The sequence below is a fragment of the Sminthopsis crassicaudata genome, chromosome 5 (genome assembly GCF_048593235.1).
Source record: "Sminthopsis crassicaudata isolate SCR6 chromosome 5, ASM4859323v1, whole genome shotgun sequence".
NCBI classification, from domain to species: domain Eukaryota; kingdom Metazoa; phylum Chordata; class Mammalia; order Dasyuromorphia; family Dasyuridae; genus Sminthopsis; species Sminthopsis crassicaudata.
The window spans coordinates 184,780,340-184,899,935 of record NC_133621.1 but is presented as its reverse complement, the minus strand read 5'-3'; the positions used below and the strand labels follow the sequence as shown (position 1 = coordinate 184,899,935).

Here is a 119,596-nt window from a genome sequence, read left to right as displayed (position 1 = left end):
AATTTACAGACCTGAAAACCTAGATTGATAAAAGAGGTTTATTATGGGGTTTGGAAGTAAAGTTAAAGTCTAGTTAGTAAAAGGTGAAGGTAGAGATAAGTGGACACTGGAAATAGGATTCCAGTGGACAGAGACCCTTGGCACCTCTGCAAAGAGAGAGCTCCAGTTTAGCTCTTTTGTAGCTAAAGGGCCTGTGGATGGTGTCTCAAGTTGGCTCAGATCGGATGGAGGCTGGGACAGGCCCAGATCTCCTATTGGAATTCAAAAGGGTGCTTTGTATAGGATTTGTGAATCAAAGGTCCTAGCTTCTTGAATTGATAATGCATCAGCTAGGAGGAGCTGGGAATCAGAAAGGAATAAATCAATCTGAAAGGATTAGTTTCTTAAAGGGAGCACTACCCAAATCATTCCCTGAAAGGATGAGTTTCTTAAAAGGAGCACAACCCACATCATTCCCTGAAAGGATTAGTTTCTTAAAGGGAGCACAACTCACATCATTAACACCTGTTTATTTCTCTTTCAGGAATTCTCTGCTAGTAAAAATTAGAAAAGAAGCAAAAGAGATAGTTTTCACTGTGGTTGAGGAGTGAATTCTTAACCAATTAAGAAAAGGAGAAAATTAAAAAATATAAATAAGTTATTTTGTTTACATGACTTTGAAAAGCTTCTACATAAACAAAATCAATATAGCCAGGATAAAAAAAAAAATGTGATTTCCTAGGAAAAATGTCTTTATGTTAAAATTTTTATATGGGTCTGATTTCCAAGATTTATAGTAAACTAACAAAAATATGTTTAAAGATATTAAAGATATTTAAAAATATCTTTAACTGATCAGATTGATAGGTTTGAAAACTATTACTAAACATGTGTTTCAGATTACTAATGTTGAGGAATAAGACATCCTAACAACATTTGGGGATCCCCAGGTGGGTGCCATAGGTATGGAGAGAGAATTCACAGACCCAGTCTCCAAGTTAAGTGGCAACGGATTTATTGACTCTGAGAACAGCAGGCTAGATTTCGGAAGGGAAATAGCAGAGTACTAAGGAGCAGAGGACAGCTTTTCTAGCCTTCTACCATTGGCATGTTAATTCTATGGTCCAAGGGTAGGGCTAGGGAGTAGTCTCTGGAATTTGATTCTACAATTGGCATGGTAATTCTTTGGCCCAAGGGTAGGGCTAGGGAGTAGTCTCTGGAATTTTGTTCCCATTATTATCAGTCATCAATAAATTGAGAGTCTATTCAGAATCAAATTGGGTATGGGAGTTTCCTGAGGCAGAAAATCTAGAATCACTGACTTACCAGAATTACCAGAACAGAAGCCCCCCTAAAATCAGGGGACCAAAACATCATATTACATCATTTTTCCCCCTCCAAGCAGTCATCCCCAAATTAATTTGGGACAAAGATATGGAAATCTCATCTTCTGGAATTGCTTCATGCTGATAAGGGGCATAGAGCTGTTCCTACTCAATGGGGATTCAGACCAGGAAGGAAAATACATGATTTGAAGATGGCAGCAGCAACATCTAGGGGATGTTGAGTCCCCGAGTGAGTCAGCCCATGATATTCAGATTGAACAAGTTCATAGCTTGGAACCTGGAGGAAACAAACCTCACAAGTAAGTTAAAAATGCAGGGGCCAAATAAATATGAGCAAAAATAAATAATTAAAAGTGGAGTTAATATACAGGTTGATAGCCAGGAACCCCATCTAGAGGAAGACTGAGGGGAAGGGAGGAATGAGATGAGACTATTATGAGTGTCTTGCAACCAGCCATCAGATTACAGAAAGCTGAGAGAACTGTTTTAAGCATGAAGCTGCATTAATCTTCTCTAGCACTCTAAAATTTCTGGTTGTAGTTTTTTGCATAGCAGTCTTTGAGTTGTTGTATTTTTCCCTTAGAAATCTTCTAAGGCAGCATGTTTTTAAAATCCATAATATTGTTTATGTTATTATTAGGCTTTTAATTTTTAGTGTATTGTGATTTTTGAGAAAATCATCATGCCAAATGAAATTTCAAGAGATGGAGTTCTGAGCTTGATTAACAAATTTATTAGTTAGGCTAGTAATAACCAATAAATTGAGGTCATTGGTTTTTTGATTACCAAAGACCCCAATTGAGGGTCACAGGGCCCTTTAAATCCAAGTATCTCTTCCTTCTCATTGACCTGACATTACCTCACTGGGATCTCCCCTGACAAATGAAAGGCAACACTGATTGGTGGATGAGTTTGCCTTCAGGTATGGCTAATTATGCCATTCTCTGACATTCAAGGAATGCCAGTTGTTCCATGTGAAACAGCTGCTTTCAGTAACCTTAGCTAGAAAAAAACATAAGCCATCTCAATCAGATTTTTACTGGCTTAGTTACCTTTTTTTAAGATCACATCACCCTGAAGTTTGATTAGGAAAGGCAAAGACACAAGAATTCTCTCACTGTGGAGGCTTTGATTCAAGCTGGTGTTTGTTTTATGTTTTTTGTTTTTTGTTTGTTTTTTATGCCCCTCCAAAACTGCCTGACCTTCAATAGTAGTGGGATCTGAAAAAAATTAATGGATTCAGAAAAATATTGGTTGTAAATAAGAGAATCCAGTGAATTGCTATTAATTTGAAAAATGAAATCCAGAGAGTAATATGATTGTACTTGGAAAATTAATTCTTCTTTGGATAGAGATTGTTGTCCTTATAATTTTTTTTAAAAAGCTGTCAAAATTTAATTGGCTATATCATGCTCCAAAGTAAGTAATAATAATTACTTAGAATTTGGGAAAGTACCTCAGACTTTTTGAATATCTAAAAAGTTCTTTAAGAATTTGCCAGATTTTCAGCCCCCTGCATCTTCAGCCTTATTGCGGTCATAAATCCTATTAAACTCTGTAAGAAAAGTTGCTGAAAGGAGGTTCTGAAGTTCCAAAATAATGAAGTTGTTTAATGAGAGACTAGGATCTCTTACAGCTGAAGTAAAGGGGCTTAGAAATTTATTTTATAAAAAAAATTGTTTTTACCAATAGAGTCTTTAGCCATTGTTTATGAAAATTATAAAAATATACATGGAATAACATGGATTGAAGTTACCCAATTTATTATTAACAAATTCCAGATTTAAAGATTTTTATCTTGCTTTTGGAATTAGTATATAATACTTTCAGATATGGCTATCTGTCAACCTGAAGGTTTACGATGGTCAGTATCTTTCTGCGTTTTACATGAACTATTATGCATATAATTGTGTGTATAATCATAGAATTATATTAGTATTTTTAATTTTTAATGACAGCCTCATTTGAACAATAAAGGATTAGATAAGACATGTGTGTGTTTTGTATTAATGGTTATTACAACAACATGAGAAAAATGATAATAACTATATGCTGTGGTTAGTGATTTTGGAAAAATCTCTTGGGTCTAATTTGATCTTGTTCTGAATTTTTATTTCATGTAAGATTCTTGAAATTGTCATTAAACCAAATCTGCCATGTAAAGAAAATGCCAAATACTGTTCAAAGGGCATACAGTCTAAGAACTGATACAAGTGGATATTTGTGTCTGAAAAAGGTGAGAGATGACCTTGCAAATGTGATGGTAGATTCCTCTTGACTTAGTTTCCCTATGGTACTATTTCTTTCTGAACAGGAAATTTTCTCACCTGATTAATTATAACCCTGACTGTGGTATCCTGTGAATAATATGGAATTTTGCTATTTGATTAATTGTTCCAAAATAAAGGCTATGACTCTTACCTATAATCAAATAAATGTTTGCTTTCAGGTCAGTCTGGGTCCTTGAAGGGATAGCCTTTACTTTGTTATAATTTAGTCCTTCCTTTTCCATTTCATAGCAAATTTCTAAAACAAGAGCAAGTGAATTGTAAAGATATAAATACATATGTATATATCGATATGAATATGTATACATCTATATGAATATGTATATATCTGTATGAATCCTCATTTTGCAAGTCAACATTTCTGAGTTACTATAATAGAATGCAATTTTTATTTTTACTTACCATTTTTAACTTTATTATTCTGAATTTGTAGTCACTAATAGTTACGTAATCATGGATAAGATTAGGCTTTTAAAGTATCTCTTTTTCTGGGTAATTTGAAGATAATGTATTTTCAAAGGGGGACAGGACAATTAGAACAAAAATGTGATGGGACAAAAACATTAAAGTTTTAAACTTAATGGAATAGAACTAAGATATACATACATACATACATGTATATATATGCTTTCAAATCTTTCTAGAATAAGATTAGCCTCACAAGGTTTGAACTAGTTTTCACTCCATGGACTAATTATTAGAAAAACAAATTTCACAATTGCCTTGGAAATGACGCCTTTTCTAGATTTCCCAAGTATCAAATGGCTTCAAAAGAAAAATAAAATACAAGATTAAATAAACTGATTAGATGTAGTTTAATCTGTAACCTGATTTTGTTTACCTACAGAATCTATTTAACTGTTTGGTTTCCTTAACGGATATATGAAATTATGATAATACTTAACTAAGTTTGCTCAACTTTTGACACTGAAGGAAGCATTGGGCTGTAATTTTTTTTAACTTCTTGTGATATTTATGGCAATATGTGTTCTTTCAATGACTGGGAAATCTCCCTATATTGTGCAATGTACTTGTTTCTTGATACCAGCCTAAGTCCCCTAACTTATACCCCTTGTTACTTACTTACCCAATATGATCTCCCTGACTAAAAGTTTACCACCAATCTGGCTCCTATCATTCTGGATATTGCATACTCTTAGGGATTCTATAAACTCTTAATAAGATGAGCAATAAAGGAGAAGTCTTCATTTTTCCAAGTTACTTTAAGCCTTCATCTATCTGCTTCTATAATTGTGTTTCTATTAATACAGGATTGTTGAGCTTAAGCCCAAAAAAGGGAGAAACTGGGAAAACTTTATGGCATTGTTTGAACCCAGCCCTACATGGCTAAGAAACCAGACCTGTTGCTTAGAAACCAGATTGTTTAATGCTTAACTCAGGACTTACATTATACTGAGTAGAAACTCAATCAGATCCAAAGATTTATGTGAGGAGTTTTTCCTCCATTATACAACTCAAGCAAATCTCAATTGTCCCTAAAAACTGCCCCTGGGATGATCAATCATTTACTGTTTCCTTGTTCTTTTTGAAAACTATATAATAGAGGAGGGAGTGAGCTACCTTTTTTTAGTGCTCTCCTCTGTTGGATGACTTGATAAACTTCTTAAATTATTTCATTTTAGGGTTTTGTTCTTATCTAACAGTTACACAATATAGAATCTCATTGTGGGAAGGCAAACTTTTTTTATTTCTCTAATTGACTCATTTTCCTACATCAGTGCAACTTTCCCAAATATTTTCAGCTTTCTTCAGACCTTTCATATCTCCCTCTTTGCTCATTCACTCAGCTAAGAATTTTGCCTCATTTTCACTAAAATTTGTAGATATTTAAGACCAGTCACATTTCCCTTTTTCCTCATCTCACAATTGATTGTCTTCTGTCACTATTTTCTACTTTAAAAATTAAAAAAAACCTAAGGTGAGGCAGCTAGGTGAGATAGAACACCAGTCCCGAAATCAAGAGGACCCGAGCTCAAATCTGGCCTCAGACACTTAATACTTTCTGGCTGTGTGACCCTGGGCAAGTCATTTAACCCCAATTGCCTCAGCAAAAAACAAAAACAAAAACAAAGTTAAAGCATTAGCAGATATCCACTGTATAGGATAGTTCAAATTTGACTTCCTAATCACATGAACCTGGATGAGTCATTTAATCTATATCTACTTGTTTTCTCAATTGTAAAATGAGGATCATAATAGCATCTACCTCCCAGGATTATTGTGGAGAAATGTCTGTGAAATGTTTAACATAGTACTTGGCATGTAGTAAGCACTTAATAAATGTGTATTTTCATCAGCTTTTCTTTTTTTTTTTTTTCTTTTTCTGAGGCTGGGGTTAAGTGACTTGCCCAGGGTCATACAGCTAGGAAGTGTTAAGTGTCTGAGACCAGATTTGAACTCAGGTCCTCCTGAATTCCTGGCTGGTACTCTATCCACTGTGCCATCTAGCTGCTCTATCTTTTCTTAACAATTGTTCTTTTTCTCTGACTTTCTTCAAATCTCAAGAAAAATTCCAATTTCTACAAAAAGCTTCCCCATTCACTCTTAATAACCTGCCTCTATTGATTATCTGCAATATATCCTACATATTGCTTGTATATGATTATCTTCATGTTGTTTCTTCCTTAGACTTCAAGGTCATTGAGAATAAAAATTGCTGTCTTTTCCCTTTCTTTGTGTCACCTGGGTTTAGCACACATTGGTTGATTAATAAATACTTTGTGACCAACTAACAGTGCAGAGATGAAATGTAAAGTAGTTCATCAACAGCCTTGTGGGCCACTATCCCACTAAGCTGGAGTTTTCATTATGTTTCCTCCATTAGAATATGAGTTCTGTGAAAGCAGGAAACATGTTTCCCCCCTTTTAGTACACTTGGCTCTTAGCACAGCATAGGCACATAATAAAGGTTTGTTGATTGACTGAACACTGGCTTCCTAGTTGACTACACTAGTAGTAATATATGAGCACTGAGTCTTATTCCAATCATTTTATAATGCATGCTATCATTGACTCATGCTCATCAAGGTTTCTTTTCAGAAAAAGGTCCATCAACTTCAACCTTCTTATCTTTGACTCATCTTCTGTACCTTCAGTAGCCTATCAAAGAAACTCCTCCTCTTCACATGGTGATAATTGAATGAGTTATGAAGCAACAGCAACACTATGAGATGATCAGCTCTGAATGATTCAGCTCTTCTCAGCAACACAATGATCCAAGACAAATTCAAAGGACTAATAAAAGAAAATGCTTTCCATATCCAGATAAAGAACCAGTCTTATTGGGATGAGAGGGGTGCTCAGCCCAGCTCAGACAATGTCTGGAAAAGCCAGTGAGAGGGGTCTTAATCACAGCAGATCAACAACTGAGACCCTCAGTCCTATCTCAGTATCAGAGCAGACCAGTGGGACAGCTTCTAGTTCTAACACAGAAGGCAAATTTTCAGCCTGGGAAACCAGGTTATTGCCTGGAGAAAACAGGTAGGATTACCCTCTCTTGTGAACAACACACCAAATTCAAGGGGCCCTTGTGCTCAAAGCCAAAGCTCAGAGCTGCATAACAAACTACTGGGACAAGCCTCTCTGTACCCCAGGAGCAGAGCTCAACCATAAAAGTTACAAAATAGGAAATTAAAAAGAAAAGAAAGAAAGAAAGAAAGAAAATGAGCAAGAAACAAAAAAAATCTTAACAATAAGAAGCTACTATTATGACAAGGAAAATCAAAATACCAACTCATAAGGACAAAATGCTCACAAGAGAAATCTCAAAGAGTGATATGAATTGGTCTCAAGCCCAAAGAGGCTTCTTGGAAGCACTTATGAAAGATTTTAAAAGGCAAATAAGAGAAGTAGAAGAAAAATTGGGAAAAGAAACAAGATATGCAAGAGAGGTATCGAAAAGAGTGTCAACAGCTTAGAAAAGAAAGGACAAAAAGTGACCGAAGAAAACAATTTCTTAAAAAATTCAGTCTTTAAAATGGAAAAAAAAAAATTGAAAAAATGGAAATCAATTCCTTTAAAAAAAAAAAAAAAACACAAATGACCAAATGCAAAAAAAAAAAAAAAAAAAAAAAAAATCTACCTTAAAAAGTGGAATTAATAAAAATGGGGAAAAAAAGATGCAAAAGCTAACTGTAGAAATCATACAGTAAAAATCAGAACTAGGCAAATGGAAGCTAATGACTCTATGAGACATCAAGAATCAATCAAACAAAAAAGAATGAAAAAAAATCAAAGAAAATGTAAAATATCTCATTGGGAAAATAGCTATTCTAGAAATTAAATCCAAGACAGACAATTTAAGGCCATGCTCAAAAAAAGAGCTGGATAATCCTGATATACTAGAACCAGAGAATGAAATAGTCATTGAAAGAATCTATCAATCACCTCCAGAAAGAGATCCCACCGGGAAAACCCTAAAGAACATTGCTGCAAAACTCCAGAAGTATAATCTCAAAAATATTGCAAGCTTCCAGATAAAAACAATTCAAGTATCAAGGAGTAATAATCAGTAATATCCAGAATCTGGCAACTTCAATACAATAAAAGATCAAAGATCCTGGAATACTATATCTAGGAAAGCAAAGGACTTTTTCTCAGCAATACATGGCACCTATACACTTTTCAGACCATGATCAATAAAAATACATTCAATAAAGAGCCAGGGGAAAATGGACCTATTGGAAATTAAATATTCTAATTCTAAAGAATGATTATGTCAAACAACAAATTATAGAAACAATTGATAATTTCATCCAAGTAAATGACAATAATGAGACAACATATCTTATGGGATGTAGCCAAAACAGTTTTTTAGGGGAAATTTTATATCTCTAAATAATTACATTAGTAAATAGAGAAAGAGGAGATTGTTGAATTGGACATGCAACTAAAAAAAAAGCTAGAAAAAGAAAAAATATTAAAACTCCAATTAAATACCAAATTAGAAATTCTGAAACTCAAAGGAGAGATTAATAAAATTAAAACTAAGAAAACTCTTGAAATAATTAATAAAACTAAGAGTTGGTTTTATGAAAAAATTGACAACATAAATTTTTTTGTTAATTTGGTTAGAAGGGAAGAAAAAATTAAACTACCAGCATCAAAAAATGATAAGTATGAACTTATCATCAATGAAGAAGAAATTAAAGCAATAATTAGGAGCTATTTTGCCCAATTGTATATCAACAAATCTGACAATCTAATTGAAATGGATGAATATTTCCAAAATAATTTGCCTAGATTAACAGGAGAGGAAATTAAATAGTCCCATTTTAGAAAAAAAAAAATTAAACAAGCCATCAATGAATTCCTTAAGAAAAAATCTTCAAAGCTGGATGGATTTATAAGTGAATTCTATCAAACATTTAAAGAACAATTAATTCCAATACTATGTAAACTATTTGGAAAAATAGATAAAAAAGACCCGTGAAATTTCTTCTATGATACAAATATATTACTGATACCTAAACTAGAAAGGGCCAAAACAGAGAAAAAAAATTACAGACCAATCTCCCTAATGAATATTGATACAAACATTTGAAATAAAATGTTAGGAAAGATATTATAACAAAAAAGAACCAATAGAATCTGAATGCAGATTGAAGCACATTTTTTTTCTATTTACTTTATTCATTTTCATGTTTCTTTTTCCCCTTTTGATCTGTTTCTTCTTTCACAACAGTGATTATTATGGAAATATGTGTTACAAGATATTACATATATAGCCTATATCAAATTGCCCAACATTTAGAAAGGGGAAAAGGAAGGAAAAAAATTGGAATTCAAAATCTCATAAAATTGAATGCTAAAAATTGTCTTGACATGTAATTGGGTTAAAAAATACTATTACAGAAAGAAAAAAAAGAGAAGGAATGACAAATAAAAACAAAGGAGTTGACATCTGACCTGACCATAGGAGAAAGAAAAAAATGTTCAGTATAGAGAATTTCTGTGTGTCTGGCTAGCACTGATGTCCAACATTACTTAAGTTGGGCCCTAGGCATAAGAAGGCAGTTGAGTGAGTCCTTTACATATCAGGGTTTTCTGTTGTTAAATCACAAGGCTTTTACCTTGTTGGGGTTCTCTCTTCATTGTTCCACAGATTTAGCTGTAATTATTGTTCTGGCACATAATTATTATTATTTTTTTTTTTTTCAAAAAGTTTTCAGAGTTAGTGAGTTCTGGAAAAAGTATACTTGTTTGTCTTATGACTCAGAAGTCCCTCAAATAGGTTTTCTATTTGTAAAGTCTAACAGTTAGTTGTTCCAGTATTCTAAGTGTTAAGTTATTAAATTAAGAGTTAAGTATTCTAAGACTGAATTGCCTGTGGGTAGAGACTAAGTTTTGAGAATTAGAAGTTTTTAAAATCTGGAAGAAACTAAATGATTAAGGGGGGAGGGAGATGTGGAGGAGACAAACTTCTGCAGTAGTGAAAGCTTTGAACTGTTCTTTCATTTTGCATCTCGGTCTGTGACCATGGAGAGAGAAAACTGGTCTGGTGGCTAAGTTATGCCAGGGAAAAACAACAACAATACTATGGCCCTTGAGTCTCTGAGGACAACTTGAAATATGTGCTCTGGGATTAAGAGCTAAGAATAGAAAGCCAACTTCAGCAGCTAGCCTCTGCTTTATAGAACAAAGTACTCTTAACATCGCTTTAAGAACTAAACAAAGTTTTACTCTCTTCAACTTCCCTTTATCCCAGGCCTGTCTAGCAAGAACTCAATTTCTTTGTGACTTTTCCCTCTCTGACTTTTGTTGCAGGTAAAATCAGTGATTTTTTCTTAAAACCTTCTTTCTATCTTCTTCCTTCTTCTGGCACACACTGAGACCTAGTTTCTTTCTGATGACACCATATCACTGACCATTATTCCCAATACAAGTGTGCTCTTACTCATCTGTCTCTGTTCACTGGTCATGGTTGGGAAGTTGGAATGCTCCTTGCTCCCCACTGCCACTGTATCAGTATCATTCAACAACCTTTATTCCAAATTTAATATTTAATCCAGTTATAGTGATTATTATCCATAGAATCATTTCTCAATGAGTTTAGTGTATGATTTAGCCTTTCTCTCCATTTCAGCATTTGCCCTTTTATTAGGGGACTCTAAAACATATTAATAAGCCTTCAAATATTCTAATTTCAGAGTTCTTCAACCTATTCAGCTCTTACAATTAACTCTTCTATTCCTCATCAGTTACACATATTTGATCTTACCATGATTCACACTCACTTGTTCATAAACTCTGAAATTGCTTCATTTAATCATAATCTTTTATTATTCTATTTTTGCCTTTGTCTTATGACTTCTGACCCTGTTCTTCATTTTCACCATGATCCCCAACCCTTCCATCCTTTATTCTTTCCTAGACTATTATCCCTGCATCGGATACATTTTCTTCCCTTTACTACATCAAACCCTAGTGAATCAGTTCAACTGTAACTTGATTCATTTGTCCTCTTGATCTTTTGTTAATCACATCTTGCCAAATCCCAGTTTTGGAATACTCCCACCATTTATTTCTTCCACTCCCAAACAGAACTCATTTTTCCCCTGAAGCTCTCCTCTCTTCCAAATTTCCTTTTTCTTGTCAAGGAAAACTCCAATACTTCAAGATTCCAGACTAACAACCCTAGTTTCATTTTCTACTCACTTCAGATTTTGTTGTTGTTGAGTTATTGTCCAACTCTTCCATGACCTCATTTGAGGTTTTCTTGGCAAAGATACTGACATGGTTTGCCACTTCCTTCTTGTAGTGCAGGAGAAACTGAGGAAAGATAGAGATTAGAGGTTTTTAATATTTTATTAGTGGAGAGTCTGGACTGGTGATGCACATCAGCCAGTTGGCTGGATGGTACTCTTGTCTCAAAACATCCAACAACAAGCAAGGGATGCCAGAGATTCTTATAGAGCTCCAGCAATTAGGGAAACAAAGGCAAAGTGGGGAGTAGAGCACTGGTAAGCGGGAACTCCAGGAAAGGACCATAAATTCAGTTCTGACAGATTGGAGGTAAAGAAGGAAGTATCATAAATTCTGAGAAGTTGGGAAAGAAGTGGCTAGGAGACACTAAGTCTGAACCAGAAGATAATGGATCCCATCTAAGTATTTGAGAGAAACCATCTGGAGCTTTTTGACTCTGGAATGCCAGAGTATCCAGGGTTCCCAGCCCTAATTATCTCATCCTAATGGCCAGAAAGGGGGTTACCACTAGGGAAACTGAGGCAGAACAATTCAGGGAAACTGAGGCAGTACATTTTTTTTCTGAGTTCATTTTACAGATGAGGAAACTGAGGCAGTTAAGTGACTTTGCCCAGTATCTAAAGTCAGATTGGAATTCAAGAAGATAAATCTGGCAGATATCTATCCACTGTGCAGTGCCACCTACCTACCCTGTCACTTCACATCTTGATTGTCAAATCTTACCATTTTGACTTTATAAGATTTTTTTATCCATGTTCCTTTCTCTTCACTCATGTAATCACCACACTGCTATAACCTCATACTTGGACTATTGCTATAATCTTCAGCTTTAAGTATCTCATCCCTCCAACCCATCCTCTATTCAACTGCCAAAGTTATTTTCTTTAAATGCAGGTCACTCCCTGAGTGGATCACAGTGGCATCCTATTAACTCCAAGATCAAATTAAAAAATCCTTTGTTTGGCACTTAAAACCTTCACAACCTGACCCCTTCCTAACTTTACAGTCTTCTGACCCTTTAAATCCCCTTGACCTACTCTATAAGCCAATAATACTAAACTTCTCTGTTCCTTTAACAAGGCATACTACTTTCCAATTCCCCTATTCCTGGAATGCTCTTTGTTCATCCAGTTTACCTCCTGGCTTCCCTGGTTTCTGTTGAAGACTTAGCTCAATTTCCTCTTTCTGCAGACAGGTTTTTCCTGTTCATGCTCCCTTCTCCTGAAATTATTTTCCATTTGTATCTATTTTTCTTTTCCAGAATGACAGTAAAAATATATTGGATCTGCACATACTTCTGGGATCTTGAGGGGTTTGTTCAACTTTTGAGACAAGGAAATATATGATTTGAAATCTGGCTGGATCTAAATGCAGAAAGGGAAACACCAAGATGAGCCACACGAAAGAGCCACAAGACCACTTGCTCAAATGTTTAGAGCACTGGGAGGAAGAAAGGGAGAAGAACAAAAATCCTATTTCCCTGCTTTTTAGATGGATATACCTGGAACTGGTTTTAAAGCACGTTCTTTTATTCTGTTAGTCTACCCAAATGTTCTAATCTGGTTTCTCATAAACACCTATGACTAACTCTGTTCTTTACAGTTTTTGTAATTCTGGGGATTACACAAGGAAGCATAACTTTTCCTGATCCAGGGCTATGATCACAATTCCTCAGCTCAATTTTTTAGAGACTTTTTTCTAACTGGGGATTTAACCACAAGCTATTCATATACTTTGTAACCAAATTGCTAAAGGCAGAATTACTAATAATTTGGGCTTTTAAATCTGCCCCCATCACATCAAAAAATTAACAATGACTCCTAGGATTACATATTGTACATATTTAGTACAATTATTAACTCCTCGAGGATTGGGACCATTTTTTGACCTTACTTATATCCCCATTGTGTTCACATTACTTAACAAAGAGTAATGTTTAATAAATGCTTGCATGCTGATCACTATATTCTGTTTTTCTATAGGCAGCACAGAAGAGGAACCAGTGGAAGATGAAAGTAGTTACTTGGGAATACTCAAAACTAAAATTAGGCCAGGGAACTAAACTTTCTTGTGAGCTGGAAAGTATTCTGATTAGGCTCAGCTATGAATGTGAGATTTTATGGTGATTTTTTTTTAAAACAATTTGTATCTATATATTCCCTGAAAGAACAGAGGTTCAAGTGGATGTGGGCCAGTTTGTTCCTGAGCAAAAGCTTCTGGAATAATTTGTAGTAGCAGAAGCCAGATTGCTAAAATCTCAGGCAATGAGCCAGCCTCAGAACCATAGAGGAGGGAAAAGTTAGAATTGTTGGTCACAATTGTCAGTTAGAAGAGTTTGAAGGAAGGTTCACTTCAATAGAAGGGGGGAAAAAAAGTAGTTTAGGAAGTGTTGAGTTCCTCCATTTTTCTGAGGGAGAAAGTAGTAAAATGACCAAATACCAGTCCAAAACTTTGCCTCTACAGCAACATCTGCTGGCTATAAAAATACACACAACATATCAAATGTAAACTTTCTGTTGTTCTGTATGGTTTCTGTAGCGTTAGCTGTATTTACTTTTCTATGCATCTCTTGGTAGAATAGCCAAACAAATATCAAATACTTCCTCTCTTTACAGGACAATAATATTTCCTGAGACAATTAGCAACTTCCTACTAGGTCTGTCCAGACAACAATTTAATGTAGTTCCCAATGCAGTTCCCCAAACAGTGCTTTCTCTTGATTTGTGCATTCACTGCAGTGGAACAATTTTCTAACTGAGAAGTTATTTATGCCACTCAGCCTTATACCACAATACACGAGAGAACAATGCCCACTGGATTTCAGCATTTGAACAGGTATTATAGAGGTTCAGTTACTGTCAGTGTAGAACACATATACGACTCACTGGATAATCCTGATTGAATCCCCAAAAGGCAAGCCCCATTATTCTCTAATGACCTGAAGCATCTGGGTACATTCAGAGGATTCTCTCATTCTCATACCACAGTCCCCACCCAGGGAATGTGGGTCAAAATACATGTGTGATTTTTTCCAGTGCAATGAAACTAATGACTCTGGGAAATATGGGAGAATTCCTCAACTCAGAGGTCCTAACAATCTCCTGGAAAAATTCCTCCTCCCTTAATCCATTTAACTGGAGATCAATAAATCAAGAGGCAAAATTAGAAGATGAAAAGTTTAATTAGTATCATCAGCTTAAGGGCAGTTGCCAAGTAGATAACAATTCCAAGGAACAAAGGGAGATATACACACATACATATAGGATATTTATCCTAAATATACATACAGGATTTTACACAGATTTAGGATTACCAGTGGCAAAAGAAACCAGAAATCAGATGAGGCTGCTCAGCCACTTGCCTTGTTTTGGAGGTTGAGTAATAGCTATAGGATATAAAGAGATTTGGAAGAGAATGTGTTAACCTTTGGGTCTCTAGAGTTGCTAAAGATCAGGTTTGTTCTATTGTGGGTGTTTTCGCTATAGTTAATCCTATCAGCATCTCCAAGTGGAGCCTGTAGTTTCCATTTAATTCCATCAGAATATCCTGGTAGGCCTCTGGTAGAACTTCTCTTAAGATATTTCCTTCAAGATAGAATCAGTAATCTTATCCTGTTATTGAATAAATATAGACTGAGACTTCTCTATTTAAACAACCCTGTAGCAGTTTCTTCTTCTAAGGTTTTTTTTTTTTTTTTTCTGGGTAGAAAATGTTTCCACTTAATCATAGTATTTCTTCTACAGAATAATCCAGGTTTTTATATTGCTGAATATATTTGCTTTTTCAAAAAAAGTAAACAAAACAAACCCTTAAATGAGCAACCATTTGTCAAATTCACATTTACATATACATGTGTTTATTTATGTATAAATGCATAATCATTTATAATCCCATTTTTTCCTACTTCCAAGGGTGTGACATCCCTTCATCTCTGTCATTCAAAGGATAAGAACACTGTTTCTTATTCTCTTCATCTCTCTTCCTTATCCCTTTCTATTACCTTCCTCTACCCATCACCATTCCTGTTTATTTAACAATTATTTTTCTAATCTTTTATGGAAAATTTAATTATTTGAAGGAAAATCAACTTTGGTAAATGTTACACTTTTTCAAGTCTGGAGAAATCATTTAAATGCTCTCAACAGAATGGAGAGAATACTTTACTAGTTGTTTAAATTTGTTATTGTTTCCTTTTGTTTTTACTTCCATTTAGCCACTCCACTCAATCTGAAAGCCGGGCTACCATAGAACCCTTCCTTATAACAAAGGAAAACTTTCAAGCAAAACCAACCAAATATACTAAATATACTAACATAGACAAGCAAGGCATTTTCCATTCCATTCATAATTCCCATCTCTCTACTAAGAGAGAAAAAAACCTTTCCTTATAATTTCTATAGGACTAAGACTGTTCATTAGATGTCATCATATTCTACTTCTTTTTAATTTTTAAAAATATTATTGTGTCATTATGATGAGGTGTGGGGATAGGGGGAGAGACCCCCTCTACTCAGAGACCAGGTCCAATGCTAAAGAATTCACAAACCCGAAATCTGCATGGCAAAAGAGGAATTTTATTGTTCACTAAGAAGGAAGCTTTCTTAGCAGGCAAAACTCATTAGGAGTTTGGCAATGAGAAGTCAGCTTTGCTAGGAAGATAGATTTAGTGGCAAGGTCCTATCAGGAAGGCAACAGAGGTTAACACTGAGAAGAGAATATCCCTAAGATGGGGGTGATAGTCCCTTAAAGATTCTTTGTCTGATCTACAACTTCCTTTGGGACTGACCTTTGATTTACAAGATTTGGTCAAAATCACCCTTTTGTGTGCCATGGGGAAAGATCCGGATCTGAGCCAGTTTGGGCTGTACCCAGCCTCCATTCTAATGATCTGCTCAGGTAGCCCAATCCCCACCTGGTGGGTTCTGGCTATCCTGGAATCGACCTGGGCTCCACCCATATGCCCCTTCAAACAGATAAAAGAGCTAAGCAGGAATCATCCCTTGGTGGAGAGTTGAAAGATGCCAACAACTATGCTTTGCATCACAGACTCTCTGTTCCGCCACTTATGGTGTATTTCTTCTTCTATCTAATGCCTTTTACTAACCAGATTTTAACCTTGCTTCCAAACCCTGCAATAAACCTCTTTTTATCAATCTAGGTTTTCGAGCCTGTAAATTCATTTACACGGGACTCTTGCCGCCACTAGAACTCATTTAACTTTGTATCCTTGCACCAAATCCTAAGGGCTTGCAGGGGAGCTCCATTTGACTCCCTGTACCCCAAACCTGCCACTAGACCTCAATTAATACTAATTTTATTGAGGTATAGATTTCATCATTAGGTATTTATCTCATCACCCTGAGTGGGCAAAAGTCTTGGCAGGCAGCTTTGCCATGACAGCTTCCTTGGCAAGCATAATCCTGTTTGGACTTCTGCAGAGATTTGGGGTTCAGAGTTGTCTTTTATTAGTTGTCTGAGGCTTGGGCTTCCATTCAAAATTGAATGAGATTTCACTCAATGTTGTCAGTGACCAAGGCCTAGATTTCCAGTTGAAAAGAGACAATACTAGATGACAATTCTAAACTAATTCTATTTATTTAGTGCTATACCAATCAGACTCCCAATAAACTATTTTAATGACCTAGAAAAAATAACAACAAAATTCATCCGGAAGAAAAGAGATTACTTATCTTGGAGTTTCCAGCCACTCAATAGGACTCCAACTAGATGAGACCACTTAACTTGGGGAGGGCATTATCTGGAAAAGGCATGCTTTTCCTAGGGTTTGAGAATCTCCCCAAAGGGAATACAGTTTATATCTGCCACCCCCCCAAAGGTTACATCATTTTTTCCCAAAAAGGTCACAGTTTACATCAATTATGTCTGTTTTCCTCCCGGTTCTGTAGTCTTCATTCTGTTATACTTCATGCAAATCCTCTTATTTGTCATTCCTTATCTTAATGTTATGCTCCCAAGAAATGAGTATCCTTTTTGTTTCCAATTTTTTTTCTTACCACAAGGGATAGTGCATTTTGTTACATATAGGACTTTTTTTTTTTCTATCATTGATCTCCTTTAGTATATGCCCAGTAGAGGGATGTGAGACAAATGAAAAGTCCCCAAAACAAAGTTTCTAGGTAATTAACTATCAATTTATTAGGCAAGCAAATAATCAATAATGTGGTGGTCACTGGTCTCTTTCAGTAACAAAGAGAAACCATGGCGATCCCTGAATGCTTAAAAATTTTAGATAAGGAAATGTCACCATAGATGAAAATCAGCCCTGATTGGTAGTGGACACATTAATGAGGTCGTTTAAAAGTCTTCAGGTCTTCCTGCTAAGAATGTGACTTGATCCAGCTGCTTGCAGTAATCTAGACAAAGGAATCCATCTCTACCCAGACATTCAAGTTGGTTTTCTTCTTCAGAAGTTGGGTCACCCTAAATCTAATGGAGAGTTCTAAAGACAGGGACTCATTTCATTGAGACAAAATTTTACCAAGAATGGATGCTGTTCACATTTTAAACAGAAGTAAGGTCTTCTAGTTGATAGGGGTACTGCCCATTGGTCTAGGACCATGCAATTATTCATGTAGATATGATTATTTGCATTTCTTTGAAAAAATTCACATACTTTAACCTATTGGGAATGGCTTTTGTTCTAATATGCTGGGGTCAATTCTTTATACATGTTGAATATCAAATTCTTGGTCAAGATACTCAATATAAAGACTTTTTCTTCACTTGGTGCTTTTGAAGTGGGTTGTGGTCCCTTTAAGAAATTGTATTTCCTATTGATCTGTGATTCCTTTCAGATTCCCAGCCCCTGCTGGCTGAGGCTTATCCTTGTCTAGGGATAATTTTTTCACATTGATCCTTACAAAAAATCATGTGTTCCAAATTTTCCCCTCTTTCCTCCACCCTCTTTCCTAGATGGCAAGTAATTCAATATATGTTAAACATATTAACATATATATTAAGTCCAATATATGCGTACATATTTATACAATAATCTTGCTGCACAAGAGAGATAAGATCAAAAAAGAAAAAAAATGAGAAAGAAAACATGCAAGCAAACAACAACAAAAAAAGTGAAAATGCTATGTTTCGAGCCACACTTAGTTCCCACAGTCCTCTCTCTGGGTGCAGTTGGCTCTCTTCATCACAAGATCCTTGGAACTGGCCTCAATCATCTCATTGTTGGAAAGAGTCATATCTATCAGAAATGATCATTGTATAATCTTGTTACCGTGTATATTGATCTCCTGGTTCTGCTTATTTCACTTAGCATCAGTTCATGTAAGTCTCTTCAGGCCTCTTTAAAATCATCCTGCTGATTGTTTCTTACAGAACACTAATATTCTATAACATTTATATGCCATAACTTATTCAGGCATTCTTCAAATAATGGGCATCCACTCAGTTTCTAGTTTCTTGCCAATACAAAGAGGGCTGCTACAAACATTCTTGCACATACAAATCCCTCTCCCTCCTTTAATATCTCTTTGGGATATAAGCCTAGTAGGAACACTGCTGGATCAAAGGGTATAGACAGTTTGATAACATTTTGAGCATAATTCCAAATTGTTCTCCAGAATGGTTGGATCCGTTCACAATTCCACCAACAATGCATTAGTGTCCTAGTTTTCCCATATCCCCTCCACATTCATCATTATCTTTTCCTGTCATTTTAGCCAATCGGAGAGATATGTCAATTTGCAATTCTCTGATCAATAGTGATTTGGAGCACCTTTTCATATGATTAGAAATGATTTTAATTTCTTCATCTGAAAATTGTTCATAAGGGATGATCATTTCTTAAAAGAAAGAAGTGGTGTAGAATAAAATCAGTTTAAAAAAAGTTTGGTCAGGTATCCAATTAAACAGAGTAACATCCAGGCCACTTAAATATGAAAATGGAAGAACAACAAATAGAATAAAAATGGAAGAGATCTACAAGGATTTTTATTACAAACTTTTTTCACCATCAAGGATATTGAAGCCTTCACATTTGAACTCAACATCACAGACTCATATATGCTCAAATAATGAAAGAGAAATGGCATCAAAGAGGACAAATACAGGAAAAACAATTGGGAGAAGATCAAATATGCATGGGAAGAAGCCAGTGCTTTGGGCAACACAATTGTGAATATGTGGAAGGATAAATTTACAAGGATTCTAAAAGATGAAGATATCAAAGTTGTGGGAAAAAATCTTGGATCTTATTAATAAAATAAATAAATAAAGCTAGTTAGGGGAATTTGTGTCAACCATTACAAACATATTCCTACTCTTCCATCTATGTGAAGATTTTTATGAAAATCATCTATACATGCATCCAGGACTTTGTCAAAGAGGATATTATGCATAGTTTTCCAAAAGTGATATTACAATGCTCACTTTAGCAGTATATATAGTAAAATAGGAACTATTAGGAAAAAATTAGCATGGCCCCTACAACTACATGCAAATTCATTAAGCATTCCATATTTTATGGAACCTTCCTTATGATGATAAGAAGTTTCTATCTGAAACCAAGAATAAACATTTGTAATAGAGATAAGATAGAAGCCTTTCCAATTAGATAAAATGAATCAAAAATTTCCATTATTCCCAATACTTTCAATATTGTACAAGAAACATTAGCTGATACTTTGTAAGATATCTGGACCAGGTTTAGTGTTGGGGGAGCTTGTCCCCTAATGAGAGAAGAACTCATTAAGTCCCACCCCCAGAGCCTAAGGAAAAAATTTATAGCTTAAGTTATGACTCATGTCTTAAGTTTGGGAAAGAAGAGGTATCCAACGTACACTATGAATCAGGTGTGGAATAGGTAATTTATCTCTATCTAATCTATCACAAAAGTAATACTAAACACAAGATTCCCAAATATTTATCTGATAAAAACAAACTTAAAACAGAATTTAGTAACTTATAATTACAATCTATAGAGAGGCTAAGCTTCTAGCCAAGGGCGAATTGATTTCTTTATCCCACTCACTTATGAGTAACTTATTCGAAAAACAACAACAAAAAAAAACTTGATTCAATTAGATCTTGAATCAAAACCATTGTTTGTCAGCTATAAAAGTAACCAGAGATCCTAAGTGCTAAAAGCATCAAGAAAGGACCAAACTGAGGTTTCCGTACATTCGGGAGAGGACAGAGAACCGACTCTTACATCAGAAGACAAAGAGATAAGGAGGTGGGTCAGCACATTTTCCAACTTTTCCTCCTGATTTCTATCCACAGCCTTCTAACACGATCGACTTTCCAGTAAATTGAATTTTGCCTCAACCACGAAGAGGCCAGCCCACTAAAATAGAAATAAATGTAGAGGTAGGCAGAAAGCCCAACTTCTGCCTAAATGTTTTTTTTAAAAAACCATGATTTTCACTGAACTCGGAACTTTATTTTAATCTAAAATAAGCCTAAAGAGAAGGGAAACCTTTAGGGGCCCTTTATATTTTAAATGAGCTAATTATTGTAGGAGTATGTTATAATACGTTATACTTTTTAATTAACTTTTTCTTGCCTCGGTTGTTTAAAAAAATTTTTTTTTTAATAAATTTAAAACAAAGAACTACAATTGAGATACTGCAGCATTAAAAATAGGTATATTGGTTGTTTTGTTTTTGTCCAGCTCTATAATTTTATCACTTTTTGATTGTATATGTGTAATCTAGATGAATTTTCTTGCTGTCTTGGGGAGTGGGGAGCTAAGAGAGGAAAAAAATGGAACAAAAAAATTTTCCCAAAATGAATGTTGAAAACTTTTTACACGTAATTAGGAGGAAAATGTTATTTAGAACGTTTTCCAAGGTGTACTATCCAGAATTTAACCTAGACTTGTCTAAGGCATGGAGGCGGCGATTTTCGTGCTTTGACAAAAAGGGATTGGGCGTGAGGCAGGGTTTGAACTCGGGTCTCCTCTTACAGGCAGCTGAGTTCCTAAGCGTTTCAGTTTAGATGAGGAAGCTGGGGTCCAGAGAGCTCTAGAGGACTTGTCCGAAAGAAGTACAAAGATAGGAAACGGAGATCAGGATTCGAACACAGATCTTTCCAAACTCCGGTCCCAGCGCTCTTTCCACGACACCTTGCAGCCCGCCCAAACCCCGCTTTTGGTGAGCAGGAAAATGATGTCATGCTTTCTGCTTGGGGATAAAGATGGAGGGGAATGGGGGAAAAGCAATTCTGAAGGAGATGCATCGGGGTATTGTAAGTGGAGGAGATTTAGAGAGTGGGGAAAGGGGGCGGCCGAGCTTTGTCAACGAAGGAGAAAGGGAGGGACTGATGGATGGATGGGAGTGGGGTTGGGGAGGGTAAAGAAAAGGGAGAAGCCCTGGGTCTCGTGTCCCCCTCCCTCCCGGGGAGACGACGAGCGCTTTCCCACTCTCCTAGTCTCCTTTCTAGGGAGGAACGGTTTAGGGGCGGAGAGAGAGGCTCGCTCTCGGAGAACTCAAGCTCCTATTCTCTCCCTCCCGAGGAGCGCGCTCTTTCCCTTCTCTGCGGGGGGTGGGGCGGAGGGTGGCGCGCGCGGAGGGCTCGACGCCGGCTGAGCAGAGACCGGAAGGCGGGGTCTGGAGGGCGTAGGGACCACAACCGCACTGCCCCTTTCCCAGTCTCTGTTCAGTTCGCTAGTTATTCCATCGCCTTCGGCCTCTCCGCAAGCCGTCCTCTCCGTCCCGTACTTCCCTCCCGTTTTTCTCTTCCCCCTTTACCCCGAAACACTTAGCGCGCGCGCAAAACCAGCTCGCGAGCTCGCTGGCTCGCAAGCCTCTCTCTGGGGAGGCTACCGGGAAGCCCCTGCTAGTGTCGCGGGCTCCGTGTGCGAAGAAGGCTGCGTGTGTATGTGTGTGTGCGTGTGTGCGCGCGTGCGTGAGGGTGACTGAGGGAGGAGGGCGTGAGACAAGAACGCGCCGGTGTGAAAGGGGGAGGGACCTTTTGTGAGTGAAAAAACGTGCTAGAGACGGTGTGTGTGAAAGGGAAGGGGGTAGTTTCTGTGTGTGAGAGAGATCTCGTGAGTGAGCTACACCGACTGGGAGTGAGTGTGTGAGCGGGAGCGCGCGCGCGCGCAGCACCAGAGTGTGTGTGAGAGGGCTGGGGACTCTGGCTGCCGGAGCCGCCGTTGCGGGAGGAGGAGGAGGAGGAGGAGGAGAAGGAGGCGGCTCCCCCTGCGTCCAGCATCCCAAGATCCCCCTCCTTCTTCCCTTCAGTTCCCTTCCCTTCTACTTCCCTTCCCTTTCCCCTTCCCTTTCCCAGTCCTTTCCCGACATACTGCCTGCCCGATCGTCCGCGCCCCTCGAAGTGTGGTGACCCCCCCAGCCCCGGCCCCGGCCCGGCCCCCGCTGGCTGGGAAGGGAGGGAGGAGCTGCCCGAGCCAGGTGGGTGATCCCCGCCACCCCATCCCAGCCCCCACCCCCACCCCGAAAGGTGTGTAGGAGAGCGAGTGAGCGCGAGCAAACAACTGATCGCCCCGGTGAATGAAAGGGTGGGGGAGAAGATGTTGACTCGCTGTGTTCGTGGGCACATGGGAAGAGGTTTGGTACTCCTGTGTCTGATAATGACGGGACCGAATGGTAACCTTGGTGGGGAAGGCGAGGGGTCACCATCATCATCCCTTCCTCTGTTTGTAAGGGGGTGTGGTAAGGCGGGGTGTGAGTGAGGAGTGATAGGGATTTATTCCTCCCACCCCTACCCAAAGGTGGACCATTCTCAACTGCTCTCGTACCCCTCGGACAAATCCCTTTTATAAAGTGTGCCTGAGGGATTCGGGTAACGTGCTGGGCTTCTTGCAGTTATTTCTCCAGACCCCATGTTTTCCTCCATATACATGTCTTTTAGAGTGTATGAACTAAGCCTTGTTTGATTTTGACACGCTCGTGCCAAAAACACTTAAGACCTCGTTCTCCTTCTTACCCTTCTATCAAAAAGAAACAAATGGTGTGGGTAAATACTCCCTTCTCCAGGTTTTTTCTGTGAATGTGTAAAAACATACACTTTGTGTATAATAAAATGGATTGGTACGGTGTACTCGATATATTCTTCCATGTGTTATGTGAATACAAATGAGGTTCTTTTTCTTTTGTAAGAGTATCTTTGGGCATATGATACTCTTCCTGCTGTGTTTATAACTTTGATGTGAATTCCTCTGCTTTCTCTTTTAATTTTACAAAGTATTCCCACTTTTCGTGGAGTTGGTTTTTTCGCAAGATTTTTCTCATTTGGGAGCTTGAATTGCTTTCTTGTGTTTCTGTTAAATTTTTATTGCAAAACTAACTTAAAGAATAATTTGTGATTAAAATTTAACAAACAATGTAGTGGTACATAAATTGCTTTAGTTTTCTTTTGTCATGATTTTAAAGGGCTTTAAGGCCTTTTGGATTTAAACATGACTTAGTTATTCAGTGGCATTTCACTTAATCACTCTGGATCCTAGTTTTCTTATACAAAATTATGAAGTAGCTGGACTGGATTTTAAGATACTTTCCATCTTGAAATCTAAATCTGTTATTTCACATATGTCATTTTGTAAAATTCCAATTAAATAGGCATAATTTATACCCTTTTCTTGATCTCTAATTCTGAGCTATTTCTAAAATATATTAAATCAAAGATGACTGTTGACTTGTGGGTGGGAAGGTCATCTATGTGTTTATTCCTTTTATCTTGATTAGTTCAATCAGTGTTCTTTCATTGATGGAGTGTTGGTCCAAGCAACATGGCTGTTGATGTTTTTACCTTTCTCTGTTTCTCTTTTTCTGGCATTCTCCTCCCCCTCCCCCATAAGTTATTGAACCCTGCCTGTTTGAGCAGTGGACAGTTTGATTCTGAGGAAGGGACCAAGAAAGAGAACTAACTGTATAATCAATCACTCACAAATTTGCAGTCTTTCTAGAGTCTCTTTTCCCTTTCAGCCTTTCCCCCTGCAGGAAGGGAGGAGCTGAGTCTAACTACTAGGTTGTTGGGCGCCTGGCTGGCATCCACCCATTTTAATTTCTAAGTGGACAATGTCATATTCCTCTTCTGCTTCCTCTCTAGTATTCCTATTTGTGAGAAGTTCAGGATGTGAGCATGAAGAAGCCATCCTTTTTTTTTTTTTTTTTTCCTTTTTTTACAATCTTTTTTTTCCTTTACAGAGGGGATTTATCAGCTGACTATCAAATATTTTTACAGTTTCTTTGTAGAAAGAGACACTTTGAATTCCCAAAGAAAGACCTTAAAGTTATGGGTCCCCTTTGAAACAATGGCCTTTTAAAATTCTCTCCCTTTCCCTTTTCTCTAGCTTACATCCTTCTGGAACTTGCTGCTGGGCTAAGTCACTAGATTCATTCATCTAAATATTCCCCTCCCCCCTGAGCTGAAAGACCAAAAGACTTGCATACAAGAAAGGAATGGGGGAGGGGAACAGAATGGAACCGAACTGAGAGTTGTCTCACAGTTTGGGAAGCTAGATGTAGATTGTATCATTTGCCCCTTAGGCATCAAGCTTAAAGATCTAATCTGTGTGAAAATTGGTGGCGGTAGAACTTCTGAATATACTGTGAAGTGTGAGAGAAGCATAAAGTAAGAAAGGTCTGTTATATTCTATATTACTGATAACTCTAAATGGGAAACTTTAATGATGAGAATTTAGAAAGGTACTATGTATATGACAAGTTATTTTACAAAGAATTTTGAGTCAATACTAGAAGATAGTTGTTGAAATTTATTGTATTTGAAATCTGATCTGAGGATATTAATAGGAACAATTGCAGTGTTTTATTTTTTCCTCTTAGATGGTGAACATGAATGCCAAGAACAAGTTTTAATCTATTTACAGCTTTTATCCAATACATTGAAACAACAGTTTCCTTCTGAAGCAGATGAAGATTGGTGGGATCTTAGGTTTAAAGTTGGCAGGAAGCTTAGAGCCCCACTGAGGTTATGTCTTAACTAACATCCATCTGTAATATTGCAGAGTTGGAATTTGAACCCAGGTTCTCTGACTCCAAATCTAGGTTCGTTCCCCACCCCAGTTGTTTAAGAAAAATAAGAGGATACAGATTGATTATGGGTTTTTTTAAGGTGAGAGGCTCATTTTGTAATTTTTGTGAATTTTTTGTTTCTTTGTTGTTGTTGTTGAGGCAAATCAAAGTGACTTGCTCAGAGTCACACAGTGAATTTGTTCTTAAGATTAAGAAAGAATATTTGTTGTTCAGTTCATTTTCAATTGTGTCCAACTCTATGTGGTGTATTCTTGGCAAAAATACTGGAGTGGTTTCCTGTTTTCTTTTCCAGCTCATTTTACAGATGAGGAACTGAGGCAAACTGAGTTACCTGACTTGTTTGCCCAGGGTTACATAGCTGGTAAGTGTTTTAGGTCAGATTTGAACTCTAGCTGCCCAATAAAAAAATATAGGATATCACAAATATAAATATAACCCAAGCATTAGCCAGGTCTACTCAGAATCTTTATCTTTATATTTTTACCTCACTAATATTATGGCTGTTTTCATCTTTCATTTTCTAGAATTGAATTTTGATGTAGTTTCTTCTGACCTTAAAAGAGAAAATAAAAGATTAAAAATAAAAATTAAAAAAACCTTAGATGTCACCGATTATTGACAAAACTATATATACACCTTAAGGGAATATATATTTATTTTCTTGTTCTAAAATTTGAAATAGTCTTTTTTAAAAAAAAAATAACTGATCCCATTTCCCTGTAGCTTTTATTTAACCAGAATTGGAGAATTCTACCCCATTCTCATGTAAATTTATACCATGTCCTTATTGACTATTGTTCATAATATAAAGATTTATTGAAGTATGTTTATTTGTTAGCTCGAAGTACTTTTCTCCCAAAAATATGCCATTTCATCTAGGCATTTTTTTAAAAATAAAATTGTCAGCTTTGCAAAATTGTTAGTATTTTATCTTTTCCTTTGTATTTTGTCTCAGTTTCATTCCTGAAGTCTTATTTTATGACTTAATCTTAACTATTTTGAAGACAATGTTATCTAGGTAGTACAGCTCAGGTACTTCTGATTCTTTAAAGTTATTGAAATTACTGTATATATACTTTGTATTTCCTTATATAGCTTTTTCTGTCCCCACTCCCAACATAAACTTTTTGGAGAGCATGGCCTTTAAATGTTTATCTTTGTATCTCTAGGATTTAAAATATTCCCTTGATGTTGTTTTTCAGTGGGGGTAGAGTTTAGATCTGTGACTTCATTGGTATTTGAAACTATGCAACACTGCTTTTCTTGTAATTTTTCAGTTAAAGATGCATTAGGATTGTTTAGAAATAATGTAGTATTTTATATTTGTATAATTTATGCTTATGAATTTTATGTTCTTATGTATATTACATATATTAATAGTCTCCATTGGCTAGTATTATAACTAGTATTAGCTTTGATATGTTGTTTAACATTTTAAAAAACAGAAGTATTTTGTAAACATAGTAGATTCCTAATAGATGTTTGTGGAATTTAATTGAACATAGGAATGTGGGAGTTGCTAAACCAGATCAAACTACATGTGGTTTTTTTATGCTGCTGTTTCACCTTTGGCAGCATTTCAGTTTTTGATGCCTTATTAGAAAGCCAGACTCAATTTTGCTAAATTGTTCATTTATCCATAACAGCACTGGATTTCTTTCCTTGTGCTTTCTGGTCCTTAGGTATCAGCTTGTTCCTTTGATACAGGATTAATTTAGTAGTATTCTATAAAGCCCTGGGCGCCAGTAACAAAATAACTATATAGCTTAAAGGATAGAGCTACATATAGTGTAATGTTTATTGAGCAGTTCAAGTTTGTTAGTCATTCACAGTTCTAGGAACATGTTCAAGTTTCACCAAAAACCAGAGAAATAGTTTCTTTGTTCCAAACTTTCCTTACTAGTGGTTGAAAACATCTTTTCAGTCAGCATTTCAGAAACTTTGCTTTAGTTGATTTGTTTTATGCAATCCTGCCTATTTGGGTGGTTTTCAATTACTGTGTTTACTATGAAATAACACCTTTTTAGTCAGATATTGAAATGGGAATGCATCAAAGTTATTTGTCCATGAGTGATGTTCTTGTGTCCTTAGATCAGTTCTTAATTTTCAATAATAATCATTTATCAAAAGTCTGCTCTGTGAAAGACGACTAGGCTCTATGAGAGCAGAAACAAAAATGCCTGCACTCAAAAAACATTTAATTTTTATCTTTTGTACTCAAACTATTTTAAAGGATTAGTTGTCTTACATTCATAGTTCTCTTTTTGTGAATAGCTTTTGACTGAAAATGATGCTTTTTCTATTATGTAAAGAGCAGGTGTTTGTTATTGTTCTTCTAAGGGGCTAATAGGTTGTGATATATGAAGGGAGTATATATTCTGAAAACCAAAAGAGGAAAATTAATGTTAACCAGTATTTCCTCTGCCTATTATTAAAGGGAACGTATATGTCTTTTTAAAAATATTTCTAAGATCCTTGTAAAAAATCTCACTTCTCTTCTTGTTCAACTTTATAAGTTCTAGTGTCAATAATTTTCTTTAATCTGGCTTCCACTTGTCATCTTCTTGTTTTTTTACCTAGGTCTCTTGTTGTGAACCTAGGCCTAGTTCTGTGTCTTAAATTGAAGAAACTTTAAAAAAAATGTGGTATTGATGCTTTTTATACTTGGGTTGCACTTCATACTTCCTTGAAGACCGTGGAAATAAACACACATACCACCCCAGTTTGAACTCCTCTTGAGACAAAAACAATTAAGAAGTAACATTCAATATATTGACTGCCTTCTGATAAACATATACCATAGTGTATCCTACTAGTTTCCCATCTCTGTAACAAGATGAAAATGTGATGTTATTTTTTTGGTTCTCCTTATTTCCTTCTACATCAGTTTTACTCAATTTGTCCTTTCTTATTCCCCAGTGATGTTCCATTATGTTCATGTATTATAGTTTAAAAAAAATTCCTATTTGTTTTTAGTTCTTTGCTTCCTATGAAAATGATTCTAGGAAGATTTTGGTTTGTATGAAACCTTTGTTTTCATTTTTTATTTCCTTGGATTATATTTTTAGTAATGGTATTATGTGGTCAAAGGGAATGAATAAATTAGTTATAAATAAGTTAGTTACTTTTCTTGCATAATTTATATTGATATCCAGAATCATCATTGTAACCACTTCAAAGCTTTATCAACAGCATATCAGTAGGTAATCCTACTATCCTTCCAACATTTTTCATGAAATGAAGTATAACACCATTTGTAATGTGAATTCCTCAAAACTTTTAATGCCAATCATGTTTTCATGTAGTCATTTGCAGTCTGCAATTATTTTTAAAACTGCTCATATGCTTTGGCTACTTAATAAAACCAGAAAGTAATTCTTGGTAGCATATATTTTTGTCACTTCCCTATATATTTTGGACAATAAATATCCATGATATTTGATGTAAATAATTTATTACCACTCTTCTGTTTTTCCAATTCTGTTATAATAGAAAAATTTTAAAAGGTTTTCAAGTTTTATGTAGTCTCAATTGTCTCTTTTATGATCTCAGTGTTTTTTTGGAAGTCAAAATAGAAGATGTCAGAGCAAGGTTGTGCTTGTAATTAAGGTTCTTTTATGAGGGTATAATTAGGTCTACTAGAAAATTGGTCTGGGGCAGCTAGTTGATGAGGTGGATAGAGCACTAGCTCTGCTGTCAGGAGGACCTGAGTTCAAATTTGGCTTCAGACACCTAAGGCGACCTAGCTGTGTGACTCTGGGCAAGTCACTTAATCCCAATTGCCTCAGCAAAAAAAAAAAAAAATTGGTCTGCTGCCCAGAAATTATACCACAAAGAATTTTTTTTAATTTGGCAATTGCCTTCTGTCAATATTCACATTTCTGAAAGGAGTTGAATTTTATGCTCTCTTTGCACAGTAGTTCTCACTCCCTACTCCCCTGCCATCTTGTCATTAACCACTTTTTGATCTTAACCACAGACCCTGCTTGGAGGTTTAACTTTTTATTCTCTTGAACTTCTGCTTTAGAAGACTTCCACATTCTCTTCCTTGGTCTCCACTGACCAAATCAGTCTTAACTGTTCCTACTACAAAATCTTGCAGTTTTTACTGACCTATGCATCCATTGACAATCCATGTAACTTTTCAGATTGAAGTGTCCCTCACTGACCACTGCTCTTCTGTGTTTGTAATCGATCTTTCCCTATTAGAATGTAATCACTTTAGGATCATAACTGCCTCTAGGTTTGTATTTTTATTCCCAGAATTTAGGTTTGGCAGATTCTTTTCACTTGGCAAGTATTTATTAAGTGCCTACTGTGTCAGGTACCTTGGTAAGTAAGTATAGGAAGTACAAAGGAAAGCAAAAATGGTCCCTGCCCTCAAGGAGCTTACAATTAACTTAACATGTAAATATATTCAAAGTTATATAAAGTTATATAAAGTAAATGTGAATTTACTTCTTAAAGGACAAAGAACTAGCTGTAGGGAAGATCTCATGCAGAAGGTTGATTTTGAAGGGAGCTAAGGATTTTGAGAGGCAGAGTTAAGAAGAGAGTACATTACAGGTATAGAGAAAGTTCAGAGGCAAAGAGAGGGATACTAGAATTTGAGAAACAGCAAGAATGCCATTTCTTCTAAATACAGATTGTATGAAGGGATTAATATGAGTTAATGCTAGAAAGCTAGGCTAAAGCCAGTTATCAAACATTTCAAATAGAGGAGTTTATATTTATGCAAAAACAATAGGGAGATGCTTAAGAATTTTTTGAAAGGTAGAATGATAAGATCAGATCTCTGTTTTAAGGATATGGCTTTGGCAGCTGTGTAGACATGAACTGTGAAAACATGTGAGAGGTGAATTATGGAGGTCACTGCCGGAAAGAGACAGAATAGATGAAAAAGACTGCCAAGGCAGAACTGACAAAATTGTATATTTTTGGCTGAATGGCTGTATATTTTTGAGGATTTAAGAAAGACTAAGTTGTGAAGATAGTATTGCCTTGATGCACAATAGGGAATTTTGTTAGTAATGAATTTTGGGGAGATGATTTCTGTTTTGAATATGTTGAATTTCGGTGGCCTAGAAGACGTTTAGCTTGAAATAATATTTTTAGTAATTTAGGACTGGAACTCAGGAGAAAGACTAGAGTTGGATATATAAATCTATGAGTCATCTGAATAGAGATAGTAATTGAATCCATGGCAACTGATGAGGTCACTAAGAGAGTGTATAGAGAGAAGAGCATTCAGAACAGAGGCTTCCCAATACATCCACAATTAGGGGGTGGTGTATGGATGATGATCCAGCAAAGGAACGGTGAGACAGGTAGGAGGAGAGCCAAGAGAGAACAGTATCACAAAAATTTAGAAAGGAGAGGGTATCCAAGAGAAAAAGGTAGTCAACAGTGCCAAATGCTCCAGAGAGGTCATGAAGGATGAGGATTGGAAAAAAAGCCATTGGTTTTGGCAATTAATTCTCCCCTTGGCCACAGTTGTAAAAGGTATCTGATCTTATTCTTTCCTAAAAATATTAAAATGTGAATTTTTTTATTCAGGTCACATATCTATTAAATTTACTTTGGCATATTGAGGTGATGGTCTAATCCTAATTTCTGCCTAAATTCTGCCAAATTTCAGTTTTCCCAGCAGTTTTTACCAAAAAGAAGCATATCATATCATAAATCTAAAGCTGGAAAGGATCTCTACTTTATAATTGAAGAAAGTCCCAAGAAAAGTAAATAAATGACTTGACCAGGGATACCCATCATTAATTGATATATTTGACTTTCTCTAACCCTAAACTACAGTTTTCATTTATTTTTGTTTATTTCTTGCTTATCCAGCCTGGTCTGTTCATTTACTTTTCAATTTTAATTAGTACCAAATAGTTATGATGTTTGATGATTACTGCTTTATAATAAAGTTTGCAATCTTCTAAAAGTGTCAAACTCTTATCCTCCTCCCTCCCCACCCTGAAAAAAAATTATTTAGACTAGAGAGTATGTCTTTCTTTATTCTAACTTCTTTGATATCTCTCTGATTAGATTTGCTGGTTCCTCCTTGAGAAATCTACCTTCTTTTTTCCCCTAATTTCTTTGATTATTGTTCTGGACATTTCAGATGGCTTCACAGAATAATTTATGCTATTTCACCTTAATCATTCTGATTCATTATCCTTTGTGGAAGGTACTTGGCCATTGAAATGTATTATTATTATTTTTTTTAATGCTTGCTCATTTCTACTCAGTAAGCTTTAATTTGTTTTAGTCAATCATTCTAGTTTTTTTTCCTGTGATATACTTGTTCTCTCAGAATTACCATTATTCCATTGATTTCATGCCCTTCTCCCCCACCTCTAGAATCTATTTTGTGTTCTTGGGTTTGAATGAGGTCTGTTTCCTTCAGAAGTAACATTCCAAGGGCTAAGAGGGTGACTGTGAAGATTTCTTCAGAGCATCATGAATGATAGGATCATGTATTTAGTCCTAAAAGGGACCTCAGAGACTGCTAGTTCAACCTCCTCATTTTATAGGTGAGGAAACTGACCTTTCCTTGACCTCTTTCAAGTCAGTTTTTTAATATCAAATATTTTACTTTTTCCCCATAATTTTGATTTTGTTCTATTATTTCTTACTGTCTCACAAGATATTAATTTTCCCTTAATCTATTTTGATTTTCAGAGATTTTCTATTTTGATTATTAAAGTTATATTATTCTCTTATTTATTCTTTTACTGATTTCCAGAGTTTTTATTTTATTTTTACTTCTTGATTCATTTCTTAACTATTTCATGTAGTTTGTAGCAAACTATTTTCTTTTTCATCTCTGCTTGCAGTTATTATGGAATTTCATCTTCTAGGCTGAATTTTTAAGTACTAGAGCAACAATTTTTTTATACTAGTTAAGATCATTTCTCTAACTTTAGTTCCTGAATTAGGACTTTGTGCCGAAGATAGAAACCACCTCTTGCTGCTCTTTTGAATGGGATGGTCAGCCTCCTTTTATTCACTAGAATCTTAGTTCCTATGCTCCCCTTCAATTCCTAGAGTTTTCCTTGGACCTCTGAGATCCAGAGTGGGAATTTAATACCTTCTATGACATCTCAGGCCAGAGCTCTAGGGACCTTGGAACCCTGAGTACATGGATTGTCCTGGTCAAGGATGGAGATATATATATATATATATATATATATACACACACACATAACCTATAGATACTCTGTATTGATATCATTCCAGATAGCTGCTTTTGAAACTCCTCAATGTGGGTTTCTTACTACTCTGAAATTTATTTAGGTTAATGCTCCATTCTTGCTGCCTCCAAATATAGACTACATATCTCTAGCCTGACTGTTTTTACTGGGAGGTTTCTGGTTTATTTTGTGCCTTTATGTTGGCTGTATTAATGACCTCTCCCTTTTCTATTCCCCTTGGGCTTATGGCTTTTTTTATATATATATATATATATATATATATATATATATATATATATTATATAGTTCTGGGTGGAAGAAGTCACTTGGTTATAGTTTTTGTTACTGAAATGTAGGATCTGGGCAGTTTACCTCTCTTCAGCAGCCATATTCGCCAGGATTTCGCATTCAATTTAGCAAACATTCTCCTTTTGATTTTCTAATTTTCTAACTTAGTTTTTACTAGTATTTCTACTATTTATCTGATCCCTATTGAATTCCCTTTGCTATCTATCATGCACTTTTGTCTTTTTTTTTTTTTTGTAAACATCTGTGTCACCTCCAACTTTAACCTCTTCTGTTCCTCTTTCTAAGTTGTATAATCCTGAGAAAACTGAGTCCAATATGGACTCATATAATCATGTTATCTCTTCTCCATAGACCCTCATTGTTCCTTTTACTCTTTCTTGATTATCACATTCATTTAGTAATTTTTTCCCAAATGTCTCTGTCATTGCTCTATCATCCTCATCAGATCTTTCATTTTTCTTGACAGAAAAAAATTCTTTCATCAAATACAGATAGATAAATATCATAAAACTCTTTCACATTTTCACTTAATCTGCTTTTCATTCTCTAATCCCTGAGGATCCCTGAGGTGAGTTGTGTTTTCTCTTTGTCAAAGTTAACTCTCTGTATTTATACTCTTGATGGGATTCCTATCCATGAGTGAAGTCTTCTTAAGAAGACATTGCTAGCTGCTGTTACTGTTTCTCATCTTTTGGAAAATGCCATCCATATCCAGCGAAAGAAATAGACTGAATGTAGATCACTTTTTGGGGTTTTTTTTCTTTGTGATTTTTCCCTTTTATTCTAATTTTTCTTTCACAACATTACTAATATGAAAATATGTTTAAAATGATTGTACATTTATGACCTATATCAGATTGCTTGCTGTCTTGGGGAGAGGGCAGAGGAGGGAGAAAATTTGAAACTCAGTTTTCAATATTCATTTTTATAAGATTCTGAGTTTCAAATTTTCTTTACATGTAATTGAGAAAATAAAATAATAAGTGAAAAATTTAAACTTTCTCATCTTCCTGGCAATAATTTTTTTCCCCTCCTGAGGGGAAAGTGACTTGCCCAGGGTCACACAGCTAGGAAGTGTTAACTGTATGAGACCAGATTTGGACTCGGGTCCTCCTGAATTCAGGGCTGGTACTCTACTGCACCACCTAGTTGCCCCCAATAAAAATTTTTTTAAACTATTTGCATATCTCTGATCAGCAAAATACAATCTTTCTAGGTATAAAGAGAAACTCTTGTTAAAGTTCTTGACATGTTTATATGTTTTTCTTTTCTTCCAGATAGAGCATAAATTAAAGAGAATATAATTCAAAAGAAGGAAGACCAAATCAAGATGTGTAGCTCTGTTGCTGCCAGATTGTGGTTCTTGACAGATCGTCGAATCAGAGAAGACTACCCACAGCAGGAGATATTACGAGCTCTAAAGGCCAAATGTTGTGAGGAAGAATTAGACTTCAGAGCTGTGGTGATGGATGAAATTGTATTAACAGTCGAGCAAGGGAATTTGGGTAAGAATATGCCTAAGGGAAGGAAGTGTTATGATTTTGGTTCCTTTGTGGAATAGTAAGTATTAATCATTCAACATTTTCAAAAACTAAAGAAACCCAACTTAATGATAAGAGTCTCAACCTTTGAAATAGACCTCTTTAAAGAAATTAGTGAAAATCTATTTAATGGAAATGTCATAATTAAAAAGATCCTTTATAATAGAGTAAGAAACAATCCAATAATCTAAATCTAAAATAATACATTAGTTTCTTTAATTTCTGCTATATTTTCTTAGTGAATATTCTGCAAGCTAATTTTGAGGATCTCATTTTGATATTCCAGGGTTGAATAGAATTTACTTGGGTATGCATGTCTGAAGATGTCTTAATATCTGTTTTTTAATATTGTCACATTTGTTTCCCATTAGTAGAAATGATGAATGCCTTGACTTGACTCAAAAGCTTTTTTTGCTACATCACCCTCATCTTTGCTCTACATAAGGAGGTTTCATATCCTATGTTTTACCCCATAAGTCAGTCCTTACCAATTGCATTTGAATTTCTGCTTTACCAAGATGTGACTTCCTTTTTGGTCTTTTTATTAACTTGGAGGCTTTTACTTGGGTTTAGAAGTGCTATGTGGTGACCAAATGGATTTGGAATTTCTGGTTGGTTTTCACAAAATTTAAATAGTTAAGACAAAAATTTGATAAAGACATGGGAGAGTTAAGAGTTTCCAGGCCACTTATTTGTCTCATGATTTTAGACTCACAATGGGAAGTTACAATTCCATTCTCTTTTCTGTAAAATGAGAAAACACTCTTAAGAATGATATTAATTTTCTTTTTCTATTTTTGAGGATACTTTTTAAACTTAGGTATTAATTTACTTTCCTTTGGAAACTGATATATTAAATGACTTATTGTCATATATATATTGTTACATAAAACAACACTGGTATTGGTATTAAAAAAGGTAAGACTTTTGCTTTGATATCAACAAAAGAACTTTCCAATTACCTTTCACCAGAGATAGTCAACAATGGAACAAATTGTCACCATTTCTAACTTAAAAAATCTTTATTCCTTCTCACTGTTTCATAAAGTACTTCTCATAATTTTCATTGTCTTCCTCATAAGATTTTATAAGCTACTTTTAAAATTTTTTTATTGATATATTTTAACATTGATTATATCCCAATAAACAGTCCTCATTTGCCTTGCCATTAGAAAAAGTTAAGCAAAATCATTTACTTTAACTGTTGTAACTGACAGTATTTATATTGTTTCTACCTTTACATAATTTAACATTTTTTAAAAGAAAAAAAGTGTCCAGTCCAAATATCCAGTCATTTGGAAGCAAGATTGACAATTTTGTTTTTCCTGAATTCTGTTCCTTAGTATTTTTTTTATTTATACTATTATAGCCATCATGTGTTTTGGTTTTTTGGTCAGCTTTTTCCCTTTCTCTATTAAATTGTGTTGCCATAATTTTTTTTTAATGATTCTTTGTATTTGTCATCTCTTTTAGTACAATGACCTATTGTTTATCTGGGACAATTTGTTCAGCCATTTTCAAATTGTAGTTTTTTGTTTTAAATAGTACTGATATCAAGTCACTGACTTTGAGGGATAAAAATCAGACTTGGTATTGATACGGATGTAGCCCCCTTTAAGATTCCTTGTCTGATCTACAACTTCCTTTGGGACTGATCTTTGATTTCAAGATCTGGTTAAAACCACTCTTTTGTATTCCAAAGGGAAAGATCCGGATCTGAGCCAGTTTGGACTGTACCCAGCCTCCATTCTAATAATCTGCTCAGGTAGCCCAATCCCCACCTGGTGGGTTCTGGCTATCCAGGAATAGACCTGGGCTCCACCCATATGCCCCTTTAAGCAGATAAAAGAGCTAAACAGGAATCATCCCTTGGTGGAGAGTTGAAAGATGCCAGCAACATGCTTTGCATCACAGACTCTCTGTCCTGCAGCTTTGGTGTATTTCTTCCTCTATCTAATACCTTTTACTAACCAGACTTTAACCTTACTTCCAAACCCGACAATAAACCTCTTTTTATCAATCTAGATTTCCGGGCTTGTAAATTCATTTACAGGGTCTCACCGCCTCTAGACCTCATTTAACTTTGTATCCTTGCGCTGAATCCAAAAGGGGTTGCAGGGGAGCTCTATGGGACTTCCTGTACCCCAATCCTGCCACTAGACCTCAGTTAATCCTAATTTTATTGAGGTATAGATTTCATCATTCATGCAAAAAAAATGAAACTCCATCTTGAAATTGGCTATTGTGTCCTGTTCTATACCATCACCACTATCACGTCACCCATCATTAGTTTTTTCAAATTAAATAATCCCATTTCTTCTACTGATTCTTATGACATAATTTCAGCATCTTTGACTATCCTGAATTTCCCATCTCTAGATGCATCCATTTAATCATTCATGCAAAAAAAAAAAAAAAAATGAAACTCCATCTTTTCCTTTATTCTCCAGCAAACCACCCCTGTAATCATCCATTCTTTCTGTCTTTCCCCATCAAATAGTTCTTTCCTGTTTGCCCACAAACATGTTCATCTCTCCACTGTCTTTAAGAAACCCTTATGGATAATTTACCTTTCAGATCTTTGGAGAAGGGAGTAACTTAAGACCAAAGAAGAACTAGAGAACATTATGAAAGGGAAAATGGATGACTGATTACATTAAATGAAAAAGTTTTTGCACAAACAAGATTAAAAAAGGAAGTACAAAGCTGGGAAAAAAATCTTTACAGCCAGTGTTTCTGATAAAAGATCTCATTTCTAAAATATATTAAAGAACTATGTCAAATTTATAAGAATATAAATTGTTCCACAATTCATTAATTGTCAAAGGACATGAACAGACAATTTTCAGATGATTAAATTAAAGCTATCTATAGGTATGTGAAAAAATGATCTAAATCACTATGGATTAGAGAAATGCAAATTGAAACTACTCTGGTGTACCACCTCATGCCTCTCACATTGGCTAAGATGACAGGAAAAAATAATGATAAATATTAGGGGAAATGTAGGAAAACTTGGGACACTAATGCATTGCTGGTGGGGTTATAAAATGGTCCAACCATTCTGGAGAACAATATGGAACTATGCCCAAAGGGATATAAAACTGCATACTTTGATCTAGCAGTGCCACTACTGGATCTGTATCCCAAGGAAATCATAAAGAAGGGAAAAAGACCTACATGTGCAATAACATTTATAGCAGCTCTTTTTGTTGTGGCATGGAACTGGAAACATAGTGGGTGTCCATCAATTGGGGAATAGCTGAATAAATTGTGGTGTATGAAGATAAAGGAATATTATTGTTCTATAAAAAACAATGAACAATCTTATATATATTCTGTTTAAAAAATGATGAACTTACAGAACAGGAACCCAATCTAGCATCTGCTTCCGAAGCTTTCCTAGAGAAAACAGAAGAAAAAAGTGTCTTGGAGGACCTTTTGCCATCTGACCCTCCCTTGATTAGGGTTTAGTGCAGGGATAGTTCATGGCTTCTCCTAAAATATCTGCATAGTTTTAGACCCACACCTGTTGGAGTCAAAAAAAATTTTTGATTGGATACATATCTAAAAGACCTTGTACTATTTCTAAACTTTGTCTGAAACTATTCTACAATGTGCACCTTTTTAACCTCGAGTCTGGGTGGGCGTATATTAACATGCAGGGATTTTGTTACATGCTATGGCCTAACCACAGTGACTTCTATTGGTTGAATTTGTCTCTTGGAGGCCTGTTCCATTTTCTGAGGAGGTGATAAAGGAGTACACCTGGAAAATGTAAGAAAGAAAGGCCTGTGAAGATTTACATGAACAGATGCTGAGCAAAACAAGCAGAACCAGGAATACATTGCATACAATAACTGCAAGAATGCGTAATGATCAACTATGAAAGACTTGGTTCTTCTCAGTGGTTTAATAATCCAAAGCAATTCTAGTAGACTTTGGAAAGAAAATGCCATGTGCATCTAGAAAAAGAATTATGGAGATTGAATGTAAATCAACACATGTTTACTTCTTTTTTTCTGGGGTTTTTTTTCTCTCCCATGGTTTTTCCCTTTTGCTCTGATTTTTCTCTCCCAAGATGATTCATAAAGCAATGTGTATTAAAAATAAATAACTTTTTTTTTTTAAAGAGTATAAAGACACAAATGAAACCAACAAAGAAAAAAAAAAAAAAAAGAAATCCTTACTAACTACTACCATCCCCCTCAGATTTTTTCTCTTTTTCTGTCCTCTTTTTCATAGTGAACATCCAGAAAAGACTTTTATGGTAAAATAAAAACTTAGCTTTTTATATTCATTATAATATAGCCTCAATCTCTCTCCAAACTTATTATATCTTACTTTTATTTCTGTAGTTCACTCAAGCTAATCTTTTTTACACATCTTCACTCTGTTTTTCATCTCCGTACTTTGCATTAGCTGTTCCTTGTATCTTTGATGCATTTCTTCAATTGTACATTTAGAATGAATACTTTGGGTTTCCTCCAAAACAAAGTTTGAGTTACCTTTACACAAAAACTGATCCTTATAGCTGCCTCATGTTCTGTCCTCCAGTTACTGTTTATATTTTTAAAAGACTTATGTAATGCATATTTTTATCCCTAGTAAAATATAAGTTTCTTAGAGGCATGACCATTTTATTTTTTGTCTTCATTTTTTCCCTTGCTCCTATCTGACACATAGTGGGTATTTGTTGATTGATTGATTGATTTGATTCAGTGCCTCTTCTCATCTTTCACCTTTTTGTGACATTCTTCTATCCTTTATTATTTTGACACAAGTTGCTCTCTGTTTTCAAATCCTCTTGTTTTGTTTTATTCTAAGCAGTTTATGTTCTAAGCAGTGCTTTCTTAGAACTTGCTGGATTCAATATTTTTAGCCTTATTTCCCTGGGGATAATTGCAATGACAAATTGCCTATGTCTTTTTCCCATCGGGGGTTGTTGTTCTCCTCAACACAGTCTTTGACAGCCACACCTACTAATGTCTTACTAACATTTTGTCATTACTTTGTAAACCTGCCTAATTTTGCCTTACTCCTGGAATCTTCTTAATTTGATTTTTTGTTAAAGGATACTTTTCTTCTCTGGTCTTCATTTTGAATTCCTCTCTTCCTCCTTCTCTTGCAATTGGACCCTTTTTCTTCAGGTTCTTTTCCAGTCATACTCTTTAACTGTGGGGTTCTTTTCTTCATTCAGCTTTAACCCCATTTTCTTCCTTCATCATTAGTTTTTCTCCTTTTTCAATTCTAATGCTTCAGTTTTTCCTTCAATCCTTTCAAATTTCCCCTCCTTGAATTTAATCCTTGGACTCCTTCTCTGTTCCGAATCTTCTGAATTTCCTTTACAATCTGTTGTTCTTTTTTTCATTCATATAACCTCCTGTAAAAATTTGTAAATAATTTAGTCTCTAACAAAATTGACTCATGCTAATATTGATCAAGAAAAGACTATATTTATCTTAGGTAGCTGAAGGAAAACAACTTAAATTAATGAACAAGATGAAGAAAGCACAGTTAGAGAAAGAGAAAACTGAAGAAAGCCTATTTTACAGAAGACAAGAGTAGAGAAAGTGTCAAGTAAGAGTAGTGATTGACAACAATGCATTAATGTGTCTGTCTTCCCATAGCCCCTCCAATATTTGGCATTTTCCTTTTTTTAGTCACCTTTGCTAATATGTTGGGTATGAGGTAGAGCTTTAGAAATTTGAAATTTTCTGAATAATTTGGAGCATTTTTTTTTTTTTTTTTTTTTTTTTTTTTTTTTTTTTTTTTTTTTTTTGCTGAGGCAGTTGGGGTTAAGTTACTTGTCCAGAGTCACACAGCTGGGAAGTATTAAGTATCTGAGGCCAGATTTTAACTCAGGTCCTCCTAGTGCTCTGCCCACTGTGCCATCTAGCTGTCCCTGGAGCATTTTTTCATAGAAATTGTTAATAGCTTTAGTGTCTTTAAATATTGCCTTTTCATATCCTTTGGCCATTTATCATGGCTCTTATTCTTATGAATTATAAATAATTAAGCAAGAAAGATGATTAGGTAGACAAGAAAGAGTATGTGGGAAAAGAGTAGTCATGACATAAATGATAATTCATTGAAGACTAAGAATTGGTGAAGTAGGTAGGAAAGAACCAAAAGAGAGTAATGTTCCCAAAGCTCAGAGAAGAAAAGGTTTCTAGAAAGACGTAGTCACTTCTCCATAGTAGCAAATAGATTTCAAAGGATGATACCTAAAAAACCTCATCAAATATATGTCATTTAAGAGTTGATTGGTAATTTTGAGGAGAACCATTTCAATTAAGCCATGGAGTCAGAATCTAGATTCCGAAGAATTAGAAAATGAATGAGAGGGGAGGAAATAGAGATAAATTTTTATAGGAATTTGAGTAACAGATGAAAAATATATTCTACATTGTAACTTTCCCTATCATGATTTTAATACATCATGGGTTGGAATAAGAAATTAAATGGGAATTTGGGGGGACCTGCAGAAAGTGCAGATTACACATAGAAAAAGTTTAAAAATTCAGAAATGCATAAAATATGTGTATAATAATGTATAATATCAACACAAACTTTACAGTAAAGTGCTGTAAACACCCTGTAAAAGGAAAAGAAAAAATCCTGACTTCTCTGATACAAGGAGAGGGACAAAAAATTTTACATGAATTTTCCAGATTGTGGGAGCACTGTACTGCTAATAATCCCTGTGATGTGGAAGGAATAGGATGATAGCTTAAGAGCATGATTGTGAAAACTTCTTAAGCTTGAGAGAGAATTAGTTATTTATGAAAGCAATGGGAATAAACCAGATTTAAGATTCAGTAGAAAGCAAAGATTAGTGAGGATGCGATCTGTTGAAAAAGATGGAATCAAGGACATAGGTTGATCAAGGACATAAGTAGAGAAGTTGGCCTTGCAAAGCTAAGGATCCCTTTATCTACTCAGAGCCTGGTAGAAAGGTAAGAAGTGAATGGAGATATAAAGTAGTTTTGAGAGGAAGAGAAGGGGAGAAGAAGGAACTTTGTACATGTGCTGCATATATAGCTGGTTCAGTTCATTACTGCTCTATTGGAACTGATTTGGTTCATCTCATTGTTGAAGATGGCCATATCCATCAGAATTAATCATCATATAGTATTGTTGTTGAAGTATACAATGATCTCCCAGTCCTGCTCATTTCACTCAGCATCAGTTCATGTAAGAATCTCCAGGCCTTTCTGAAATCATCCTGCTGGTCATTTCTTACAGAACAATAATATTCCATTATATTCATATGCCACAATTTATTCAGCTATTCTCCAATTGATAGTTATCCACTTAGTTTCCAGTTTCTGGCCACTACAAAGAGGGCTGCCATAAACATTCTTGCACAATCAGGTCTCTTTCTCTTCTTTAAAATCTCTTTGGGATATAAGCCCAGTAGTAACATTGCTGGATCAAAGGGTATGCACTGTTTGATAACTTTTTGAGCATAGTTCTAAATTGCTCTCCAGAATGGCTGGATGTATTCACAGTTCCACCAACAATGTATCAGTGTCCCTGTTTTCCCATATCCCCTCCAATATTGTGCCTTATCTTTCCTTATCATTCTGGCCAATGTAACAGGTGTGTAGTGGTATCTCAGAGTTTTCTTAATTTGCATTTCTCAGATTCAGTTTTTTAAAAAAAAAAAAAACCTCTTTCACGTGCATCTCGATAAACATTTTATTAAGCAGTTCTGTGTGCCAAAATTCCTGTATTTGGGGACACAAAAAGAGCCAAAGACAGCTCCCAAAAAACTTACAATTTAATGGGGAAGACAACTTGCAAACTGCATACAGTTTTTTTTTACATTTTATAAGTATAAATTTTTTTTGACAGTACATATGCATGAGTAATTTTTTTTTATAACATTATCCCTTATATTCATTTTTCCAAATTTACTCCTCCCTCCCTCTACTCCCTCTCCTAGATGATAGGCAATCCCATACATATTATATATGTTACCGTATGACCTAGACACAGTATATGTGTGTAAATCCAATTTTCTTGTTGCATGTTAAGAATTGGATTCCGAAGGTATAAGTAACCTGGGTAGAAAGTAGTGCTAACAGTTTACATTCAATTCCCAGTGTTCCTTCTTTGGGTTTAGTTGTTTCTGTCCATCATTGATCAACTGGAAGTGAGTTGGATCTTCTTTATGTTGAAGTGTATACAGTATTAATAACAAATAAGAGGCAAGGTATTGGAACTAAAAAGGATTAGGGAAGGCTTCCTGTAGAAGGTAAAATTTTAGTTACTTTAGCCAGGGAAATAAATATTCCAAAAGAGGATGGAGAGTTCTAGGCATGGAGTATAGTCAGAGAAAATACCTGAAGCCAGGAAAGTATCTTGTTTATGGAACTATCAGAAGATCAGTTGTCACTAGATTATTATACTTGTTGGGAAATAAGGGGAAAGAATATTGGACAGGAGAAGGCTAGGTTCTGAAGGGACATGTCAAGGAGGACATTTTGGATTTGTTTCTGGACAAATAGGAAGTCAGTGTTTATTGGGTCTTCAGGAAAAAGAGTGGAGGATGGATTGAAGAGGAGAGAGTCTTGAGGCAGGTTACTCAGCAGTAGGGTATTGCAATGAAGTGATAAGAGTGTACTAGAGTGGTAGAAGAAAAGGGGGTATATTCAAGAGATGTTTGCAAAGGTGAAATCAATAGGCCTTGGCAAGTAGCTTGGATGGAAGTGGATGGGTTAGGGTTAGGGTAGTGAGGAATTTAGGATGACTCCTAAATTGAGACTAAAAGGATAGTGTTGCCCTCCACAGTAATAGGGAAAGGGAGGAGGTTTAGAAGGAAAGATGAGTTCTGTTTTGAACATAATGAGATTACATTGTCTACCAGACATTTATTCAACAAAAGTTTTCTGAAAACCTACTGGTTTTTATTTTGCTTTATCTTTAACTTCTATCCCCTACTGGCACTGTGCACTAGGGATAGAAGAAGCACAACTTCTATAATCTGAGAAAAATTATATTCTTTTGGAGAAAACAATTTATACATAAATACAAACGATCAAGAAGCATCTCTTTAGACTTCTCATCCTCTTCCTGGAGAAAAGCTCTGTTGGCTCCACACTTAAGAAAAGTACTTTCCTGCCAAGAGTGTTATTTCAAGAAGGATCTTAACCATGATTCACTTCATTCACAAATAGTATTTCTGGCTTTTTTCTTCTCTTCTCTTTGCTAACCACCTTGCCTTTCTTACATAGGTATCCTCTTCTTCCAAACCTCCTTCTAATTTCCTTTAATTTCTTATCTTTTCCTATTAGAATATACTTCTTGAGTGTAAGGATTCATGGTTACTTGTATTTAAATTATCTTCAGTGCTTAGCACTGTGCCTTGCTCATAGTAAGGTCTTAATAAATGCTTTATCAAAAATAAATACAGGATAGTTAAATATGAGGTAGTTAGCAATGGAAGGTACTAGGAGTTTAAAGGACCACTAATGATACTTGGAAGTTAGTACTTGAAATGCACCTTGAAGGAAATAAGCGTTTCTATGAAATAGAGGTAAGAGGAAAAGTACATTCTAGAAATAAGGAACAGTCATGTAAAGACATGGGGACAGGAAATGGAAAGCTGTGTGGAAGAACAACTGAAGATCAGTTTATCTCTGTATTACAGAGTTCAGGAACTGGACTGTTTAGTGAGGCTGGAAATATGAGATTGGACCAAGTTGTAAATGGGTTTAAACATCAGAGGAGTCCATATTTTGACTGAGAAGTCATAGGGATCCACCAGAGTATATTGCATGATGTGGTCAATTTTGTACTTCAGGAAAATCTCTGAAGTAGATAAACTTGAGGCAAGACAACCGATTAGAAGTAATTGAGAGAAGTCCAATGAGAACTGGAACTTGAACAGCTAGCTGTGTGAAACCTCTATCTGCATGACTAGCTGTCCAATGTGAGAGAAGTTGTGGACATAAAAATGGCAAGATCCAGTAGCTGATTGGCTATGTGAAATGTAGTAGAGATAGAGAGGAGTTGAGGATAATGCCAAGATTATGAATCTGGAAGACTAAAAAATGATTAGTGTCCATATCTGAAATAGAAGAATTCAATAACATAAAATGATAGAATTTAAAATTTTTTGACTACTTAATTTTAATTTTTTTTTTACTTTAGTATAATCTCTATTTTTTTCCTTCCTTTAAAAAAATTATTATAGCTTTTTATTTACAAGATATGTTCATGGGTAATTTTTTAGCATTGACTCATGCAAAATCTTCTGTTCCAACTTTTCCCCTCCTCCTCCTCATCCCCTCTCCTGGATGGCAGGTAGACCCATACATGCTAAATATTTAAAGTATATGTTAAATACAATATATGTTTACATATCCATAGTTATTTTGCTGCACAAAAATCGGACTAAGATATAAGATAAAAAATAACCAGTGAAGGAAATCAAAAATGCAAACGGACAAAAACAGAGGGAGTGGAAATGCTATGTTGTAGTTCACACTGATTTCCCATAGTTCTTTCGCTGGGTATAGCTGATTCTATTCATTACTGAACAAATGGAACTCATTTGGTTCATCTTGTTGTTGAAGTATATAATGACGTCCTGGTCCTGCTCATTTCACTCAGCATCAGTTCATGTAAATCTCTCCAGACCTTTCTGAAATCTTCCTGCTGGTCATTTCTTACAGAACAATAATTTTCCATAACATCCACAACTTAAAGAATTTAAATTTTAGAAGAGATCATCTAGCCCAACCAATATACAAAGTAAACCCACTATAGGATACAGGACAAGTGGCTTTCATCTTCTGCTTGAAGATCTCTCCCAGGAGATTGTTCTATATTTTGATCTTGTCAAAATGATCAGTTAGACAGTTGTTGAAATAGAACTGGACCTTCGCAGAGAGACTGGTTAACTTTTAAGAACTTAAGTAGTAATGATTTAAAAATAAAATTTGATTTAAAAATTAAAAGCATAACAAATAATGCTCAGGTGTTGAATTTTTTTCTTTGGTCAGAGAACTGCAACATTTGAGAATAATATATTCTATTGATCTCCATAAAAATAGGTGCTATTTATGCTTATATATTAATTAGGTTAAAATAAGAAAAATTACAAGGAGATTATATAACTAGATTTTGATGGATTATAGCAAAAAATTCAAAATTATTGCCAATATTTATCCTAAATATTTATTGTAAAAATTATTTAACCCATCATAACATTGCACAACCATTTATTGATCATTCCTTTACCCCTCACATTTTAATTTGTTTTAAAAGAAAAATAATTCAAGAAATGATTACTAGTATATAATAATTCTACTGATAATACTGCTAAATTAGTATAATTTAGTTATACTGCTAATATTCTATACTGCTAATGATACTGATAATATAAAAAGACGGATTTCCATGTAACTGAATTTTTTTTTTTCTTTCCATGAATGGCATTGGATTTTTTTTTTTTTTTCTTCTTTGGGAGACAGAAACGTCTTCAACTTTTGACTTAAGCTTAGCTTCTAGTCTTTCCTATAAGATTACTAATGCCACTCAGGAGAAAGAAAGCAGGACTTGCTGATAATAACCCTGATAACATTTGTTTTTCTAGGGGTATTGGTAGGAAGCCAGGGAGAGGCTAGATTTCTGGGCTGATTTTTAGAAACTGGCTAGCTATTGTAGAACTGAAGGCGGATGAGAATTAAGTCAGTCTTGAGATTCTTACCATTTGAGTGGTTTCTTATGTATGTCTTTTTTAGTGATTTCCTTTGTGTATGTGTGTTAATTTTATGATAGATTGCCTAAGTCTTAGGTTTAAAAGTATACCAGAAGGTTTATATGATAACATGTTGCATCCTTGAACTCTTCTTCCAGAGTTTGGGGGATATTGGTAATCATTTATTTTAGGCAGAGAGAGAAAAAAATGAGTGTGTATGTGTGTATACATATGAAAACTGCTGGGATACTAGAAGATAGGGATATGAGTTAAATATTTTTTCTGTTTCAATAGCAAGAAGTGTCTTCTGGTATCATCTTTTAAAATAAGATGTTTATAGCCCTATTTCCCTCCTAACTAGTATGGTCTGCAGGCTTCTAGTAGCCCCAAGGCATTTAAGTGGGTCATTGAGGTTAGAACTATTTCATAAAAATACCAAGAAGTTATTTGCTTATTGAAATATTTTTCCCCTGTTCCAACTAAATATTTGTGTGAGGCTGTATTTTCTTCATATTTTTAACCAAAAATATTGCAACAGATTGATGCAGAAGCAGATATGACAATCCAGCTGTCTTATATTAAGCCATACATTAAAAAGATTACAAAAATATGTAAACCAATACCATTATTCTTACTATTTTTGAAAAAGTTATTTTTCACAAAAAATATTCATTTATATTAACATAATAAATTATTTCAAAATAAATATTTTAAAAATCATTTTTTTATTTACAATGTAGTAAAAATTGATAGGTATAATCTACTTAAATATAAGCTCTTCAGGATCTTCAGCAATTTTTAAGAATAGAAGAAGATCCTGAGACAAAAGTTTTAGAACTACTGTAGTGACCTAATTTGTTAATAATGCTGGTAGACCCCATTGAGGTTGGGATGGGTTAAACATTTTTTTAGGCACATATACTGTGTAGAGATTGTGCTAAATGCTGTGCTATTTTTAACTTAGTCCTTACAACAGTCCTGGGAGATAGGTGCTATTATGATCCCCATTTTTCAGAAAAGGAAATTGAGGCAGGTTAAAGCTAAGTGGCTTGTCCAGGGTCACCCAGCTAGTGTCTAAGGATAGATTTTATTTCTGGTCTTCCTTGCTCTAGACTCAACACTCAATCCTCTGTGCTAACTGCCTTATAAAACCCATACATATGATATCCATAGCCAAACAATGTGTAATTTAAATTCTTAATATTGCTGCATTTGTACTTTTTCTTGTGGAAGTATTTAATTTTTAGAGCTCTGGGCTTTTTGTGTTTTGTTTTAAATTTTAACATTTTTTTTTTCAGTAAAAGACTTTGCCATTGTCATAATGATGATATGGTAGGAAGCTCTAGAAAGATGTCAACAGAGTGCAAACTTTGGCAGATTTTGAGTTTGGGCTTAATGACTTAATTTGTTCAAAAACTGGTCTACTTAAGCAAGCACAGTGAAGCTTTAAAAATGAAATGTATCATGTACAAAGGAATAGCACTGTTGTGATGATCAGCTATAAATGACCCCAATTCTCAGCAGTACAATGATCAAAGATTACTCTAAAGGATTTATGGTGAAAACTGCTATCTCTACCTAGAGAAAGAGCTGATTATGTCTGAATACGGATTGAAGCATATTCCCCATGGCTTTTACAAAAAATGTTTTACATAACTTCACATGTGCCACCTTGATAGGAGGTGAGGGTAGGGAAAAAAAGAGAAAATCTGGAACTCAAAGTTTTAAAAACAAATGTAAAAAATTGTTTTACATGTAACTGGGGAAAATGTTTTTTAAGGGGGAAAAAAAGCACAGTGAGGTTTATCAACAGATTGACCACCAAGTGATTTATTTTTAAAAATGTTTTGGCTGAGAATGGTCTATCATATAAAATGCATAGTAGCTCTTAGTCCCATGCAGCCTCTTTTGGCTTCCACCATACCAGTGGTGGAAAAAAAAGAACAGTCATAGGATCATAGATTTATAGCTAGAAGAAGTCTTAGAGGTCATTGATTTTTAACTCTTCATTTGAGGAAACTGAGTGAATTGGTTAAGTCATATATGTTGTACCTATTTTAAATCCAGACCTTTCTTCTATTCTGTACTACATCTCATTGAACACAGGAATTCTAATTGCACACACTGAAACCCTAAATTCTGGATAATTTGAGCCCATTGTAGATCCGTTTGGGAACTTTTTATTCTTCAGTAGTTTCAGTCTTGTCTGAGTCTTCATTACCCATTGATATTTTCTTGGCAAAGACATTGTAGTAGTTTGCCATTTCCTTCTTCTCAGCTTACTGATAAGAAAATTAAGGCATACTTGGGAAGGATTTTGGGAAAATGACAGAGTAGGTTGGTAAATTTTAGGCTTTCTAGATTTCTCCCACAAACAAAATAAATTTGTGCCATAGGGTGAATATAGACTAGTGAAAAATAAAGAGGACTTGGGGCACAATAGGGGTACTCCAGGTACCACCAGAGAAGATTCTCCCATGTGAAGTGCAAATATCTAGTTAGCCTGGAGATAACTTTGCAGAAATATCAAGTGGAGAACTGTAGGCTAACTGGGTGTGACGAGAGCTTCATTAGGAACCATAGAAATTTTCACCACCTGAACAGTGTGTGGAGAAGAGGTGTGAGTCAAAGATTGAGGGAACCTCTGCTGATTAACAATGCCAAGCTCAACTGTGCTGCAACGACTCTGCCCTAGATGAGAAGGAACCAGCACACCCTTGAGTACAGAGGCAGTGGGGTAGGAAGGCTGCTTAGTTAGGGGCTCCAAGCCAGAGGAGAGGGCTGAAGTGAAGCTAGAGGCACCATCCCTCTCCTCTTCCACAATAAAAGGTGCTTACACTAATACCTGTTATTTTTTTTTAAATGAACCACAAAGAAGAAAGAACTTCACCATAAAAACTTAACTGTGGGAACAGGAAAGAGCAGTTTTCCTCTTCAGAGGAAGACACTGAACTAAAAAGAGCTGCTTCTACCCCAAAGAGTAATGTTAAATAGTTCCTCTTCCCAGAGAGAATTTATAGAAGAAAATGAGAAACACTGAGGGAAAAACGAAAATAAATAAGAACCATCTAAGAAAAAAAAATTATGAAAACATTAATCAACTAGAAAAGGAGAAACAGTCTTTCCAAGATAAAAATAACCATTTGAAAATTAGAGTTGGGCAAGGAGAAGCCAGTGAAGCTATGAGAGACAAAAAGATAACAAAACAGATAATAAAGAATGTAAAAACAGAACAGAATGTGAAACATCTTAAAAGAAAAATGACAGAACTGGAGAACCAATCAAGAAGAGAAAATATGAGAATAATTGGGCTACCTGAAAGTTGTGATCCAAAAAAAAAAAGAACCTCGACACAGTAATAATTCAATAATTCAAGAAAATTACCTGGATTGATAGATGAGGGGATAGTAGAAATAAAATAACATCCTCCAGTCACTTCCTCAATAAGATCCTTTATGGAAAACAATAGGAATATTACTGTTAAATTTCAAAACCCCCACATCAAAGAGAAAATTTTGCAAAAAAGAAGGAAAAAAAAATTCCAATATGCTAGAGCTAAAATTAGAATTGTACAATGGCAACAGCAAGATTATACAATGATCAGTTCTGATGGACATGGCTCTTTTCAACAATGAGATGCTTCCAGCCAGTTCCAGTGGTCTTGTGATGGAGAGCCATTTGCACCCAGAGAGAAGACTGTGGGGACTGAGTGTGGATCACAACATCGTATTTTCATTCTTTTTGTTGTTTGCTTCCATTTTGTTTTCTTTCTCATCTTTTTCTTTTTTGATCTGATTTTTCTTGTGCAGCATGATAATTGTAGAAATATGTATAGAAGAATTGTACATGTTTAATATATATTGGATTGCTTGCAGTTTAGGGGAAGGGTGTGGGAGGAAGACAGGGAAAAAAATTTGGAACACAAGGTTTTGCAAGGGTAAATGTTGAAAATTATGTGTTTTGATGCATGTGTTTTGAAAATAAAAAGTTTTAATAATAATTAAAGAATTGAATTGAAATACCAAAATAAATAAAAGACCATAGGTCCTGGAATTATATCTACCAACAATCAAAAGAATTAGGCCTGCAGCCAAAATATCACATGCAGAAAAATAATATTGAACAAGAAAACATGGACATTCAATGAACTTGCAGACTTTCAGGACTTTTCTATCAACCAAACCCAGACTTAATAAAAAATTTTATAATAGCCAGTATCAAATATCAGTTTCAAAGAGCTCAACATGGACAAATTTTTTTTTTAATTTATGGGAAATATATACTATAGATTTAAGATTGACATCAATAACCTAGCTCACAAAAAAAGATTAGGGCAGAGTTCTGGTAAAAATAATAATGTTATACAAATGAGGTATAGAGGAAAAATAGACACAGGCATTAAGAGGGAGAAGGAGTTCATAGTTCTGAAAACCTACTCACATTGGCAATGCTACATGTATACCGTGAAGGGGTAGCACCCTCTAAAAATCTGTATAAAGAAATAAGAGTAGAGGGATGGGCAGATGGAGAAGAAAACAAGGGAGGGATCCATGGGTGAGGGAAGGTTATGTAATAGCAAGGCAAGTTCAGGAGCAAAATTAAAGCAGAGTCAGCCGTCATAGAAAAGATGGGGGAGAGGGGGATGGAGAAGGGAAAGCAGTGTACATGTATGTGTATATGTATACATAAATATATTCTTAACTATAGCCTGCTTGAGCATGGTGGGGATGAAAGGGAGAAAAAAAAAAAGAATATAAAGTAAAAAAGATGTTCAGCAAAGAACAAAAAAGACACTTATGTAAATAATTTCTTCTACTAATATATATTTTCTTGAACTGGTATTTTGTTGTTAAATATTTTGAATCCTCTGCTGGGCACATGACAATGTTCTCTTATGTTTTGTATTCCTTTGCATTTTCCTGGGTTTTTTAAAAAATAAAATTTTTAATAGCTTTTTTATTGACAGAATATATGCATGGGTAATTTTTCAATATTGTCCCTTGCAATCACTTCTGTTCCAACTTTTCTCTTCCTTCCCTCCACCCCCTCCCCTAGATGGCAGGCAGCCTTATACATGTTAAACATGTTAAAGTATATCTTAAATACAATATATGTGAATATATTTTTACAGTTCTCTTGTTGCACAAGAAAAATTGAATTCAGAAAGGTAAAAATAACCTGGGAAGAAAAACAAAAAGTAAGCACTCCACATTCATTTCTCAGTGTTCTTTCTCCGGGTGTAGCTAGTTCTGTTCATTATTGATCAACTGGAACTGAATTGGATCTTCTCTTTGTCAAAGATATCCACTTCCAAAAAAATACATAGTTATACATTATTGTTGTTGTTGTTGAAGTGTATATTCTCCTGGTTTTGCTCATTTCACTTAGCATCAGTTCATGTAAGTCTCTCCAAGCCTCTCTGTATTCATCCTGCTGGTTGTTTCTTACAGAATAATAACATTCCATAACATTCATATACCATAATTTACCCAACCATTCTCCAATTGATGGGCATCCATTCATTTTCCAGTTTCTGGCCACTACAAAGAGGGCTGCCCCAAACATTTTTGCACATACAGGTCCCTTTTTTTAATATCTCTTTGGGATATAAGCCCAGTAGTAACACTGCTGAATCAAAGGGTATGCACAATTTGATAACTTTTTGTGTATAGTTCCAAATTGCTATCCAGATGGTCGGATTCATTCACAATTCCACCAATAATGCATCAGTGTCCCAGTTTTCCCACATTCCCTCCTCTTTTCCTGTCATCTTAGTCAATCTGACAGAGTTGTCTTAATTTGCATTTCTGATCAATAGTGATTTGGAACACCCTTTAATCTGAGTAGAAATAGTTTCAATTTCATCATCTGAAAATTGTCATTTCCTTTGACTATTTATCAATTGGAGAATGGCTTGATTTCTTTAATATATTAGAGTCAATTCTCTCTTGACTATTTTGTCCTGTGAACTTAACTTATTCCATTGATCAACTAGTCTATTAGCCAATACCATATGGTTTTGGTGACCACTGCTTTGTAATGCAGTTTTAGATCAGGTAAAGCTAGGCCGTCTTCATTTGATTTTTTTTTTTTTTTTTTTCATTAGTTACCTTGAAATTCCATATGAATTTTATTGTTATTTTTCTAAGTCATTAAATTAGTTTCTTGGGAGTCTGATTGGTATAGCACTAAAGAAATAGATTAGTTTAGGTAGTATTTGTCATCTTTATTATATTCGCTCAGCCTATCCAAGAACATGTAATATTTTTCCTTGTTTAGATCTAACTTTATTTGTGTGAAAAATGTTTTGTAGTTTTGCTCATATAATTCCTGACTTCCTTTGGCAAAAAGATTCCCAAATATTTTATGCTATTGACAATTATTTTAAATGAAATTTCTCTTTGTATCTCTTGCTGTTGCATTTTATTAGTGATGTATAAAAATGCTGATGATTTATGTGGATTTATTTTGTATCCTGCAACTTTGCTAAAGTTGTGGATTATTTCTAATAGCTTTTTAGTAGAATCTCTGGGGTTTTCTAAGTGTACCATCATATCATCTGCAAAGAGTGACAGTTTGATTTCCTCATTACCTATTCTTATTCCTTTAATCTCTTTCTTGACTCTTATTGCCAAGGCTAGCATCTCTAATACAATATTGAATGGTAATGATGCTTCCTAGCTGTGTGATCCTGGGCAAGTCACTTAGACCCAGCCTTAGGGGGGAAAAAAATAGTAATGATGATAGTGGGCAACCTTGTTTCATTCCTGATCTTATTGGTAATGGTTCCAATTTATCCACATTACATATGATGCTTACTGACGGTTTTAAGTAGATGTTCCTGATATTTTAAGGGAAAGTCCATTTATTTATTTATTCCTATACTCCCTAGTGTTTTTAATAGGAATGGATATTGGATTTTATCAAATGCTTTTTCTGCATCTATTGAGATAATCATATGGTTTTTGTTAATGATACAATTAATTATGCTAATAGTTTTCCTAATATTGAACCAGCCCTGCATTCCTGGTATAAATCCTACTTGGTCATGGTGTATTATCCTGGGGATGATTTTCTGTAATCTTTTTGCTAATATTTTATTTAAGATTTTATTTAAGATTTTTGCATCAATATTCATTAGGAAGATTGATCTATAATTTTCTTTCTCTATTTTCAGCCTACCTGGTTTAGGTATCAGTACCATGTCTGTGTCATAAAAGGAATTTGGGTAGGACTCCTTCATTCCCTAATTTTTCAAATAGTTTATGTAGCATTGGAGTTAATTGTTCTTTAAATGTTTGGTAGAATTTACATGTAAATCCATCTGGTCCTGGGAATTTTTTCTTAGGGACCTGATTAATAGCTTGTTCTATTTCTTTTTCTAAAATGGGACTGTTTAAACTCTGTTAATCTGGATGAGCGATATTTTTTATGGCATTCTTCCATTTCATTTAAGTTATCGAATTTCTTGGCATAAAGTTGGGCAAAGTAACTCCTAATTATTGCTCTAATTACCTCTTCATTAGTGCCAAGTTCTCCCCTTTCATTTTTAAGACTAACAGTTTGATTTTCTTCTTTCCTTTTTCTAATCAAATTTACCAAAGGTTTTTCTATTGTGTTGGTTTTTTCATAGAACTAATTTGTAAATTATTAACTACCTCTTAATTAATAATTATTAACTAAATTAGTTCAATAGTTGTTTTTTTTTACTTTCAATTTTATTAATCTCTCCTTTTTAAATAAAATACATTTTTAAGAAACTAGTGAGTTGATGTCAGACAACATCTTTTTTTTTTCTGTGATAAAATAACATAGAACAGAAGTTACAGGTAAAGGGAGAGATTATATGTTCCTCTTGAGGAGCTACAAGAAATTTCATTTAAAAGTGTTCATAACAAGCAGAATACTATTATTATAATTGTAGTTTAAATGCTATCATCTTTTGCAGAAAATAGGAATTTGTAGGAAGAATTTCTAAGATCCCCATGGCTAATGAAATCTTGATATCCAATGACTTTAATGAAAGGCACATGTGGGAAGACAGTGAAACCAGTGCTGGAAAATTTGGTTTGGGATTAAAAAATGAAAAAGGGCAAAAGGTTTATAAATTTTTCTGAAGCTTCCTTAATGATAACTTTTTTTAGAAAAAAGATTAGAAGATGGTATATGTGGCAAGCAAAAAAGGCACCAAAAAATGAAATTGACATTTCCTTATAAAAAAGGAAATGGCAGACTATGGTTGTTTCAGAATCAGCTGTTTTTGTGCAATCTGATCATTAATTGGTTATAGCAAAGGTCAAAACAAGTACCAATGAGAACAAAGACAGTGTGTGAGAAAACCCCTGTGTCAGCATAACCTCTTTAAAGCAAGCTGTTGACTCAGAAAAATGGTAATTAGACAAAAATAAAGACTAGGATTCTGTTATTTCTTAAAGGAATTTAAATATTGAAAAGCATAGAGAATGTAAAAATCTGTGTTGTGTAAAAATCTGCTTGTTGATTTTTAAAAATATTAATTTTTTAACTTTTATTTTTATCTTGTTTTTACACCATAAACTTTTTTCTTATACCTCACTGAACTTTCTCTGTATGGAAAAAAAATTATTTAAAGAGAAACATTTGATAAAAGTAATCAAATCTGTTGTTTCTGATGGCATATACAACATTCTATAACCATATATTTCCATGTCTATATATGAAAGAGAGAGAGAAGTATGTTTCATCAGAAATTTTATAGGGCTAAGATTGGGCATTAGAACAAATCAATTTCATTGCCTTATTTTTGTTTGTAATATTGAAGTTCTATGTTGTTCATTTAGTTCTGCTTATTTAACCTTGTATCATTTTGTACAAGTCTTCCCAGGCTTCTCCATATTGCTCATATTAAAAATACTAAAACTAGATGTTTCGCTAAGCACTTTACAAATATTGTATTATTTGATATTCAACACAACTCTGCAAGGGAGGCTATTATCCCCATTTTACAATGAAGGAATCTAAAGCAGAGAGAAAGAATCTAAAGAGAGTGACTTGTCCTTGCTTTAGATTCAAACAGCTGTGTGTCTGGAGTTAAGAGTTGAATCCAGATAATTTTGACCCCAGGCCCAGCACTTGATTCACTATACCACCTAGATGTCCATTTGTTTAATAAAAGAAGGATGGCAGAAAGAATAATGTATGAAAAATTAATGCATAAGGAGGGAGTATCTGTTGAACTAGGAGACTGAAGTAACCTAAGCTAACAAAAGCAGGACAGTCAAATGTTTTTCAGCAATAGAAATATGAAACCAAGAACAGATCCTTGTTTCCCTTCCTTGAATAAAAAATAGTAATAATAATCCCTCTGTTTATATAATGCTTACTATGTGCCAGAAATTGTACTAAGCAACTTACAAGTATTATCTCAATTGATTTTCACAACAAAATCTGGGAATTGATGGTATGTTAATCCTCATTTTACTAAGGAGGAAACTGAGACAAACAGGATTTAATGACTTGCCCGAGGTCATACAGCACCTTAGTTTCTGAGGGTGTTTTTGAACTCAAGCTCTTCTAGACTCCCATGTTCAGCACCTAGTTACTGCATTGCACCTCCTAGCTACCCTATTGTCTAGTAAAAAGACAATATCGGTGACTAGACCATATGATTTATTTTTTTAATAGTTTTCAACATCCACTTTTATAAGATTTTGAATTGCAATTTTTTCTTTCTTCCTTCTCTTCTTCCTGAAAACAGTAAGCAATCTATTAGGTTATACATATACAATATATTAATCATATTTTCACATTAGTCATGTGAAAGAAGAATTAGAATAAAAAAGGAAAATCATGAGAAAGAAAAAACAAGTGAAAATATGTTTTGATCTTCATTCAGGTTTCATAGTTCTTTCTCTAGATGTATGTGTAGATTTTCCATCTTGAGCCTTAGAATTGCCTTACTGAGAAGAACTAAGTTCTCATAGTTGATCATAGCACAATTTTTTTTTAATATGTCATTAATTTTTTATAATGTTTTATTGACAGTACATATGCATGGGTAATTTTTTACAACATTATCCCTTGCACTCACTTCTGTTCTGATTTTTTCCTTCCCTCCCTCCACCCCTTCCCCTAGATGGCAGGCAGTCTTATACATGTTAAATATGTTATAGTATATCCTAGATACAATATATGTGTGCAGAACCGAACAGTTTTCTTGTTGCACAGGAAGAATTGGATTCAGAAGGCAAAAATAACCTGGGAACAAAAATTGACACCATTTCCCAGTGTTCCTTCTCTGGGTGTAGCTGATTCTGTCCATCATTGATCAGTTGGAACTGAATTAAATCTTCTCTTTGTCAAAGATTATCCACTTCCATCAAAATACATACTCATATATATATATATATATATATATATATATATTAATCATAAAATGAATGGATGCCCCTCAATTGGAGATATATATATATATATATATATATAATCTCCAATTGAGGGGCATCCATTCATTTTCTAGTTTCTAGCCACTATAAAAAGGGCTGCCACAAACATTTTGGCACATGCAGTTCCCTTTCCCTTCTTTAGTATATAAGCCCAGTAGTAGCACTGCTGGATCAAAGGGTATGCACAGTTTGATAACTTTTTGGACATAATTCCAAATTGTTCTCCAAAATGGTTAGATTCATTCACAACTCCACCAACAAGATCATAGCACAATGTCACTGTTACTATGTACAATGTTCTTCTATAGACTGTATGATTCTGAATCCAAAATTAATGTAAAACAGAATATTCTAACAAGTAAGTCAAATAAAAAGCATCCATTGGTGAATGGACTTTTTGGACACCTGAAAAAACATTAAAAAAATCTGATTGTGGCAATAATAAAAACTCTCGGGCATCTAGGTGGCACAGTAGAGCTAGCTATGTGTTCCTGGGCAAGTCACTTAAATTTTGCCTCCATTTTCTTATCTGTAAATAGATGCTATTATCTCCCAGACTTGTTGTGAGGATCAAATGAAAACATTTGTAAAGCATCTAACACAGTATCTGGCACAAAGCAGGCATTATATAATTGCTATCTCATATTATTGCTTTTATTTACTAATTTTTCTATCTTCCCACAGTTCTGTCTATATTGAGTATTCAATTTTCAAAAATTTATCTTTGCCACTTTGAGAGTTGTGAAGTAATAAAGTGATTTACTTAATTTCTGTTATTTTTCATGATATGAAGCAATCTTTCTATATAATTATTGATTACTTATAATTCTTTAAAAAATATTTATCTCCTTTAATTGTCAGTGACTTTGTCATATATTTATCTCTACATCTTAGACATTAAACTCTTATATGATATTTAGTGCAGAACTTTTTTTCCTCACCATACTGTTTTATCTTTTAATTCTAGCTATATTGATATTTTGTAGAAAAAGCTTTTCAATTTTATATTAAAATGGTTTTTTTGTCTTTCACAATGTTATTTTTTGCTTAGATATGAATTTTTACTTTAACCATGGCTATACTTTCTTCTCTTTATATTTTTATCCCTAATGATGTCATGTTTTATATTTTGCTCATGTAGAGCGTATATAAGGTGGTAGTGTTTGTTTTAATGTACTGTTCTAAACTTAATTTCTTCCAAACAACAAGTTTTTCACTTATTCGCCATAGTTTTCTAAATAAATCATATCAGCTATTTAAAAAAAATATGAATTGAGGCAGCCAGGTGGCACAGTGAATACCAACCCTGAAGTCAGAAGATCTTGATTTCAAATTTCGCTCAGACATTTAACCCTCAAACATTTATGTCCAAAGAAGAACTAGAGATCATTATTGATCACAAAGTAGAAAACTTTGATTATATCAAATTGAAAAGTTTCTGTACAAACAAAACCAATGCAGATAAGATTAGAAGGGAAACAATAAACTGGGAAAACATTTTTACAGTTAAAGGTTCCAATAAAGGCCTCATTTCCAAAATATATAGAGAATTGACTCTAATTTATAAGAAATCAAGCCATTCTCCAATTGATAAATGGTCAAAGGATATGAACAGACAATTCTCAGATGAAGAAATTGAAACTATTTCTAGACATATGAAAAGATGCTCCAAGTCATTATTAATCAGAAAAATGCAAATTAAGACAACTCTCAGATACCATTACACACCTGTCAGATTGGCTAGAATGACGGAAAGATCATTCGCAATGTTGGAGGGGATGTGGGAAAATAGGGACACTGATACATTGTTGGTGGAATTGTGAATACATCCAGCCATTCTGGAAAGCAGTTTGGAACTATGCTCAAAAAGTTGTCAAATTGTGCATACCCTTTGACCCAGCAGTATTACTACTGGGCTTATATCGCAAAGAGATCTTAAAGAAGGGAAAGTGCAAGAATGTTTGTGGCAACCCTCTTAGTAGTGGCCAGAAACTGGAAACTGAGTGGATACCCATCAATTGGAGAATAGCTGAATAAATTGTGGTATAGGAATGTTATGAAATATTATTGTTTTGTTAGAAATGACCAACAGGATGATTTCAGAAAGACCTGGAGAGACTTACATGAATTGATGCTGAGTGAAATGAGCAGGACTAGGAGAGCGTTGTATACTTCAACAATAATACTAGATGATGATCAATTTTGATGGATGTGATCATTTTTAACAATGAGATGAACCAAATCAGTTCCAGTAGAGCAGTAATGAACTGAACCAGCTACACCTAGCGAAAAAACTCTGGGAGATGATTATGAACCATTACATAGAATTCCCAATCCCTCTATTTTTTGTTTGCCTGCATTTTGGATTTCCTTCACAGGCTAATTGTACACTATTTCAAAGTCCGGCAAAACAACTATTTGGACATGTATACATATATTGCATTTAATTTATACTTTAACATATTTAACATATATTGGTCAACCTGCCTTCTGGGGGAGGGGGGAGGGGCAAAGGAGGGGGAAAAATTGGAACAAAAGGTTTGTCAATGCTGTAAAATTACCCATGCATATTTCTGGTAAATAAAAACTATTAAAAAAAAAAAGACTTAGTATGTTAAGTTCCTTTAGCTAATTCTTAGGTGTGTTAGAATGAAGGGCTGGTTGCTTTTCTGGATATTCAGGCTTGTTGAGATATACTAGGGTTGAGAGGGAAGTGAAGGGAGACAGTGACAAATACAAAGTAATGAAGTGATATCGTCTGGAGGTTTTTGTTTATAATTTATTATTTTAGGCAATTTGATTAGACTATGACTTGTCATTGGACAAGCAGCCTTGCTTGATAATTGATGTGTTTAGATGTGTGCATATGTGTGGAATGTTTTTAGTGAATGTTGAACTGCTTGCTGCTATGGATGTCTTTCTTTTTAACACCAGTCTTTTTCTGGCTTTGGCATACAGTTTTGTCTTTTTTCTTTTTGAGGCAATCATGGTTAAGTGACTTGCCCATGGTCACACAGGTTGTGTCTGAGTTAGGATTTGAATTTAGGTCCTTCTGATTCCAGGGGCAGTGCTCCTTATTGTGCTACCTCACTGCCCCATATATAGTTTTGAGTTACAGAACACCATGATGTTAGGCAAATCAAAATTGTAAGTGACACAAAGGTTAATGGGAAAAACTCGGCAAGATGTAAGTTGCTTGAGGGCAAGAGATATCTTGTCTTTGTAGCTCTAACATCTAATACTTTACACATCACAGATAATTTTAAGTTTTGTTGAATTGAATGGTGGATTATGTAGACTTGAAGCTTGTTTATTATGTTAAGACATCAAGGACATTTATTACTAGAAAAATAAATGAATCAATGAGGTAATAATGACAGTTTTTTAAAAGCTTGTGTCCAATTCTGTGAATGCAAATTCTGTGAACACAACTTTTACTTAGGCTCTATAAAACTGAAGAATGAATTTTAAAAAAATTTTCAGTAATTGTTTTTAGATTAATTTGAATGGTTATTTGGAGACAGTGAATCAAAATGAGAGGAAGCAAGTAAATTTTTTTTCCCAAGTATTGCATTTCAACATATGGGAATCACCATTACAGATTTCAGCTTTTGCAGTCTTTAGTATTTAAGAGTACATATTGATTCTAAAAATTGTTGCTTTGACCTCATCCCTTCTATCTTCTTGAAATGGACAAATTGATTTCAACCTCTGCCCCTGGCTCTCAGAGTTCTCTGTTTTTGTGAATGATCACATTAGAAAGCGGATTGGATGAACCACCATAAAAACTTGATTCAAATCCTGACTCTGCTATTCTTTAATTCTCAGTTATCTTGCTTTTAATAGGAACTATAGTATTACTTTAATTTCTAAGATTTCATGTAGGACAAAAATCTCATAATCCTGAAATAGTGAATAATGTATGGATTAAGATCTGTACCTTCAATTGAGTACAAAATGTTTGCATCTTAATGTATTTCTACACAGGTTACTTATACCTTCGGAATCCAATTCTTACCGGGCAACAAGAAATTTGGTTTTACACACATATATTTTATTAAAGATATACTGTAACACATTTAATATGTATGGGATTGCCTGTCATCTAGGGGAGGGAGTATAGAGGGAGGGAGGAGAAAATTTGGAAAAGTGAATACAAGGGATAATCTTGTAAAAAAAAAATTTTACCCATGCATATGTACTGTCAGAAAAAATTATAATTATAAAATTAAAAAAAATAAAAAGATCTGTACCTTCTCATGATCCTGAAATAGTGAATAATGAGTGGATTAAGATCTGCACCTTAAAGCTTAGCAGAAATTGATTTCTCCATTCTGTGAAATTAGTTATTATTAAAACATCTGAATCTTGAATTTTCCCTTGGTTTTTAGGAAATGGGACTTGTGATCTAATGTTTGTTTTTTTCCCCCTAGAATTGATATAATTGAATTAATCAACTGAACTCTGAGTGCCACTACTCTGAAGCAGGGTAGTGTTTAGGCTTTTCTGACTCTAGTCCATTCTCTATTAAGCTTTCCAAGTGATCTTCATAAAGCACCAGTCTGATTATGCCATCATCCCTTTCCTTACCCTCCCTTCTTCATTTCACACTGACTTGTTCCTAGAATAAAATACTCCATTTCCCAGTTGCAATCGTTTTTCTACTGGCTGCCTCCCATCCATGGAATGTTCTTACTCCTTATCTGGCTACTGACACTTTTGCCTTCCTGCAAACCTCAGATAAAATCCTACCTTTTGCAGGAAGCATTTCCTGGGCTCTTTTATTAATGCTAGTGTCTTCCTGGGAGATTACGTTCAACTTTCACATTTTCTCCCAAAGTGAGTTCTTTGAAATCACTTTTTTGAAATTTTGCTTTTTTTGTATCTCAGAGTTAGTACAGTGTCTTGCACAGAGTGGGTGCTACATGCTGTTATCCAAGCTACCTTGCTAAATCCTAGGGAGCAAAAAGAGTTGTAAGACTTAAACTTTTACCTTAAGGAGCTTATTAAACTTTAGCAGGACAGATAAAAGGTAAATAATGCATAAAAATTTATTCGGCATTTTATGTTTTACAAAATATTTTTATAATAGATTTATAAAGTTTTCAGTTAAATAGACTTAGAGCAATTGTGATTTCCCACATTAAGTGATTTCAACTAGTCAGTAAGAAAATCTTTATAGAAATCTAGATTAAGATGTCTTTACCCCAAATTTGGTATGCTTTTCAATTTGTATAAAAGAATAAATAACAGTATCAAGCAAGTTGTTCAAAGTAGTAAAAGAATAACAGATCATTGGTTTCAATAGGTTGCATGAAGAGACAGGTAGTATGCAAAAGAATCCATTAGGTATATCGTAAAAAAAACTATTATAACTTATTTTCACTAGAAATCAAGAAATATATTAAACTTAATTAATATATGGATCTATGTGTTGACTCTTTCCATATTTGAGGTATTCTGAGTAGGTAGAGGGAATTCTGCATTTTAGAAAGATTGAGGGTGCAGCTAGGTGGCGCAGTGGATGGAGCACCAGCCCTGAATTTACCCAAGTTCAAATGTGATCTCAGACGCTTAACACTTCCTAGCTATGTGACCCTAGGCAAGTCACTTAACCCCAGCCTCAGTAAGAAAAAAAAACAACAACAACAACAAAAAAGATTGATCATAGTGTCTTCTCTTCTCTATTTTCTTTCAGCCTATCAGAATCTATGTGAACAATTTAAGTGGATTTATGGATGATTTTATTTACTTAGTTTTAACTCTCACAAAATAGGCAAAATCCTATAAAGAAACCATAGATTGAGGATCATAATCATAATGTGAGAACAAGTAAATAGCTAGAAAATGACATGCTTAATACTTTTAGCTCTCTTTCAGCCACATTAGGAGGTAAAAACAATAATAATCTAAATCAGATCTGGCAAGAATTCAGCCCTACCCCCCCCACCCCCATGATCAAGATTTTCATCAAGAAGATTATTTGAAATATGGTACACATTCATTGTCATTAAACTCTTTAACAAGTGTATATTGATTGGTCTCTGAAGTATTATTAGTCAGTGATAATATAAAGTAATCATGAGTTATAAAACATTTAAAAATAGATTTTGTTGCTGAAAATTATGCATCAGTCATTTAAAAATCCTCCTTTAGACTTTAAAATTTTGGAAACAGGTTTTTTTTTTAACCTATTTTAAATCTTCCAAACATTTATTTAAAATGTCAAAATGTAGCATCTTCTGATTAATTTGTGAGGAGGGAGAATGGGAATTTGCTGGCAGAATTTCCAAGTTTTTTTTTAACTTTTAAATTTATTTTAAACAAATTAAAAATAGGGAAAATTTTGCCATGTGCATATGAGAACATCAGAGAATATTCAGAATATTAAGCAATAAATTTTCATTTCAAGAAAGTCTGTATAATTACTATACATTGTGTTTAGAGCTGCCCATCTTGTTTCCTTGGAGGTTTTCTTTTGTTCTTTGATGTGTACATTTTACTTCATTCTTTTACCCCTCTTTCTCCCAGTCCCCCCAAGAAGGCTACAATTAAACGCAGAGATATGTGTGTATGTATATACATATATACATTTACACCAACTATATATATATTCATACATATCTCTGATAAAACACATACAGACACATATATGACTATACTATACTTGTTTGTCTTGTTTCTCTGAAAGTGGATAACATTTTCATAAGTCCAAGTCTTAACCTAGTTTTCTAACTCTACCAATTCATCATTTCCTATATAACAGTAATATTCCAATTTTATACTCTCTAGTTATTTTAAATAGTCTAAAGCAATATTGATTAATATGGCTGAAATTCAATGTATTTACCTTATTATTCTCTTTAGATTAAATCTGTTTTAGCTCTAACTTTGAGATCATTATTACTATCCCTGCTTTTTTTAATATAAATTCTATACTTGATTTTTATTTTATGTTTGTGTGTATATCTTATTTCCATTCCTCTCTACTCTTCTGCTTTATTTATGCCAACTATCTTGCCCTCCTATTACTTAATCCATCCTTCCCTAGAAGGGTCCCTTCTTTATCCTCTCTCCCCACTTTCTTCTTTCCCCTTTTCCTCTTGTTTCTATCTGACTTTATAAGCTGTGTGTAGCCTTCCAAATACATACATACATACATACTGTTGTTATCTCTTTATCCTGTTTCCATTAATATTCATATTTTTCTATACCCCCCATCGTATTTTCCCTCACTCTCATTTCTTTCTGGATTTAGTAGATTTTAAACCTTTCTACATATATATATATATATATATATATGCACTGGTTCTCTCTCTAACCCATTACTGATGAGAGTAGCATTCCAAAACTACCAGCCCTCCTCCCCCAATTAATTCTGTGTCAGTTATTCTTACAACTCATACCTTTTCCTGTGTAGTTTTGCTTTTTAGAATCACATCATACTCAGCTCTACTACAATCTTTCTTCAAATTATTGCACAACCTAATTATTGATAATATTATAATAAATATATATTATTATATATTATATTATATATTATTATAAATAAACATATGGTTTATATTTCCACATATAAAAAATAAACAATTTGTCCTTTTGAGTCCCTTATAATTAATCTTTTATGTTTATCTTATATTTCTCTGGGATCTTGTATGTTAATTTTTTTGTTAAGTTCAAGCAGGTTTTTTTTAAATTTTAATTTCAATAGCATTTTATTTTCCAAATACATGTAAAGATAGTTTTAAACATTCATTTTTTTATAAGACTTTGTGTTCCAGATTTTTCTCCTTTCTTCCCTTAACTCCCCCTTCCCCTAGACAGCAGGCAATCTGTTATAAGTTAAATATATAAAATTCTTTTAAATATTTCCATATCTATCACGTTGTACAAAAAAAATCAGAGCAAAAGAGGAAAAAACTACAAGAAAAAAAATTTAAAATACTAAGCTGCAGCTCTTTTTGTGGTAGCAAAGAATTGGAAAATGAATAGATGCCCATCAATTGGGAAATGGCTGAATATATGAAGGTGATGGATTATTTTTGTTTTATAAAAAATTGATGAACAAGCTTGTTTTAGGAAGGCCTGGAAACATTTACATGAACTCATACTGAGCAAAACAAGTAGAACCAGGAATATATTTTACACAAGAACAGCAAGATTATGGAATGATCAACTATGAAAGACTTGGTTCTTCTCAGTGGTTTTGTGATCAAAGAAAATACTAATAAAAATTTGGGTAGAAAACTCTATCTGCATCCAGAAAGAGAACTATGGAGATTGAATGTAAACACAGGCTATGTTCACTTTCTTCTGTGTTTTTTTCTCGTGGTTTTTCCTCCATTTTCTGATTTTTCTCCCAATATAATTCATAAGGAAATGTGAAAAATACATATTTTAAAAGTTAATATATATGTGTAACTGGAAAAAATTTTTTTAATTAATAAAAAGATAAAAGAAAAATACTAATCTGTGATCCATATTCAGTATGTGAATAAAGTTTTCTATTCATTCTGTTGGAACTGCCTTGAATCACTTTATTGTTGTGAAGACATGCAGGTCTTTTTGTAACAAAATCCTGAAATTATGGGAATTTATTGAATGTCCTTTGTTTTTGTTCAGGGTTATGCTTAACTTTACTGGGTATGATATTTTGCTTTTTGATATGCTATTCCAAGACTTGTACTCTTTTAATGTACCTGCTGTTGGGTCTTCTGTAAGTCTAATTGTGGCTCTACCATATTTGAATTGTTTTTTTTTCTTGTACATCTAGCATTGTTATGCTAGATGGCATAATGGATAGAGCACCAGCGCTAGAATCAGGAGGACCTGAATTCAAAGTCAATCTCAGATACAAGGGCAAGTCACTTAACCCCAATTGCCTAACCAAAAGAAAAAAAATAAATTAAGTGTAATATTTTCTTTTTGATTTGGGGATTAGACTGATATTCTATAGGTTTTCTTTGTAAAATCTCAAATGGTGATTAGTGGATTTTTTTCTATTTCTACTTTACTTTCTTGTTCTAACACCTCAGGATAATTTTCTTTAATTATTTTTTGTATTATTGTAACAAGATTTTTTAATTGTAATCATAGCTTTCAGGTGGTTCTATTCTTAAGTTTTCTTGAGCTATTCTTTAGGTCTATTTTTCTGAGATATTTCATAGTCTCCTCTGTTTTTTCATTCTTTATAACTATCCTGCCTTCTTCTTGTCCAATTCTAATTATCAAGAAGTATTCTTAAGATTCTGGATTTCCTGTTCCAGTTAGCTGACTTTTCATAATCACCTTGTTTTTTCTTAGATTGTTCTATTGTTTTTGTTTTTGTTTTTTCAATCGTTCTCATTTGATTTTTAAAGTCTTTTTGTTGTTCTTCTATGAATTCTTTTTGGGCAGTTGACCATTTGACATTAGTCTTTAGAGTAGGAGAGGCTTTTTTTAGTTCATTATCCTCCTATGAAGACAAACCCCAGTCCCTAGGTAACTTTCTATGGTTAGGTTCTTTCTACTTTGCCTGCTCATTAAAAAAACAAAACAAACAAACAAACAAAAAAACAGCTTGTAATTTTAATCACCTCTAGTCCTGGAATATGAGGGATGATGCCTCTTGTCTCAAGTACTCATTCAGTTCTCCTCTGACCTGGAAGAGAAACTAAGAACTCTGCCCTCCTGTAAGTGCCCATAGCCAACAGCCTGCTAGTTCCTAGAGTAGCATCTTAATGGCACAGTTGGACCTGATATCCCTCATCAACAATGGTTCCCTTAACCTTTCTGTCTTCCCCTTATTAGCAAAGATTCTCCTTTCTTCCCCCACCCCAGATGCTATTTCCATACTGTATAGGATGAAAATGCCTCTGACTGAAGCAGAGGGCACCTCCCAACCCAGACTCAATATAGACCATAGCATAGTATTTTTTCTCCTTTTAATCTGATTTTCTTGTAAAGCATGACTAATGTGGAAATATGTTTAGAAGAATTGCACATGCTTAATCTATATTGGATTACTTTTTGTCTAGGGGAGGGAGAAAATTTAGGAATATAAGGTTTTCCAAGGGTGAATGTTGAAAACTATATTTGCATGTATTTTGAAAAATAAAAAACTATCAATATATTTTTTAAAATATTCCTCTCTCTTTTCCCCTCTCTGTGGCGACCGTGTTATTTTAGGACCCTGAGTACCTTAGAATCAGCTGAAGTCAGGATAAGCAAAAGTCTTTATTTTTGGTCTTTAGCAGTGGAAGTGAAGAAAGAGTGGGCGCATAGAATCTCTGCAACCTCTCCTCGTCCTCTCTCCCCGAAGTGACCCTGGTCTCACTGCACCTCCTAGTCCCTCCCACAATTCTCTGTATATATCAAACGATTGGGCCAGCAAAGGATAGTGGGAAGGGCCATTTCCCAAGCATATTCTTATAGAATATTGTCCAGTTGGTAATTAGCCTCAAGTGCTCAATTATCTGACCCAGTGCATTGACTCAAGAGTTTCAGCCTTTCACACCCCTCCCTAAAGTTGATCCTTTTTGCCATTACCTATATATTCAATAATATTTTTTTGAAAGAGCAAAATAATCACTACTCTCCATCTCCAAAAGAATCCTAAGCACCAATGCCAAGTTCAGATATGATGGCCTACAACTCTTTTGGTTTTTTATTTTAGGTACCTGAGAGAAGGGTGTCCACTGCCCCATTTAGCATACATCATTTAGGAAATAGCAAAGCTTCTCATTTTCTTCTTAATATGTCTCAAAAAAAAAAATATCTCTAACACAGCTAGGTAGATTATCCAATCACCTTTAGCTTGCTCAAGTATCTATATTGCTTGGGTGATTCCATTGATTGCCCTCAGGAAGATCCTCAGTCTAGCCACTGACTAGATAATCTGAGCATTAATTACTAAGTCACTGACTAGATAACTGAGTATTAATTACTATGTGTTTTTCTGTCATATCTGAATGTATTGTTTTATCATTAAAAAGCATATTAGCAAAAAAAAAAATTTTTTTTAAGCATATTAGCCAGCAGCTTAATTTCTGCCTCCATAGGTAATTGAGACAATAATAATCGTCTGCCACCTTGGATTGACAGGCACTGTATATAAGTTATTTCTTTGAAATCTCTTCTGAGAGTGTATATCAGGTATGAAATCTCCTGAGTTGTTTCTCACCTCTGTCAGTGTAGTTTTTTCCATAGTATGAATTAACCTTGATGGTATTGTAAATTTGGCTTCTGTTTGTCTGAATCACCTCTCCTCTTGACAGTGTTGCTGATACAAGTAGCAGTAACACTGTGAGATGATGACCAGATATGATTGACTTAGCTCTTTTCAGCAATACAATGATTTTAGACAATTCCAAAAGATTCATGATGGAAAATACTATCCATATCCAGAGAAAAAAGTTGACAGTCTGAATGTAGTTTAAAGTGTATTATTTCACTTTGAGAGAGTTTCTTGTTCTTTGGTTCTAGTTTATCAACATTTTAAACACCATACTTTTGGTAAAATCTGACAAGACAAAGTAGAGTAGGATTAGTATTTCCCTGATTTTAGAAGCTATACCCTCCTAATGAAGCCTAAGTTTTCTTTAGTTTTTTTGATGCCATGCCATAATACTTCTTCATTGAGTTTGCAGTCCACTAAAGCTTCCAGATCTTTTCCAGAATCGTAGGGTTTTTTAAAGTGTAAGACTTTAAATTTATCCTTATTGAATGTCTTATTAAATTCAACATATTGCTCTAGTCTGTCAATCTTTTTGTACATATGTGCTAGAAATGTTACATGCTGTCTCCATTAACCCTTTTACTCTTGTCTGACTATTCCCAACATTCAATCATGTACGATTGAAGCATTGTGTCTGTAGATTTCCTCGAAAATGATAAAGCAAAATTCCAGATTTTTTTTTAATTCATTATTTTCCCCAGTTAAAGATCAACTCCTTGAGAATAGGAATTATCTTGATTTTCTGTTTAAATTCTAAATTTTTAGAATAGTGCTTAATAAATGCTTTTTTTTCCCTTTATTCAGGCAAATACTTCTCTGAAAAACTTGTATTCAGAATCTTTAATTGTGTATGATTGAAGCATTGCGGTTGGGGATTTCTTTTGAGAGTAATAAAGCAAAGTACTAGATTTTTTTTTTAATGCATTATTTTCCCCAAATGAAGATCAACTCCTTGAGTATAGCAATTATCTTGATTTCCCGAAAGATTTATCTAATTTGAAGGTTCTCTGATTTGGGGATTTTGGATTGGGTAAATTATGCATATCAATTTATATGGTCAGTCATTACCAGGAAGGAAAAGAAGAAAGAAGAGAACTTTCAGCTATTGATTAGTAGGTTTTAGGTAGTGCTTATTGTTTTCGTAAAACTCAGATGGAACCATACACTATTACTGAGTTTAAACTTGTCATACCTATAACAGTATTTTGAATTCAGTTAAGATAGACCTAGATTTTCTATGACCATATCTTTATTCCTTGGCCAGTGCTACAACAAAGATCCCTTCATCTTGCAGCTAGACCTACTTTCAATGATTCCCATTTAACTTTTGTATTCAAAAGGCATTGTTTTGGGATACAAACAATATTTAATTTGACATTCATTTACATATAGTCAGTAGTCCATCCATATGTACAGCTATACTTAGTAACATTCAATGGCAGTCTAAAATTCCATCTTCGAAATGAAATAAGATATCCATTTTTCTGGTATAAAATTGCTTCTAGTACACTGGTTGTGTGGTGTTCAGAGTACTTTCTTGGATTGGCAAAAATCTGTACTGTTATATGAATAAGGTAATTAATGAGGTTTATTCACATATTTCATTATATCTCAGAGATGATTAGAGATTGAGTACATACTTATACCTTGGTCTAGTATTTCTAAAGTTTCTATACTACTGCTTGGGATTCCAACTATCAAGGTATTGACAGATGAAATCATTTTTGATTCTTCTTCCATTTAACTGGACTGAGGTTTCTGTTCCTTTTGGTAGCTTTTAGCATAATGACCCACATGAGAACCCTATTATGAGAAGTTGTAATTTGAAGGCATTGTATTTATTTTATTTTTTATGACTTCTAATACTATAGTCTTTGTTGGCAGCATGGTACAATAAAATACTTGAGATAATCAGTGAGTCTGAAGTTCCAGTACTTCTTCCAGTCACTTAACTTTTCTCAATTTCATCATCTATAAAATGGAGATAATACTTATAGTACCTGGATTGTTTTGTTATACCACAGTTCTCTTTTATTGTCCTGACTCAGTCTCCCTAATTATCCTGACCCAATCCTGATTCAGTTTCTCTGCTTCAGTTTATCAACTCAAAGTGTAATGAGTGTAACTGAGGCAAGAAAGAGATTAGAGAGTATTAATTAATTTATTAAATGGGAGAGATTTACGGGGACCAAATGGAGCAATGGTTTGGTCCCAGGGCTGAATGAGACTATCATCTCCAAGAATCCAGCAAACAATGTGAATTCTCAATAACCTATATAGACATGGCTCAGATTCAGGGAGTATACTGAGGCAGGCAGGGGCGGAGTCAGGGTACTGAGATAGAGAAAATGGGACTCAAGGTAGTGTGAGGCTCCAGAGATGGGTAGATAAGACATCTGACATTTAAATAGCTTGGGATGGGGAGAGGCATTCTGATATTCTAAAACATAAGATCTTTTATTCTTATCAAATATTCTGATAAAAAAGGGAGGTTTTGCAGGACTGAGCTTTGAGCTGATAAACTGAGTCAAGACTGGGTCAGGATAATTAGGGAGACTGAGTCAGGACAATAAAAGAGAACTGTGGCATAATTGTTTTTAGTTCAAACATGATAAGATGTACAAGGTACTTTACAATCTTAAATGAAATATGTAAACATAATTTATTACAATGGAAAATTTGACATTCCATACTTCCATTCCTTTAACAAACATTTTGTAATCCCATAATGTGAGTAAAGTGCTTTATTTGGCACCAGGAGAAATAGAAATTTTATATAAAATAAGTTCACTGCAAAAGTTTTAAAATTACTATTTATTTTTGTATTGCCTTTCTTTCTGAATATATTCCTCCATTTTTCTTACTAAGTGAGCCATATCTTGTAAGAAGAATTTTTTAGGAGAAAAAATATTAACCCTAATCAAACTATCGACTGAAGTTGACAATGTATGCAGTATCGCATGTTCATAATCCTCTGTGAAGAAGAGAGGTACAAATATTTTCTCATTCCTTTGTAGAATTTGGTTGTTAAAGCTATATAGCATTCTATTTTTGTTCTTCTTGTTATTTTTTTGCATTAATATTGGTATCATCATTGTATACATTTTTTTTCTTGGTTTCACTTCATTCTACGTCATTTTATGTAACTTTTTCTCAAACTTCTTTGAATTCTTGATATTCGCTTTATCTTATAGCATAGCAATATTCTACCACACCTAAGTATCACAATTTGTTTAGTCATTTACCAGTTGATGAACATCTCTTTTGTTCTGATTCTAAGTTTAGAATGGCCTTATTACAGATTTGTGTAAACATCTTTTTGTTGGCAAAACTGTTTATGAGCTTAATTGATATAAATGTCTTAGGGTAACTTGGGGTTGCTACTGTATGAAAACAGCCCTTTACAAATGGTCGAGTTAGCATTTTTTTGCTTGTATTATTAACAGAGCTTTTTTTTCTTTCCTTTCTGTTGCACTCTGTTGCTGGGAAACTGCTGCTAATTTTCCTGACTTTCTTTAGTAGCAGTGTCTTAAATTACACATTTTATCATTCCTCTCTTTGTGGCTTTTGAAAATTTCTTTTTAAAAGAATTATCTCAATTAAAAGTGCTCTGGTATTGGATGGTATGGAGAGAAGTGTTTTTCACTGGCTTCTGCTAATCAAATAGAAATAACTTGTTTTTTTTTTTTTTTAATATAAAAGCTTTTTGCCTCCTTTAAACTTAGTTCATATTTCAAGTATTCTTGTTAAGTTGTTTCACTTGTGTCCAACTCTTTGTGATTATTTGAGGTTTTGTTGGCAAAGATATTGGAGTATTTTGCTATTTCCTTCTCTAGATCAATTTACAAATGAGGAAACTGATTCAGTTAAGTGATTTGCCCAGGCCCAAGGTCATACAGCAAGTATCTAAAATCAGATTTTCTAGTCTTTCTGAGTCCAAACTCAGCACTTCATCCACTGCAACACTTAGCTGCCTCACTTTTCAAGTATTAAGAAACAAATATCCCTTTATTTAAGAGTCCTTATATATTTGATATGTTAAGTTTGCCTACCAAATAGATTTTGTTACCTTTTGGTAAGAAAACTATTCCTTGGTTTGCTGTTTACAAAACTATTATATTACATTTTCTTAGAAATATTTTGCCTATTTTTCTGGTTAGAACAGATTCATCTGCATGATTGAGCTCTTGCTGTATGTATCATATTTCTTAGTGTTTCACTTCAGTTGACAGGCATATAGGGCAAATTTTTTTTTTTTTTTTTAGGATATAGGGCTTTAATTTGAGTATATTTGGGACACATAACGTATGCATTCTTTTTATTTTAGTAATAGCTAGCCTGTCACATTACTTTGACCTCAACACTGATTTTAAAATGGAGCAGCAGTTGCCTGCTTGCTTTTTTCCCAGACACATGACTGTGTCAGCTGCAATGCGGCAGAGCTTCATGATAATGAGGTGAGCTGCCAGAGCAACCTCCCTCTATCCCTGAATTATGAAGAGGATTCAGCGAAGTGAATGAATTCCAGATTACTCCTCATTATCAACTATGCATACTTTGGAAAATGAAATTTGGCAATGCATGATGCAGTTAAAAGAAGAGAAAATTTGGAAATAAGATATTAGAAAATTAAGGAGGAATTAGGAAAGATATAAAAAGACATGTTTTCTATAAAAAGACATTACAACAAAGACGTAATGGAAAACACAAAATAAAAATTTTCTCAAGATTTAGAATATAGATTTCAGAATTGTTTTTCTTTATACAAAAAAAAAACTCATTATTTAGCAATACATGCCAAACTTAATATTATAATGGCTGATTTATCACTCTAGAGAGTTATCTGAATTTTTATTCCCCTTTTCAATATTATTTGTCCTGTTTCAAAGTGACCACCATTATTTGGGGTCTAATATTGAAAGATGGTGATTTAAATATCTGGGAAACAATCTTGGTGGGCAAGATATAAATACCTAGAAGACTAGGGAAGACTTTCTTCAATGTGATTTAAAGTTTCTTATTGAGATCATAAAGCAATTAACATCTTGCACTGCTGCTTGGAAATCATTTTTGTAAGAGTTCATATATCTAAAATTTAGAAATAACTAGGTAATTTTGAAAATGTACATGTAAAAAGACTTAAGAAACTTAAAATGTTAGGTAATTTTCTGTATTATTGACTTCAACAACAGAAATACCTCTAGTTTTTTAAAGTCAGTGAATTTTTAAAAAATAGTATTTTTTCAATTGTATATAAAGAAGACAACTTTAACATTATTTTTCAAAACCTTTCTCCATCCCTAAGAGGATAAGCAGTTTGATATAGATTGTGTGTATATGGGTGTGTATGTGGGTGCAATCATGTAAACATTTTCCTTATAGTAGAATTATAAAAGAAGAAATGAAACAAAAGGAAAAAAAATTGAAAAAAATAAAGGTAAAATAGTATACTTCAATCTCCATTTAAACATCATCAGTTCTTTCTCTGGATGTAAATAAATATCTATCTTGGATCATTGTATTGCTTAGAAGAGCTAAATCAGCATAATTGATCATCACAATGATCTTGTTACTATGTATATAGTGTTCTGGTTCTGTTCATTTTACTTTACATCAATTCACATAAATCTGGGTTTTTCTGAAATCAGCCTACTCATCATTTCTTATATTATAATAAATAATATTCCATTACATCTATATGCTACAACTTGTTCAACCATTCTCCGATTGATGGTTATTCCTTCAATTTCCAATTCTTTGCTACCACATAAAAGAGCTGCTATAAATATTTTTGTTCTTGTAGGTCCTTCCCTCTCTTTTTAAAAAATATCTTTGGGATGCAGATTTAGTAAAGTTATTGAATTCAGCTGATGTTTGAGTAGTCTTAATTATTTTTCTTTTTGAGCATTGTAGACATAAGGCAGTGGCTAAAAGTGAGTATGTTTTGTTCTAATCCGCACTCTTGAAGTAAGAAGAGTACTAAGATGCAATATAGTCCAGTCTATACTTGAATAGGAATCCCCTTCTATGATATCTGAAAAGGTATGCCTATTTTCTCCTTGTATAACTCCAGTGATGGGGGATTCCCATCACCCAGTGAGAGGGAACCCCATTCTACTTTTTTTTTAATTCATTTTTCCAAATTATCCCCTCCCTCCCTCCACTCCCTCCCCCCCCCCCCATGGCAGGTAATCCCATACATTTTACATGTGTTACAATATAACCTAGATACAATATATGTGTGTAAATACCTTTTTCTTGTTGCACATTAATTATTAGCTTCCGAAGGTATAAGTAACCTGGGTAGATAGACAGTAGTGCTAACAATTTACATTCGCTTCCCAGTGTTCCTTCTCCGGGTATAGTTATTTCTGTCCATCATTGATCAACTGGAAGTGAGTTGGATCTTCTTTATGTTGAAGATTTCCACTTCCATCAGAATACATCCTCATACAGTATTGTTGTTGAAGTGTATAGTGATCTTCTAGTTCTGCTCATTTCACTCAGCAACAGTTGATTTGAGTCTCTCCAAGCCTCTCTGTATTCCTCCTGCTGGTCATTTCTTACAGAGCAATAATATTCCATAACCTTCATATACCACAATTTACCCAACCATTCTCCAATTGATGGACATCCATTCAACTTCCAGTTTCTAGCTACAACAAAAAGAGCTGCCACAAACATTTTGGCACATACAGGTCCCTTTCCACTCTTTATTTCTTTGGGATATAATCCCAATAACAGCAATGCTGGGTCAAAGGGTATGCACAGTTAGACAACTTTTTGGGCATAGTTCCAAATTGCTCTCCAGAATGGCTGGATTCTTTCACAACTCCACCAACAATGTATCAGTGTCCCAGTTTTCCCACATCCCCTCCAACATTCATCATTATTTGTTCCTGTCATTTTAGCCAATCTGACAGGTGTGTAGTGGTATCTCAGAGTTGTCTTAATTTTCATTTCTCTGATCAGTAGTGATTTGGAACACTTTTTCATATGAGTGGAAATAGTTTCAATTTCATCATCTGAGAATTGTCTGTTCATATCCCTTGACCATTTATCAATTGGAGAATGGTTTGGTTACCTATAAATCAGGGTCAGTTCTCTATATATTTTGGAAATGAGACCTTTGTCAGAACCTTTACTTTTAAAAATATTTTCCCAATTTGTTACTTCCCTTCTAATCTTGTTTGCATTAATATTGTTTGTACAGAAACTTTTTAGTTTGATGTAATCAAACTCTTCTATTTTGTGATCAATAATGATCTCTAATTCTCCTCTGGTCATAAATTCCTTCCTCCTCCACAGGTCTGAGAGGTAGACTATTCTCCCAATCTACTTTTAAATAACTTACATGCTTTGAATCTAAATGTTTTTTGTTTTTTTTCCTTCAAATTCTTCTTATCCCTAGTTGTAGAAACCTTTTGAAATGAAGTAGTAGAATTTATTGCCCTTCCCTAAGAAAATACTGATCAGTTCTATGAAAAAGTCTCCAGTTTCTTTACGATCTTCTTTGCTCTACCTGCTGTGCACTTGAACTAGTTTGTTGAGGTTCTTCCTAAAATGTGACCCTCAAAACAGAAATAATATGGATGTGGATTGGCAAATAGAATACTTTCTTATTGTGTATGTCATGTCTCTTTGAATGCAGATTAAAATTATTAAATACTTTTGTTGTTGTACTTGACTCCTATTGACCTTGCAACACATCCAAAACCCCAGGTTTTTTCACACAAAACCTTTATGTAGTAATTCTCTCATTCTATATTCATGTAATTATTTTATTCCAATCTTGGGCTTTACATTTATCCCTATAAAAAAGTATTAGATTTTGTCTATTGTTATTCTAGCTTGTTAAGATCTTTTTGAATAATGATTCTTGATTTATTTATTCCTTTATCCAAATGACTGGAGGGGAAATGCACATTATTTGCAGATGAAAAGAAGATGGGATTTCATTAACATTTGGGATGGCAGAATTATTATCCCAAAATATGAATAAGCTGGTATAATGGAATGAAGTTTAACAAGATAAAATGTGATAAAGTACTATATGAGGGGTTAAAAAAAAAAAAAACATATCCAGATTGGATAAATAATGACAGAAAACAATCAGAAAATTATAACTTAAAAGTGACCTGCAAGTTCAATATGAGTCAGTAAATATAATGTTGTATCCTAAGAGCTCAAAGACTGAATACTTTACTTATCCATATCATAGGAGAAATGAAGTGCGAATTTTAAAGATAACTGATACTTATTTCCTTTCTGGTTTCTGGTTTGTTTGTTTTTTAACAATGGGAAAATTTTCAGACTGTTAACTCTTAACACTCCTCTTTTACACTGAGAAAAAATTTATTTTTCTCCAGAAGATACTACATCCATTAACCATTTTTTCTAGTGATTATTGTATCTTTTGTTGCACCTTGGCGTTGTATAGGGGCAGAAATCAACCTTTGCCTTACTCTGAATTATAATTTCTAGGCTTGCTTTCTACCATCCATAATTTAACAATCTCTCCTTCTTTGAGATTCACTTCATGTATTTATTTCACCTAGTCTAGATTCACATGGTTATAACCACTCAGATTCTAATTCATTTTCCATTCTTTTATCAAGAATTTTAGTGTTTAACTTACTGTATAACTCCTCATATGAAACCCTACTCTCAGATTTCATTGTACCCATTCAAATCCCTTAAATTACTCTGACATTTTAGCTCAGCAGTCTCCTTACTTCTCAGGAACTACATCTTTACTCATTCAAATAATTTACATAGTTATATCTTATATTTCACCATCACCTATAACTCATCACTTTCATCATTTAAAAACTCTCTTTTCTCAACAAAACATCTTTTCCTTTCATTCTTCCACTTTTCTTTGTTCTAATCCATCATCCTTACTCCAGCTTGCTTCACTTTTCTCCTTTTTCATATTTTTGACCTTGAATTAATCAATTAATGCTAGCTTCCACTTTTTAATTCCTTGTCCCTTTGTTCTATTGTCTGATGCCCTTCACAATCTTCATTCAACCTTAGATTATCCTTCTTCAAGCCTTGCTACCAAATATAACTAAAGAAATTCATGTACCTCTGCTGTAACCCTTACAAAATGGGACCCTTGTTGATGCATTGAAATCCTTTTATTCATCCATGGTTGACTATTTCAGGTTCCTTGGATACTCTTTTTCCCTGCCTCTCTCAAATTCCCTATACCACCTTCAGCCTCTCTATTAGTAAATAGCTTCATCTCCTGGAAAATTGAGGTTATATATCATGAGCTTCCTCTTATGTCCTATTCCATATCTCAGAATTATACATCTCTGCACATTCTCAGATCTTCATATCCTATTGTATTTCCTAAATTCACTCCTACGCATTTAATTAAAAAGCCACTATTACAAGAGACTTGATTCTTCTTACCCCTAACCCTTAACCCTAAAGGTATATTCTCCTTTTTGAAATTACTTTTCGTCATTTTGTATATATTCTTTATGCAGGTGGTATCTTCGTTGCTGCTGCCCCTTAAGAGCAATAACTATTTTGTTTGTATTTTAATATTCCTAGTGTCTTAATACATTTCTTTCTCTAGTAAAATGCCTGTCATCTCCACTCATTCATTTATTTTCAACCTTTACTTCACTACTGGCTACAAATATACCCACATTTCTTACATCCTCAAAAACCCTCACTTGATCCTTCCATCCCTGCTAACTGCTGTCCTGTATCTAGATATTTTATGTATGGCTAAACTTCTCAAGAACACTATTTGCAATAAGTGCTTTCATTTTCTTCCTTCTCTTCCTTACCCCCTTACTGATTAGCTTCTGACCTAATCTTTCTTCTCTTGGATAGTCTCTCTTTTAAGTTTTTGTGGCACTGCTCTCTCCTGGTTTTATTTATCTGTTAAACTTCTCAGTTTCCATTGTTGGATTTATATTGAAGCCACTCTCACTAGTGGTGGATATTTTTGAAGGCTGTATCCTTGCTCTTTTCCCTCTATACTATTTTGCTTGTTTTTATCAGCCCTCACTGGTTTCAGATATGTCATCTTTATGCAGATGATTCAGATAGACTTATGCAGCCCTAACCTCATCTCCAACTTACTGTTTGACATTCTATACTTGATGTTCCCTATTTAAGTTCATCCTGTCCAAAACCAAACTCACCTTTTCCCCTCTACTGTCCTCTCTTTTTTTTTTTGCTGAGGCAATTGGGGCTAAGTGATTTGCTCATAGTCACACAGCTAGGAAGTGTTAGGTGTCTGAGGCTGGATTTGAACTTCATTACACTTATATTGCCAAATTCTGGAGGAAATAGTAATGAAAATATAATATGCTACCACTTTTAGTTTGCATGTGCTACAAAGGATTATTTTTTTATCCTGCAGAAGTTTTTCCTTTGAATTAACCTGAGTAAGAAATGTCATTTTTTTTATTATTGTTTGCAGCTTTCAATGATTTGAATATTTTATACACTTTCCAGATATCATCATGCTTATCCTTAGAATATAATTTTATATAAAACACATAGAATATCTAGATGCTATGTACTTTCCCTCCTAAGTACTCAGGAGTACTCCTCCTGAGGCCAGTACTCTATTCACTATACCATCTAGCTGCCCCTGTCCTCTCTTCTTAATGTCAGGGTACCACACTACTCAGGTTTGCAATCTAGTTAGTTGTCATCCTATTTCTACCTTTATAACATGTCTTATGTGTACTTACTTCTCCCCTAAAATGACTAGTATCCTGGTGTAGACCTTTATCTCATACCTGGACTGTTGGGACTAATGTTCTGGTTGGTCTTTTTCACTCGAGTCCAGCTTCCATTTACCTGTCAAATTGATCTTCCTAAAGCATATCCATATTATTTTCTCTCTTCTCCCCTCTTCCCCTTCAATAAACTCTACTAATTCCCTGTTATCTCCAAAATCAAATACAAAATCCTCAGTTTAGCTTTTAAAGCTGTTCCTAACCTGAGCCATTTCCTCCCTTTCCAGTCTTTGTAGCAGTTACTTCCTCTTTCCTCCCCACTTCAACTCTCACAAAAATCTTACTCTCTCAGGAAGCATTTCCATATCCCCCTTAATGCTAATGGCTTTCTTCTGAGATTATCTTCAGTTCATCCTACTTACAACTTGTTTGTATTTAAGTTGTATATAAGTGCACGTACTTCTGGGCCCACAATTTCTTTTGGTCTGACAACTTTCTCCATGTTGATATAAATAGCAGTATGAATTTAGGAATTGAAAGATTAGTCTTTGGCAGTAATGGGATTTGAGCCTGGATTGTTCATTTACTGAAAAGCTGCACTTATAACTGAACTTCTCAGTAAGAACTTCCTTTCTTGAAGATTTTTTAAGAGTCCTAATTGGTGAGATTGAGTGCAGACTGGCCAGGATACATGAACATAGTTTATAGGCACTCTTTTCCACTCTTAGGATGGGTTGTTGAAGTAATTCAATCTTTGCACATATTTGACTCTGAGTCCTTAGATACAGATGTCTGTTGTATGGGGATGGGGAGGATGAATGAGACAACTGGTGGGCTGGTGTTCACAGTTCACCTAAAGATATTATATAGTTAATGACACTGGGAGGTAACAATTATCTCAAGATAAAGTCAGTCTCTTCCACTTGGATTACTAATGCCCTGATAGTGATCTTAAGAGAAGCTTTCTTGATTTTAGACTGAGTGTGACAAGAAGAATATTACTTACATAAAAGTTAAAAGAAAACATTATTGAAATTTGGAAAAGCAAATTTATGAAACTATAAATGACTGTGCTTCAAGAAAAACATATTCAAAAGTTTCTATGTAGAAAATATCTTAAAATGATAATTAAACTTACAATTACAGTTAACCCATCAGATTAGCCTTATGTACTACAGATAGAAAGTGAAAATTTAGTAACACCTCATATTTTGAGTTGGGTTACAGTGATCAATATTAGACAACTGACTAATAATGAAAAGGACAGCCCAAAACATTTATTCAATTTTCCTTTCTACTTCAACTCCTATCCCCCTACCAAAAAAATTGAAAGCCATTCACCATGGCTTCTTTTTCTTCTTTTTTAAAAAAATGTAATTAATTTTTTTAGGTTATACATGTACATTCATTTTTTATATATTTCCATATTAGTCATGTTGGGAAAGAAAAAGCAGAACAAAAGGGAAAAATCATGAAGGAAAAAAAAGGTAATAGTGTGTTGATCCACATTTGGTCTCCAAAGTTTATTGGAGTTGCTTTGAATCACTGAATTTCTGAGAAGAACTGAATGTATCATAGTTGATCAACACATAATCATGTTGTTTCTGTGTACAATACTTTCCTGGCTCTACTTGCTTCACTCAGCATCAGTTAATTTAAATCTTTCCAGGCTTTTCTAGAATCAGCCTGTTTTTCATTTTATATAGAAAAATAATATTACATTAGTTTCATATACCATTAGTTATTCAACCATTCTCCAATCTGTGAGCATCTACTCTTTTTCCAAATCTTTGGCACTACAAAAAGGGCTACTACAAACATTTTTACACGTGTGGATTTTTTCCCCTCTTTTATGATTTCTTTGGGATACAGATACAGTAGTGGCACTGCTGAATCAAAGGGTATGCACAGTTTTGTAACCCTTTGGGCACAGTTCCAAATTGCTCTACAGAATGGTTCGCAACTCCCCCAGCAATGTATTAGTGTCCCAATTTTCCTACATTCCATCCAATGTTTATCATTATCTTTTCCTGTCATTTTATAATATGGCCTCTTCTAGTTCTTATCTCATACCCACTTGATATCATTTCCTAATATTCTACTTTGTTTTAATTTCTTTTGAAAAGTTGGGGCCTTTTCCTAGTCAAGGCCAGTCTATCTACACATACTCTTGATCATATTCCATTTTTTCCAGCAGATTCCTCCCACTAACATGTTTTATTTATCTAATATTCAGTCTCCGTCTGTCTACTAGCTTCTTCTCTGCACACTAGAGATATCCACCAGTTGTTGATGTGAGAGTTTCTCTCCTCACCTAAACTCTATGACAAAGTAATATACAGTTTTCTATTTTACATTGTGTAAGCTCAGGATGCAGTACCCCTACCATCTGGAAAATATGTGTAAAAGCTTTTGGCCCTCTCTTTATGCCTGAAAAGAAGTCTGACTTATTATGGTATTCCCAGCTCTTAGTACAGTATCTGGCACTTAATAAATGTTTCTTGATTTGACTTGACTTGTATATAATAATTGCCAGTTAATAAATATTAATTTAATGGATTTGTAGCATCTCCTCTTAGTTGTCCTGTCAGCTTCTTACAATCACACAATGTCAGAATTAGAGGAGACTTCAGAGGATATATAAATCTACTTTGTACCCGAACAAAAAAATCCATTTTACAACATACCACCCAGTATAGATTACCATGCTTTTGCTTAAAGACCAGTAGTCTTTAATGGACTTCACTTACTCCAAGAAATGAATTGATTTCTTCTCTTCTCGATGTCAAAAAAGGGTAATTACTTTACTCAAGCCCTAAATCTGTTTCGCTTCTAAATAATTGCTGCTTCTGTTGAAGGCACTCCTATCTCTCTCAATAACTTCGGTTCACAATTTTGGAGTTAAAATTAAGTGTTTTTTTTCCACTTTCATGTCATCAGATGTCAAGTCTTAGTGATTTGACTTTGACAATATCTTTGGCTTCTGTTCCTTACCCTTCACTTGTTTCACTTTTGTTCCACGTACAACCACACTTCTTTCAGATATCCCCCTTTCTAATTCACTCCCCATAAAGTTGCCTAAAACTAATCTTCCTAAGATTAATGCTATTCTCAAAAACCTTAGATTGAGCTCCTCCTTGGCTGTAGAATAAATTATTTTTTATCCCGGCTTGAAGTTATTTCATAAACTAAATCTGCTTTTCTTTCTAGTCTCATTTCACACCACTTCCAAATATTATACAGATACTTTATATTGCAAACCAAAATATATTGCATACCAATTTTCTCTGAATTCAATGTACTTTACTCTGCATTTATAAATTTGCAAGATCTATCCACTGTGGTTCTCATGAAATCTCTCCTCTTGGCTATTCAGAATCTTTCTTCCCTCAAGTCTCTATCTTAATTATATACTTTGTTTTATAGGTTGTATCCCTCATCATCCCCACCCTCTTAAAACAAGTCTTAGTGATTAGAGATTAACATTTTAAAAATCTTAGTACCTGCAGTCTCTAACACAGACCTATATATATATATATATATATATATATATATAGTAGGCACTTCAGAAATGTTACAATATATATGTAGATCTCTTCATGCCAAGTGAAAATAGTTGAAATTGGTCCAACATCAGTTCCACAAGCTACACTGGATTATAAAACTAAATAATCTTAAAGTTCCTTCCTACCATTTTCTTCTGTGACAAAACATTCAACAAGTAATGGTTTTATTCTTTAAAAATATACAGAAAACTCCTTCCTTACACCAGGAAGATAGAGATATTACTAGAATAGAATATTTTTCATTGTTAGATAAGATTTTTGTCTCTAAGGAAAGTTTTGGTACTATGATATAGAAATATCAATAAAATAGTTTTTTTTTTTGTTTTAAAAAAAGGTGTGTATAGGAGATTCTCTTCTCTCTAGTTCATAAACATATTTTAAGCTCCTTCTATGGGCAGGGCACTGTGTGGGAATACTGAAACTTTTATGAAACTTTTCCTTCCCTGAATGATTTATAGTGGAGGCTGTAAGCAAATAAATACAAAATACATGCAAAATTATTTCTAGAGGAAGAGTATTTTAATAATTGAGAGGATCAGGAAAGGGCTGGTGAAGATAGCATGATTGTGCTTTAAAGAAAGCTAAAAATTTTGTAACATGAAAGTAAGGGTATATTTTAAGCATGGGTAACAACTTCTGATAAAACACAGGCAAGTAAGAAAAATTGTGAGCAGAGAAGAGCTAGCAAACTAACTTAACTGAAATGGAAAGTTTCTGGCCTTATTATAAAATAAGGCCAGAAAGAAGGTGAAAAAAAAATTGCATTTTATCCTAAAGGAAAATAAAATCCACTAAAGACTAGGGTAGTAACTCTGTGATTGGAGAAAAGAGTAGACAGACTTCTCACTTTATATAAATTCACATTACTCAAATTGAATCTTGCCCAAAAAAATTCTGAAAGAAAATAATTTTTAAAAAACCACCTATGTTAACTTTACTGTATAATACTGTGCTCTCAGGTCCTACTCTTCAGCTCCATACCAAGAAAAAAAAAGCTGTCCAAGACAAAGATGTGCAGAGACCAGTGCCTATTCTAGAGTGGGGGCTTGACTTGAGACCTCCAGATCCAAAAGAAACATTTGCCCCATTCCACCTACCTGCCCATAAGTTCAGCCTCTGCCTGTCTATCTTCTATACATCCATGCTTGGGTATCTATCTCTGGCTCCTCCTTTCCTGTTTGTGTCTGCATGTTCTTCCTCTCAATTCCAGCCAGTTCCCCACTTAGTTAGCTCCAGCATATACTACATGTTTCTCATTTTGCCCTCACTTCTGTGTCCCTGACCCCTATATGTCCTTGAACTGTTTGCCTCTTCCTTCCCTCCCTTTTTTGTATCCACAGGCAAATCCATATCAGTAAAATAAAAACTGTTTGTACATGACAAGAGTTGGTATGGGAGAAAAGTCAGCAATTAACAACTATTTAGATAGGAGATTTAAGAAAGAGGAAAAAATCTAGGATGACTCCTAGTTTGAGGACTTGAAAGACTGGAGGGATGGTGGTGTCATCAAAAAGTGGAGAACTTTGGAAAGGAGGGATGTAGTTGGGTTAAATATAATGAGTTCTTTTAAACAAGTTGAGCCAAACTATTTGTGGGTCGTCATCTAATAGGAGTCTTGTTTTTATAAACAATTGTAATATGGTCCCCTCAGAGTTCAGGATTCAGTATTTACTATGTAGATTTGGGAATTATCTTCATAGAGATAGTAATTGAACCCATAGAAATTGATAAGATCACCAATTGAAGATTTAGAAAGAGAAGCAGTCAAGGATAGAGTATTTGAGGATTACTCACTCTTAGTGGTTAAGTAGATGATGTTCCAGGAAAAGAGATCCAAAGGAAGGAGTGACAATTAACAGGGTAAAAAACTATAAAGGAGATCAAATAGATTAAGGATTGAGGAAAGACTATTTAATTTAGTAGTTAAATAAGATTAAACCTTAGTAACCTTCAATCAAGTAGTAGAATTGGAATCCTAATTTATTGGATTGAGAAGTGAAGGAGAGGTGAGGAAATGGGAGATTGCAGAACTCATAGTCAAGATTTTTTTCCTATTTAAATATAATTTGCATTCTTTTTCCATCATCATCTATTTCTTCTGTTTGATAGTTAAAGAAATTAAAAGTATTTGGCATTTTTCATATTGCAGTCTTAATATATTTAAGGTTAGTCATTCAGTATCTCCTTACATAGTTTGATCTAAATAATCCAAAGAGGAAATAATTTTATAAATCTTTCACCTGAGAAAAAAAGTTTTTGATTCTAAGAATACTAAAACTGTTTACCACAGAAGGTCATGGAATCTTCCCAGGGTTCTTACAAATTCAAATGAGTGCCCATTTTCACAGTATGATAAAGCATATCATGTTACTATGTATGTTCAGACCAGGAACTATGTTTATTTTTCTTTATAGATAAACTCTTTATTACACAACTCTTTATTATTTTTTAATTAAAGCTTTTTATTTACAAAACATATGCATGGTTAATTTTTCCAACATTGACCCTTGCAAAATCTTTTGTTCTAATTTTCCCCTCCTTCTCTCCAGCTCCTTCCCCAGCTGGCAGGTAGTCCAATCATGTAATAAACTTTTAACAAATGATAATTAAATTAAATGTAATTGGACCAAGCAATTGGTCTCAAGAGTTCTTTCTGGCTCTAGGATATAGATGTATGACCTATAAAAGTAAAGCTACATTCACTAACAGAGTCATGTTGAAAAAAAATTCGGGATGAGAATTTGAGGATTTTAATAATGAATTTAGTGTTATTTAAAAAAATACAAAATGAAGAAAATATCCCTCCTCATTCCAATGTAATATAACCTTTAGTCTACTTTTATTAAACTATGAAGTTATGAAACTATGGAGATTGTCATAGTTTTGAATTGTTAGTCATCATGAATCTTAATGATCAATAACAATGCAGGTTATTATAATGAACTGTGCTTTGGAATATCTGTAGTATTGCGCTTTGTTACATCTTTTCTGCTGACTACTTTGAACCTTTTAAATTAATGCACTCACATTTCTTCTCTCTGTTTGCAGGTCTCCGAATCAATGGGGAGTTGATTACTGCCTATCCTCAGGTGGTGGTAGTAAGGGTACCAACACCTTGGGTACAGAGTGATAGTGATATCACTGTCTTACGTCACCTGGAGAAGATGGGATGCCGGCTGATGAACCGGCCTCAAGCAATCCTGAATTGTGTCAATAAGTTCTGGACTTTCCAAGAGCTAGCTGGCCATGGTGTTCCTCTTCCAGATACCTTCTCTTATGGTGAGACCCTCAATAGGAAAATATAGAATGCTTCTAGAATCAAGTGACAGTTTCAAAGGAATGAACAAATGCTTAAAGGAAAATTCAGGATGGGAGACTTCATAGAATTATAACTTAAAAGACTTTGGATTTTCAACAATTTAAGTAGGATAATTAGGGAATCCTGGCATCTCCTTTGACTCTTTAATATAAGATAAGAAATAATGGAATTTAATTACCATTCAGTTCAGCAAACTTTCATTAAAAGTATCCACCAAATTTGAGGCATTGTACGAAGATTTGGGATTAGAAAGACAAAAAGTCCCTGCTTTCAAGGAACTTATATTCCACTGGAGGCTAAAAATTGTGTTAGTTCTTCAGTTATTTCACTTGTAGCAACTCTCCATGACCCTATTTGGAGTTTTCTTGGTAAAGATACTGGAGTGGTTTGTCCATTTTTTTTCCCCCCAGATCATTTTACATTTGAGGAACTGAGTGAAATGATTTGCCCTGGGTCACACAGTGTCTGAAGCCAGGATTGAACTCATAAAGATGAGTCTTCCTGATTCTGAGTCCAGTGCTCTGTCTGCTGTGCCACCTAACTTCCCCCAAAATATTTTTCAAAAACAAAGTAAATGCAAGATAGAAGTGCCAGGAAAGGTTTCCTGTAAGCAATAGTGCCTAAAGCTAAGCCTTAAAAGAAACTAAGAATGCTAAAAGGTGCGGTTGAGGAGATAATGTATTCCAGGTATAAGAAATAACATGTTCAAAGGTATGGAAGCAAAAACTGATTTCTCAAATTCTAATCATGGCATAGAGGTCAATCTGGCTATAGTGTAGAGTTCATAAGGGAGGAACTAGTGTGAAATGATGAATTGTTATCATGCAAGCTCTGAATCCCATGCCAGAAATTTGTATTTTATTTTATTATTTTGAGAGGTATGTGGAGGATTGAAGAAGGTAACCAGAAGTGTTAAGGTAGAACTAGGGCAGTATTCTTGTGAGAAAAGACAAGTAGATGGATATGAGCTATAAGAGATAGACTTGACAAAATTTGGTACCTGATTGAGAACAGGAGATAAGGAATAGTTGAGAATGGCTAAGGTTGCCCACCTTGGTAATCAAAAGATTTGTTTTTGTTCTCAACAACAATAGGGGAATTGGAAATTCATAGATAATGAATTTTTTGTGACATTAACTCTATACGTTTTACTGAGAGTTGATGGTCCAAGATTATAGAGGTCAGAATAAAGATAAAGGTTTGTTAAGTAGATTGGGAGACATCTGCAAAGAAAATTATATAAACTTCATAGGAGGATGTAATATTTTCCTATTTATGTTAGTATTTTATAAACCCACATTTCTTTCCCTTTCAGTCTTTCAATAATAGCAAGAAGATACTTTTAAACATTGGTACAAATCAGTGAGGCACTGTAATCTTTGGAAGAGTGTGCAACAGAAATTCTTGGGCTTTAATCAAGGCAGATGACTTTGTTCTTCCTTTCTCTGATTATCTTCATTGTTTACATTATGAAACAAAAAATACCATTGAGCAGTTATGGGATCTGTTTGTGCAGTAATTTTCCCTTTTTGCACATCTACAATGCAAGGAATTTTTTTTAAAAACCTTGCCTTTAGGTTTTTAAATGTTTTTTTCAATTTTGAATTCCAAATTCTCCCTTCCCATTCCCCGAGACAGTGAAGAACTTTATGTAGATTATATTCACGTAATTATATTTATGTAATATTTACATATTAGTCATTTTGTGGAAGAAAACACAGACAAAAAAAAAGTAAAAAATAATATGCTTTGATTTAGGAAGTAGAATCATTTTTCATCATGAGTACTTAGGAAATGTTTTAGCACATCATATTGCTAAAAATATCTAAATCATCCAAAACTGATCACTATATCATATTGCTGTTACAATGTTTTGTTGGTTCTGCTCATTTCACTTTGCATCAGTTTAAGTCTTTACAGGTTTTTCTGAAATCAGCCTGATCATTTTCCCTTTTTATGATCTCTTTGGGATATAGACCTAGTAGTGGTATTGCTGGATCAAAGGATATGCATATTTCAATAGCCCTTTGGGCTTAGTTCCAAATTGCTTTCCAGTATAGTTGCATCAGTTCACAACTCTACCAACATTGCATTAGTATCTTAATTTTCCCACAACCCTTCCAACATTTACTGTTGGTTTTTTTCTGTCATATTAGTCAATCTGATAGGCATTTTGAGGTAGCATTTAATTTTCATTTCTCTAATCAATAGTGAAAATAATGCATCTAAGAATAGATTTTCCTTATTATTGTTCTGTAAGAAATGACCAGCAGGATGAATACAGAGAAGCTTGGAAAGACTTACATGAACTGATGCTGAGTGACAACAACAATACTGTATGAGGATGTATTCTGATGGAAGTGGATATCTTTAACAAAGAGAAGATGTAATTCAAATCCAGTTGATCAATGATGGACAGAATCAGCTACACCCAGAGAAGGAACACTGGGCAATGAGTGTGAACTGTTTGCATTTTTGTTTTTCTTTTTATTATTTTTACCTTCTGAATCCAATTCTTGTGCAATAAGAGAACTGTTCGGTTCTGCACACATATATTGTATCTAGGATATACTATAACATATTTAACATGACTGCCTGCCATCTAGGGGAGGGGATGGAAGGAGGGAAGGGAAAATTCAGAACTGAAGTGAGTGCAAGGGATAATGTTGTAAAAAATTACCCATGCATAAGTACTGTCAAAAAAAAAAAAGTTATAATTATAATTAATAAAAAGAAACACTTAAAAAAATATATATATATAATCCTAGGACAGAATCCTAAAATACACTTGGTTTTAGAAGATAAATCAATATTTATTAAGTACATACTTTGTACCAGATATTGTGCTATAAACACTGGGGATATTGAGACAAATAAAATAGTCTGCAATTTAAGGAGCTTACATTCTGTCATCTATATCACCTTGTATAAAAGTAGTTGTTAATAATTAAGTGGTAGCCAAAGAGTTGAGAAGTGAGTGATGGGAAGACTGAAGAGGTGGTGAGTGTAGGTGATTATAAAAAGATAACCTGTGCCAGGACTTATTAAACTTTTTCCACTTGCTACCCCTTTTTGCCTGAGAAAGTTTACATGACTCTCCAGGTATATAGGTATATAAAATAGATACAAATCAAACATTTTCTAGTAATAAATCATTTTTGCAACCTGCACATTCGGTTACAAGACACCATATGGAGTTGCAAACCACAGATTTAAGAAATGGACCTATGGTATGGTAGTTGAGAGGAATAAAGGGGCACAGTAGAATCATTGTAGGTGTTCTTATTTAAATGATAAGAAGACCAAGGCTGAGGTGAAGTACAAAAAGTTCTGATTTTAAAGTCAGCACCTGGTTTCAAGTCCTAGCTCTGCCACTTAATGCCTATGTGACCATGGGCTAGTTATAAATTATTAGTGCCTCAGTTTCCACATCTTTAAAAGGAAATATTTGGTAGATGATTTCTAATGTCCTTTGCTGGTCTAAACTTCTAATTTTCTGATCCTATGAATGTCTTCCAACTCTTAGGTTTTGTCATGTCCAAAATAAACAAGGAAATGTTAAAATAGTACTTAATTACTTTAAATTAGCACAAGCTGCAGATGCCAGATAAATTATATCCTTGGATACTAAAAAAAACTTTGGATTTGATCCAGAATAGCAGAATGTACACTATACTGATAATTAGAAAACTTGTTTTCCAATTTTTGGTTTTGCCATTAATTTGGTTTATAACCTTAAGTAATTTCTATCTCTGGGCCTCAGTTTCTCATATGGAAAATGGGGATAAGGTTGAGAGTTGGACTAATTTATCTGTATCATCACTTTTGGCTTAAAGGTCTTTGAACATAGGACTCTTGACTTCCGTGCAGTCTAGTGCTTTTTTCCTCCTGGACTGTATGTAAAAGTATAAACTACCATGCCAGATTTTTTTTTATTACTCTTTTTTACTTGATGAAATGATGTTAGCTCAACTAACAGGTACATTTGTCAAATATATGTGAATGAAAAGACATAAAAACCTAGGCTTCAATAACCACTTCAAATTATATCTGGAATTAAAATAGATATATTTTCAATCTAATTTATGTGAACTGATGCTGAGTGAAATGAGCAGGACCAGGAGATCTTGTATACAATACTATATGATGATTAATTCTGATGTATGTGGCCTGCATTTTAGATTTCCTTCACAGGCTAATTGTACACTTTTTCAAAGTCTGATTCTTTTTGTACAGCAAAACAATTGTCTGGGCATGTATACATGTATTTAATTTATACTTTTAACATATTTAATATGTATTGGTTAACCAGCCATGGGGCGGGGAGGGGAAGGAGGGGAAAAATTAGAACAAAAGGTTTGGCAATTGTCAATGTTGTAAAATTACCCATGCATATATCTGGTAAATAAAAACTATTAAATAAAAAATTTTTTTAAAAGGGAATATTTTCACTCTAAAGGAATTAGTAGAATGAATGGGACAGCCTGACTCTGGAGGGCTGTTCATTTTTATTTATAAAAAGAGGAGGTTGAAATAAGTGATATCTAGACTTTCTTCTAGCTCTGACATTCTTTGATTCCAGAGTAGAACTTAACTTTAGCAAAAACCTTCCTGGTCTACATCCCAACACTAATAAGGCAATACCTATTACCCCATTTGAAATGTGATAATATGGAATACACTTAGCATATCTGAAAATCATTTCTTCCTATAATCATCAGGAAAGAAGGATGATAGTGGTAGGGAGTGAAAATAATTTTCATATTGACAGACTGAATAATGGCATTACAAGGGAGCAAAAGAATTCACAATGGGAAAAAGTATGTAATGGACTGGTTAACTGAAGGGAGATAAGTGAGGCTGGAACAGAGTGGTGATCTGGGAAAAGAGGACAGAATGAAAAATAGATTTAGGAAGAAAAAAATGATAGGAGGTTATGATAATTTCAGAGTTGAAGAGCTTGAAAGTGACAGTTATGGGTTATGATGAAATTTTTAAAGTATTAATAATTCTATGGATACCTGAGTTAGAGCAAAGATATAGATTGTGGGTATTGAGAAGTTTGGTGAAATATCTATCAAGGCTAGATAATAAGTATGAGGGGGTTTAAGATTTCTCATATCTACTCTAAAATGTACAGGTAGTTTGGAACTAAAATTAATCCTTATTTTTCCAGTTTGTTTTCTTCCTAAAATTTAAAAGATTTTGATCATCAAAGTAATCTTTCCCTTTGACCTCCTTTTTTTCAAATACAGTTTAGAAGAGAACAATTATGAAACTTTTTATGTTTTGTTTTCTTTAAAACAGGTGGTCATGAAAATTTTGCTAAAATGATTGATGAAGCAGAAGTATTGGAATTTCCAATGGTCGTGAAGAATACACGGGGTCATAGAGGTGTGTATAATTGATATACATACACACACACACACACACACACACACACACACACACATACACACACAGAGTGGGGAAGTAATAAGGAATAGTTTATGTATGGACTGGATTTATTTTTTTCTTGATCAAATGAAAGCAGCTATATTTTCTTCTTTTCTCTGTTTCTTTCTAGATATTGACTAGACCATAGTAGTAAGAAATAATTTTTGAATCAAGAAGAAAGCAGTTTCTGAAACAGGGATTTTTAGAGACACTATAGAAAGAAATTGGAAAACCCATTAGTTAGCCATAATAGCAATAGCTAATATTTATAAAGTATAGTTGGTAATGAATACAAAGTATCATGGAATTATTTTGAAGTAGAGGTAAGAAGTTCTAGCTCAAGACTAAAAGAAAGGCAAAGATTCATTTGTCCATAGACTTTATATTGCTGATATTAAAATCAGAGATAAGACTAAAAAATAGATGAGAAAATTTATTAAACTTTCACGGTGTTTCAGGCATTGTGCTAAAGTATTAGGGATACTAATGAGTAAGACAGACCTTTAAATTACTTGTACTTTCTAAAAGAAATAACACATAAAGAGGATGCAGGGAAAGGAGAGGGGGGAAAATAAGCAAGATGATAAGGGTATGGAGAGTCCCACCAATTGCCAAGTACCAAGATATTATTTCATTTTCTCCCAAAATCATTACTTCTTTTTGATTCCCAATGGTTACCCTAATTCAAATCCACATTGCCTTTCCTGGACTATTCTAGTAGCCTTCTAACTGATCTACCTGCTTCCACTCTATTTTTCCCTACTTCTGTTTTTCTCACACAGGAGTAGGCTTTCCTTATGCACAAATCTCAAAAATCTCATTTCTCAGAAACCTTCAGTGACACACATGGCCAGGCTGCTTAGTCTAAAACTCCCCAAACTGGTTCCAACTTCTAATCATATTATCTTATTTGATCCGCACAACAACCATGGGAGGTAGGTCCTATTACTGTCCCATCTTCACAACTGAGGAAATCAAAGCAACTGATTTTGGATGGCTTGCCCAAGATTATACAGCTACGAAGTACCACAGGTAGGCTTTGAACCCAGGTCTTTCTGACTCCAGGACCAATACTTTATCCACTAATCCACCTGGATGCTTTTAGTTATCATGTCATATCTTTTCTGCTAGACTACAAGCTCTTTATATTCCCAATCTAGCTTACTGCCTGTCACATAGTGGATCCTTAATAAAATTAATTAGAATTGAGTAACATTTAAATTTACCTTTAAAAATTTAGCTGATCACACCTGCATATTCAGCCTGAAGTTAATTGGTTCTAGGAAAATATAATGTAAGAAAAAATAGTGTTAATGGACATTTAGGTTTTCAAGAGCTTCATTTGTGTTGTAAGCAATATATAATAGTGATTAACTGGTTGAAGTTGGAGCCATACTAATTTAAGTCATTTCAGACAATCCAATTTGACTCTTTGATGATTAAATAATATTGTAATGAAGCTTGCTTACACTTAAAGTGCTTGCAAAATAGTATTGATCTGAACAATATATGACTATCATAGATAAAAATAACTATTATCACTCATTTCTTTGTAATGTAACTCATTTGTAATGTAACTCATTTCATAAAAGAAATTGTTAAGGACATACTTGTGTTTTATTATTAAAAGTCTATCCTGTAGCAAAATAATCTTTAGTAATAACCATATTTTTCTCTTTGCTCAGGAACTTTCAGTGGGGCTCAACTATTATCTTTAAGATAAATTTTTTTTTTTTTTTAAAAGATAAAATTTAAACTCTTCAATTTGGCATCTGGGGGGCAGTTAGGAGGCGCAGTGGGGCTGAATAGAGGACCAGCCTTGAATTCAGGAGAACCCGAGTTCAAATATGGTCTCAGACACTTAACAAGCTGTGTGACCCTGGGCAAGTCACTTAACCCCAGCCTCAGGATAAATAAATAAATGAATGAATGATAAAAAGAAAATTTGGCATCTGAAATTCTTATAATCTGACCCCCTCCAGGCTTATTTCATATTCTTGACTTTTATATAGTAATTGGTATCATGGTCCAGTGATTCCTTGTGTTTTGAGGGAATGTTCCAATAGCCAAATGCTCTCCTTTAACATAAAACAAACAAAAAAAGATATATTCATTATAATTTATTATGATAGGGGACAGCTAGGTGGCGCAGTGGATAGAGCACCAGCCCTGAATTCAGGAGGACCCGAGTTAAAATCTGGTCTCAGACACTTAACACTTCCTAGCTGTGTGACCCTGGGCAAGTCACTTAACCCCAGCCTGGTGGTGGGGTGGGGCTGGAATAATTTATTATGATGATCATAATATTTTTTGATTTATTCATTATATGCCTACAGTAACTACAGTGAAAGCTTTAGCCCTAGCCTCCAAAATGTTCTCTTATTTATAAAAACTCCACAAAAAAAATTAAAACTCAACGTCACAATTATAAATGTTTTATTGCAACATTGTGAAAAAATTAAAAGAAGTAATCCAGCTAGACCTTATATGTTTATTTCATCTGCAGGACTCCATATAAATTTTTTTGCTCTAAAAATTTTATCAAATATAAATTACATTTTAATGAAATAAGTTATATATTAGAAAACATTTAATACGGTAATCACATAGTAACTTAATTTTGATGTTAAACTATCTGAACAAAGGTTTGCAGTGTTTGAGTATCTGATAAACATAGTCTTCAATCTGGTTCCAAATCAAGTTTATTTCCCTATTTTGATTTAAATTAAACAATAATAAAATGAAAATGCTTGCTCACATAAATTTGTGGTAAAATATGATTTAAAAAACTTTTATAAACTCTTGCAAATAAGAGTTATATGCATGCCATTCAGTTTGCACTGATTCCTTCTGGCAGTTTAAACATAATCTGATGACAAATTGAGAAACCATAAGTCAGTTTGGCCTAATCAAACTAAAACACTGAAATCATTGCACTCATGATCATGACATTTACAAATTACTATAATAAATAAATGAATAAACAAAAACCTGTAATGCTTCAAAAGTGCACATGCTTCCTGTCACACAGAAAAATGTATTTGTAATGTAACCGTGCAAATTAAATGTTTCTGGTTTTAGTCAAATTAGTTACAATAGCCAGAATTTAGCCTTCTATCTCCTATTTTCAGGCCTTTTTATAAGTTGTCCCCATGCCTAGAATATCCTTCTTTCTTCCTTCTCATAGAAAATTTGGTTTTCTTCAAAGCTTGGTTCATGTGCCATCATCCATCGTAAGAGTTTACCAAAAGCTTTATCCCTTGCCTTTCAATAAACATCTCTATACTTCCAATTCAGCATGAAAGGAATTAGATTCCTTGTACCATGTAAGAAGTAAAAAAAATTAATTTCTTTCATGAAGACAATTCTATTTAATAAATTACTCCTCCCAAACCCCCAGTGTAGCATCCCATTAGCCTCAGAAGCCCAACCAGTTCATTCCTTGTCAGCTCCACTGCTTTCCTCAATGTCATGATGCCATCTTCACTTCCACTTTCAGTTTCTTCTTGTGTGTTGTTTTCCTGTTAGATCTATCTTCTTAAGGTCAAGGTTGTCTTTATTTGTGTCTAGAATACTTAGCATTATTTCAGGCACATAATAAGTGCTTAGTAAATTTTTATTTATATAACACTTCTCACATTATAAAGTTGTTAAATATTTATCAGAACACAATCAGATTAATTGATGAGGCCCTTAATTCTGTTTCTAGTCAACTAACCAATTTGGGTATACCATTCTTGGTATAACTTTAGAAAGAGATCATCTGCAAATGTTCAACTTCCACTTTGTTTATTCCTGTTTGTTTGAGAACAGATTAGAGAAACTTGATTTCACAAAGACAAGTTATTATAAGTAAAATTTTCACAAAAATAAGTTGCTATAAATGGAATTAAGGCACATTTAGTAAAAATGGAATATGCTTCTTTAGTAGTACACCAAAGATTTTGTAACATCACTGATTAGAAATAAGTTTCTGCTCATTACAAAGAAAATTAGCTCATGCTTCACAGAGTCTTTATCACTATTTTCCAGCTAAGTATGGAAAGGGTTTTGTATCCAAAGCTTATTCATTTGATTTTAGTTAACAGAGAATTATCCCTTCCACAGTCTCTTCCAAAACATTTAGATATACTGTAATAAATCTTTCCTCATTCTACCCTGTTCTCTCTCCATTGCACAATTTTTTTTCACGATGACTTTTGTAATATTTCAATAGGTTAATATAATTATTTTCCAACTATTTCCCATACAAAGAACAGAGCTTGTCCCCTTGACAATCATTGGAAACCCCTAGCCCAAAGGAAGCCTGTTCTGATCCTTCTAGTTGTTGTATGTTCTAGTATGCTTTATCTTCTCCTTTCAATACCATGCATATTATCTATTTACTTATTGTAAACTCAACACTTTTGTCAGTATCCCCTGTACCTTGCACACAGTAAGTACTTCAAAAATGCTTATTGGATTGACCTGCTTTTCATGATGATAATTATATATTTCTGCAGACTGACCCCTTTATAGACCTCTTTAAATTATCTTTAAAATATCAGAGAATTTAAGTGATGAAAATATTAAGCCAAAAGAATCAGAATTTAATTTTTGTGAAGAGAAAAACCATTGTTCTGACTGTTCATGGACACTAAGTCAATTCATTGTGAAAAATGTAAATATTATTGATTTAAGTATCATGGTATTGGGTATTGGGAGATGGGTGCCAAAAAGGAGACAGAATTAATTATCAATTGCCCATAATGTAATTACTTTAGCACCCTTTTGTTTTCTTATTACTTAAGGTAAAGCTGTTTTCCTGGCTCGAGATAAGCATCACTTGGCTGATCTAAGCCATCTTATTCGCCATGAAGCTCCATACCTATTCCAGAAGTATATAAAGGAATCCCATGGCCGGGATGTACGTGTCATTGTGGTGGGAGGCCGTGTAGTAGGCACTATGCTGCGCTGTTCAACTGATGGAAGAATGCAAAGCAACTGCTCGCTAGGTATAAATTGTAATATTTTCATATTATATAAGTGGATAGTTTGGTTGTTCCAATGGGCACTTATATAAAGCAAATAATTTTTTATTTCATAAATTATAAATAATAGTGCTATATACCTATCTAGAACAACATAATGTAGTAGAAAAAGTAGAGGATATAGATTCTGAGGATTTCGATATTAAGTCAAGAATTGAACTTAGGTCCTCAGAATCCCTGTAGTCTATCTTTCAAATTATATTTGGAACAGTAGAAAGAAATATTCTCTGAACTATCAATTCTCTTTTTCCATTTCCAGTTTGTAAATAGTATCATGACTATTAGTGAAGCTGACAAGGATGTTTTTTAATCTCTCCTCCTTAGTTCTAATCTTCTACACCTTTGTATGGTCCCCAAAACTCCATACTGTGTTGTGATTTGATAGGAAGAGTGAGGGGTGGCAGAAGTTGCTTCATTAGAAACTTTACAGTTATAACCTTGGCCAGTAGCATTCGGGGGAAAGGCATTTTTTCACCCTATTATTTTTGTCCTTTGTATATAATGAGTACATTGCTTACCTAAAAATATAGGATATATAGCTCAAAGAGACCCTAGAGATCATATCATCAAACCCTTTATTTTTTACAAATCAGGAAATTGGGTTCCAGAGGGGTGCCACAGTGTATCCAAGTTTACACAGGCAGTGAAATACTAAATTGGGATTTGGACCCAGCTCCTCAGGTACCATAGTAGATCTGCTAATGTGAATGTAAATTATTCTCAATTAGACAGTGTTCATTTTTAATGTTAATACTATTATGTTCAAAACTACTATCTTCAAATACTATTATGTGCAAAAAAATAGTGTTAAAATTGGATTGTGAGCTTCTTGAGCATAGAGACTGTTTTTTTTTGTCTCTTTTTGTATTCCCAGCACTAAGCATAATGCCTACCTTGTAGTAGGTATTTCATAAATGTTTATTGACTAACTGGATGATTCATCTCAGAGTCAGGAAAACCTAAGTTCACATCTTAGGTATGACACATACTTGCTGTGTGGGACTCTGGACAATCACTGAATCTCTCAGTGCCCTGTACAGTTCTCTGAAACTATCAGTTCCAAAGCAGTAGCTGATCTGTATTGGTAGAAAGAATTTCCTCAAAGGGAGATAATCACATCAATAAAATCACAGCTCTGGCCATAAATTTAAATTCTAGATAAAAACTATACAACTATATATGTATAACCTAATGCGTAGGTTAAAATTTGCTTGGAATAAGATCATAGGCTTTAGATGTGGAAGTCACCTCAGTGGTTATTTAGCTCAGCCTCCTTATTTTACAAATGAGGAAACTATCGGATTTAATTTTTTTCAACTAACAAATTTTTTTTTCTACTTCATATCTTCCTCCAACCCATTAATAAAATAGAAAAACAAAAACAATACTTATATAACAAATATGCATAGTCAAGTAAAATTAATTTTTTCACTTGGCACTGATCATTTTTATATATTCAAAATATACATTCTACATTCTATACTGAGTCCATCATCAGTCCTCTGAAATTGTTATTAGTCATTATGTGGATCACTTTTATAGTCTTTCAAAGTTGTTTGTTTTTACAAATTTATGTTATTTTATATAAATTCTTCTGATTATATTTCTTTCACTCTGCATCATTTCATATAAATAAATTCACAAAGTTCAGGGTACTCTGAACTTGTCCTTGAAAACAGTTCTATTATATTAAATTTTCTATTGAGCTCAGGTTTGGTTGATAGAAAGTCCTGAAAATCTTCAAGTTTATCAGAAGTCTATTTTTTTCTCATTCAATATTAATGGATAATTTTGCTGGATATGATGTTTTTGGCTGCAGACCTAGTTCTTTTGATTGCTGGTAGATAGCATTCCAGGACTTGTGGTCTTTTATTGTGATTGTTAAGTCTTGTACAATTGTAGCTCCATGAGTATTTGAATTGTTTTTTTCTTGTTTCTTGCAAATTTTTCTCTTTGATCTGGGGGTTTTAAAATTTGGCCAAAACATTCTTGTGTGTTTTCCACAAAAAAATCTCTTTGAGATGGTGATCAGAAGATTTTTTTCTATTTCTGCTTTCTTCTGATGTTCTGTCACTGGAATAATTTTCTTGGATTATTTATTTCACTATTGTATCAAGGTTCTTTTTTTCGTCACAGCTTTCAGGTAGTCCAATAATTCTTATATTTTCTCTTTATCTGTTCTCCAGATCTGTTGTTTTTCTTATGTTTCACATTTTGTTCTTTTTTTTTCATTCTTTATTAACTGTTTTGTTATTTTTTTTGGTCTCATAGCTTCACTAGCTTTCCCTTGCCCAATTGTAATTTTCAAAGAATTATTTTCATCTTTGAGACTCTATTTCCTTTTCTAGTTGGTTAACTTTTTTTCAATAATCTTGTTTTTCTTGGATGGTTTTTGATTTCTTTATTTTTTTCTTCTTTCTTTCTTCCTTTCCTTCTTTATTTTTAGTTTTTCCTCAGTGTCTTTCATTTGATTTCTAAATAATCTTTTGAACTTCTATAAATTGTCTCTGGGTAGGGAGCCATTCAACATTACTCTTTGAAGTAGAAAAAACTTTTTTTTTACATCAGTGTCCTCTGAAGATGAATCCTGGTCTTCCCTGTTCTCATAGTAAGGAGTATTAATGTAAGCTCCTAATCATGGGATGTGGAGATGGTACCTTTAGCCTCACCTCAGCTCTCCCCTTTGACCTGAATCCCCTAACCAACAGCTCCACCCTCCAGAAAGTGGTCAAAGTCAGCTTTGTCCTTGCCCCACTTCCTCTGAACTTCTGGTGTGCTGGCTCCTTCCCTCTCAGGGTCATGCCTCTACAGCACAGAACAGGTCTGGCATTCCCAATCAACCAAGGTTCCCTCAGTCTTTCCTGACTCAGACATGTAGTCCAGAAGGTAAAGTTCTGTGGTTCCTGCTGAGGCTCTGACCAAACCCAGCTCATCTCAGGGGTTCCCACTTGCTGTTTCTGGGAGCCAGGCCAGAGATATTTGCACTTCACATTGGTAAATCCCAGGCCTGGGGTCTTTGTTCAGGTTTTCTTGGGTTGTACCAGATGGACCTCTGTTCTACCCCAAGTCTTCTTGATTTTTCACCAGTCTATGTTCACCATGAAGCACAAATTTTTTCTGTTTGTAGGGGAAATCTGGAGAACTTGAAATTTGCCAACCTATTCCATCATCTTCCCAGAATCATCCTCATATCATCTTTATCCTAGACTATTGCAGTAATCTTCTATTTGGTTTCATATCTTTTCTTCTCTTCAATCCATATTTTATACAGCTGTCAAATTGATAAAATCAGTTTCTGTTTTATGTAAAAATACATTATGCACATTTGACTTGGTTTCTGAAAGAAATCTGCATTCCAAAAAAATCCTGTTAACTTTACTATGCTCTCTCTCTACACTCTTGTCCATTGGCTTGGATTTCTGTTGCATCCCACCCACCCCCACCAAAAAATCCAAAAGCCCTTCAAGTGAAAGCAAAACTGACATATAAGACTGGTGCTATCAGATCAGAGGCAGGGCTTAAGACTCCTGACAGGGGGAGAGAGACCTTTGTTCCTATTCTATGTGTCTGTCTTTGCTCTGCCCATACTAGGTACAGTATGTCTCTGTGCCCCTAAATCTCTTGTGTTGCCTCTTCTTTCCTGTGTCTGTCTATGTCTGGGCCCCACATATCTTCTCCCATGTTCTTTCTCATCGTTCCAGCCAGGCCCCAGGCCCCCTGATTTTTTGCCTCCAACTCCTGCTTTTGTATCCCTAGTCCCCACATATAGTCCCCTCAAACTATATCCTGGTCTCTTCACTCCATGGGACAGAGTCCCTTTCTTTCCTGCCTCCTTCTTTTTCTCCCTCTTGTTCCCATGTTCAGAATCAAATTCATATTACATAAAAATCACTTTATGTAAAAGTTACAAAATGGTCTACTTACAGAAAGCAAGAACATCTATATTCTAAATCTAGATTTGTTCTTGTCATTGCCCTAATTGAGAAGCTTCAGTGCCTTTCTGTTGTGTCACCAAGATAAAAAACACCACACAATCTGTTTCTAGCTTTGGTCAAAATGTTATTTTGCCTTGGAACACTTTTTATTCCAGCCAAAATGGCTTACTTATTCTTCCCCATACATGACTTTCCATTTCTGAGGCAGATAGATAATGTAGTGCCTGGTGTTAGAAAGTGCTGACTTCAAATACATCCTTAAAATACTTACTAGATAGATCTATAACAGCACCTCCTGGTGGTTGTAAAAATCACATGAAATCATTATAAAGTGTTTAACATATAGTAAACATTACATTAATGTTAGCTATAATTATTTATATCATAGTACTTGTGTGAACAAAAGCATAGATATTTTCAGAATACAACCAAGCTTTTAAGTATTAACTTCCTAAGTAGTAAAAGGAAGGATTTTTGAGGGCTTCACATCTTAGTTCTAAAAAATTGGGTTAGGGAATCATTCATGAATAAAGAGGTTGAATTTAGGACCCACATTTATGTCTCTAGAAGATAGAAAATGGGCAGGGAGGTGGCACAGTAGGTAGAGAGCATGGACCTTGGAGTCAGGAGGATCTGTGTTCAACTACAACCTCAGACAGTTGACATACTGTGTAACCCTGGGCAAGTTATTAAAAAAAAAAAAAACCATAAGAAGGAGGCTAGAACCCATTTGAATTTACTCAGAGTCTAAGAAGACTAGACACATCAAGAAATGTAGAGCTTTTGTGTGTAATTTGTTCACTTGAGAAAATGTTTATATGTATTCCTGTGGCTTTGCCTTTCTTAGGTGGTGTGGGAATGATGTGCTCGCTGAGTGAACAAGGAAAACAGCTTGCCATCCAGGTGTCAAACATCTTGGGGATGGATGTGTGTGGCATTGACCTACTGATGAAAGATGACGGCTCGTTCTGCGTCTGCGAGGCCAATGCAAATGTAGGTTTCATCGCCTTTGATAAGGCTTGTAATCTAGACGTAGCTGGTATGATAGCGGACTATGCCACCTCCCTTCTGCCCCCTGGCCGGCTCACACGGCGCATGTCCCTGCTCTCCGTGGTGTCCACGGCCAGCGAGACTAGTGAGCCAGAGCTGGGCCCCCCAGCCAGCACTGCTGTCGACAACATGAGCGCAAGCTCCAGCTCTGTCGACAGCGACCCTGAAACCACGGAGAGGGAGCTACTCACCAAGCTCCCAGGGGGCCTGTTCAACATGAACCAGCTGCTAGCCAATGAAATCAAACTCCTGGTGGAGTGACTCCACCTGTAAATAATTAACGAACAAAGCCCTTGTAAATCTTTTCTCTCTCTCTCTTTTTTTTTCCTTTTTTTCCTTCCTTTTTTGAAACCAACTTGCAATGCTGTTTATGAGAGAAGCTCAGGGAGCTGGAGGGGAAACTGAGCCAGGTTAGATAAGAGAACAAAGAGAGAAAAGGAAAAACTTATGTTTTTCAGTCACTACTATCCTCCATTTTTTAATACTGCAGAACCATTAAATGGAATTTTACTACATGAATTAACAAGGCAGAAAAGTGGATTTAAGGTCTATAGGCTCAAGTAGATAATTCTTTCACTGTTACTACTTTTAAAATAATCTTCAAAATGAATGTACTTTAGGGCCAGAAAAGAGGGGATGTAAAATTTTTGCACGATCCCTTATATCTTTTGCATTTGGAAAGTCAGTATTTTATTGAAGATCGTAATTCCTCTCTCAAGATCATTTATTAGAAACAGGTCAGAGAAAACCTCTAAAATTAAAGAAACCTTTTAATATATAAAACTACATTTCTGCCATTTCTGTATCTAACTCTATGTCCAGATGTCTTTACAAATCTTCTAGAACAGTTTTAACATGGATGCTTCACATTTTATGGCTGCGTTTTGTTTTTCATATTAGATGGGAGGGCAAGATAGATGTGATCTGTGAAAACATTTCTTAATGACAGAAGTAGCATGTTTGCATAATGGAAGATAGATGAACAGCGTTGCAATGTTTGGTGTACAAAGTAACATTTAATCGAATGTGGAAAAACTTACACTAGTTTAAAAATATGTGCATTGCCTTGTATTTGTTAGTGTTTTAGTCTTTTGGAAGATATATACTATGTTAATGTTGCATTTTTTTAATACATGCTAGTCCAATATTCCCTGCTCTATGCCTGCATCTTTAACAATGGCCAAAGTGAAGAAAACGCTACCTTTTGTTAACAAGACACTGAATTGAAGCCTGTGCATCTTTATTATCCTTTTTTCCTTTCCTTTTTTCCCCTTTGTTTTGTCTTTTCAGTGGTGGTTGGGTGTATTAAGGTGAGGATAGAAAAATAATTTATATTTGGGGAAATTAGCTTTAAGCTCTTGAATGCATTTTGATGCCAATATTATTATGTATTCTCATTCACATTTTAGAAAGAGGGAGAAAGTGTGTGTGTGTGTGTGTGTGTGTGTGTGTGTGTGTGTGTGTGTGTGTGTGTGTGTGTGTATTTGACATGGGGGAGTGACTAGTGAGGTTTATTTATTTATTTTTACATTGACTTTAAGTAAGATAAAAGAATAGTCAGTGGGATCTGAAGGGAAGTATGTAGTTTTTGACTTCAAGGAACAGAACATAAGTTGTTTTAAGAACTAGACTTCACCAAGGGGGTTGGGGGAGAATAACTATTGAAGCCACCATGTGGAACCGATACTTCCCAGGTCTGTGTGCTATGTTAGTTTGTGTCAGTTTATTTCTTTTATTAGTTATTAACTTTTCAGGATATGTTTATTCAAGGCCTCAAGTTTTTTTTTGTTCACACTCTTGGCCAGGAATTTTCCCTTCTACTCATGGGATTTGGGGGGAAGGGTGGAGGGAAGAAGAAAAATGAAGACAGCAGCATTGGGTTAGTTATAATTGGGTTCATTATAACATCAGCTTTCCCTAGTATTTTTTTCCCTTGCTCACTAAATCTGTAAAGCCCTGAAACTTAAAGAGGTGTCAGCACACATAAACACACATACACAAACAATAACAACAACAACAATAATGAACAGGGATAAAGGTATCCCAAAGAGGTGTTGGAGTATGTATGAGAGAGAAATGGAAATGCTGCCAATCTCTACAGGATTCTTAAAAGAGCAAGTACCATCTCCCCTACAACCCTCTACAGTTTTTCTTTGAGCCACTTCTTTGCTTCTCCAGTGCTGTTTACCTTCATGTGGATCTTAACCATAATTTCGTGGATACTACTAGAGAGACTTCAAGGCAATAAAAAGAAAGATCAGTATTAACCTGTTGTAACAGAGGTTTGATCATGCTTATTTGTATAGGATTTTTTTTTTTTTTCATTTTAAAAAGGAATGTAACAAAAATGGATTTTAAATAGAATTAAATTATATTAAAATTCAATAGAAGGTTAATTGTTGACAAATAGAATGGTAAATGCCAGTATCTGATTTCATACTAGAAAGTACTATATTTAGGAGGAGTTTGTTAAACTTAGAATACTCTAAATTACATTCAAATAATTTGACTTATAGGCAGAATACTCAGTGTATATCTTCATACACTTGTGAACCACAAACAGAAAATGACCACATAATCAGATGATATTCTAATTGAATTCTGTTATTTTGATGGTTCCAGTATATTGTTTGGTCAAGTTAAAAAAAAAAAAATCAAGAAAGAGGAAGCTTGTGCTTAGTTGATTTACTAGAAATGTTTTCATGTCAAGAACATCTCTATATGACAGATACACTTTGTGTAGTTTGTGTGTGTGGTGTGTGTGTGTGGTTCGTACACACAGATGTGTACAAGTAAACATTTTTTTTTCCCTTTGACAATAAAGGGAAAGAACCTTAGGTTGTGGTATTGGAAAGGGAGGGAATAGGGGAAATTAATTTAATGTCACTTGTACTTACACACTCATAGCAAGTCATCCACATGCCAAGTAAAAGGGGATATCTGAAGTCATTCCATCATTAGTTTATTCATACTATGATAAACTATTTTTATAAAATCACACTGTTTTAAACTTTAGATTCACCAACCTTGTCATGATTTGGAAGTTCACATATTAGAATGAAAAGAACAGTAAAACCTAGCTATTTTTCCTCTATTCCTTCATTAAATAGAGGTAAGAGAAAAGTTTAGTCTTCCTCAAAGAGCCAAGTAAGACTTTTGCAAATATTTATGTTTAAGTTTCAATTAAGTTTATTTTTGTATTTGTAATACCTTTTGTATAAACTTCATTACTGTTTGGAGAGGTAGAAATGTATCTGTCAATATATGTAACTATAATCATGTCAAAGTTTGAATTGTTTGTATAGCTTTGTAGCTTGTCACACTTGTACTTTTTTAATACTGTATTTTTAAAATTATTTTCTGGATCGTTTCTTCATCTTGCACATGATGGAAGTTGGACTATATACATGCACACATACTATGGACGATTCCATTTTATTTTTTCCCCATTTAAAAAAAATTTTTTTTGATATTCACAAGCTGCTTAGTCATTTCTGCTGGCTTTTCCTTCACCCAACTTTGAAATCTTTGTGTGCATGCTATCTGCTCAAGAAACAGCTTTGGAACATTTGAGTCTTTGGGGGAAAAAAATCCAGAGACATGCTTTCATCCAGCACTCCATCAGACTTTGAGAAGGCATCGTGTGAAATCACTGACTTTCCAAATCAACTCCCCTACTCTTTCCAGTGAGGAAAAAAAAAAAAAAAGGAAAAAAAAAGGGTAAACAAAGAGTTGTTTTACTCACTTACGAGTAAAACCCCAGTTTCGGGCTATGGGAGGGCTTAGGGAGACTGTAAAATCAAATCTCGTGTTACATTACTTTTTTCCTGGCTCACTCTTTTTGAGAAGGTTTATGGGCTATGTGGCTGGTGAGACACGATCCCCTCCTCCCTAAGGAAATGTAGGTGCTCAGACAGGTAACCTCTGCTGCTACTGTTTTTTATTTTATTTAAAATTTGTTTTCATTGTTCTAGGATTTTAAGAAGTAATATATTGCAGGATTTATAACCAGATTCACTCCTTTTTCTTTCTTTCTTTTTAAAAAATAAATGTTTTATTTAAAGTATGTTAAGCGTCTTTGAAGCTTGGATTTTGGAGTGTCTCAGTAGTAGACAAAAATCTGCTGTTGGAATCTCCTAGTCCTCTTCCAGATTTGACTTGAAATGCTTTTAATTTTGTTTTGGGCTTTTTTGTGTGGTATTTTATTTCTTTTACCAAAGTCCTGTTGGTATACTGTTTTTGGGGAGGGTGCCTAACTTTAGTGTTAAACTTTCTTATATTAATGAAAACTTGGCTTTTTATTTCTTTAATGTTTTATTTTTTTGTTTTTTGTTTTGTTTTTAAAGAAACATTCTAACTGTTTCCACTGTTACTGTTCTTTGCCAGCCTTTTCCGGAGCCAAAAAAAAAAAAAAACCCAGAGAAAAAAATTTCCTCCTTCCCCCTTCCTGATGATGAGTGAGAAGTTTTGAGAACTTTCGGGGTCAATGCCTTTTTAAACTTCCCTTCCCCCAATAATGCAGCTCGTATAATGGTAAATGCAGCAGCCTGGATCCATGCAGAGCCCCAGCCTGCTAGCAGGTAATTTGACTCTTTCTGTTTGCTTCTGATCACCAGTCTTGTTTTCTAACTTGCTCTTTCCCCTCCCTCTCTTCTTCCCTTTCCCATTTTGTTTTAAGAAATAATTTTGGTTTATTGTGACTCTGACTCTGATTTAGGGAAAAAAATCATTTATTTAATTTTCCCATTTGGGTGAGCTTTAGAACTTGTTGGGATGAGCACATAACATTCTTGGGGGAGGCTGTTTAGAGGCATAGATATATTTCTATTCTTTGCATATGTATCTATATTTGGGTATTTTAGAATGTGGGAGGGGATTTTTTTGGCTTTGTTTTTGTTTTGGGTTTGTTTGTTTCTTCCATTGTGCTACTCTGGCTTAAGCTTTTACAGGGGTTGGTGTTCCAAGTACACAGTGAGCTCACAGTATAAAGACATCAATTAAGAGTTGACAGGTATGGAAAACTAGTTTTGAAAAGGTAAAATTAGGAATTAGGCTAAATGTTACACTTTTTACCATAGCATTTAGCTAGTCTTTATAGCACTTTGATTTTTATGACATGATTATAAAGCTGAGAAGGAATATTGAGACATAGAAAGTTAATAGAAAGTAACTAGTTACAAAGTAATTTAAGTACTAATCTTTCAGTACCAAGCACTTATATGGCACTCCTGTTAACAAAGAAAAGAATTATAATTTCCTATCTTCAAATGATCTGATAAAGCTAAAAGATGAAAAATCACAGTTTGGGGGGGAGGTAGCTTGGGGAAGTTGGGAATGGATGGGACAAGGGAATATAGTGGTTAAGAAGTTTGACTTAGTATATGCTTTCTGGTAAGAGGCAAATTCTTAAGTTCAATTAGACCATTCCCTTGTTTAATGAGTTGCATTTATCCCCCTCCCATTCTTCTTTTTAAGCTAAATTTGATGAGCCTTGTATCACATAACTAACTGCTTTTCAAGATTTTTTCCTACATGATTTCACCTTACCACACAACCAATGAGGCATCTGTAAAGAAAAGTGTCATTTAGTCCTGCCTCTGTATCTTATTCATGTGTGAAAAGTTAATCCTGTGCTTTATCTGGTAAAATAGAAGTCATTCCTACTAAGAATTGTGAGGCTTTCTTATATCTTTCTTAGTTCACTGAAATTCTTAAATGAAGGAATCCCAAGTTACTACGCTTCTTGAAATATCATGAAATGCCTTATGAAGGAATGAGCCTAAAGGACCATGGTCTGTAGGTGATTGTGATAGCCAGCAGCTGATAATATGGAATAGATACCCTTAAGGGGCATAAAGAGATAGTTTCATAAGCTTTCTATTCCCTGTCCCATTTTTAATGACCTAGGTATATTTTGGTAGGTGTTGTGGCAATTTAAAAGGCCTTGGAGACATTATTTTCAAGTAGATTCCTCCATTTGGTAGAGTTGATCTAGATATGATAATTAAATCTGTTGGCTACCATTGAGATTTGAGATGAGGGATGGGGTATGGGTGGTCAAAATGTTGTTTTAGATTCCAGTCAGAGATACTTCCCTGTGCCCCACTTCTCAGAAGCACAGCAGGCCTCTTGAAAGCAGCCATGGGAATGTCGAAGCCCTGATGTCACCAACTCTTCTGCTCAGGCTCACCCTGCATACTGAGGTCAAAGGATGGGGGTAGAGAATTGGGAAATAAATGAGGAAAATGGAACATCATTTTACTCCATCTGTTAAATTAGAGTTCACTGTTTTAGAAGAGTATTAGTCTTAAATACTGGCAGACCAGCTTTTTTTTTGTTTGTTTGTTTTTGTTGGGGAGACAGTGTTAAAAGAGGGGAAAAGGGAGAAATTATCCTTAATGACCATCATTTGGTTATTGAATTAAATACAATGACAATAATAATGCTCCTAAGTGGTGGTGGGAATTTTTTAAAAGACTTGTTAAAACTGTTTTCTTATCTTTTTTTACACATGTATTCTTTTTCCTTTTCATTCTGCTGTATATGTGTGTATGTGTGTGAGAGAGATGTACATATTATTTGGGGAAATGTCTATTAATTTTCTTTAGCAAAAAACAATGTTGTCAAATTTCTAAATAAGTAGCTATTTCCAAATAAATTATTACATTGCATATATAGGTGTCTCATTTCAAATGTAGGTGGTGGTTTGTGTGTATGTTTGTGATTTTAAGTAGTCTAAAACATTGAAAAATCAGGAAGACATAGCTCCAGTTTCTAGAAAATTTAATAAAAATTAAATTTCTGCTCATTCTACTATTTTGATGATCTCTGAAATGCAATTTTACGAGGTTTTGGAACTACCGAATTCAGCTTTTAAAAGTCTGTGTATGTAAAATTAACTTGGATATAGTTCTTAGTAGTGGTATCAGGAAAGTAAACAATTCTTAAAAAGAAGGGAAAATATCTCTTAGATTTTGATTGTTGAGTGATTTAGAGCTTTTCTTCTTCTCGTTTTGAAATTTTACCAGTGTAACATCAGTCTTTCTTACAAGTTAACCATAACCTTACTGTGTGTGATATGTAGTAGCAAAAGACCATAAAAATTTTAGGAAGACACAACACGGTATGTTGGACAAAGGAACCCTGTTTGGTTAATGATCTGATACTGAACAGAACCTCTTCTATATACCCTTCTGGTGCAGCAGAGTAATAAACTGGTAGGTGGCTGCAGTGGAAGAAGGACTTCTTCAGACTGGTGACCTGAAAATTCCGCAGAGGGGGAAGTGGAACATGAAATAGATGATGGAAACAAAGGGGAAAGAGGATGGAAGAGAGATTAAGGCTCCTGGGATTGACACACTGGGTGGTAAGTCTTTTCCTAGTTTTTGGCTCTTAATCAGAGTAAAATTATTAGTCTCTTAGAAGAATTACATAAGACAATTATCTGTATGTGTCTATATACTTAAACATACCCACTTACAAACACATAAGGAGGCTATCCGTCAACATGTAACTAAAACTTTTTTTAGCCAGTGTAGTTTCATCCTTTAAAATGAACAGGCTAAGAAAAAGAAACTTAAAGTAGCAACATTGTAAAATGGAATCAGGGCTACATTTGGAATCAAGAGTACTTGGATTACAAACCAAGCTTTACCTTTTATTCCCCTTGTGACTTTCATTTATACTTTCTGGGATTTCTATCATCTCATCTAGAATGAGGAATTTAAACCAAATGTTACCTAAGGTTCCTTCTATCCCTAAATCTGTAGTCAAATGGGCAATAAATCTCTTGACTATGCTTGTACAAGTCAACATATTTAATTGCTGTAATGCAGTATCCTATTTGGTACCTATCAAGAGTTTTAAAAATCTAGGTGAAGGATAAACTAGAGTTTCCAAATAGTTCATCTTTACCTTCCTCCCTCCTGCCCTTGGTATTGTTGGGGGCCATTGAGAACAGATTCAGGAAAGGAACAATTATATTAATTTTTTTTGAGATTATATAAATATAAGTTAGAAAGAAGTGAAAATGACAAAGTGAATGAATAAAGCTTTTAAAAAATACTTTATGCAAAAATGTGCTACCTTTAAATTAGACTAAAAAGGAATCTGTCCTTTTCACATTGAAAACAATTGAGAAAAACAATTTCTCATTGTTTTGTTTACTTGTTTCTCCTTGTATTATTTCTCTTTCTTACTTTTATGTATTTGCATGTGTATATTGATTCTTATTTGTTTTTCTCTATGTATACCTATGTAAGGTGAATTTTTCTAAAGGAAGAAAGGAAGTTTGGATACTGTGTACCATGCACTGGTCTAATGTACTTTATAAATATCTACAAGTTCATTATGAATCAATGTTGTATGACTAACACTAATTCTGTCTTTGGCTTCTTCAAAAAAAACATAGTATCCAGGAATGAAAAGGTGAAGTTTCCCTCAGTATTGTGTGCCAGTCAATCACATCTAGAATATTGTATTCTATTTTCAATGTCATGTTTTATAAAGGGTCATTTTCTAATGAACTAAAAAGGAGTCAGAGGAAAGTAACAACATTCTATATAAAAATAAGTTGAAAATTAAGGATCTTTAGCCCTGGAATAAAATCCAAAACTAGTTATGATAGTTTTCTTCAAAAACTTGAAAGAGGAATTTTGTTTTTTCTGTTTGGCTTCAAAGGACAGAACTGGGAATAATAACTAAAAGTTACAAATGTAAATTAGGTTTAATATAAAGAAAATTGCCTACAACTAGAGCTATCCAAAAATAAAATAGAATGATCTAGGAAGTAATGGATTTTCCCAAACTTGAGATCATTAATCAAAAACTAAATGATTACTCTGGATAGATTAGATAGCTTTGGATCTTATGGATACTGAAATTTTGTGATTTGTTTGATGTCTTAGAGATTTTCCCATATCTTATAATTATAAATAAATAGGCTTTAAACCCAGAAGGAACCTGAAGGATTATCCAAAGAATCATCTAACATTTGTGTGTGTTTACATGAGGACCTGTAATTTATCCCGTTACAGAATAGAAAGTGGCAGAGTTATAATTTGAACCTGGTCCTCTGAGTGTCTCAAGTTTATTTTTTCCCACTATACCATATTGCTTTGTAAGTTAGAGGTTATTTCATAAAACTTCTACAATTAATCCTTATGAATCTAATAAAGGCCTTTCTAGAAAGGCTATACGAATAAAACTGCTTTGCTTAGTAAGACAGTTTAAGGGAATTGTACATTTTTTAAATCTGAGACATACTTATTTACTGGTTTTTTTAAATACATTGACTATGTCAGAACATTTATAGCATTAAGCACCAAGTAGGTGACATATTCCTTTTTCAAGCATTGGGGAGAAGAGACCATATGGAAAACAGTATTTGGTTCAGTTAGGTCTCAAGTAATCGGGAAAGTCCTATTATCCCAACTCTCAAACTGAAGCGTGTATTAACTTATACCAAAGAATTGTGCTAAAATAATAGTCTCCATTCCCTTTTCCTCTTTTTAAAAACTGTCCATTTAGGTCAGAGGTAATTTTAGAGGAAGAAAAGAGAACAAGGAAAAAAAACTATCTGAACTTGGAACAATCAGGATATACAGAAGTATACAGAGACAGAAAAGCAAATATCCCTAATGCTTAAGGAAGAAACCAATTATAGACTCTCCTGGATCCTGGAAGCCCTTGAGTTATATTGTTGTATTCCTGGAAATTCTCTTTCTAGGGCTTATACAGCTTCACTCCTTTTTTCTATAAGTAATGAAGAATATTCATAATTAAAATGTTTAAAATTATACTTATATAACCATGATCATTTAAGAAGGCAATAAATATACTTTTAAAAGAACAACTCTAGCATAATTTTCATAATATAGATTTAATTTTGTTTATTAAAAAGTTCCCATGTTCCTTCAGAAATGTTTTTCTCAGGCAGTAGAATTAGTTCTATTCTAAGAGACACCACACACAATCAAGCTATGTTTTTATTCAGTGTACAAAAGATACTTGGGAGGGGGAGACAATTGGGGTCAAGTGACTTGCTCAGGATCACACTGTGCTAGTAAATGTCAAATGTCTGAGGCTGGGTTTGAACTACAGTCCCCCTGACTTCAGGGTAGTGTCTTGGAATAGTGTATTGCTGAAAAGAGCCAAGTCTGTCATAATTGATCATCACATAATCTTGCTGTTGTGCACAATATTCTCCTGGTTCTGCTTACTTCATTCGGCATCAGTTCATAAGTCTTCAGAGACTTACATTCATATACCATAACATTTCCCATTTGATGAGCCATCCACTCAATTTCCAATTCTTTGTTACCACAAAAAGAGCTGCTACAATATTTTTGCATATGTATGTTCTTTTCCCTCTTATGATCTTTTTGGGATACAGATCCAGTAGTGTCACTGCTAGATCAAAGGATATGAACAGTTTTGTAGCCCTTTAGGCATATCAATAAGCACTTATTAAGCTGTTAATATGTGCCATATACTCTGATATGTGCTAGATATCAAAGACAAAAAATAGGGTCTCTGCCTTCAAGGAACTTCTAATGGAAAAACAATCTGCATATACAAATATATATAGTGTAAACTGAAGACAAACTCAGAGGGAAAGCAATAGTGAGGGATTCCTGCAAGACTTCATGAATAAGTTCAGATTTGAACTGAGTCTAGGAGGAAGTCAGGAGGCCAAGGTAAGAAGGGAATAGAGTTCAAGGCATGGGGGACAGTTCCAGTTAGGAAATGCAATGTTATATGGGAAGAACAGCAAGGTAGCTAACATTATTCAATTATATATCACTCAGTATGGAGAGTTAAGGATAAGAAGACTAAAACATAGGAAGGAAACAAGTTGAAATAACAAAATTTGGCAACAGATGGGATATGTGGAATACATAGAAGAGAGGAGTTGAAAATGACATCAAGTGTGGAACCTGGGTGACTGTGAGAATAGGATGATGGTACTGTCATGTTGGGATGGCTAGAAGATTAGAAGTAAAGATAATGGGTTCTGCTTTTGACGTGTTGAATTTGAGATTTGTATGAGATAATTGCTTTCAAAAGTCCATTAGTTGCTATTGTGAAATTGGAGTTCAAGAGAGAGGTTAAGGCTAGATAGATCTGTGTAGTGATGATAATTGAAGCCATAGAAGCAGATGAGATCACATACCATAGGAGAAGAGAGCCCAAGATAGAGGTATGACCTAGGTAAAGATCTAACAGAGATAAGTAGTCATATAGGCAAAGAACTAGGAGATCATTGTGTCATAAAAACCTAGAAGAAAGACAGTACCAGGAAAAGCAAATGATCAACATGTCAGAAGATGGATGAAGATTGAGAAATGGGCATCAGATTGGCAGCTAAAATATCAGTGACTTTCTATAGTGTGTTTTGGAGTAATTAAGTATTGGAAAACATATTGCAGAGTATTTAGAAAAGGAATAGAGGCACTGATTGTAAACACCAGATTTTTGGGTAGTCTTGTTTTACTGATTAATTTCCAAATCCAGTGTTCATTCCACTAAATCCTACTGCCTCTTATTTTAAAATTGTGTTGATTTGTGTCAAAAATTATATTTCTAATGTGCAATTTAAAAGCATCTGAGAGAAAATAGACACTTCTTATACTTTAAGAATTGAAAAGGGTTGTCTTCAGAAATCATCCATCTCTCTTTCATTTTAACAGCTAACAAGAACTTTGGAAACAGATATAGTCCTGAGCTGAAAAAAGGGTAGGGTTTGGAATGTTGAGCTGGAATGTTACACTCATGTATTGAGAAGCATATTTTAGTGGGGAAAAAATAAGGCAGTTAAAATCAGGGAGACCTGCGATTGAATACTGGTTCTTTAATTTACCAATTAATTAACTAAAAACATCACTTAATCTCTTCAACCTTCAGTTTTATCATTTGCCAAAGGAATATGATAAAATTAACAGTACTCACCTTAGAATTAGTATGAGCAACATGCTTTGAGGCTCTTTTTATTATGTGAGTAGTTTATAAATTCCAAACTCCACTCCAAAATGTTTATGTGGATTATTTGTGCTCAATATAGAGCCTTTCTAAGTTCATATTGCTATGATCCAGTCACATACTGTATCTTGACCCCAATGTAGTAATGTCACTTTGATTCTCTTCAAGAACCAGAAACAACCAAACAACAACCACCATATGCAAATTTCTAGATAAAATACATGAAAGTATTAGTTATTTTTTTCTATTCTTGAAATAATTTTATAGTACAGCAGAAATTGGGATAAAGAATTAAAGATAGTAATGCTGATATTTCTTTCACGGTGTCATTTCCATGAGCTGCTATAATTTTCAGAACCTTCCAGTAATTTTTAAAAACTTCAGAAATTTAAAATGAGAATTGTTGACTGAGTCTTCATTTTTAGGTGTATTTCAAAAATTTTGAATTTTTCTAGTTTATCCAAATGAAAAAAAATTACACCCAAGTATAAATCTCAGTTACTGAAGAGTATCTGAAAAGAAGTGTGTCAAGAAACACTAATGCAATGGTTGAAAATATATAAATCAAAGTAAGTCTAATGTGTCAGACCTCATCTAAGAATAGAGTCCTGTCCTAGCAAGTCCCCATTCTAGGACTAATTGTACTTTATATCATTTTTCATTTATGTCTTTTAAATACATAGGATTACAAAGGAAACCAATTGACAAAATATAGTTATTTGAGGCAGAAAAAAATCACAGACTGCAAATTAAGAACCTCTTTAAAAAGATTTTTACTATAAATTAACTTTTCAGTTCTACTTGTTGAAAACATAAGCCCCTTAAGGGTCATATTTAGTTTACTCTTCCTAGTTGCAGTATCTAAAACATACTATTATTTCAATAAAGGAATAACTTGTGGCATTTAAAAAAATAAAAAATCTATCCTTTCGTTAATCTGTTTTCTCATCCTCATAATTGAGACTAATTTTAATTTTTTGTTTTAAGTTTTCTTTCAGGTTTTTTGAAGTAGAAAGTGATCATCTTCCCTTGTTTACTCTGGTCATTTTGGAAGATAGATTTATTTGACCAGATGAACTTCAGATGGGACAAAACACAGAAGAAGCAACTGCCTCAACTAATTTGACTGTAGTCATATTTTCATAATAAAATGCTATAAAACAAGAACCTCAGTATTTTTGAAGAATGCTTTGTTTTGTTACCAGTTATAGCTAATCCTTCCTCTTTCACAGCTAATCTTTGCTCTTGTCCAGAAGTCTGAACTTGAAGACTAGCTACAAACTATTCCATCTATCCTTGCCTCCCTTTCCCTTTGTACTTCACATTCATCTATACCAGAAGAAAGGATCTGAAGTCCTGATGCCCTGATTTCTCCTGTAGGACTTATTTGATATTCTTTCCTTCCCCTTTTCTTGAGTGGGCAGTAGGTAGCCCAGTGGTAGAACACTGGGTCTGTAATACAGAAAATCCCAGTTCAAATTTGACCTCAGAAACTTACTAGCTATGAAACTCTGGGCAAATCACTTAAAATCTGTTTGCTTTAGTTTCCTCATTTGTCAAATGGAGATAATAAATGCACTTCTAGTACAGATAATTTACCACCCTTTCATCACACATGCCCTCCTTAAATGAATATATGGTGCTGATGTGTTTTTCTCCTAAAGAAATATAAAACCTCTTGCAGTTTCTTGTCTCTCCCTATAATCCCTGACAAAGTTATTTGCTCTTGTACCTTTCATTTTTAATATAATTACTCAGGGTCCCTAAAAAAATAAGGGCATTGCCTATTTGAAGGAACTTTGCCAGCCCTAAAATACTTTTAAAGTATTTATTATGCACCTTCAGCTAGCTCTATTTCTTCTCTGAAACCAAAAACTAGTATTTTTTGCGTCAGAAGCTCTAGAGGATAGTGACAGGAAATAGAAGAATTTAGCACCCATTTTTTTTATTCCTCATCTGACTTTACAGAATATTGTAAATTATTCCAGTCTTCTGATACTTTAAAATAATTTTCTCAGCCATCATGTTTATCAATCCTATTTAAAAAAGAAAAGTTTTTAAGTTATTATTCAGGGTTAAGAAATGTGTTATCATCCACCAGTAGGCATCTCTGTTAGGCAGTCTCTCATAACAATGAGATACTGTTCCCAGTCTAGATTGAAGAAATCTAAACTATCGGAGATTATGAAATATATTTCTCCAAAGCATCTGAAGCCTTTCTAAGTCAGGAAGCTTCAAGTAATTAGAACTCGGCCAACAAATTATATCAGCTTTATACTAATACTATTGAAAAGAACTGGGCCTTAATTATAACCTAATTTTTTTTAACAATCATTTTTTGAATATCTGCTTTGTGTTAGCATGAGGTGGGGAAAAAAAAAGTTCCTATTCTCAAGTAGTTTACCATCTACTTGTATATTAAAGCATACATTATGAAATAGTTAAGCATTAAATATCATTGTAATGTAATAAATATTAAAATATCAAGCTGAGTAGTATATAAAATATTTCAAGAATTTGAAGAAATGGCAAATTGATGTGGCCCAGTCCAGGCAAGACTAAATATTTAAATTCTTAAAGGGTGAAGGGAAATGGTAATTCCAATTGAGTATGATGAAGCCATGGCATATTTAGAAAATACTAGGAAGTACAGTTGAATTTGTTGGGTAAGGCCAAATTATCAAAAGTCTTTTCTATGTAGAATAGAGTTATTGGAGACTTCTGAGCAACAGTGAGACAGAGATAAAACTAATTCAAGGGAAATCTGTCATGAAGATTCAGGAGGCTTATTATAATAGATTGATGAAGGCTCGAAGTAAATTCAAAGCAATCAAGTCATATTTATGTAGTACTCTAAGGTTTGTGAAGTGTTTTATATAAAACATCACACTTGAGCTTTACTAATCAGGTTGAATTCTAAGGAATTTTTGCAATTAGGAAAAAACAATCATACTTTATCAGTTCTTTTTCAATTTTCCACAATGTTTTTTTGATGACCAAGTTAGTAAGAAGCAGGAATAGCTACAACTCTCCAAGAGAAAAGATTAATATTAGTTTGGAGAAAATAGCTTCAACTAAAGAATGTTGTTTCTAATTATTCCAGTTCTTAATGTATATGGAATGATATTTTCTTCTATTACCCCTTTCCCTGGCTCTCTGGCCCCTCCTACCTAACATATAAACACAATTTCTGAATAGAGGGTTCCAGAATTGACTGACAATGATATGGCTAAATCTGTATTTGCCAAAAAATTGTGTCAAAAACATGTTTTAATCAATAGCATGCTGCCACAAACTATAGTCTCTATTAGAATCCGGGGTGGCAATTAGGAGTAGGTAGAATATGGACCTGATGCTTTAGAAATGCCTAAAGATAGATTTAATGAGATATTGAGATATGTTATACTACTGAGTCCCAGAAAGTGTAGAAGCAATGGTTTATAAGGAACACATTTTTGTTTCTAACTAGAACCATCCTAAAGTAAAATGGGTTGCCACACAAAGTAAAAGATCACACATTTTTGTTTCTAACTGGAACCATCCTAAAGTAAAATGGGTTGCCACACAAAGTAAAAGATCTTGTCAGTGAAGATCTTCAAGAAAAGTTTGGATGACCACTTGCTGGGAATGGGGCAGAGAAAAATTACTTTTGATGTATTTGTAGGGTTATACAGAACTACTTCCAATTGGATTTTATGAAGTCTATGATACTTTTTATTTGTTTGAAGCTTTTTTCAACTGGCTTTGTATGATAAGGAAATGTAGTGATTGTACCACATGCAAACATTGATCAGAGAGGCAGTGCATTCTAGAAGCCCAGAACCTGAAATAAAGTACAGAGAAGTTCCTCCTTCCCTGAAGATGCCAGCTAATATTTACTCTCTTTAATTCTATGTTCCTCTTCAGATCTTTAGTAATAGGGAATAGTCTTGTATATAACATGACAAAAACCCATCAACTGTAAGATGAAATGGAGGATGAGATAAGACATGGATTGGCATGGTAGCTATGAAATTATACTCAAGTCAGAGCACGGTGACTGAATATGAAAGAATAAAGTTAGGTGAAAGTAAAATCTGATATTAATGAAGTTTGGAAAGTACACATGATTAGAGGGGATAAGAAGTGATATGATTTCTGCCTTTGAGAGTGGCTGAAGAATGAAAGGTCAGGACTAGAAAAAGATTTTAAAGTCATAGGTAAAACATGATAAATATACAATCAGAGTAAACCTCACACATTTTCAGTAAAAGAAGCAGAAAACAAACATCCCTTTAGAATCCTAATGTCTCTGGGGATCAAAGAGGAAATTAAATGAGACAGAGAGTATAGAGGTAATTTTCTCTCTGTTCTAATTGTCATACAAAGAAAAAACAAAGGTAGAAAAGAAAAAAGAACAAGCGAAGATACAATCTGAACAAGTCTTTTTTCCCCCAATATATTTTCCAATTCCATGTAAAGACCGTTTTCAACATTCACTTGTACTTGATTTTTGAGTTGCATTTTTTTCTCCTTTCCCTGCTCCCTTCCCAAGATGACAAGCAATCTGATAAAAGTTATAAATGTATGATCTATTAAACATTTCCACATTAGTAATATCATGAAAGAAAAATCAGAACAAAAAAAAAGAAAAAAAGTGAAAATCGTATGCTTTGATCTGCATTCAGACTCCATATGTGGATGTGGCTAGCATTTTCCAGCCCGAGTCTTTTGGAATTGTCTTACTGTATTGCTGAGAAGAGCCAAATAATCAAAGTTGATCATCACACGGTGTTGCTGTTACTATTCGTCTGATTCTGTTGACTTCACTCAGCAACAGTTCATTTAAGCTTTTCTAGGTTTTTCTGACATCTGCCTGCTCATTTCTTACAGCATGACAGTATTCCATTATCTTCATATGCCACAATTTTTTGAGCCATTCCCTAATTGATTTGCACCTCAATTTCTAATTTCTCCAACAAATCTAATTAAGGGGCAACTAGTGTTGTATATATAGTACTGAATTTGGATTCTGGAGAATTGAGTTCAAATATTACCTCACACCTCTCAGACTGGTTAGGATGACAAGAAAAGACGATAAATGTTGGAGGAGATGTGGGAAAACTGGGACACTGATGCATTGTTGATGGAGTTGTGAAACTGATCCAAACATTCTGGAGAGCAATTTGGAACTATACCCAAAAGGCTATAAAATTGCATATCCTTTGACCCAGCAATGCCATTACTGGGTCTGTATCCCAAGGAAATCATAAAGGAGAGAAAAGGGCCCACGTGTGCAAAAATGTAGCAGCTCTTTTTGTGGTGGCAAAGAAATGGAAAGAGTAGATAATTCATCAGTTGGGAAATGGCTGAATAAGTTATGGTATTTGAAAATAATGGAATATTATTGTTCTATAAAAAGTGAACAGGATGCTTTTTAGAAAGGTCTAGAAAGATTAACATGAATTGATGCTGAACAAAACAAATAAAAGCAGGAATACATTGTACACAGTTACAGCAAGATTGTACAATGATCAACTATGAAAACTTGGTTCTCAGTGATTTAGTGAGCCAAGGTAATCCAATAAACTTTGCATAAGAAAACGCCACCTGTAATCAGAGAAAACTGGAGAATGAATACAAATCAACGCATGCTATGTTCATTTTTTTCCTTTTTTTCTGTTTTTTTTTCACTTTTTTTCACTTTTCTCATGGTTTTTCTTTTTCTAATTTTTCTCTCTTAAAGTACGTGTATAACCAAAAAACTAAAAAGAAATTTAAAAAGAAAGCCATTTAACACTACCTAGTTTTATAACAATATGAATGCTACAAATGTTATGGAAATTATTGCAAAATCTGCCTTCATATAACAGCTTTGAATACAGTCATCATGTCTCCCAAGTCTTCTCCAGGCAAAACTTTTCATTTTCTTCAGTCCAATGACAGAAGGCCTTTCATTATAATCATTACTTTAAACATTCACCTTGTCAATATCCTTTAAACAATAGCATCCAAAACTTAATACAGTACTCCAAATGATGTCTGATCAGGCAAAGTATAGTTGGATTATCATCTCCTTGTACCTAGCAGAAATATGCCTTTCAAGATGACAGCCGCTTTTTTGGCTGTTACATCAAACTACTGATTCATATCACGAATATCATAACCACTAAAATACCCAGAATTTAAAAAAAACTCTACTGTCTAATCACATCTTTATTATATTATGTTTATGAAGTTGATTGTACCTAAGAATAAGACTACATTTATTTACCCATTGCTCCAGCTAATCAAGGTCTCTTTGGATCTTGACTCTAATCCAAAATGTTAGCTCTCTTTCATCTTTTATCATCTGCACAATTGATAAGTATGTTATCCAAGTGCTTTTATCAAGGTCATTAATAAAAGTGTTAAGCCATAAAGGACCAAGTACAGACCCCTGGAGCATCCATTGGAGACCATCTGCCACATTAACATTAACAGCTATTTTTTTTATCTGAATATTTAATCAGTTCCAAAGCTATTCAATCACTTTATTGTCTAATCCATATCCCCATTTTTCTCCACCAGAATGCTTTGCTAAAATATCACTATATCCACTGTTATTTACCAGCTTAATGATCAACCCCCCCGCCCCCCCCCCACACACACAAATGACAGTAGTCTGGCATGGCCTGTTCTTGATATAATAAAGCTGGCTCACCAGATTCAAAGAAAATTGATGTCAACTTGGATTAAGTCTCCAATATACTAACTTCAAGGTTCTATCTTTGGCCTTTATTATTTAACATTTTTATTAAGGATTTGGATTAAGTATTGATGATATTCATCAAAATAATAGATAAAATTAAGCTAGAATAGAG

The 119,596-nt window shown here is 34.3% G+C and overlaps 1 protein-coding gene and 1 non-coding gene across 11 annotated transcripts; both read left to right on the top strand.

The window, feature by feature from the left end:
* The first annotated feature begins 1,293 nt into the window (after positions 1-1,293).
* On the top strand, positions 1,294-103,042 carry RIMKLB (ribosomal modification protein rimK like family member B). 10 transcript variants are annotated; one of them, XM_074268990.1, is made up of 7 exons: positions 22,836-22,920; positions 34,109-34,336; positions 85,054-85,284; positions 90,632-90,718; positions 95,551-95,754; positions 100,573-100,718; positions 101,916-103,042. In XM_074268990.1, the coding sequence occupies exons 2-7, from the start codon at positions 34,162-34,164 to the stop codon at positions 102,000-102,002; spliced, it is 930 nt and encodes a 309-aa protein (XP_074125091.1). In that variant the 5' UTR covers positions 22,836-22,920; positions 34,109-34,161; the 3' UTR covers positions 102,003-103,042. The 10 variants fall into 10 exon arrangements, with proteins under 10 accessions (XP_074125086.1, XP_074125087.1, XP_074125083.1 ...); XM_074268985.1 differs by lacking the exon at positions 22,836-22,920 and adding an exon at positions 1,294-1,624 and having other exon boundaries at positions 100,573-103,042; XM_074268986.1 differs by lacking the exon at positions 22,836-22,920 and adding an exon at positions 20,526-20,546 and having other exon boundaries at positions 100,573-103,042.
* Positions 19,734-19,835, top strand: LOC141545315 (U6 spliceosomal RNA). The gene has a single exon (XR_012482986.1). It is a non-coding gene; the product is annotated as a U6 spliceosomal RNA (small nuclear RNA).
* Positions 103,043-119,596: the final 16,554 nt, after the last annotated feature.

Bases quoted from the DNA above. Each gene is read 5' to 3' on its own strand.
- RIMKLB (XM_074268985.1), top strand. From the start codon at position 34,162: ATGTGTAGCTCTGTTGCTGCCAGATTGTGGTTCTTGACAGATCGTCGA. The intron at 85,285-90,631 runs GTGAGACCCTCA...TCTTTAAAACAG, and splicing joins TCCAGATACCTTCTCTTATG to GTGGTCATGAAAATTTTGCT. The intron at 90,719-95,550 runs GTGTGTATAATT...TTATTACTTAAG, and splicing joins GAATACACGGGGTCATAGAG to GTAAAGCTGTTTTCCTGGCT.